At 36.9% G+C, this 144,179-nt stretch overlaps 4 protein-coding genes across 7 annotated transcripts; all 4 read left to right on the top strand.

Annotated features, from left to right (window-relative positions):
* The first annotated feature begins 18,269 nt into the window (after positions 1 to 18,269).
* Positions 18,270 to 20,263, top strand: LOC104609765 (P34 probable thiol protease-like). Its single transcript, XM_010276147.2, has 5 exons — positions 18,270 to 18,883; positions 18,974 to 19,203; positions 19,409 to 19,537; positions 19,676 to 19,926; positions 20,075 to 20,263. The coding sequence occupies exons 1-4, from the start codon at positions 18,397 to 18,399 to the stop codon at positions 19,904 to 19,906; spliced, it is 1,077 nt and encodes a 358-aa protein (XP_010274449.1). The 5' UTR covers positions 18,270 to 18,396; the 3' UTR covers positions 19,907 to 19,926; positions 20,075 to 20,263.
* Positions 20,264 to 28,866: 8,603 nt separating this feature from the next.
* On the top strand, positions 28,867 to 30,886 carry LOC104609764 (P34 probable thiol protease-like). The gene is made up of 5 exons (XM_010276146.2): positions 28,867 to 29,423; positions 29,525 to 29,757; positions 29,944 to 30,072; positions 30,199 to 30,449; positions 30,618 to 30,886. Exons 1-4 carry the CDS (start codon positions 28,943 to 28,945, stop codon positions 30,427 to 30,429), a joined length of 1,074 nt encoding a protein of 357 aa, XP_010274448.1. The 5' UTR covers positions 28,867 to 28,942; the 3' UTR covers positions 30,430 to 30,449; positions 30,618 to 30,886.
* Positions 30,887 to 44,805: 13,919 nt separating this feature from the next.
* Positions 44,806 to 46,587, top strand: LOC104609763 (P34 probable thiol protease-like). Its single transcript, XM_010276145.2, has 5 exons — positions 44,806 to 45,311; positions 45,401 to 45,636; positions 45,730 to 45,858; positions 45,963 to 46,213; positions 46,371 to 46,587. Exons 1-4 carry the CDS (start codon positions 44,834 to 44,836, stop codon positions 46,191 to 46,193), a joined length of 1,074 nt encoding a protein of 357 aa, XP_010274447.1. The 5' UTR covers positions 44,806 to 44,833; the 3' UTR covers positions 46,194 to 46,213; positions 46,371 to 46,587.
* Positions 46,588 to 70,469: 23,882 nt separating this feature from the next.
* LOC104609762 (mitochondrial inner membrane protein OXA1-like) lies at positions 70,470 to 134,047 on the top strand. Of its 4 annotated transcripts, XM_010276142.2 has the most exons (11): positions 70,470 to 70,733; positions 70,821 to 70,887; positions 98,777 to 99,228; positions 112,170 to 112,260; positions 121,868 to 121,912; positions 122,674 to 122,732; positions 127,375 to 127,450; positions 127,585 to 127,716; positions 131,958 to 132,065; positions 133,129 to 133,183; positions 133,405 to 134,047. In XM_010276142.2, exons 3-11 carry the CDS (start codon positions 98,777 to 98,779, stop codon positions 133,656 to 133,658), a joined length of 1,272 nt encoding a protein of 423 aa, XP_010274444.1. In that variant the 5' UTR covers positions 70,470 to 70,733; positions 70,821 to 70,887; the 3' UTR covers positions 133,659 to 134,047. The 4 variants fall into 4 exon arrangements, with proteins under 4 accessions (XP_010274444.1, XP_010274445.1, XP_010274446.1 ...); XM_010276143.2 differs by lacking the exon at positions 121,868 to 121,912 and having other exon boundaries at positions 70,475 to 70,733; XM_088894168.1 differs by lacking the exon at positions 70,821 to 70,887 and having other exon boundaries at positions 70,485 to 70,733.
* Positions 134,048 to 144,179: the final 10,132 nt, after the last annotated feature.

Here is a 144,179-nt window from a genome sequence, read left to right as displayed (position 1 = left end):
GCTGAGGTGACACCCTATGTACACAATCGATTAGGCTTGTGAGCCTTTTATTGTAGGTCTCCCTAGCAATCAGGGTGCCGAGCTGAGGTCTCCCTTAATTGCTGAGGTGCCAAGCCGAGTACTCCTTCAGCTGTTTAAGTGTCGAGTTGAGGTTTCCCTAACAAGCAAGGTGGTGAATTGAGGTCTCCTTTAGTTGACAAGGTGCCAAACTGAGGTTTTCCTTAGTTGTCGAGGTGCTGAACAAAGGTCTCCCTCAGTGGCCAAGGTGTTATTGAGCTCGAGCTTGGCTACCTTTGATTGCAAGTCCTCTAGTAGCCGAGATGCCGAGCCGATGTCTCCCTCAATTGGAGAGAGAGTGGCATTCTTGTAATATCTAAGAAAAAAAAGCAAGAGAGGGAGAGAGAGATAAAGTTGGAGGAGAGAGAATGACATTCTTGTAATTTATAAGGAAAAAGAGAGAAACTTGGTAGGAGAGAGTGGCATTCTTGTAATTTGTAAATAAAAAAAATAGAGAGTTGGTAGGAGAGAATGTCATTCTTGTAATTTGTAAGGAAATAGAGAAAGACAGAGTTGGTAGGAGAGAGGGTGGCATTCTTGTAATTTGAAAGGAAAGGGAGAGAGTTAGTAGGAGAGAGTGGCATTCTTGTAATTTATAAGGAAAGAGAGAGAATTGGTAGGTGTCGATATCCAATTTTTGCTTGGTCCCCTCTTTAACCCACTTCTTACACTCCAAATGCCCGATCAGACCTCACCAATCTCTTTAGAACATGCCAAAATCATAGGAAATTAAATCTCAACTCAAATACCCTCAAATCCACCCTTAAATCAATAAGATTCGACGGTCACGATTTTGCTATGTCACCATACCCACCACACCCCTGTTACCCGATCAGACTCCATCACATGAAACAAAGCCATTTATCATCCAATCACACCAAATTTCAGCCCTAAATTCTTTCATTTCATCATTCATTCATTAGAGATTCCATTTCAACACACCTGACATTACAACACTTTTCAAACCAAAAACCTACGACCCACACATCCCCGACATGATCAAACCTCCCAACAACCTCATAATTCAAATCCATGTCATTCTACAAAAGTCCAACTAACAATTCCCTTATTTACCCATTCATCAAACCAAGATTCCATTTTAAGCCCCCTCGTTGACCAAAATACTCATAATCTAGATCTTCACAATTCCCACACCTCTAAAGCCCTTAGACACTTTCATCATATTCCAGGGGCCCCAGGATACCCATCCAACAAAATTTTAGATAAAAAATACCCATTTTGCCCCTTATCTAGGAAGATTCCAAATCGACTATTACCATCACCCACTACTCTCCAAATCGCAAATCTCCATTACAACACCACCCTCAATGCACCCAATCCTGACCAAAACTTTCACCAACCACCTGATTGGCAATCTAACAAATTTCAGGCCCAAAAATACCAATCTTGCCCCTCATCCAAAAATATTCCAAATCGACTACTTCCGTTACCTGACATTCTCCAAATCATAGATCTCCATCACAACACCATTCCCAATGCACCCAAGCCCCATCATAACCTCCATCAATATCCTAGTCAATCACCCATTGAATTTCAAATCCAAAAATACCCATTTAGTTCCTCGTTTCAAAATATTCCTAAACCGATGATCCCCATTGGCCACCAGTTTCCAAATAAAAGATCTTCATCGAGACACATAATCTAGGACCTTCAAAACCTACCAAAACCTCCATCGACTTTCCAATCAACCATCCACCAAATTTCAGACCTTAAAATGACCATTTTGCCCCTCACCAAAAAAGATTCTAAATCGATGATCCTAATTGGTCGTCACTCTCCAAATCCAAGATTTTCGTCATGACACCTCCCCCAAGACACTCAAACCCTATCAAAACTCCATCAACTTTCCGATCAACAATCCATACAATTTCAGACCTTAAAATTACCTTATTACCCTTTATTCCAAAAGATTCCAAATCAACGATCCTTATTGGCCATAACGACACACTATACAAGACCTTTGAACTATATCAAAAACCTCGTCAACCTTCTGACCGACCATCTTTCAAATTTCAAATTTCAAATTTCAAAGTGACTATTTTACCCTTCGCTTAAAAAGATTCCAAACAGACCATCCTCGTCGCTCGATACACTCCATATTCAAGGTATTCGTCACTATGCATCATCCAACACCTCCAAACCCCATCAAAACCCCTCGATCGACGATCCATTACATTTCATACATTTAAATGACTTTTTTACCCTTCTTCAAAAAAAACTCCAAAGCGACCATCCTCGTTGCTCGATACTCTCTGAATAAAGATATCCACCGTTACACATCGTCTAACACCTCCAAATGTTATCAAAACCTCCCGATTATCGATCTATTAAAATTCAAGCATTAAAATTACCATTTACCCCTCGTCTATAAAGATTCCAAATCGATGGCTCTCATTGGCCGTTAAGATCTGTATTACGGTACACCCTCTGATACATCTAGACCATACCATCACCTTCTTAAACACCCAAACAAACCCTCCTTCATTTTTTAATCCCAAAATGTGTTATGGGCCTGGGCGTAGGATCTCGTCACGGGTCGGTCCACGGGAGGAACCTTTGACCTTCCTTTGCCCCTTCCCTTGCGCACAGACCCTATTGTGATTACCTAGTGGGTGATTTGTCTAAGAAACCACCCGAACTCTCCTTGGCTTTCTTTTTAACTAGGAAAAACTGAATGCTTTATTCCAATTCATAGGCTCCTTAAATAGGAGATTACGAGAGGAACTCCTTATTTAGTTCGGCCACCCTAGGATAAGGCTAGGGTAATCCAACTTTAATTAAAACTCCTATTTCTAATGAGTAACAATAACCAACTCCTACTAAGAATAGAAACTCCTACTCCTAATATAATAAGAAGGGATGGGATAAGAACAGAAACTCCTACTCCTAGTATGATAAGAAGGGATGGGATAAGAATAGAGACTCCTACTCCTAGTATGATAAGAAGGGATGGGATAAGAACAGAAACTCCTACTCCTAGTATGATAAGAAGGGATGGGATAAGGTAAGTAAGCTAGTGGCGTGTGCTAGCTGCTGTCGTGGCAGGATGCGTGGGCCCCCCTGATGAGCTGTCATGTGGGCTCTACTTCCTCATTGCTGGCGTCGGCGGCGATAGGTCTTCCATACGGATGCATCCACAACATTACTCCCCTCTTGGACTACGAGCTTGTCCTCAAGCTCGAATTCAGGATGGGTGCCGGGAAACACCGTCAAAGGAATCCCGGATAGGTGGACTGACTTTGCCCTCCTGGATCGGGTTCCAATGAAGGGGGTTCATCCTCATCTTCTTTTTGTTTCACCAGGAGGCAGAAAAGTCTCTTACACTTGTGCCCTACTGAGTAGAGTTCCTCGCAATTAAAACATTGCCCCCTAGCCCTGCGTTCTGCCATCTCAGCCCTGGACAAGTTCTTAATAGGGGGTGTAACGACGCTGCTCCCCACCCTGGATGCTGATCCAGAATTGGTGCTTGGCTATGGCTTCCGTTCTTGGCTGGCTGCTGAGTATGGAGCCACTCCGAGTGGTTCCGGGGATGCCCATGCTGATGGAGGCCCTCGGCTGATCTGTAGCTTGCGTTCGAATGCACGAGCTAGGTTCATGGCGGTGACCAGGTTGGGAGGATGTTGCATCTCCACATCTACCCTCAGGGGCTCAGCCAATCCCGCGGTGAACATATCCACCTGCTGATCTGGGCGTACCGAGGCGGCTCTGGCGAGAAGGGTCTGAAATTGGCGCTGGTATTCAGCCACGGTGCTTATTTGCTTGAGGTTGATTAACTCACCTAGTGGGTTGCTCGTTAATGGGGGCCCGAACCTAAGGAGGCAATAGGACTTGAATTGGTTCCATTTGAGTTCTGGTTCCTCCTGCTCCACTCGGTAGAACCAGAGTTGTGCTTCCTCCGTTAGATGGAATGCGACTAGACTAACCTTATCTCTTTCCTCCGTACACTGATGGCGGAAGAATTGTTCACAACGGTATAGCCATCCCAGTGGGTCTCCGTTGCCGCTGTACTAAGGGAACTCCAGCCTACTATACTTGGGAATGACTGCTGCTGCTGGGGCGACGATCTATCATTCACCGGCTGATTCCACCAAATCTGGTCGGCAGCTGTTGGTGGTAGCCGTCCCTTTGGGGCTCCTCTCCCTGTTAGAGAAATACGACTCTAGCAAGCGACGAATCTCTCGGACATCATCCTTGACTTCACGAACCTCCATGCTGGTTTCTGCTAGCCTATGTTTCAGTTCGTGGACCTTGGATGATAGCTGCTCCATATCGCTCATGACATTTGGCTCTGATACCAAGATGTTATGGGCCCGAGCGTAGGATCTTGTCACGGGTCGGTCCACAGGAGGAACCTCTGACCTTCCCTTGCGCGCAGACCCTATTGTGATTACCTAGTGGGTGATTTGTCCAAGAGACCACTTGAACTCTCCTTGGCTCTCTTTTTAACTGGGAAAAACTGAATGCTTTATTCCAATTCATAGGCTCCTTAAATAGGAGATTACAAGAGGAACTCCTTATTGAGTTCGGCCACCCTAGGATAAGGCTAGGGTAATCCAACTTTGGCTCTGATACCAAGATGTTATGGGCCCGAGCGTAGGATCTCGTCACGGGTCGGTCCACAGGAGGAACCTCTGACCTTCCCTTACCCCTTCCCTTGCGCACAGACCCTATTGTGATTACCTAGTGGGTGATTTGTCCAAGAGACCACCCGAACTCTCCTTGGCTCTCTTTTTAACTGGGAAAAACTGAATGCTTTACTCCAATTCATAGACTCCTTAAATAGGAGATTACAAGAGGAACTCCTTATTGAGTTCGGCCACCCTAGGATAAGGCTAGGGTAATCCAAGTATGATAAGAAGGGATGGGATAAGAATAGAAACTCCTACTCCGAGTATGATAAGAAGGGATGGGATAAGAATAGAGACTCCTACTCGTAGTATGATAAGAAGGGATGGGATAAGAAACAAAAACTCCTACTCCTAGTATGATAAGAAGGGATGGGATAAGGTAAGTAAGTTGGTGGCGCGTGCTAGCTGCTGTTGTGGCAGGATGCGTGGGCCCCCTTGATGAGCTGTCGTGTGGGCCCTACTTCCTCATTGCTGGCGTCGACGGAGGTAGGTCTTCCCTACGAATGCATCCACAACAAAATGACCATTTTAGCCTTTCATTAAGAAAAATCCCGATTCGACGACCCCTTGTTGCTCGACACACTCCAAATTACGATTTCTTACTCTGACACACCCTTCGAGGCCATCAAACCCCATCATTGCCCTTTTTGGTCACCTTAGAACCTTATAGAAAAATTTTGTTGCAAAATTCCCCATTTTACCCCATCATCTACGAAGATTCCAATTTGTACAATCTTGTTGTTCGAGATAAACCCTAACATCTTGATTTTTAATCCCAACTCATGAGTTTTGCACTTCATACCCCCTTGGACTCTCCCTCTCATTAAAAAAGAACCCTTTTTGTTTTTTCATTTAAGTCCCTATACATTTTTGGAAATCACCCAGAACCCCCTATCTATTTTGAATGCATTCTTAGATGTAGATGTAAATCTCCTTTGCTTCTCCACTTTAGGATCGACCTAACCCTCACTTTAGCACCCCAAAACCCTAGCCGCCCCTCTTGTTTTGCCTCCTAATTTTGAATTTTGAAATTTAAATTTTAAATCCCTGACCAGATCATTGTGGCATTAGCAAGTGCACTAGCCGTTCAAGTAGTAAAGTAGTGAATGAAGTATCGTTCCCACAAGGATTTAGGAAACAATTACCAATACTAAATTGGTCACTTCTTATCTGATCAACAACAAATTAAAACTTTTTTCAAAAACTAAAAGTCCTAAACTAAAATCTATCTAAAACATTGGCTCAATTGCCTTCAATTCAGGTTAGAAGAGTAAGAAAATAAAATCAATCTCAAGATTCAGAAATCAATCAAATTAAATCATTTGAATAGACCATGATTGAGCCTTGGTTTGGTGAAACCCCAAGGTCATGAACAGCCTCTTTCAAGTGCATGTTCAACCTATGCATGATCAATGATCCCCATATCTCTATCAAGGATCTAATCATTCATATTTCTTCAAACACTTCTAAGGTATCAATTCAAAGCTGAATTGATCACCAACTGAATTGTGCAAGTTATCTCTAACCTTGCATCAAATTCAGTTCTTGAATAGTAGATCTGAATTCTTAGAGTCTTTCTCAAGCACTCTAAGAGTTCCAAGCTTTAGATCAAATCAGCCAATCCGAATTCTCTTTCAAGCAATTCAGATCTTGCAGATCTCAGATCTGAGAATTCAGATATGAGTTTTGAAAGATTAATTGGCTGATCTGATCTACAATTAACCTCTATTCAAGAAACTTTAAGAACAAATCACATCCATTCGAATGAACAAAAAGAAATTGATTGCTTGATCTGAAATTTTACAAACTTAATTACATCAAGAAAGAATGGAAGAGGGAGAGAGAAAAATTTACATCAAAGGAAGTTGAATTCGAATCAAAGAAAAATTGAAACTAAAAATGAATTAATTACATTAGATCTCTGAATCAAAAATCCCCAAATTTGAACTCACCTTCTCTTCTTGCTAGCTTGATCTCCTTCAGCCCTTCTCCTTCTCCTTCTTGCGCCTAGCCCTTCTCCTTCTCCTCTTCTCTTCAAGATGTTCGAACCCCAAGGAGTGGGAGAGCCTTGATCTCAAGCAATTGAACACCTCTCCCCTTTCCAGAGGCCTCCTTATATAGATTTTCAAGGGGGCTCTTGCCCCTTCTTGAAGCCTCTAGAATGAACTTTCTAGAATGCTCTCTTAAGAACCTTCTAAGGGTTGCCGCCCCTAGCTCTTTTGGGCTACTATTTAGGTTACAATTAAGCTCATTCTTAACACATGTTAGCTACACTCTAGGCTGCTCTTTTGGGCTAAGAATGGGCATTCTCTTATTAGACCGAAATTTACTCATTGCTAGGCTTCTTTTCTTGGGTTTTCCCAAGGAATTAACTTATACTTCTTGGGCCGAAATGTGCTCTCTTGCTTCCATGGCTGAGCTGGGCTGAATTTTGTAATTTTTGGCATTCTTTTCTTACATTTTCCTTCTTTTTCTTGAATTGATTACTTTTGAAATCTTTCTTGTCATTAAGCTAAATTAGGGCAAAATTGAATAAAACCGGCATAAGAATTCATGTAAAGACCTCATAAATTTTAGATAAATTGTATGTTCATCAATCCCCCTCTTCTAGATATTAAACGAGGGGGAGACAAGAATGAATTCTACAGTTCATACCCCCTCAGACTTGCCCTCTCATTGCAAAAGAACCCCTTTCTGTTTTTTTCATTTAAGTCCCTACACATTTATGGAAATCACCCAAAACCCCCTATCTACCTTGAATGTATTCTTAGCCATAGATTTAAATCTCCTTTATTTCTCCACCTTAGAATCGGCCTTACCCTCACTTTAGCACCCCAAAACCCTATCTGTCGCCTCTTGTTTTGCCTCCTAATTTTGAATTTTGAAATTTAAATTTCAAATCCCCTCTTCTAGACATTAATTAAAGGGAAGACAAGAATGAGTGATTTAAGGAGCCTTATTTAGGAAGCCCCACCCTTTAGATTAGGATTAAATTATCCAAACCGTCCATCCCCCTGCGTAGGTTGTTCTATTCTTTACACGCTCCAACTTTATAAGTGTAGATATCTTTTATTGATTCCTCAAGCAACTATGTATATTCTTTTATGCACCATTGCGTATAAAGTATATATATAAGATAATAAGTGGGATCCATATATTATTTTTCTATTGTAAAAGAAAATTTCAAGTGGAATATACCTATTATTTTTGTCTTAAAAGAGAAAATGTTAAGTAGGGCCTATATACAATTTCAAGTGAAACCCACCTATTAATTTTCTCTTAAATGATGAAATTTTAAGTAAGAACCACTTAAAATTTAAGTGGGGCAAATATATTATTTTTCCCTTAAAAAAGAGAATTGTAAGTGTGATCCACCTATAATTTTAAGTGAGACCTACTTATATATTATTTTCAACATTTATTAATTATACATTAAATGGTTTTTATGAGTTTAATAGTGTCACTTCAGCATTTCTTATTATTTTATTCATTATTTAACGGATTGTGAACAGTGTAATTAACATTTTCATTTTTCAGCTAACAATGTTATTTTCAAATTAGTATAAGGTTTAAATTGACCCCTCAAATTATAAGTGTAAAAGTGTTTTTTTTTTTTTTTTTTTTTTTGCAAATTTAGAGCAAAAACTCCATAACAAATATGAAAAAGGAAAAGTATAATGACTACTATTTTCTTATGTGAAACTCTTTCTTTTATATATAAGTATATGGATAAGCAATTTGTGTTTTAGGGATATCATTGAAAAATTAAAAAAAAAATTGCTACTACAAAAAATTTGTAAGATTTATTTTTAAGAGATAAGTGTTAACTACACCCATTTTCCTTTTAAAGTTATAAAATTTTTCTTAAAATAAAAAGAAACACATAAATATTTGTAGTCCATTTATTTTTCAAATTATGAGACGCTATAAATATTTCATTATCTTTAAAGATGACATTTTTAATATGTGGGACAAAAGAGAATGAATCAATAAGGAATGTCTAAAGGTCATTTCAGCCATGAAGTAAGCCCCAAATTAATTGAGTATTCATAACATATGATATCTTGAATGTTATTAAAATCAATAATGTGATTAATAAGTATATCTTGTGAAACATGAACAAACGAAAAATTACAAATGTCATCTTTAACATTGTACACATTATAAAACTTGTGTAAGACACTGTATTTATATACCTTATGTGTGATTTGTTAATAGAATAGAATATTATGAGTAACATCTTTAATGTTGTTAGAGTCATTAATGTGATTCTTAAATAAACCTTATGAAATTTGAATTAATAAATAAATAAATAAACTATGTAACATCTTTAATATGATTGGTTATTTTTTTAATTTATTATATAATTTTTGCATTATAATTTAATTATTTATATAACAACATTTACAATACAATTGAATTTATTTTAAAAAAAAAAGTAAACTAATGATAAAGTGATGAGTCATAAATGACATCTTTAACACTATACATTTTATAAAACATGTGAGAGTGAATTTATATAAAAATATTAATCCAACCAATTCAATATCAATTTAAATCATAGTAGACATAGGTCAAAATAATTATCTACTAATTATTTATAAATAATATAAGAGTTGAGACATTTTAGAATAATAACATTTAAAAAACCTCTAAAGTGGCTATTAAGAGCATATGCATTAATCAAACATATATATTAATTAAGCATTAGGGCAAAATAAACAAAACACATAAGAATATAAATTAGAAAAAATGAGGTTCAAATACTATAAATAAGGCCCCATATCCATATAGAAAATCCATTAACACTATATTCTTTTTAGCCCATTAAAGAAAGAGAGTAATGCGAGAAGGGGAGGACAAGAGGAAGAAAAAAAGAAGGATCTCGAAAAAAAAAGGATAAGTGGTTATAGACGAGAGAGACAGATATGCATCGACAAGTGTGAGTCATGCAAAGAAAAAGACAGATAATTATGAAACGTGTCCTACCATGCAATTTAAAAAAATGTCAGTGAATCACATAATTTGGATTCTTCACATGTAAAAATATAGTATTACTACAAGAAGGTTCTAAATAGCGAAAGGGAAAACACCCATTTCCCTCATCTATTCTATCGACCTTTAGGTTTTTAGAGTTGGATCACCCTTGTCGTAAAACTAAACTTACAACATAAACCAATGAAAAATAGATTATGTTATATTTTTAAAATGATTAGTCACTTTTTTATTTATTATGCAACTTTTTCATTATAGTTGTAATTCTTTATATAATAAAATTTAAAATATAAAAACTACTTCATGAAAAAAAAGGTGAAAAAGTAAAAGATCATAAATGACATCTTTAACAATGTCAAAAGTCTTTAACATGATTGGTTAATATACCTTATCAAAAGTGAATTGATGAAAAGTAAGGCCTTGTTTGGTAAGCCTTTTTCACGGTTTGTTGGCTATTTAGATGTTCGACAGACCACATTTTGGTCTTTTCTCGTTTGGTTCAGAGGAGATCTAACCACCAAAATATAGCTGATAACTCTATATTTTGATGCCTTAAGGGCATCATTTTAGGGGTATTTTAGACCTTAGACTAACAAATATGTACCCATTTTCTAATTAAATTCAATGTTGTGACCTCTGAGGGACCATGTGCAAATTCTAGGTAAAAACTAGGAAATTTATAGAGTTTTTTACAGATTTTGGGAAGCTGGTGAGAATTCCAGCTGAGAGAAGGGGTGTTTCTGTGAAAAATTGAGCATAGGAGGGCACTTCCTATCTACTAAACCTAGAAAGGCGCCCCTCCTACTGTACTAGCATACTCCCCTCTCCTTAGAAAATCCTAGGATGCCTCCCCACTCATTATTTTCACCTCTAACAAACCCTAACCGCCCCTAACTATTAAATCTTCACCTTCTACTCCTCCTTAACATCTAATCTCAACCATCCAAGCCTTAGCAACCTCTTATACCCTTAGATCTTCACCATGCAATCTCCACCCTCCATTCTAGGTGCCCAAATCTCAGCCCTACATAATATTGGGTGCCCTCTCCTCCTCTTCTCAGCCTTAGGATCTCCTTAGGACAATCCTAACCCTCCATTCTCAAACCCTAGGGTGCCCATATTTTTGCATAAACCCAAGAGCGATCAATCTCTTCCTCTCTAATCCTAGTTATGTCCACCTTTCTCTATAAAATAGACCCAAGGGGCCCTTGAAAAGGGGTTGGTCAATTCACCCAGTTCACAAGGCTAAGGTTTCTTGAAGAGTTCGAGGGTTGTAGAAGGGAAGGACGCCCATATCTTATCAGGAGGGGTTCCTGCAAGTAGTCCAGCCAATCTGCAACTACCACCACAAGATTTGATCAACCATCCCTTTTGTTTTCTTTATTTTCTTTTCTGTTATTTCTATTCTAGCAATCTTTCAGATTTTATTTCTGTTTGTTTGTGTGTTTTGCAGATTTGAATTCGTTTGGTTCAAGTCTAAGGTGTCTCGAGGGGTTTGAGGGTTGAACGGAGGGAGAAAGCGTGTATTTCATCTTCCCAGACAACTACCGCCACTGGATCCGAATTTTGGATCATTTTTATTTATTTTTTTATTGATTTTAGTGTTCCTTAATTTCTGAATTTTAATTATTGCTTTGTTCAATTCAGAACACTTAATTTCAGCATTAATAAATTTTATGTTCTTATTTTCTACAAATCCCAGATTTATTCTCCTTTTATTTGTCTAGAAAGAAAATAATAATTTTTATTCTTGCTTCCTTATGGGTTTGACCCCTTCCTCACCACGTACTACGTTGTTTAAGGTTATGTGAGGATTGGAAAAATTTACAATTCTCTAAATTGGTGCCACAGGTTTTTGACGACGCATCCTAGGCGCGCCAAGTTTTTGGCATCGTTGCCAGGGAAGCAACGGATTGAAAATTTTTATTTCTTTGTTCTGGATCCGTTTACATTACTTTTTTTTATTTCGTTAGTTTTTTATCTTTGGAAATAAAACTCTCATAGTTCTTCTTTGTTTTCGTAGGACGTAGTAGCTGAAGGTGGGGTGTCGGAACACTACCGAACTGCGTACAGAAAAAAAAAAAAGAAAAATATTGGATAGCGATTCAGGTGTGGTCGTCCCAACTTATTTCTGATTTTTCATTTTATTTTCAAATTTATCTTGGTAGATTAGTGTTTTCGAATCTTTGGTTATTTATTTTTATTTTTATTTCTTAATAGATTCAACTGTATTTTTTTAGGATTATTTTTATCTTTTGTTTCGTCTTTAGATCTAATTAGTTATTTAATTGAGTAATTAATTGTTAATTAGGAAATTATTCAAAATTTTGAATTTGAATATGAATTTGAATTTAAATTTCAAATTTTGAATTTAAAAAAAAATTGATAATTTAAAATTTTTTGCATTTGCATTCCAACATTTAGGGTTTGATATGTTCTAGAGCATGCATCATATAGGATTATTTAATTGTTGAAATCATCTTGTTAGTTGTTAATGTGTTAGGGTTTTTCATTTTTTTTAATTGCTCTCTTTGCTGAATTAATTTGTTTTATTATTTTATTGCTAAATTGCATATTAGAGATAACTGTTCATGGATTGTAATTAGTTGCATTTATTTTGTTTATTATGTTTTTTTGTTAATCCATTTAAGGGCAATCCAATTTAAATAAGATAAGGTGGGGATTTCATCACCCTTCCTTGGCCCAAAAAGCCACCACTCTTTCACATGCGGTTCACCTTAAACCTTAATTTAAAATTTGGATAGCAAGATCCTTTAGGAGGTTCCACACATTTGGTTCAAAAGTGTGTGGAATTTTAGGGAAGCTTGTAATTACTTTCCATAACCAGCGGTTGGTGTCTAAGGAAAGAGGTTAACTGGCTAAGCCTAAGCGGGTTTTGTGGTTACTTAATTAGGTTTTTGCGAGAGCAAGGGGAGCCTCCCACATCCCCACCTCTTACCTAACTAACCAAATTAAGTGGTGTAATTCCAAGTAAACCTAAGGGGATTCACATTGGTTGAACCACTAGTTTAGGGAACCATAGTTTAGCCCCTAGGTTGTGTGTTTTACTTGTTTGTGCTTAATCAAAAAAAAAATAAAAATAAAACAAAATAAAATAAATTCAATGACCGGATAGATTGGAACCATGTGTTTCAACAACTGGATAAGATTAATGGGATGGCCCAAAGACTTAATCAAGTCCTTGCATTTCGTTAACAAATTGGCCCTTACCCAACCTTGTCATCCTACCCAACATGTTCCATCTGTGCAATCCCAGCCCATCATGTTAGCTAGTGCCCTGTGGCGGGCCCATGTCAACCAGTCATTCCAGAACAAGTACATGTAGCTAACAGATTTTTCCAACCCAATGCTAACCCATTCTTTTGCCCATATAACCCTAGGTGGGAAAATCAACCCAACTTCTCTTATTGGGCCCAAACCCAATAAACCACCTTATCAGATGTGCACTCTCAATGGTCTGAAGCCCAGAGTCACTATGAGTATAATGATTATCCCGGGACTCAATCGGCTCAGCCATGTCAAAGCTACCCATAACCTCCTCAGAGCAGTACAGTTGATGACAAATTCATGCAGCTTTAGCAACTGATTCTAACTCAGCAATAGTCCATCGCTAAATTAGAAAGCCAAATAGGACAGCTAGCCGAAGCCAATGTGAGGAGAGAAGTAGGACAACTACCGTGTCAACCGGTTACGAATCCTAGAAATCAGCCACGGAGTTTTCCTCACAGCAGGTTCAACCACCTCCTAAGAACTCTCAGTTTGAAAATGCCAAAGCTATTATGACCTTAAGGAGTGGGAGGATTTTAGAGGACCCGTATGAGAAAGAAATTTGAAAACATCAGTGAAAAAGAAAAGGAGCAAGAAGACCATAAGTTGGGGGGGGGGGAGAAAAAGGAAAAAAAAATTTAGAAGAAGAACCTATAGTGAACCAACCTATAGTTCTCTTTCCAATCATACTCATAGCTGGGCCATTGCGAAAGATGAAAGAGACTCACAACAAGGAGATCAGGGAGTTATTCAAGCAAGTCCATATCAACATCTCTCTCTTTGACGCGATACAACATTGTCCCGGCCTATGCCAAGTTCTTGAAAGAGCTGTGTACTCAAAAGAGGGAGACATGATCGGCCCCACAAAAAGTGATGCTCTCGGCAGATGTTAGTGCGATTCTCCTAAACCAGCTCCCCTAGAAAATGAAAGACCCTAGTGCTTCTCTAATAAATTGTATCATCTTTGGAATCACTTTCGATTGGGCCCTATTGGATCTTGGGGCCAGTGTAAATTTTCTCCCCTCTATTATTTATGAAAGGTTCAGGATCGGCAAGTTAAAACCTACCCCGGTAATTTTGCAACTCATTGATTGTTCAATCAAGACTCCTCGAGGTGTTATTGAGGACGTCATTATCAGAGTAGAGGATTGTTACTTCCTAGTGGATTTTATCATCCTAGACATGACCCCAACAAAGGAACTAAACCATAACCCGATAATCTTAGGACGTCCGTTTCTAGCAACCGCCAATGCGAACATCAACCGTAAATCGGGAGAAATGGACATTTCATTTGGGGACCAAACAATCCAATTAAATGTATTTAGTGCCACTAAGTATCCAAACCTAGGGGAAGATGAGTTCATGGTAGATGTAGTGGACGGCCTTGTAGATGCCCTGTCTACCCTTTGGTTAGCCCAATCTGGGCCCTATCTGTGTAAAGAAGAAAGCGAGTTTGGAAGTGTAGATGTGAAAAGTGAGTGAATGCGTCTGACTGAAGATGTTAAACTTAGCCTTGGTTGGAAGGCAACCCAATGAAGTTTTATTTTATTTGTCTTGTTAGAGTTTATCTTTTCTTTTGAATAAGTTTCAGAATTCAGTTGGCAAATTTTGAACCCCTGTTGAATCCTTACCTCTTGATTGTTTCCTTTGGCCCAAGTCCCTTTTGCATCATTCTAGTCATGCCATTGGGGACAATGGCATTTAAGTTGGGGGTGAGGAAAGAGAGAAAATTTTGAAAAATTGAGAGAAAATTTAAAAAAAAAAATTGAGAAGCTAAGCCTTTAAATATGTAGAATTAAAATTGCACTGAAAATTTTAAAATTTTTTCAATCAAAAGAGATTCCCGAACAGAAAAAGTTGAGAAAACTGATAAAAGAATATTGAATTTTGTAGAGATTGGTAGCAAGTGATAGGAGTTAAATTGGTCTTGTTTGAATGTTGTCGAAACCGATTAGAAATTGAAAATACTCTCAAGTTTGCCCCTGTAAAGATAAGAAGAGAAAGATTGAGAAATCAGACGAAAGATTCTTCAAATTAATAGAGATATTGGGCTACCCTGAACAATGCTGAATTTTACACACACAAAAATAAGACACAGAGAGAGAGAGAGAGAATAAAAGGTCAATGGACACCCTAGACTTAGTAACCGGGTCTCTTCACCTAAGTTAAGTATCGAGATTCGAGTCAAATGGGAAAGGGAATGCCAAAGACACTTACCTAACACTTATTAACTGAGTCTCTTCACGTAAGTCAAGTTTTGAGATTCACGTCAAACGGTGAAAAGTAGCAATAAAAATGTGTGTGCATATCATGTTCAAGGGTAGAAATCCACTGTCATAAATGATAAGAAGAATGCCCGCCTGATTTTAAAAATCAACCTCAGCTTATCGAGACAGTTTGCAAATGGAAGGGTTTTACCCCTTAAACCCAATACTGATCTATATAAAGTTTGAGAATTCTAGAATCAAGATACTTGTTTAATTTTGTCAAGGATGATCTTACAATGAGAATGATCTCTTTACTTAGTGTAATTTTAAGGCTGCATTGCTAAGTGACTAGTAATGGTTAAGTTGGGGGGTATGATAACTCTGTATTTTGATGCCTTAAGGGCATCATTTTAGGGGTATTTTAGACCTTAGATTGGTTATTATGTACCGTTTTTCCAATTAAATTTAATGGTGTGACATCTGAGGGTCCCTGTGCAAATTCTGGGTAAAAAATGGGAAATTTACAAGGTTTTCTACAAATTTTGGGAAGTTAGTGAGAATTCCATCTAAGAGAGGGGGTGTTTTTGTGAAAATTGAGCACAGGAAGGCGCCTCCTTCTGTACTAGTATACTTCCCTCTCCTTAGCAAACCCTAGGGCGCCTCCCACTCATTCTTCACCTCTAACAAACCCTATTTGCCCCTAACTGCTAAATCTTCACCTTCCACTACTCTCTAACATCTAATCTCAACCATCCAAGCCTTAGCAACCTCTCATACCCTTAGATCTTCACCTTGTAATCTCCACCCTCCATTCTGGGCGCCCAAAATCTCAGCCCTACATAATATTGGGCACCCTCTCCTCCTCTTCTTAGCCATAGGATCTCCTTAGAACAATCCTAACCCTCCATTCTTAAACCCTAGGGTGCCCATATTTTTGCATAAACCCAAGAGCTGCCCATCTCTTCCTCTCTAATCCCAATTACGTCCACATTTCTCTATAAAAAGGACCCAAGGGGCCCTTGAGAAGGGATTAGTCAATTAACCCAATTCACAAGGCTAAGGTTTCTTAAGAAGTTCAAGGGTTGTAGAAGGAAGGACGCCTAGATCTTGTCAAGAGGGATTCCTGCAAGCAGTCCAACCAATTTACAACTAACGCCACTGGATTTGATCAACCATCCCTTTCGTTTTCTTTATTTTATTTTATGTTATTTTTATTCTGGCAATCTTTTAGATTTAATTTCTGTTTGTTTGTGTGTTTTGCAAATCAGAATTCGTCCGGTTCAAGTCTAAGGTGTCTCGAGGGGTTCGAGGGTTGAACGGTGGGAGAAAGTGTGTATTCGTCTTCCCGGACAGCTACTGCCACTAGATCCGAATTTTGGATCATTTTTATTTATTTATTTTGTTGATTTTAGTGTTCTTTAATTTCTGAATTTTAATTATTGCCTTGTTTAATTCAGAACACTTAATTTCAGCATTAATAAATTTTATGTTCTTATTTTCTTTAAATCCCATATCTATTTTCCTTTAATTTGTCCTTGCTTCCCTGTGAGTTCGACCCCTTCCTCACCACGTACTACATTGTTTAAGGTTACGTGAGGATTGGAAAAATTTACAAATCTCTAAACTGGTGCCATGGGTGTTTGACGACGGATCTCGGGTGCACCAATAGCGTCCTAAAAATTCTTGAGAAACCCGTTTTGGGCTAATTTTTGGAAACTCCAATCCTAGCTTATCAGCTTTTAGGCCCTTTCAAAGCTTCTTCATATGTGTGTCATTGCCTACATGCAACTGAAAGTGAACAATTGCCTACACATGAATAATAATTAATAAGTACGAAAAATGTTCCCAATGCATGGTAGGATGTGCATGTGAGGCGCCAGGTGTGAAGAGCCCGATCTCCCTTTTGTTAGGTGAGACCCATTTAATGGTGGGTCTAGGTCTATTGTATATCCAATACCTGGAAAAACTAGTGACGTGGATCAAGATTATCTGTCTTGTCGCCCTACAATCAAGAGACTCCCTTTACACAAATACACCTAATTGTGAAGAACCAATATGCTGACTGCGCTTAAAAAAAGTCTACTTTGACCGGTAAATCCCTCTCCGAGAAATAAAAGCTTTCATCCTAACTATAATATTATCTATTCTAATAATTTATATTTTTTATTTTTTACGTTGAGTGTAGCCCCCTCTATTGCAAAATAAATAAAGGTCTATTAATGGTTATGGATTACACAATTGGTCAGAGTGCCAAATTTCGTCTATTCTTCTAATGTAAGAGACCTTTCTCCTGTACTGATCCTTAAGTTCAATGGATTCGCCTACCAGCTTTACTTCAAATTAAAAAAAAAAAATAAAAATAAAAAATCCATGGAATATATGCCCTTAATTGCTTCTTCAAGCAAAGCTCATGCTATTATATAATTTACAATTGTAATATACTGATTAGCCAAAAAAGAATTAAAAATAGTCTAGCTAGTCAACCCAAGTTCCCAATAGTTTTTATAGTTTTTATAGAAGCTAATCTAAAATAATATTCATTCTAATTTATCTCCTGTGGGTCGTGAAGATGCCCATTGTGTCAGAACCTTCACAGAGAAAAGAGCTAAAAAGAAACTTCAGATGAACTAATCAATTTAGATTTTAATATAACCAAAGAATTAGGTGTGTAAGTTGAGCCAAAACGTACTCTGAGTTGTTGAACTCCCAACCCTAACCCAAACATTAGTATAGAAGAAGCCTGTAAGCTGCAATAGCAGTATGAAATTAAACTGTTCCGATTCATAACATAACGTACACGTATCCTAATACCCCAAGTCTTCAACAATAGAATATTCTCATGTTACCAAAAAATATAAAAAAAATCATTTGGTTGCTCCCCAAATCTATAACCCCTATTTAATACCAAAATGACAAAAACTTTAATATTATTCTAAACTTTGCAAAGTAACGAGACTTTACCTACAAGGAAGTGAAGTCAATAAGATATTCCAAGGCGAAGCTTTCTGAAATTATGATAAATAGCTCAAGATAATTAATTATGACTGTGATAATGTCCGCTGGAAAGATTAAATGAGAGGTGGAAGGATTATCGAGTTGCTCTATATATAGCTGCAGGCTGCAGCACAGCAGAAACAACAATATAAACAACCAGATCCCTCTTTCGATTGGTTGATTGATCACATTATAGTTCCATACATATGTGTTCAATGGGTGGTCTCAAAACCCAGTTGATCTTCATTGTTTCCTTGTTGGTGGCCTTGTCCATGGTGAGCTCAAATTTAAGCCTCCCCAGTGAATACTCCATCCTGGGTTATGACCCTGATGAAGTAATCTCAGAAGAGGAGGTTGCTTTGCTCTTTGAGAGATGGATGGATAAACATGGAAAAGTATACAACAACTTAGAGGAGAAACGACGAAGATTCAAGATATTTCAAAGCAACTTGGCCAAAGTAATCGATTGGAACTCCAAGAGAAATCCATCTGATCATTCTGCGGGGCTCAACCAATTCTCGGACTTGAGTTTTGAGGAATTTCGTGAGAAACATCTTTCTAAAATGGATCTTCATCAAGAGAACTTGTTGGAGACAAATGCAAAGAGATTAAACTCAACATGCACACATCCTTTGTCGTGGGATTGGAGGTACAAGGGAGCTGTAACCCCAGTTAAAAATCAGGGAAGCTGTGGTATATTTTGAATTTTTTTTTTTCATTTAATTAACTCCACTAGCTCCAATTAGCAGTCAAAATCAATCTTCAATCCTTTATTGTTGGCAGGGAGCTGTTGGGCATTCTCTACAACAGGAGCCATAGAGGGAATAAACGCCATAGCCACTAAAAACCTTGTAAGCCTCTCAGAACAAGAACTCGTGGACTGTGATTCATATGATTCTGCCTGTGATGGTGGTTGGCCGTATAGGGCATTCCAGTGGGTCATTGATAATGGGGGTATAGCTACCGAATCCCAATATCCATACTCCGGTCAAGGAGTCTGCAACACCAATGCGGTTAGCCTTTTCTAAATCATTAATTTTTTGTTCATTTGATAAATGTTGTGGGCAAAAATTAAAGTCCTAAAAGATAGAAGAAACTTATATTTTGGACCTCTATTAATCTATAACACCAAAACGAATTTGGCTTATTGATTTGGTTTTCTTTTACTAAGTATAATTATTTAAGAGATCGATTCATCATTTGTTATTTGGTTGACAGCCCAAAACAGTTACGATCGATGGCTATCAATGGGTGGATATAGATGAGGAGTCTATCCTTTGTCAAGTCTATCAACAACCAGTCAGTGTAGCCATTTTGGTTTTACAAGATTTTCAATCATACAGGAGTGTAAGTTACATTTGCCACCTAAAAAAGCCAAACTTACTGTGAAGAGAGGACCAACCCAGATCTCTTTATATGCATAGATTATTATTTGGAAAAAAAAAAAAAAAAACTCCACTAAAAACATGCATATTAATTGACCAGGGAATATACAGAGGAGTGAGTTGCCCAACAAATGATCCAGGAAGCGTAAACCATGCAGTTTTGATAGTTGGATATGGAACAGCAGCAGATGGTACAGATTTCTGGATAGTGAAAAACTCATGGAGAACTTCTTGGGGGATGTCTGGATATATATTAATAGAAAGAAACCATATATTGCCATATGGAGTATGTAACATCAATTACTGGGCTTGTTACCCAGCCAAAGTGTGAAGGTTGGCGTTATCTCAAAGGTTGGATTTTTAATTCCCTCCATTTTTCTTCTTTAATTTATTCGTAATCGATCATTCATTGCATTTATTTAGTACTGGGAAGCTTTCTAAGGAATGCAAATTACTAAATTGAGTACTAATTTTGTTTCCATTCTGATTTTCATTGTAGGAACATATGGAGAGTAGTCCAGGAGCTAGCGTGGCTGACTGGCTGGTTATAACCCTCTCGATCGTATCTGTGTAAATTAAGTAAATAAAAAGGCAGTAATATTGGTTTGCATGCATTTCCAAAATGCAAGCTTTGTAAAGTGTTGCTGGTGTATCTAAATTGATGTATGTATTATATATAGTTGCATATTATAATATAATCTCATTACCTTGTTTTATCTTTGGAGAGAGTTGCTTATATAAAATTAGAATATATAGGATGTGCAAAGAAGAAGATGATATATGAAAATGACACTTGGGTAAGTAACTAAGAAATTTGATTTAACAATTGTGATGAGGCCAGCAGTTAATATTTGTTCATGGTAGAATTAATGCTGTAGGGAAGTCAAGTAGCAACTATCCAATGAGTGGGTGCAGTAGAAAAACAATGATGAAATGAATGATTGGGAAGAATAAGCAGGAAATTAAAGGATAAAAAATGAACATAGATTCCTGCAGGAAGTTATAAGTACCCCTAATAGATGATATAATGAAAAAGAGTTCGACTACGAAGCCGCCGGAAAGGGGCAACGCATAATTCTCATAAATTTGTATTATTAATCAACCCAAAATGCAATGGCAACACAAAACCTTTCTACCAATTCCATACTATATTATGGACGTATGCCATGTCGTCACGCAGCTCTATTCTCCCATTTCCCCTTCTCATTTCTCTTTAACGCTCTCTCCTTTCTCCCTTATCCCCTCCTAAAATGTCTCCTAAAATGTCTCCAAAAGCACTTTTATGAAGTCACTTTTACAAAAGTACTTTTACGGAAGTACTTTTATAAAAACACTTTTATGGAAGCACTTTCAAAAAAGCACTTTTATGAAAGAACTTTTACAAAAGCACTTTTACAAAAGTACTTTTATGAAAATAGTTTTATAAAAACACTTCTATGAAAGTACTTTTATAAAAGTACATTTATGAAAGCATTTTTACAAAAGTACTTTTGCAAAAGCACTTTTATGGAAGTACTTTTATAAAAGCATTTTTACAAAGACGACATTAGTGGTGCCGCTTTTCAATTTTTTTTTTGTAATTTTGGATCGGCCGGTTCGGTATTGGTTAATGACCGGTTTAATTTATAAAACTGCCTGTATATTTGGATTTTTACTTAATTTCAATCAAGGCCGACGGTTTTGTTAAAACCACCATCCTAGACACATCTAGGCCGGAGGTTTTTTAAACCACCGGTTTAGCAGGTTTTTCTTATAGTGTCTCATTAATTTTGATATTATCAATAATTTTTTAGAAATAAATAGTTATTGATATTTTCAGTAATTTGGGTCAGTTTATTAATATTTAATGATATTATCACATAATAATTAAATAATTTGAATAATTTTTAGTGGAAAATTAGTTTCAATAAATATAAATTTATTTTTTATATTTTCAGTCATTTTAATATTTACTATAATTTTTTAACAATAATTAATGATTTTGATAATTTAGTTTAGTGAAAGTTAAATTATAATACCTCTGATGTAGGTTTTAACGAAATTATAAACGTATGTAGCTTTTAACATCCAATTATACCTTTGATGTATTAGAACACGAAAAGTATATAGAATTCTAGGAATATATATAAATATAAAAATTGGATTGCAGGTCTCCCTAGCAATCAAGGTACTGAGCCGAGGTCTCCCTTAATTTCCGAGGTGCCAAGCTGAGGACTCCCTCAGCTATTGAAATGTCAAGCTGAGGTTTCCTTAACAGGCAAGGTGTTGAATTGAGGTCTCCCTTAATTGACGAGGTGCCGAGCTGAGGTCTCCCTCAGTTGTCGAGGTGTTGAGCAAAGGTCTCCCTTAGTGGCCAAGGTGTTGTTGAGCTCGAGCTCTGCTACCTTTAATTGCAAGTCCCCTAGTAGCCGAGATGCCGAGCCGATGTCTCCCTCAATTGGAGAGAGAGTGGCATTCTTATAATATCTAAGAAAAAAAGCAAGAGAGATAGAGAGATAGAGAGAGAGACAAAGTTGGAGGAGAGAAAATGACATTCTTGTAATTTATAAGGAAAAAGAGAGAGAATTGGTAGGAGAGAGTGGCATTCTTGTAATTTGTAAGGAAAAAAGAGAGAGAGTTGGTAGGAGAGAGAATGTCATTCTTGTAATTTGTAAGGAAAGAGAGAGAGAGAGTTGGTAGGAGAGAGGGTGGCATTCTTGTAATTTGAAAGGAAAGGGAGAGAGAATTAGTAGGAGAGAGTGGCATTCTTTTAATTTGTAAGGAAAGAGAGAGAGAGAGAGTTGGTAAATGTCAACATCCAATTTTTGCTCAGTCTCCTCTTTAACCCACTTCTTACACTCCAAATGCCCGATCAGACCTCATCGATCTCTTTAAAACATGCCAAAACCATAGGCCAGAGGTTTTTTAAACCACCGGTTTAGCTGGTTTTTCTTATAGTGTCTCGTTAATTTTGATAGTATCAATAATTTTTTAGAAATAAATAGTTATTGATATTTACAGTAATTTGGGTCAATTTATTAATATTTAATGATATTATCACATAATATTTAAATAATTTGAATAATTTTTTAGTGGAAAATTAGTTTCAATAAATATAAATTTATTTTTTGTATTTTCAGTAATTTTAATATTTACTATAATTTTTGAACAATAATTAATGATTTTGATAATTTAATTTAGTGAAAGTTAAATTAGGTTTTAAGGAAATTATAAAAGTTTGTAGCTTTTAACATCCAATTATACCTTTGATGTATTAGAATACGCAAAGTATATAGAATACTAGGAATATATATAAATATAAAAATTGGATTGCATGTTGAATAAGTATCAGATTTCATTGTCCATCGACAGCTCTACGTTGGAGGCATCTAGAAGTTATGGAAGTCTTGCGCATTGTCAATAAAGTGAGAGAAGGCATTAGATAATTACTCTTAATTTTAAATTCTTGAAGTGTGGCTATAGAAGTAATTCCTTTCAATATGAAACAACAAAATATGGTTAATAATTCACCCTGATGTATGTCCCCTCAAAAGTGGGATTTGTTCAAACAATGAGTTTAATCTTACAAAATTATATTTGGCATGTTTGGGGAGTGGACTAGGGTAGATTGAATCCAAACTTGATAAAGAAAACACTAATAAGGCTAAAACCTAGGGATGGAAATTTTGCAGGAATTTTCGGATACTTGACTTGTCATAACTCTAGGAAGACCTGTTTATCAAAACCTATAGGGTTTTGGTTTTATTCTTAAGGCCCAGTTTAGAAAGAGTACAGATACAAATAGAATGCAAAACCTTGTATTTTGTATTATCTTGTATGTATTTGTAATTTTGTATTGTGCTTTTTTGTATTTATACTCCTTCCAAACAGAGCCTAAGGTACCAATACCCAAACACAATTAAGCATATATGTATATTATTAAATATATATTATATATTTTATAAGAAACAATATACATTTTTAACCCCACACTTTACTCCAAGTGAAAGGACAGCCACCTTAAAATTGTATGAACCATTGTCAAAAGGAGGAGAAAGATTATAGAGAGGATGTAGCTTCCCCTTGCCCCTAACCCAGATGCACATAACACTCCCTTTCACACTCAACCCATGCCCTTACAAGGAAGAAACTAATTAAAACAAGAAATACAAGGATATACGAAAACACTATACATCAACAAACAAAGGCAAACCAAAACAAGAGGCCATCACACTAATCAATGCAAAGATAAGAAATACACATATTATCTTCCCTAATCAACTTCCTAAGAATAGTAAGGAAGGAGATCCTTTCCTCAAAAAACTATGAATCTCTCCTCTTCCACTCCCAGATTTACTAGGAATTCAATACATATATTACAATCTCTAAGAATATGCATGAACTTAGATTGTAAGTTACATTCCTCATGTTATATGTTAAATTTCATGGAAGATGCACATTACCAATCATAGCTTCACCAAGTAAGGAGCTACCACTTTTGATTTCAATCTCTTTAATTCTATGATTAAAATAAATATTTAATTAAATTATCATAGAGGCTCCCCGTCCCTGCCCCGCCCCATTGCCATTCCTGGCAAGATCTCTGCCTTTCTCTCTTGGAACTTATTATATAGAATATAGGTCCATTAACCGTTTAGAAATTTTTGTAATGAGAGAATGGGTAGAAAAACCTTTAGCTTCAAGAATATGATTTCACCTTTCCTTCCAAAGCACCCAAAGGAGAATTGAAGGTGTAATACTGATCAAATGCTTTAATTGTGACTTGTGAGTCACCATCACACACACTCCATTGCAACCCCTCCCTTAAGAAGAAATATACACAATAAAAGGGATTGAAAGAGGATTCAAACCCTTGTGTTGTGTTGCACACCATTATAAGAATCTTTAGCACTGGCGTAGCACACCATTTTTACTTAATAGGGACATTGACTTTATTTATGTGATGCAAAATTAGGTACAAAATTCAAAGTATCTGAAAACACAAAGAATATCAAAGAGGAAATTTAAATAAACATATTTGAATATGCTTTGGATGCACATGGATATACAGTGGGAAAATTAAGATATTCATAAATATAACATGGAAATTGACATATATAATAAGATATCCAAGAGGCAATTTAATGTTGTAGATACATTTTTTTTGGTAATAAAGGTTTAGATACAATGGAAACATGTATTTTAATAATTTATGACTTTATGTAAAATGTAAACTACTAGAATATCCCCTGGAAGTATTGAAAAATCGAAGAATAATTAAAATATACATGCATATCTCAGCAAACTTAATGATCAAGTGAAAGTTCTCAAAATTTAAAATATACCAAGTTTAATAAATAAGAGTGATATGTCATGGTTGTAAAATTATATTCTATTATGAAATTACCACTAACAAAAAAATAATTGCTTAAATTAATAACTGAAATTATAAAGGTAAAAGCATTCAAAGCTGGTCTGATTATGACTCAAGACTTAAGCATAACAAGAGTTTTAAATTTTGAGTTTTGCAAATAAATTGTCTGTACTTTAATACACATGCGCCTCAGCCCTCCCAAACGGGCAGTAATACATGCCAAGTGATGACATGTTTACTTGTAAACATTTTCTTATCTAAAATTATATGATAACAAAATATTTTTTACGGTGTTATGAGAAGATCATAAGATTGTATAGCTTATGTACAAAAAACATGTGAAGCACTTATAATTAGCTGCTCTAATCAAGTCATATTGCATTCCAAACTCAAACTCTATCAATTCATTACTATATAAGATGTCTTCATCCTCATCTTCTCAATATTATAAATCCTAATATTATTATGTAAGCAATCATATTATTCTTGATTGTGATAGATTCTATTTATAGAAAACAGAAAACCGAGTCTCCTAAGTTCTGTTTGGTGAAGTGGCCATGTCAAATATATATTTTTAGAGATTCAACAGGTTATCTTGAGCAACACGAACATGACTAATTTTATTGATATACGACAAACACATTAAGGGGATGTTTGGTATGATTTCTGTTTATTTAATAAATGTTTGTGTTTGATTTATCTTTAAAACAGAGGAAAAGTGGTTGATAAACGTTTGTCTACTTTTCTACTGTTAGTTGAGCCACATAAGAGGAACAATAAATAAACACCTTGATGTTGGGAGAAATGTTAAAATAAAACTTTTTCTAACGGTTGATTTACTCGTAAACCAAGACAAACGTTTATCTAATAAACAGACTTACAAAATAACATTTTGGGACAAACACCTACATAGCCATGAACTGGCACTGTTTATCGAATAACTAGAAACCGTACCAAACACCATCTAAAACTTCAGGAAACCTGACCTAATTAAGCTGAACTTGATGGTAAACCAAGTAAAAAATGAAATGCTTTAAAATTATATGATCATGCCAATTTTGGTGGATGGACTATACACCTTTAATTGCTTCTTCAAAATATTTAATGCAGATTACGTTCATGTAAAAGCACTCATGGTATAATATGATTTAAAATTGTCATGTTCTGATTACCTATAAAAAATGAAAATTAGTCAAGTCAACACAAGTACCCAATAGTTTCTAGTCATATTGTACTTATAAGATGTTATATAATCTAAACTAATATACATCATAATTTATATCCCGTGAGCCATGGAAGTAATACCCATTATATGGCAGTATGAGACAGAACCATCACAGGGAAAAGAGCCCTAAAGAAATATTTAATTGTATTTCAGATCAATTCATCAACTTATATCTGTCTAACCAAAGAACCAAGCACATCCAATCAGATACAAATATGAGAAGTGCATATTATTATATTAACTGCTTTAAATATCTATATTACTTTGTTCTAAACTCTCAAGCAATTGCTGCAAAGAATATATAATGGACATTGGGTACACCCACAAGATTGTATATGTATCATAAATTCAAATACACAGTTACAATATTTCAGATTTTTTTATTTTGCCAAGAAAAGGGAAAATATATATACCCTACTAAAACAGATTCTCGCCAAAGGTAAAAAAGTATTGATTATAATTAAGTTACCTCCTATATATTAGGGCTGTAAGTCGGGCCGGGTTAGGTCGGGTTGAGGACAACCTTAACCCAACCCTATGTTCTAAACCTCTAACCGTAATCCTAACCCAACTCGACCTTCAACCCGACCTATTCAACCCTAACCCTAACCCTAATTAATTCCTTCAACCCTAACCCAACCCGATGTCAACTTCGCGTTGGGTTGGGCTCGGGTTGGGCCTAACCCAACCTTCCCATCTCTTAAAATCTAGTAGAAAAATAAGTATTTATTTATCATGAGTTATGACCTATGATAGAATTTTTCTCAAAAATATAAATTCATGAAATCAACAATAATGAAATGTAAAATAAAATTATGAAATAAAATCCCTAATAACAATTCATAAGATCAAACAAATAATTTGAATTTATTTGATAGATCACACATAAAAATTACAAGACAAAAGGAAAAGACAAGTAGTCAAGTACCTGTGAATAACTTAAAGAAAGGCATGATAGTATGTATATACACACTGATTTGTTTAGATACATGATAGTTGTATAGCCCCCCCCTATATATATATATATATATGACAATATGTAGTAGAGTTGTAGACTAGTAGTCTAGTACTATAGGGGGTCGGGTTCGAATTGGGTTAGGTTGCTCGAGGGGTCAACCCTAACCCAACCCAAACTAAGGTCGGGTTCAAGAATTTCAACCCTAACCCTAACCCGATCATCAACCCGGCCCAACCCAACCCGACTTTTTCGGGTTGGGTTCGGGCCAACCCGGCCCAAGTTGCCCCTATTATATATATGTCAAAGTTTTTTAATCCCATGGTAGAGTGAATATCATGCGCAGAAAACTGATTGAATCGAAAACTGAAAGACTAAATTCATCTCACAAGCTCTATATAAAAGTTGTCTCATGAGGAATCTACTGGATTAGGCTTAATATCCACATTCTCAACTGTCAAGGTGAAACAGTGAGTGGTTTGAGCTTCTAAGGTGCCCTCAATTTGCCTTTATTTTAATGCTTAATTATTTAATTAAAAAGTAAGTTCGATATCTGAACTGAGATGCATACAATCTAATTTTCTATGTTCATCCAACATTAAAATAATAAAACAAGCTAGCTAACGTGCAGTTTGCAGAACTGACAGTTGCAAATATTTTAAAATTAAAACTAGATCATCTTCTTCAATGTGTAGAGAGAGAGAGAGGGGTTTTGAATGCCAATCAAGAAGCGAGGCTTTCATTCAATCTCATTGTTTGTAAAGAGTCATTCAAGTAACACAATTGATAAGAAATCAGGAGGACAAGGTGGTCCATTGAACTCTCAATTCATCATTAGTATAAATTAAAGGTTGCAATAATATGTGTCGTATGGGGCATTCTAAGCTGCATTTACAAGTGTGAAATGATAATAGACATATCCATCGATTATGTAATGCCATTGCCCAACCCACCATGTAATTACTAATACAGAGGGAATATAATTGGTTTCACTGCACTAATTAATTAGAGTAGAATATAAAGCTGTTTATCAGTTTTTTTTTTCTAATTGGCTAATAATTCTCATACCCCACATTTTCATGGTAAGATGGGCTCATTTAAAACCAAACCCTATTCCCTAAGGCTGTGCTCGGTTTGAAGGAAATAGTAGGGAAAATTAGGGAAACCTGTAAAAGTTTTCCTACTTTTCCCTTCCTTTCCGTACCTTTTCCTTCAAATCAAATATAGCATAAATTCGAGCTCAATCTGTGATTGGTGATTGGTCCTATAGATGAAACCTGTAAGCTGTAATAGTCGTAGGAAATTAAACTGTTCTGATGTATACATGTTTGCAGATCCAAACTCTCATAGCAATGTATTGTGGTCAGCAATGTATTGTGGTCAGCAGATCCAAACTCTCATAGCATAACGTATTCTAGCACTCCAAGTCTTAAAAAATAGAATATTCTTATGTTACCAAAAAATAAATAAATAAATAAATAAATAAAAAGACATTAGGTTACGTTGTTCCCCCCAAATCTATAGCCCGTATTTAATACCAAAATGACAAAAACTTTAATATTATTCTAAAGTTTGCAAAATAATGAGACTTTACCTACAAGGAAGAAGTGACGTCAATAAGACATTAATCCATGGCGAAGCTCTCTGAAATTATGAAAATAGTACAAGATTATTAATTATATATGAATGTGACAATGTCCGCTGGAAAGATTAAATGGGAGGTGGAGGGATTATCGAGTTGCTCTATATATAGCAGCAGAAACAACATAAAACAACCAGAACTCCTCTTTTTGGTTGATTGATCATATTATAGTTATTCACACGTTAGTGTTCAATGGGTGGTCTCAAAACCCAGTTGATCTTCGTTGTTTCCTTGTTGGTGGCCTTGTCCATTGTGAGCCCAAGTTTAAGCCAGCTCCCCAGTGAGTATTCCATCGTGGGTTCTGACCCTGATGAAGTAATCTCAGAGGAGGGGCTTGCTTTGCTCTTTGAGAGATGGATGGAGAAACATAGAAAGGTGTACAACAACTTAGAGGATAAACAACGGAGATTCAAGATATTTCAAAGCAACTTGGCCCATGTAATTGATTGGAACTCCAAGAGAAATCCATCTGATCATACTGCGGGGCTCAATCAATTCTCAGACTTGAGTTTTGAGGAGTTCAGTCGGAATTATCTTTCTAAGATGGATCCTCGTCAAGAGAACATGTTCGAGGCAAGTGCAAAGAGATTGAACTCAACATGCACACATCCTTTGTCCTGGGATTGGAGGTACAAGGGAGCTGTAACCACCGTTAAAAATCAGGGAAGCTGTGGTATGTTTTGATTTTCTTTTTCATTTAATTAATTCCTCTATCTCCATGCGCAATTAGTCGTTAGAATGTTCAATCTTCAACCCTTCATTATTGGCATGCAGGGAGCTGTTGGGCATTCTCTACAACAGGAGCCATAGAGGGAATAAACGCCATAGTCACTAAAAACCTTCTAAGCCTCTCAGAACAAGAACTCGTGGACTGCGATTCATACGATTCCGCTTGTAATGGAGGTATGCCATATAGGGCATTCCAGTGGGTCATTAATCATGGGGGTATAGCTACTCAATCCCAGTATCCTTATACTGGTAGAGAAGGAGTCTGCAACACCAACGCGGTTAGCATTCTTTTAAACCATTTCTTGTTCATTTGATTAATGTCGTTATGGCTAAAAGATTTAAGAAACTTAAATTTTGAATAACAATATTTTTACAACTAATTTGGTTTTTATTGATTTGGTTTAATTCATTTACTGAGTAATTATTTAAGAGATCGATTCATCCTTTTGTTATTTGGTTGACAGCCTAAAACAGCAACGATCAATAGCTATCAATGGGTGGATATAGATGAGGAGTCTATCCTTTGTCAAGTCTACCAACAACCAGTTAGTGTAGCCATTTTGGCTTTACAAGATTTTCAATCATACAAGAGTGTAAGTTATATTTGCCACCTAAAAATCCAAACTTGCTGTGAGGAGAGGGGACTAACCAAGATTTCTATATATGCATAGAGTACTACTTGAAGAAAGTTTAGTAACAAATGCATATTAATTGACCAGGGAATATACAGAGGAGTAAGTTGCCCAACAAATGATCCAGGAAACATAAATCATGCAGTTTTGCTAGTTGGGTATGGAACAGCAGCAGATGGCACAGATTTCTGGATAGTGAAAAACTCATGGGGAACTTCTTGGGGGATGTCTGGATATATATTGATAGAAAGAAACCATATATTGCCATATGGAGTATGTAACATCAACTACTGGGCTTGCTATCCCACCAAAGTGTGAAGATTGGCGTTATCTCACAGGTTGAATTTTTAATTCCCTCCATTTTTCTTCTTTAATTTATTCTTGTGTATCTTCAATAAATATATCATGAATCGACCATTTCCTTGTATTTATTTAGTGGGAATTGAAGCTTTCTGATCAGGAATGTTAATTGAATACTAATTTTTGCATTCTGACTTTCATTGTAGAAACATATGGAGACTCCAGGAGCGTGGCTGGTTATAAACTTATAATAATAAACAAATAGAGAATAATGAAAATAAAGCATGTACGTACGGTGTGAAGTTGGATATTTGGCACTCTCAATAGCCATCTCGTACATTTGTGTAAAATAAATAAAAAAGCAGTAATGTTGATTAGCATGCATTTCCAAAATGCAAGCTTTGTACGGTGTTGGAGTATCTAAATGTTTGTATTCTATAGCTGCATATTATAATATAAATGTGACTTCTCATTACCTTGTTAGGCAAGGAAGAAGATTTGATTAAACAATTGTGAGGCCAGCAAATCAGCAATTAATGTTTGTTCGTGTGGCAGAGTACTTAAGGAAGTCAAGTAGCTAGCAAATTAATTATCCAAAAGTGAGAGAATAGTAGAAAGACATAATGCTGAAATGAATGAATGGAAAGAAAAATAAATGTGAGAATAGAATCAAAGCGATTATATATTATTCAAACCTAAAACTAGACACATCAAGTGATATAATTCTGCCAACCCGATGTGTTGATGTGGACGTATTGAGGTGAAAGTGAAGGGATGAGAGATCTATCATATGGATGGCTAAACTCTGTAGGAAGGTTGGGCGAAATTTCAAAAATTTTTCTCTCTTATCTGAGAATCGCATTCCCTATTTTAGAAAACTGCATTTTCAATGATCAATCTTGAACCTAAAACTGGACCAAATCAGAAACCAAAAGGGAGGAGAGGGATATACCTGATACGAAGTAGCAGTAACTCCCAATGAAGGTATTCACGCCCAAGGAGAAGACCAAAACCCACTTCCATTGAAGATGACACAGTGTGTGATGAAACAGGATCAACAAGATGGCTCTTCAGTAAGAACTAAGATTCTTTAGCAACAATCAAACAGGGGCTGGTGAGCACGTTTTTCAATTGTTTCTTCAACCAAATAATAATATCAAGAACCTTTCTTGATCTATTCCTCAAGAGGAGATCGAACTGGGTAGGGATGGCAAGAATAGAAGAGAATTCTACAGGTTGTTGTGGGTTAAAACTGAGGAATTCACCTCGTATTTATAGTCTTCTTTAAATCAACCTCCTAAACTAATTAGGAGAGAGTTTTGAAGGGATGAGAGATTCATCATAAGGATGACCGAACCCTGGAGGAAGGTTGGGCAAAATTTCAAAAATTCTTTTCTCTCCCATCTGGGAATCGCATTCCCTATTTTAGAAAATTACATTTTCAATGATCAATCTTGAACCAAACCAACCAGATCTGAAACTAAAAGGGAGGAGAGGGATATACTTGATACGAAGGAAATAACCAAAAGGGAGGAGAGGGATATACTCCCAATGAAGGTGTTTACACCCAAGGAAATAACCAAAACCTGCTTCTACTGAACATAACACAGTATGAGATGAAACAGGCTCAATAGGACGGCTCTTCAGCAAGAACCGAATTATTCAGCAAGAATGGAGTAGAGGGCTGGTGAGCACGACTTTAGATTGCTTCTTCTACCAAGAAGAAATATCAAGAACAATTCTTGATTACTCCCACAAGTGGAGATCGAACTAGATAGGGGCGGCAAAAACAGGGAAGAACTATGTAGATTGTTGTGGTGTATTTTTCATGTCCACCCTATTCTCTTATTTATAGCCTTAAAGAGACAAGCTCCTAATCTAATTAGGAGTTTCCTGATCCAAATCTTTATTTGGATCTGTACTCTTTAAGTGATAAGGATAATCCCTTATCTTATCTGCAGTTCAAGATCAGCTTAATCCTAATCAAATTAGGAGTTTCCTTATCCAAATCTTTATTTTGATCTGGACTCTTTAAGTGGATAAGACTTATCCTCTTATCCTTATCTGCTAATCCAAACCCAAATCCGCCCCTATTTAATTAATCTAATTAACCCAGTTCGAAATTGGGCTTTAGGCCCATTAAGTTTATATGCTCACTTAACCTCTTAAGCAGCCTAGTTGGCTCTCTTTGTATGGCGTGGGACTCAAACATTGATCTACACATCAGCCACATGGGTTCAGCCTAGCCTTTGTTACAAGGCCTAGACTCTTTAACTGATAAGGATAATCCCTTATCTTATCCGTAGATAAAGATCAGCCTTCTTAATCAAATTAGGAGTTTCTTGATCCAAATCTTTATTTGGATCTGGACTCTCTAAGTGGATAGGGATAATCCCTTATCCTATCTGTTGATCTAAATCCTAGAACCACCCCTAATCAATTAATCTTATTAAGCTAATTCGAATTGGGCTTTAGGCCCATGTGCTCACTTAACTTTCCAACTGCTGCTAAGTTGGTTATCCTTATATGGCGTGGAACCCAAACATTGATCTACACATCAGTCACATGGGTTCAGCCCAGCATCTGTTACAAGACCTGGCCGAATTCATTGTAGGAAACAGTGAACCCCTGAGTCCATCACCATGGGCTCTTAATGGGCCCAACATTTACACTAAATGGTCATTGGGTCAAGCCACCTTATAAAAACCCAAGGACTGTGGGCAGATGCAAGATTAGCCCATCAGGTATTATCCTCAATGGTCTTACACTTAACATCTCAGCCCATAATGATCAAACACTGCCCGACAAGAGATGACCTCTAAATCGGTTGCAAACATTTTGAAACCATAATATATATATATATATATTCAAAACAAATTTCAACGGTTGAAATCGACTACCGACAGTTTTGGTTTCCATCAGAGAGAGTGCATCCCTGATCATTCACTTTGTCTGACAAAGGGGTTGGTCTTGTCACTATGATCACCCACTCAAATGAATTCTCGAACTGTCCCAACATACTCAGGTTTTGACCCCCTCTAAGGATCTCACTGATTGGCATATCAAAGATAGCCCAATCCGACACCTAGTGCAGTATCATAATCGAGTCTAGGTGTCAGGTGTAACATTCCAGTTTTGCCCATCTATTTCCAAGGTCTAGGGCAATACTGAAATTTTGGTCTGGTTTAGGGTTTCAAGAAAACCCACACTACATGTACCTCAGGTCTCACCCTGGCAGCTGAGACAAGCCACCCCAACCAACTTGGTGGCACATTAGTGTTAGCATTGACAGGATAAATCTTCCCAGATCTATCCAACAGCTGTGAAGATTCTAAACTAACACGAGTCTCATAAGTGTCCAGTTTAAGGGTATTACACAAAAACACACCACAATGACATGAATCAATTATGTACTTTATTCATTCACTATAAATTTTCAATAATTATTGGAGATTAAAATATTGTTATTTATCAAATATATGACTATTAATTTAGCTAAAATTTTGAGTGTTCATGAGTTGGTTCAGTCCGGCCATAGGCTATTTGGCCAATTAAATTGACCTAGTCAAGTTGGGGAGTTGGTCAGCTGAAACCGATTGACCTTTTCTGAAAACTGACCCACTGAAGTTATATCGGTTTGGGTCGGCTTTCACAAAAGGTCAGTCGGTCCAAAAGATTTAAACTTAAAAATTTAATTTAATTTTAAAAATTACAGTGCTATTATTAAAAAGAATAAATTTAAAAATTAGATTTATGATATAAAACATTTTAGACTAAGAAATATGGGAAATTCCTCACTTTTTCATATTTAAAATATAAAATATTAATATATATCCATGGTTAGGTTTTTCAATTTTGTTTGGTTTACAAATGGCCAAAGTGAAATTGATCCAACTTGGTCGAATTGGGAATTTTTTGAATCAAAGCCGACATAAAATACTAGAAAATCGACCAACTCGAGTTGAGTTGATTGGGTTGGTCATTTTCATAAGTTTGATGAATAAAACTAACTGAAATGAATTATTGTTATTTTTGTATTATAAAAAGTTCATTAAAAGTAGTATATAAAATATGGATAATTATTAATTATTTAAAAAGTTGAAAATATAAAACAATTGTATATTCTTATGTGTTTCTATTAGGGTCATTTACTAGAACACACCTTATAGTTTCATATATTTACTTAAACCTACCTTATAGTTTTCATTTTACTAAAACATCCCATATATTTTACAACTTTTTTACTTAATCGACCTTTCATAAAGGAGTGTTTTTTTTCCATTAGGCCCATGAATTTTTATTCCAAAAATACCCTTAACACTTTTTTATACAAAAAACAAAGTCGGCTAAATATAGCCAATATAGTGGTTATCTGTCTTATTAAGGGAAAAAATGATATTTTTATAATTTATTTAAATGAACATTAGGGTCAACACTATCATTTTCCATTGCAAATTGTAAGTGGTGTATTAGTAAAATGCCAACTATAGGGTAGATTTTAGTAAATCCATGAAATTATAAGGGTATTTTAGTAAATGATAATTTCTATTATTTATCTTTCGCTTAATAAATCCCGTGCATCGCATGGGTCCCCACTAGTATATATATTAAAACAATGTGGTCAAGAAATTTTGTCATTTTTTTGAATTTTTTATTTTTTTATTCCATGTCATTTTTTAAAGAACCAATGAGATGCTCTCATTCCTCATGAAAATTTATCTAAAATCTCTCTCTTACCCATATGTTTAAACTATAAAATTATAAAATTATAAAATTCTATCTAAAAAAAGTTTAAATTATAAAATTTCTCTCCAAATTATCTCTATTAAACTTTAAAATAAGGGTAAAATACAAAAACCTTCCTTAATATTTCTTACAATCATAAAAACTTTCCCTATAGTTTCATTTTAGCAAAAACCTCCCCTCTATTTTTTAAAAATTCAATAAATACCTTCCTTTCATCAATGACTAAGACAAAAAATGTTAAGAAAACCGACATATGGGACCAACCATCACGTTTCTTGTGGTCCTCCTGGTCTTGTGTGGTCGGCTCCATGACTGACAATGCACCGATTCAGTTATCGGAAGGTCTCCATGACTGAAACTGCACCAGTTTAGTTATGGTGCTCCGGCATGTGGGAACCTTGATTGCAGCGTTCATCATGGTCATGCGTTTTCTAACGGGCCCAACAGTAATAGTTGCGGCTTCCATTGCTATTGGCTTACGAGGCCATCTCCTCCACATCGCAATTTTACATGTCGAGCTCCCTCAAGGGATCGTCCCTTTCGTCTTCGCCAAAGAGTATAACGTTCATATGGCAATAAAGAGCTAAGTTCAGATTTGATATGTTGTTAATTTACCGGGTTCAGAAATTGATGTTGTTCAACGTTTAAATATTAGGGTGATGTTTGGAATGTTAATAGTGTTGTCAAGCGTCGATTTTCCCCGGATTTGGGTGTGATAAGGGCAATTTCGTAAATGTGGATGAGTAATTTCGTAAATAGTGATGTTTTCCGTCTGGGTTATTGACGGAAGGGAAATTTTTGTCTAATTATTTAAACATTTAATGGAGGTTTTTGCTCAAATGAAACTATAAGGAAGATTTTTATGATTATTAGAAACTTTAGGGGAGGTTTTTGTATTTTACCCTTTTAAATATTTAAAATAACGAAAATATGCAATAAAATAAAAAAATCTTAAAATAAAAAAGTAATAACATAATATTCAAATTAATAATAATTTAATATTTATACAAAATTAATAATGAAATTATGTAATAATACTATAAACATTAAAACATTTATTCAAAACACTAAAAATAATTACAATAGATTTAATAATATTCATATTATTAATAGTTTTATTTTTGTACAAAATTCATCACGAAATTATGTTCAAACAGTATAAATTATCAGTTTCCAGATTATTCAAATAAATGTTATTAAAGAAATAGAAATTTAACATTAAAAAAATAAAATACTACTTCAATATTTCAATAACTACATATGTTAAATGATAAAATAGTAAAAACAGCTAAATAATTATATAGAAAAATATTTAATTATTTAATATTTCAATAACTAAATATCTTAAATTCAAATGATGTGCATTTTTTAAAATTTTATATATTATTTAAATATCTAAATAACTAAATATTTGTAATAAGGAAATATGTAACATAACTATATTTTCAATAGTTAAAATAACGAAATTATTCAATAAAATAGAAAAATATTAAAATAAAGAAAAAATCATAACATAATATTGAAATTAATAATAATTTAATATTTTTACAAAATTAAAAACGAAATTGTGTAATAATAGAATAAATTATAATTTTATGTATTGTTAAATTCAATAAATAATTAAAATTATAGAATTTAAATAAGGATATTAATTCAATCACTAAATAATATTTTAAATCACCAATTTCACTTACATTAATTAATAATTCTTGAAAAATGACTTTCAAAAAAAATAATATTCATTAATAATGACTTTAAAATCTTAATCTATGTTTAATATATATTAAATATACTAAAATTATTAAGTGATTACTTTTTTAGAAATTATTTTTAGTTATTATTATAAATATATTTTCAATAATTATGTATAAATCTATATTTGTTTTGTTATTCAACAAAAAATTTTAATAATTGCTGGATATTAAACTAGTATTATTTTAACTTTTAAATTTAATTTATTATATATATTGTATTTATTGTATTTTTGTTGTACTTTATTCATTGACATTTATTAGAGATTAAACTATTATTTGAGATTACAATATTTATTGACTAGCTTAATATATTTTTTAGTATTTTTGTATTTTTGTAATTATTGTAATTATTTTATTTTTATTACTTATTTATTTTATTTTAATTATCAATATATTTTCAATAATTTTGTATTTTTGGTATAAATTTTTAATAATTTTTGGAGATTAAACTACTTTTATTTATTAGAGATTAAAATATTAATTTAAATGAAATTAAGGGTGTTGATCACGACCTGGTTTAGTTCAGTTGTAAGCCATTTGGCCAACCAAATCGACATGGCCAGGTTGGGGAGTTGGTTACTTGAAATCTATTGACCATTAGTGAAAACCAACTAAATCAGCTTGTATTGGTTTGGGTTGATTTTTGGTTTACTCAATTGGTTTTGAATAGTTAAAATAAAGAAATTATGTAATAAATTTAAAAAGTCTAAAAAGTAAAAAAAATATTTATAACAAAATATTGAAATTAATAATAATTTAATATTTTTACATAATAATGTAAATAACTAATTTCACTTATATCAAGTAATAATTCAAGAAAATAACTTTAAAAAAATATTTATTAATAATAATTTTAAACTCTTAATTTGTATTTATTATATAATTATATATACTAAAATTAATATTTATTGTATTTTAGTAATTATTTATTATTTTTTGTGATAAATGTATTTTCAATTATTATGTATAAATTTATTTTGTTTTGTTATTTAATAAAAAACCTTCAATAATTATTGGAGATTAAACTACTATTATTGAAATTTTTAAATTTAATTTATTATACTTATTGTATTTATTGTCAAGGTTTTTAAAACTGAACTGGACAATGAACTGGTTAAAGGTCCGGTTCCCAAGTCGAACGGTCCGACCATTCAAACCAAATGAATGACACATTTTGACAAAAAATAGAAAAATAAAAAATGGCCAAAACCGTTGAATGGTTCGACTACCCAGGTCAACGATTTGTTGACCGAATCAATGATTTTGGGCAAATTAACAGTTTTGGGGTAAAACAAAACCGGTTAACTAACAAATTCCTAGTTTTTTTGACCCAACCGTCTAGTCCAGTCTTGTTTTGAAAACCATGTTTTATTGTATTTTTGTTATAACTTATTGATTAATATTTATTAGAGATTAAACTATTATTTGAGATTATACTATTTATTGACTAAGTTAATATATTTTTAGTACTTATTGTAATTTTTTCATTATCAATATATTTCCAATTATTGTGTATTTTTGCTATAAATTTTCAATAATTATTGGAGATTAAATAATTGTTATTTATCAGAGATGAGACTATTAATTTAGTTGAAATTATGAGTGTTCATGAGTTGGTTCAGTTCGGTCGTAGGCTATTTGGCCAACCAAATGACCTAGTCAAGTTGGGGAGTTGGTCAACTGAAACCTACTAACCTTTTGTAAGAACCGGTCCACTTAAGTTGTAGTGGTTTTGGTCAATTTTTTGGCTTAGTTAGTCAGTTCAAAAGATTTAAACTTAAAAATTAAATTTAATTTGAAAAGTTATAGTACATTTATTAAAAAAATTAAAAATTAGATTTATGATATAAAACATTTCAGACTAAGAAATATGGAAAATTTCTCACTTTTCCATATTAAGAATTATATTTAAAATATAAAATATTAATACATATCTATGGTTAGGTTGTTCGATTTTGGTCGGTTTACAAATGACCAAAGTGAAACTGATCCAAGTTTGTCTAGTTGGGAAATCTTTTAACCAAAGCCAACTTTCAATAATCAAAAACTGACCAACTCGGGTCAAGTTGATTGGGTTGGTAATTTTCATTAGTTTGATGAATAAACCTAACTGAATTTAATTATTGTTATTTTTGTATTATAAAAAAATTATTAAAAGTAGTATAGAAAATATGAATAATTATTAATTATTTAAAAAGTTGAAAACATAAAACAATTGTATACTCTTATGTATTTCTATTAGGGTCATTTACTATATATAACACACCTTTTAGTTTTACATATTTACTTAAACCTACCTTATAGTTTTCATTTTACTAAAACATCCTATATATTTTACAACTTATTTACTTAATCAACCTTTCACTAAGGAGTGTTTCTATATATTTTACAACTTGTTTTGTACAGAAAACAAAACTAACCAAATATAATCAATAAAGTAGTTGCCCTTGTCTTATTACGGAAAAACTGGTATTTTTATTTTTCTCAACTATATATATTATGTCTATCATGCAATTACTAGTTTGAGCTGGTGTTAATTTGGTCGAAACAGGTACTTGGCCCTACTTTAACAGGATCTAGGGGTCAATTGGGTTTGTGGCTGATCAATGACAGATAAACAATTAAGGGCCCGTTTGGGAGGGATGTGCTGAAGATTTAAAAAAGCTGATTTAGCTGATTAGAAACGCTTTTGATAAGTGATATGTCATTCTAGGCTGAAGTGGACAGCCCTTTAAACAATTGAGTAATTTGGATTCTTTGGGCTTTTCATTAAACATGGCTTATAGGCTATCTACATATGACCTAGAGGACCGTCATGGGTTGTCTCACCCTCCCCGGTGAAAATTTTGGGGGTTGGCCTAGCATGGTCCATGGACTAAGCCCATGCAGGCCCATGCCGGGCTAGGCCACAGGGCGGGCCTTGGGCCTGGGCTGAACTGGGCTAGAGTAATTTTTTTGACTTTTTTTTTGAAATTTTTTATTTCTTTTCTAAGTAAAAGTGTAAAACTAAAATATTTAACTTTCTTTTGAACTTTGGGAACTATTTGAAAAATTAAGAAATGAGAAATCTAAATTATCTAACACATAAATGAAAAAGAAAATACTTAACCAAATTGAAATAAGAATGATGGAATAACAAATTGGAAGAAAAATAGGAATTTTATTTCATTTAAATTTGAATGATACAAATTTCAAATACAATGATTGGATCATTGGATTACTTGGATGAATGAAATATAAAAATGGAATAAATTAATAAAATATAAAAAATACAATATAGTTACAAATTGAAAATACAAAATTATATTGTTAAAAATTAAAAAAAAATAGCAAATAAATTTAAGAAAATTTATAATAGTTTGAAAAAATAAAAAATTCTATACAACTAGTCAACTTCATGAATCATGACTTTCATCATCTACTTCAGGTGAAATATCCGATGTAGTATCATGCCCTCCTTTGTCTTGTAGTCTATCTTCTGTATCTAAACAATCCTTGAAATAGATGCACATCTCTATACTTTCATCATTCATGCAACTTCTCTTGTTGTCCAACACCCTGGTAGGTATACTAAAATAAGACTTCGATGGAACTGTAGACATCAGAAGGGTTAGTAGATCACATGCCATAGCGGCGAGAACTGGATAATTTTTTGAATGTTCACTCCACTAGGCTAAAATATCAAAATTATTTGTTTTCTTACCTAAATTAGAAAATTTTGCTTGTAAATAAAAAATAAGTTCAATAAATGAACTTATTGTAGTAGCAGAATTCTGCCTTCTACTTATTAAATAAAAATATTTTTCTCTTCTACTACAGGGCTCAAGATCAGAAATAGAAGATGATGTAAAAGTTGTAGGAATATTTCCTACAACTTCATATTCATATAAATTGTACACTTCAAATAATAAATTATTAGTTTCTTCTTTTTTATTTCCAATTACAATATTCATATTTTCACAATATGATTCAAGCAAAATATCTAAACCATCTTTCCTAATCCTAGGGCCTAATATTGTAGCTAAACAGGAAAGGGGAGAAATGTTCTCCCAATATTTTTTAAATTTATTTTCCATTATTTCAAAAATACATTAAAATTATGGATTATTTCTATATTTTGCAAAACAATCACTTATTACCATTAATTGATAAGGTAAATTACAACTAGTCGGATAATATTTACCTAATAATTCATTAGTTGCATCATAAAAATGTTTTAAAAATTATCTTATACAGACTATCATTTCCTAGTCTTCCTCAAATATCATATCATTAGGCATTTTTGAATTATAAAAATCAGTAAAAAATTGAATTCCACCTATGTTTTATATCTAATATAAAATGTTTATATTTTAAACCATAATTTTGACATAAATATTTAAATTCTTGTTTTCTTGCCCTAAAATTTTAATATATATAATACAATTTCTAATTTTAGAAATATGAGTAGAAATAATATTCAAGGCATCTTGAATACATAAATTTAAGATTTGACATGCACATCTGATAAGAAATAATTTACCATTTAAACATAGTTTTAATTGAAATTTTAAAATATTTATTGTAGAATCATTATTACTAGCATTATCAAAACTAATAGAAAATAATTTATTTTCTACTCCATAAGCATGGAAAGTATTTAAAATACTTGCAACAATAGTTGGACCAGTATGTGGCCATTCAAGCCTAGTAAAACTTAAAAATTTTTTACTTAAAAGTCAATTTTCATCAATAAAATGGTTGGTAAAACAAATATAACTTATATTAAATTTAGATATCCAAACATCAAAAGTAATTGCAACTTTAGAATTAAGATTTGATAACAAAGAAATTAAATTTTGTTTATATGAATAAAATATTTTTAAAGCATCCGATCTAATAGTATTCCTAAGAACTTTTTTATATTGTGGGTTTACAGAATTATGCAACCATTTTTCAAGCTTTGGATCTTCAATTAATATAAATGGTTGTTCTGCATGTACAATATACTTAGTTAATTTTTGTCTCATTTTTTCTTTTGAATATTTAAATGTACCAAAACTACTCCCCCTCCCAATTTGTGTTTGTGTTGTTTCTCTCCATTCATCTTCTTCCTTTTCATGTGTGAGAAAATGTCTGCTCAAATGGCCCATATCACCCTTGCTATAATAACTAAAGTCTTTTTTACATTTTTTGCAAATTGTCCTTTTTCCCTTCCCCTCAATATCCTCTACCTTAAAAATTTTCCAAACCAGACTACTCAACTTAGAGGCCTTCCTTTTTCCCCTAGTATCAGTATCATGGGTGAAAGTTCCATTTTCATCAATATCAATAGCATCAATGCTAACACTATCATGATGCGATGAATATCATCAATAGTGAACATGTTGGGAAATCAGTTTTTGGAAGAACTGATCATTTTTTTTTTTAATTCTAAAAACTACATTGATACCAAACACCATCTAAGTGATATTGCACTCCAAACTCAAACTCTGAAGCAATTAATTAGTATATATAAAATGTCCACATATTCTCAATAGTGTAAACCTTAACATTAATGTATAAGCAATTAGATTATTCTTGATGGTGATACACTAATAGGTTCTATTTATAGAAAACAGAGTACAGAGTGGTCTAAAGTTTCCCATGTGCATTTTAGGGTTTAGACTCCTTCAAATACATTTGACTATGCTTAAAAAAAAAGACTACTCTAATCAGTAAACAATCCCCAAAAATTAATAGCTTTCACCCTTATCACAATATTATCCATTCTAATAATTCTAATAATGTATACTCTTAAATTTTTTTACGTTTACAATAATTTATAATTTAATTACACCCAACGATTCCATGAATTATATACCCTTCATTGCTTCCTTAAAATATTTAATGCAGTGTATGTTCATCAAGATTATTTATCATTTAAATCAATTAAAACTCATGGTATCATATAATTTATAATTGTGATATTCTGACTAGCCATAAAAAATTATAAATTGTCAAGTCAACACAAGTTTCTAATAGTTTCTAGTCATATTGTACTTATAAGATCATATATACTCTAAAGCAGTACGCATCATCATATATATATCCTGTGAGTCATGGAAGTGCCCATTGTATGAGAGTCTGAGAGAGAACCATCACAGAGAAAAGAGCTATAAAGAAATTTTTAATTGTGTTTCAGAGCAACTCATTAACTTATATTTACCTAACCAAAGAACCAAGCACATCCGATCAGATACCAATATGAGAAGTATACGTTATTACATATTTTATACAGCTCAATATATATTCTGTCATTCTGTGTTCTAAACTCTCAAGCAACTGCTGCATAGAATATATACCTAATAATAATTGATATTGGGTACACCAACCAAGGTTATTTATTTATCATAAACCCAAAGGTAATAGTGCGGTGATTATAAGTCATCTCCTATGGGTCAAGGTCTTCCCATGGTGGAGTGAAGCAGAAGCTCCTGCATAAAAAAATGTCTTTGTAAGGATAACCAATTTGAAGAATTTAGACAGCTTCGGACTCAGTCTTATTGAAATTTTGACAAATGCGCAACCCCAATCTGCCCAAGTTGCAGCCCTACTTGTAAGCCCAAATGTGTTTGTCATTAATTGGCTAGAAAACCGAAACATTAAATCCATCTCCCATGCACTTTACCAAAATTCACTCATGAAGACTACTGGATTAGGCTTAATATCCCCATTCTCAACTGTACGTCATGGTGAGACAGTGATTTGAGCTTCTAAGGTGCAGCAATTTGCTTATATATATTTCAATGCTTAATTATTTAAAAAGGTAACTTCGATGTCTAGACTGTGATGCGTACATCTTCTGTCTTAATTTCTATGTTCATTCCACATTAAAATAATAGAACAAGCTAAGGTTCAGTTTGCACAACTGACGGTGTAGGTTTCTTCAACAATGAAAGAAAAATAAAAGGAGAGAGAGAGATTTCTTAAATACCAATCAAAGCAAAGATTTCATTCTGATCCAGTAGATTGAATTCTCAATTCATCATTATAATAAATTTAAGGTTGCAATGTTGTGCCGTAAGGGACATTCTTAGTTGCATTTAATAGGATATAGACCAACTTGAAATTTATTTACAAGTTTGACATGATAATAGACATATCCATCCATTAGGTAATGTTATTGCCAAACCCATGTAGAATTACCATTGCAGAGGGAATTAGTGTCAGTTAGACTATGTTTAGTTTGATAGAAAATAAGAAAGGAGCAGAAAGTTTAGGAAAAGTTTTTAAGAAATTTCACAATATTTATTAAAATATTCCTTCATCTCTCTCTCAATTTGAAGAATTTCCACTACATCAAGCTTAGATTAGGTTTTGAACCCATTCAAAATTTTACAAATTTCCAACCCAGTCCAACTCAAATGACAAGATAAAAATAAAAATTAAAAACCATTCATCAGGACCATTGAATTTTTCTTGGTTAATACTTCCCATATACCCAGTCTTACATTGTAAGTTGGGCCCACTTAATACCATGCCCTAACCCCTAAGCTCAAGCTCAACCTGTGATTTATACTATGGCAGAAGCCTGAATACTGGTCATAGAACTGTATCCAATTCACAACATAACCTATCCTTCAAATCTATAGCCATTATTTAATACCAAAATGACAAAAACATCAAAAACAAGTACTCAGCCCACAGTATATTATTCTAAACTTTGGAAAACGATGAGACTTTGTCAAGTCAATAAGACATTCCATGGGGATGCTCTCTGAAATTATGATAATAGTACAAGATTATTAATTATGACAGTGACAATGCCTGCTGGAAATATTTCATGAGAAGTATCCAACTGCTCTATATATAGCAACAGCAGGGACAACAACAACATAATGAACCAGAACTCCTCTTTTTGGTTGATCGATCATATTATAGTTATACACACATAGTGTTCAATGGGTGGTCTCAAAACCAAGTTGATCTTCGTTATTTCCTTGTTGGTGGCCTTGTCCATTGTGAGCCCAAGTTTAAGCCTCCCCAGTGAGTACTCCATCGTGGGTTATGACCCGGACGAAGTAATCTCAGAAGAGGGGCTTGCTTTGCTCTTTGAGAGATGGATGGAGAAACATGGAAAGGTGTACAACAACTTAGAGGATAAACAACGGAGATTCAAGATATTTCAAAGCAACTTGGCACATGTAATTGATTGGAATTCCAAGAGAAACCCATCTGATCATATTGCGGGGCTCAACCAATTCTCAGACTTGAGTTTTGAGGAGTTCAGTCAGAATTATCTTTCTAAGATGGATCCTCATCAAGAGAACGTGTTCGAGGCAAGTGCAGAGAGATTGAATGCGACATGTCCACATCCTCTATCGTGGGACTGGAGGTACAAGGGAGCTGTAACCCCAGTTAAAAATCAAAGAGACTGTGGTATATTTTGATTCTTTTCTTTTTTCCTGTAATTTATTTTACTATCTCCAATTAGCAGTTGGATTTAATCTTTAATCCTTCATTTACAGGGAGTTGTTGGGCATTCTCTGCAACTGGAGCCATAGAGGGAATAAACGCCATAGTCACTAAAAGCCTTATAAGTCTCTCAGAACAAGAACTCGTGGACTGTGATTCATACGATTCCGCTTGTGATGGTGGTTGGCCATATAGAGCATTCCAATGGGTAATTGATAATGGGGGTATAGCTGCTGAGTCCCAATACTATCCATATACCGCGAGAAAAGGAACTTGCAACACTAATGCGGTATGTTTTCTGTCGAACCATTTCTTGTTCATCTGATTAATGTTATTTCTTGTTCTTGTTCTTTTCTGATTAATGTTGTTATTTTGTTGACAGCCCAAAACAGTAAAGATCAATGGCTATAAATGGGTGGAGAGAAATGAAGACTCTATCCTCTGTCAAGTCTATAAACAACCAGTCACTGTAGCCATTTTGGCTTTGCCGGATTTTCAATCGTACAGGAGTGTAAGTCATATACAAAATTTTGTTTAGCCGAGAGCAAGAACCCAAATTTCTATGCGTAGAGTCTGAGAAACTTCATAACTAAGAAACACGTATTGATTGACCAGGGAATATACAGAGGAGTAAGTTGCCCAACAAATGATCCAGGAAACATAAATCATGCAGTTCTGATAGTTGGGTATGGAACAGCGGCAGATGGCACAGATTTCTGGATAGTGAAAAACTCATGGGGACCTAATTGGGGGATGTCTGGCTATATACTAATACAAAGAAATCATATATTACCATATGGACTATGTAACATCAACGCTTGGCCTTGCTACCCCACCAAAGTTTGAAGATTGGCGTTGTCTCAAAGGTTGGATTTTTAATTTTCCCTCCATTTTCATCTTTTATTGGTTTAGCTTGAAAATATCACAGCTCGTTTCTTGTATTTAGTTAGTGGGCAAGCTTTCTAAGGAATGCAAGTTGAATACTAATTTTGTTTAAATTCTGATTCTCGTTGGTGTTTACAGGAGTGTAGCTAAAAATAAGTTCGTGGCCTCCCTTGTCAGCTGAAAGAGGATCTGGGTAACAATGAAAATAAAGCTAGTAGCCTGTGAAGTTGGATATTTGGCCCTTTCAATAGCGCACTTACATGTTTGTGTGTAGTAAATAAAAGGGCAGTAATCTTGGTTTGTATTTCTACAATGCACAAGAATATGCTTTATTAAGATTGCTGTTGGTGTATCTAAATGCTTGTATACTTTATAGTTGCATATCAATTATGATATTATTCAATGGAAGAGTATCTTGCCTATAGAATTATAAAATTAGAGTGGGATGTGCAAAATAGGAATGCCTACCGGGCGGGGTGGGGACAGGGAGACACTCCCCATCCATCCCCATTACCATTGGCGGGGACAAGGTTATTATCCCTTCTTCATGAGTATCATGGGACTCCCACCCTGTGATTTTTTTTATAATGTCAATCAATTTATTTTATTTAAAATTAAAAATAAAATAGCAAAATTTTACAACCCTATTAAAATCAATTGGAATATAAAATTAAAAGCAATTGGAAATAAAACCATTTTCTTATTCTTTCTCATTAAATCTTATATCTAAGGTATATTCATTCACCAAATCCTATATTTAAGATATATTTTTCTCATCATTAAATTCTATTAGTTAAATCCATTACATTAATTTTAATAGTATAAAAATAAATATTTTGAAAAATACTTTAAAAGCAAAACCATTTTCTTCCCTCCCAATGGCGGGTAAGCAATTCAATCATTTGGGGTCAAATGGGTTAATAAACAGTACATAATTAAATAATAAAAATTTAAAATAAATAAAATATATAATACAAAAAAAGAATTGAGATATCTCTAATATTATATATTCATTATACTAAACAACAATAAGTATGTAATGTAAGAAGTATTTTTATTAACCATGAAAATGGAATGCCAAATTTCAAATCAACCTAGCAATGAAATGATGTCATAGTCAAATAATAAAATTTTAAAAATAGAAAATACAAAGAATCATAGAAATAAAAGAAAAATATAGAAAATTTTGGACACATATCTAATGCTATATGTTTATAAAAATAAAATATTGGGTACATCTCTAATATTATAAATTCATTATATTGAACAAAAATAAGTATTATATATAAGAAATAATTTTATCAATGATGAAAATGCAATACAAAATTTAATGTCAGCCTAGAAATCAAAACAATTTCCTTTTTGAGTGCTGGGTTAGTGATTTAGGTCAAACGGATTAATCAATGATATGATGGTTAAATACTAAATCATTAAAAAAAGTATAAATTACCAAAAGAATATATAAAAAATTATATATTAATTATGTCGAACAAAAATTAAGTGTGATAAGTAAAAATTATTTATATAATGTAGATGAAATATATAATTATAAATGATTCAAAAGCAAAGCTATTTTCTTATCTAGACTCATGAAGTCATAGTTGAATAAAAATATTTAGAAAAATATGAAACACAAAAAAATGAAAAAATACAGAATTTTGTTGAAAACATTTAGGAACATTTCTAATGTTATATATTCATCATATTAAAAAAATAATCATTAAAATAAAATTATTTTTGTTTATCACAGAAATAGAATGCAAAATCTAATTATAATAATAATAATTTGTGATTATAGTTTAAAATTTCCACATCCAATGCACGTGCACAATTACTACAAACATTTGAGTTTATTTTTAATCATATTGTTACTTTTGTAAATTTTTAATTTCTATCTTAACTATGATATATATAAAATTCAAGTAATTAATATGAAAAAAAAATTCACATGAAAATGCACATGCTTAGTTACTAGTTGGCATAAGTAATTAATATTAAAAAAAAAAATTCACATGAAAATGCACGTGCTTAGTTACTAGTTGGCATAAATAATGGCTATATTTTACTAATAAAGCTTGAATTGATTTATCCAAACCAACTGATGGGTGTGTTGAAAATCTTAGAATCCATAAATCAAAACCTGAATCGATGTTTTGTGAAATTAAATCAAAACCTACATTAGCAACTCAACACAATTAGTATGAAGTACTGCGATTTTACTTACCAATTTGATGTTCCCGGTTTTAATGTATTTGTATTTTTGGAAAAATCTTATTTCAATCTGTTAGATTTTATTTTGAAAATTTGAAGAGTAATGAAGGGCAAAATTGACTGTAAAAGGGTAATTTTGGATTTAAAAAAAAAAATACACGTCACGTGATGTCACATGCGAATGCATTGTGATGAAATGTTAATGGACATCAGCAGTAGGGGAGGATTTAATAAAACAATTTCTAAGCAGTAAGGGTATACTAAGTCAATCTCCTAAAACTTTGGGATACTTTAAGAAATGATATGTATTGGCAACAACTCAACACACATTGATATGTGTTCTCAAAGTATCATGACCCATGATACAAAAATCTGCATAGCATTTTCAAGATTAAAGGTGTAATGTGGGTTGTGTTGAGCTAGCATAGCACTGATTTGTCATGCCACCCGCACCATAGTAGGTCATACTGACATGGCATGACAGAACAAGGAAGGGAGTCCAGGCCCGTGGTCAATGGACTCGTACCTAGCTAGGCCAGCATGTTTAATTTTTTAAGTAAAAATTGAAAAAATAATAATAATTTAAAAATTAATTTAAAAAAATAGATAAGTTGGCAACATATTAAAAAATATTAAAATTTTATCTCATATGAATTTTAATATGCAATTGTTAGTATATGGACAATAAAGTTAAATTAAAAAATACAATTGAATTAGAATGAAATATTGAAATAGTATAATAAATTTTTAAATAAAATTTTATGATAGAATTGGAAAAAAATCAGAAATAACTTGGATTACAATTTACAAATAAAATTGAAAATCAAAATTTACAATAATATTAAAAATTTTATTAATTATTGGGTCTTTATGTTGTATCTCCTCCTTGAGCATGATCTTCTGGTGATCCATCAAATGAAGTGTTGTCTCCCCCCTTGATCTTGTAGTCTATCATCTGCATTTAACCAATCCTTGAGACATATGAACATTTCTAGAGTCTCATTCATCATATGACTTCTCTTATCATTTAAAACTCCTTTATCGGCATTAAAACATGGGTTCAATGCAACTATGGGCACCGAAGTGGTTAGCAAATCATGTGTAATATAATGTGGCAAGCATAGGATGAGTATGTCCATGTGCTTTCCACATGGTTAAAATATTAAAATTTCCCAATTCCTCATTTGGGAGGAAGCTTGTAAAATCATTTTGCAAATAAAAATGAAGTTCATTAAATGAACCTTGAAGAAGAAGTAGTAACTGATTGTTACTTGCTTCTATTTTTCAATGGCCATGCCCTAGTGACAAGAGATGGTGATATTGGACTAGTCTTTCATATTGTGATTCATATAAATTATGCATTTAAATAATAAAAATAAATTTCTTCTTTTTTCGTTCCAACATTAGTTTGCATATTTTCGTAGTAATAATCAATTAAAGCATTTACACCTTCTTGTTTAATCCTAGGGTCTAATATTGTAGATAAAGAATATAGAGGAAATATTTTTCCAATATTGTGAAAAACAACAACTAAGTGCATATGTTTGATTAAGTAAAATACAAGAATTTGGGTAATAAACACTAAAAAAATAATATCTTTCTAAGAATATTTAAAAAATTCATACAAATGTTGACATTCCAATCATCAATAGTAATCATTTCATTGGACATTCTGTTGTTGTAAAACATAGCGAGGACATCCGTATACGGAATGCAACCTTCTAGCATAGAATAGGTGGAATTACACTTATGTTGAACAATACATCTAACATTTTTATGTTTTTTGTACGTTGAAGACATAAATTTTCAAAATATTGTTTTCTCAAACCAAATTAAAGACATTATATACAAAATACAATTTCTAATTTCTCAAATATGTGGTGAAATAACCTCCAAACTATCTTATACACATACTAAAAATATGGTATGTACATCTAATATGAAACATTTTCCATCAAAAATAGTTTTTAAATGAGATTTTAAAATATTTATATATTGCAACATCATTATTGCAATCATTATCAAAACTAATAGAAAAAAAAATTATTTTCAATATCATAAGTACATATAGTATTTAAAATACTTGCAGCAATTGCCAAACAAGTATGTGACCATTCAAATTTTGTAAAACTTAAAATTCCTTTTTTAATATCCATTAAAAAATGAAATGCCTAGTGACACAAATATAACTAATAATAAATTTGAATGTCCAAATATCTCAAGAGAAACTTTAGAAGAAAGAGTCAAAGGTATAAATTAAATTTTACTTGCATCCGATCTTATAGTATTTCTAGAAACCCTTTTGAGATAGGGATCTACAGATGATTGCAAATTCTTTTTTTCAGATTTTAGATTTTCAAAAAACATAAATAGTTGTTGTGCATGTATAATATATCTAGCAAGTAATCGTCTCATTTTTTTATGAATATTGATCAAAAAACTAGGTGTGTGTGCAATTTATGTTTGTTTTGGGTCATTAGATTGTTAGGTATGTGTTTATTTAAGTGTGCAGTACCACCACTAGATAGGCAACTAAAATCTTTTTTACATTTACTGCAAACAACTCTCTTACCCTTTCCTACAATATCTATCATTGTGAAGTAAGTTCATACTTCATTAGTTTTTATTTTGGTTCCACTAGCACTAACACCAACAACAACATCGATGCTATATATTTTATAGAGACTGAGAGTATGCATCAATAAAGGGAAAGGGTGTTTGGGAATAAGAACCTGCCATTTTAATAAATGTAGAATATTAAAACACCCAAAATTAGAAAAAAAAAATAATTGCCCCTTACCCAGCCTAGTAGTCCGGTCCATTATCCCAACTTAATTTTAATAGATGAAACCTCCTAACCTTCCAAATTGCTAACTTAAGACACTTGAGCAAGATTCCTTATTGAAAAAAAAAATGTTGAGAACTTGAAAATTGAGATTCATTGTAGAGATTAGAGAGTTAGAGAATAAGAGAGATTAATTGTAGTAACCATGGATCATGTAGAACATGACCCACACATTGTGCTGACCCATGGGTGGCTCAATCTATTTTACACCTATATTCAACCTTTTATTATATATTATTTGTTGATCATTTGAAAATAAGGCTCAGTTTGGAAAGAGTAAAAATGCAAATATGTACAGTGCAAATTCATACAAAATATTATAAAAATATAAAATTTTGCACTCTACATATTTGCATTTATACTCCTCCCAAACTGGGCCTAAGTGTAATATGATAGAAACAATTAAACATCCATAACTTTTGTACTTGGAGTATAGTGGATTCAAAAACTGATAAATATTTGTTGAGATAAATCAATACATTGTGATTTTTGAAACCTTGATTACAAGTAACCCATGATAAACATAATATATCACATGACTGATTTGGGCTAGTCTTAATTTGGCCAAAACAAGTCAAACTGGGAAGGAAGATGAACTCTCCTATTTTGGTGATTTGGTCATTTTGCCCTTCCATTAACGGATTCTAAGGAAGGGGGTATAGATGCAACAATGGAAGAGGGTATAGATGAACTCTCCTATTTTAGTAATTTACCCTAAAATAAACACCCATATTTATCAAATAAAGAAAAAAAGAACATCACAAAATTGACTCCTCCTAAATTTCTTGGAGTGATTTACCATAAATGAAGAGCAAACTTTTTTTTCTAATAGATATAACTTATCGATTCTAAGATTTTTTGTTAGTTTAATCAATTCTTCTTGACATTTGCATCTATATTTTATTAACGGGCAAATTTCTTAAACTACTGTTTAGTTAATTGACAAACTGTATCTTTATTTATTTAACTATTATCTTAAACCACCTCTACTATTTTTGACAACTGATTTGTTCTACCCCTATAATTAGCATCCCTTAATATTTTGTCAAAATCCATACGCATGTGATGTATAAATTCTTTTTAAAACCTAATACTACCCTTCGTCCCTCTCACTCCGGCCCTTCTTCTTCTTCTCCTCCTTCACTATACCACGGTTCCAGGATTGGTCTTGAATGATAAGATCAATAGCCAAAAACCAATGTTCTACTCTACCGGCCCCATACATGTGTAGATGTCTTCAAGACAATATCTCCTCAATCATCTAGCATCGTCTTTTCATGATAATACAGAGATAAATCCCAAAATTTCGGGCATTCGAGAGAGGCAGTTCCAACGGAGAAGGTTGGCAGCGGTGGTTCCGACTGGACAATGGAAATAGCGTACAGAAATCAGTGCTAAAGATTCGCTGTTCTCACGCCAGTTCGGCCACTCCCTCTTCCCCATGTCATAAGCTATCAAGCCGTAACCTTGGAAAGAAACAAATGGGCAAATGCCGCAATCGGCACCTGCTCTGTGCAGTAACGAAAATAGGAGACCCACTTCTTTTATTTTTCCATTTTTCTTTTTGTTCAAGCCTCCCTAGATCCAGTTTATCACTCTCCCCAGTTTTGGGGAAGCTGAAAATCATTTATTGTAGCTCTAGTGCTCTACAACTTTTAGACTATTTTTGGTTTGAAGAAAAATGTAGGGAAAGAAAGAGAAAGACAGGGAAACCAGTACAAGGTTTTAAGTTGTAGAACCACAAAAACCAGAATAACTGTTGTGTTTTGAATGGGCCCACCATCATTGTAGAACCATGAAAACCAGAGATCATTTTTTTATACAAGATTTGTGTTGGTAGCTCTGCAACTTTAATTTACTATTCTAAGTTGTGGTTTCTAAGTTGCAGAACAACGAAACCCAAACTAATTGTTGTGTTTTGAATAAATCAACTAAATAACGATCATTTTGAACTTTTTCTTCTTCTCTGCTCCCAAAAACTTCAATTTTGGGTTTGTAGGGATACTTATACAAGGTTTGAAGGGAAAAGTAGGAAAAGGAAAGAAAAGGTAGGGAAACCCATACAAGGTTTGTAAAGGTTTCCCTACCTTTCCTTTCCTTTCCCTATTTTTTTGCTTTAAACCAAACATAGCCTTAAAATTTCTTAGTTGGAAAGAAAAAAATGAAAGGAAGCCGAGATCAGTTTGTTAGAGTTTATCTTAAGAAAAAAAATCAAAATCTTACAATTAGGGGTGTAAGCAAGCCGAGCCTACTCATGAGCTACTCAGGATCAGTCCCCTAATTACCCGAACTTGGCTCACAATATCAAGTTTAAGTTGAGCTCAACTCGAGTCAAGTACTTGGTCAAGCCAAGTTCAAGCTTCGCAATAACCAGCTTGAATGTCTCGTAAGCCTAATTGAGCTCATAATAAAATATTTTTTTAATATATTTGTATTTACAATATAAATACATTAAATTTATTTATAATCGGTCTAAGTTGAGCTGAGCTTGAATAGCTCATAAGTATCAACTTAAGTCAAATTCAAGCAAATTATATAAAACTTGACTGAGCTCAAATTGAGTTTCAAGCTCTATGCTTTTAAATTGAGCTCAAGCTCGAGCACTTTGATACTCGGCTTAAGGGTGTTAATGGACTGGTCCAAAATCATTTTGCATGGATTGGACGGACCAACAAGACATATTGGATTGGACCAATCTGGTCCAAAATATTTATTAAATTGGATTGGATCTGGTCTGTCTGTAATAAATTTATATTGATTGGGTTGGATTAAGCCAATATCTGGTCCATTGATATAAGATAAGAATATAGGTGTCAATGGACCAGGTTTGGATTGAAACCAATCTAAATCAAAACGAATTTGAACAAATTAAATGGTCCAAACATTGAATTGGACCAGTCCAAAATATTCATTAGACTGAATTGGACCTGGTCCATTTATAATGGACTCACATTGGACTGGATCGGATTGGACCAAATCCAGTCCAATTGATACCCCTAACTCGACTCAACTTTGACTCAATTACACCCCTACTTACAAGTGAGGTTTTTCTCGACCCCTTCAAAGTTTCAAATGAGTTGGATTCTAAAAATTCAAATAGTACCTAATATATAAATTCTAGGAGAGGGCTCATGAAGATAATCTTTGATCTAAGCACAGCAGTTTTCTTTTTGGGTCTCGTCCAGCTTGGATGCAGAGCTTCATTGCATTCCCGTTCTCATTGGTATTCCTGCTCTAAGCCAATGATTTTTTTAACTTCATTAATTGAAATTCAAACGCCCAAGAAACAATGGAAGCCGTCAAAGTCAGGAATTTTAGGTTTCTGTTGGCGTGGTCGGTCGTCTCTCTCCATCTTTCCCATGGAACTATTCCTTTTCTTAATTTTAGGTTTCTATGTTCTTATCTAACTTTCTTTTGAAACTTTAATAGAGGCTATTACTTGGTGTGATGGGTACGTATAACAGGAATATCTAAGAATATACTTGGGTAGAAGAGAAGCTAAAATAATAAAATGACAACCAAACCGTTGCATGAAAATTAATAAAGACCTTGGGTATTATTCAAATCTAATTCTATCATTTATGACCTTAAATGCAATGCAGAAAAAGACAAAATAGGAGGCTTTTTATCTGACAAGAGTCAGCCTTGAAACACCATTTCCACTTAGTATAGATATAAGGAAAATAATGGCACTATTATATTAATTGTGGTAACATGGTTTATAGTCAATTTATCCAAGAGGTCCCTGTTTAATAAATTGGTGTAGAATCATAGGATATTTTGATGCACCTAACATTTAATACCCATGTGCCAAAAACATTTAATACAAAGCCTGCTCATCAAGACTACAATTATTGAATAAATGGAGAAGTCCAAAAGAGATATTCATGATAATAGTTTATACTTAAAAAAAAAAAGAAATCCTACATGAAATCATAGTGTGGTTCGATAAACCATGAGGCCACAAGAGCCCCCACTGGCAAGGGTGTGGTAGCACCAAAATCAAGTCCGTTTCTGTTGGCCAAGTGTAGTTCCCTAGGAGGGTGCAATTGGTGGCCTGAAAACTGAGTTTATAATAATCTTCATCTTTGGGATCTTCTCCATGCTCAGCCCTAGTGTAGGCATCCCTAATGAGTACTCCATCATGAGATACGATCCAAACGAAATAGTCTCTCAGGAAGGACTTGCGTTGCTCTTCGAAAGATAGATGGCAAAGCATGAAAAGGTTTATGAAAGCTCAGAAGAGAAAGAGAAGAGATTTAAGATATTTCAAAGCAACCTAGCCTATGTAATTGAATGGAACTCCAAGAGAAAACCATCTGATCAAACAGTGAGACTCAACCAATTTTGAGATATGAGCTTCAACGAGTTCAATGAAATTTATCTTTCCAACAAGTAGTACAAAGAGAGTGAAGCTGACAAGAACACATCCCTCATCGTTTGACTGGAGGAAGAATGGTGTTGTAACCCCTGTTAAGGATCAACGAGCATGTGGTGAGTAATTGTTAATCTAATTTTCCATTATATATAATAACATTGTACTGAATTCCACTACTCCGTTGGGATTGATTTTGCAATGTTTCATTGTAGGGAGCTGTTGAGCATTCTCTTCAATGGAAGGAATAAATGCCAAAGTCACAACACAACTTGTAAGCCTCTCAGAACAAGAACTCGTGGATTGTGATAAAACCAACAATGGTTGTAATGGAGGTTTAATTCAAGAATATATAGGGCATTTCAATAGGTAATAAATAATGGGGGTATAGCCACTGAATCCCAATACCCTTACACTGGGAAGGATGGAACTTGCAAAACCAACGTTATAAGCTCTCTTGAACTATTTCTTTTTCTTTTTTTTTTGTTTTCTAATTGATGTTATTTGTACTAAATATAAACGTATTGGAATTGTATTGGCTTGAATCCCATGTCACATACAACCATATAAAAGCTTTTTTGGTAGTTCCCAAGATAAAAATCTGCTGAGTCTGCCATCTGCGGGCTCAGATCTGCTGGCCCCCGATTGGGAATATCTTTCATACATGGTGGTGGTAGTCTGTGGGAAGCACATTGAGTAGGATTTGTCGGAATTATTGGATTTGTTGATTCCGTGAATCTCCGGACTCCATAATTTGGGTGTTTAAATTTTTCGGTGCCTTGAAATTTAACAGAACATGGAAAAGAAAAGGTAAGAACACTACAAATTAATTGTGTTTTAGAAGCATTTGAAGTAACGCAAGGAGCTAATTATTTTACTCTCCATAGAATTCAAGGTGGAAACACATGCAACTCATTTCCGTTGTAATTGACAATCGACAGCATCACACTAGCCATTAGGGCTTGTATATTTGAAAAGGTAAGTACATGACTAAAAAGGAGATTTTTGAGTATTACCTAAAAAAAGGAGCTTTTTAAGGAGAGGAAAAACTTCTGTTTCAGCAATCAATTTAGTACAAATTAAAAGACATGGCAACTTCGGCCATGTTTGGTTTAATTCTAATTCTTTTTTATTCTTACCCAAGATGAAATTCTAAGATGGAAAGGAACGAGTAAAAATGGGAAGAAATAGATAATATTGTTATGAACTAAATGTTTTTTCCTAAAATATGATTTTTTTTTTTTTTTTGCAACAAGAATGAGAATAAATTTTAACCTGTTTGGTTAAAAATTTCATTCTCATTCATTTTTTCATTAATCAAAATAATAACATATATAGGTATACATACAACACTAAATGGCAAATATATATCACAAAATCATGTGAACCCCACGTCAACAGAGGTAAAGGTAATAGTTTTCCTATTACCCTTTTTGCACTGCTCTACCATCAATTCAATAATTATCTTCTCTTTTCTTGACCATTTGGCATTATCTTTTGTATCTCTAGATGTACTATATGACATATCTATAACAAAACAAATAAAAATAATTGCATTAATATCTAAAACCATGTATTAGAAGGCAAGTTCCATGAAGCAAAAATAACAATGAGCATAGCCTTATCGAATTAAGATGCATTTGATAACAATATCTGCCATTAAAAAGAAACAATTTTAGATAGAAAAATGGAATCAGGAACCAATTTCAAAATCAAGACAAAGTGCACCTAAGCTATAAATTCTACAATAGAGTATAATTAGAAAATTTTTGGGTTTCTAATCAACAAGTTAAATAACATTTTAAAATCAAGATACAATTAGCATCAAGTTAATCTTGAAGTTAAACAAGATGGTGCCTTCGGAATGGTGTCACCTATATCATGATGCCAAGGCTTTGGTTTCATCTCATGTGGATATCTCTTTTTCTTTTATCAGTATGAAGTTTGAATGTTTCATCCCATAATTTAGCAGCTTCGTGTTTTAGTCAAAATGGGACTGGTCTAGGGACCCTCTTTGTATTTCTTCTTTGTTAATTAATTCTGTTTTGTAAAAGGGAAAAAAAAACAAAGCATATACACAAACCCTACCTCTAGAATAAATATTGGTCCCATCATGGACTGGGTCAACCTAAATATTTAATAAATTAAAAGTTTGAATTTAATATTTTGGATTCTAGGTACATTGGACTTATTATGTGAAATTTCTTATATTGCAGTCATGTGAAAAATGAGTTAAGGGCTAATAACTATGGTGGATATGGCACTGAACAATGTGGAATGTAATAATAAGGATTCATGTAGCTGACTCCATATGATTGGGACAAGGTTAAGTTATTGTAATTGTAGATTAAAGAGTTCATTTTATTCAAAGTCCACCATCCTGGGTTAGTTTAGTTTCTATATTAATAAATTACAAAAATTTTTGACAAGCTCCATTACTTTTTTATTAATCAGTCTTTTTTTTTTACTAGATACTTGATTTTTCTTATTGTTGACTTATTTGGTCTCTTTATTGTATAACCATCTGAAACACTATTCAAGACTTCAAATTTGCTAATGATGTTTGTCCTATTTATTTGACTGGATAATTAGATTCACATTTAATAAATAAACTCAACATTTGTATTTCTCTCCTCCTCTCCCAAAACTTCTAAAGGAGTGACACTTTGTTTTTATGATGGAAAACAATGAAATTAAAACTCACAGAATATTAGAGGATTTTGGGTAATTTTATAGGTCTTTGTGATATCAACACCACATAAGAGCAATTTGGCAGAGAAGCAAACCTCATAATGGACATAAGTTAATTTGCAGATTATGCTAGTTGGAAATGGATACATGTTTTTTCTTCAGATGTAGATGGGAGCGATTTTAGGAGGCTTGGCTATGTAGGAGTAATTTTCCAAGTCTTTGTGATACTAACACCACATGAGGAATTTGGAAAAGAAGTAACCACATACTGGCTGTAGGTTAATTTGCAAATTGCAAATTATGCTATCTAGAAGCATAGACATGTGTACATAAGATGTAGATGTGGAATGATTTTAAAGGGCTTGGGTCATGTAAAGGTAATTTTCCACATCTTTATGATATCAATACTACATGGGGAATTAGGCAGAAGCAACCTCCTACTGGTTGCAGATTCAAAAAAAAAAAATACTATTCATTGCCTTCTTCTACAAGACACTGTTCATCGTCTGCCACCGACTCTCATTGCATTCTGGCTTTAATAACAATTGAATGGATGCATGATTCTTCGGATAATGGGAGTTGGTGTAGAACGCCCAAAGCTTATGGAGATATCAGAATCATCAGATTACCCAACTTATTATATGTGCTTATGCAGAGAGGGAGAAAAAGAGAGAAATCGAAAGAGTGATCAAAGTCAAAACATAGAAGATGCTCTTGCAAGCTGTGGAACATTGGCAGCTCACAACCGAATTTGGTTGTCATCGACTCATTTGGACTCATCCTTCTTGCTTTGCACCTTAGAGGTTTCTCTAAGTAGCTCCTTGCCAGGCTATGTACAAAGTTAAATGAGAAGTCTCGCCATTGTCAAATGAGAAGTCAAATGAGAAGGCTTGCAAATTAATTTCATTAGCAACTGTACCTAGTTAGTCCCAGTGTCCCACCTTTGGGCCGTTGGAGTGAAGGGAAAGAAGATACCGATTGCAGAGTTTAAACTAACAACTGTACAAACATGGTTGCCGTGGGATAGGGGTGTAAATGGATCATGATCCGATCCGATCTTATTTGGTCAAATTCAGATCATTCCTGGTCGGATCTTCAGATCGGATCCTATGATTTGATCAGAAATCGAATAAGATTCGGATCACCCCCTAAATGATAGTTTTAATGTATTTGATTCATAAAGAAAATTAGATGACATCCAAAGGGCATTTACATCCTTTCACATGCCACTTAACGGCAGTTGACAATTTTGGACTAATTTGGCACATTTTGGAAATTCTAATACTAAATTGGCATGTTTTGAAGTCACTCTCCATCTAGTGTGTTTGGACTCAAAGGGATTTTCTCTTCTGAGTCCAATAACATTTCGACATGTAGGTGCTGAGTTGGAGTAAACTTACAATCGAATGAAAACCCTTTTTCTATGAAAAAAGCATATATATATATATATATATATATATATATATATATATATATGTATATATATATATATATATATATATTTATTTAAAAGAAGAAAAAACAAACAACCAAACGAGAAAACGAGGGTAATTGAAGCAACCTCAGCATTGATACTTCAGAGCAATAATGCAGCACACCATCCTGGACTCCGAAGTGATCATAATGAGAGTAATCAAAGCTGGCTTCCTCCTCCTTCCAAGTGGCTTAAGGCCAACTGCAATTTATGCTACAGTAATATGCTAGAGCTCTTTGCCATGACTTGTGTCTTTGCTAACCATAACTGGAAGTTAATACAGTGAGTGACCAAAACTTGGGTATCCAGAAATTGTGGGTGAAATCTGAAGCCAAACTTGCCACTGAAACCATTTTCCTCATGGAGCAGAAACTATTCATTCCTCTCATGAAGTGCTTGACGGAAGCCAGTCATTTCAAAGACTCTCGACTTTCCTTCGTTCCAAGAAACAATGCAGCTCATGAGGTGGAACTAAAGTGGGCATTTTCCTTTTTAATGAGTCTAACAGCTTCCCCCTTGGTTAATATCTCTGATTATGTAATGGACAATTCCCTTTTAATGATTAATGTATTTTCAGTTTGAATTTTAACAAGTAAAAAAAAAAAAGAGAGAGAGAAAACAAAGCATGAAAATAAAAGTTAAACTACTCTCAAACTTTGTGTAATTTTGTCAGCACCTGCACAGGAATAGAACCGATATACTCGTCTTCTTGAGAAACCTGGCCAAGAAGAGCCAACACATGAGCTTCATTATTGCAGAATCTGACGTTGCTTGTAAAGAACATTGAGTGTTCTCCATCATTAGCACTTCAATGTTTAATTCCCTCAGAAAACCAGTCACTAGATTATTTGTCTATCCTAAGAAATGATTGATGATGATTTCTATAAAGTGGGTTGAGACGGAAGCCGAAAAGGTTTTCAAATCCAAGGCTGAAAGCTTTACCTTTATTTTTATTTTTTTAACAAACCAAAAAGTTTATTCCAATTCAGCACCTGGTGACTTGTCAAAATGTAATTGGATTCGAAGAGAATCTTTTTGAGTCCAAACACACTGGATTCAAAGAGTTTTGAAATTCGGGGGATTAAAGTGAAACTAAGCCCAAAGTATAATGTACTAATTAATGGTCAGCCAACTACGATCGATCGAGGGTGACTCGAAGATCTTTATTAGCTGTTTAAAAGGACAGATATCTCTCCCTTAAAATCTTAGGAACATCATCTCGAGATGCTTGCAGTTGAAGGAGACGATGGAGGGGGAGGTGTATTCTACAGGCAGTGTTCAGAGAGGTGAATCGAGTGGCGGATTGACATACTGTTATTTCTTTTAATTCTTGTAATCTTCCTAGGGATCTTTATTTTATTTGTTTAAGTGACTTGTGGGGTCGTGCTTTCCCCCATCTTGTGTAGCACATATATTTCATATAAAAAAAATGTACTAATTTGCAATTTTTCCTTATTATTATCAAGAATCAAGTTCAAACATTTTTTAATTATGATTTCTAATCATTAATATATATATATATATTAATAATAACTTTATCATTGATACAATTTGTGATTATGTAATTACATCACATTTATAATTCTCAACATTAGAAAAGGGCATAACTTAAATATATTTTTATTTTTTTTTTAAATAACATGTTTCAGTCTTTTAGTAAAGCAAGAATAAAACTTGAAACTAGAGCTAACTAGAAGTCTAGAACCAATGTTAACGGGATAGATTCTGAATTCTGATTTAAAAAATGAAAAACATAAAACATGCTCCACTCCGGTTTTGATTTTGAATGAATTTCACGGACCCCTGTACTATGGGATCTGTGACAAAGACCCCTTATACTTTTTTTTCAACAAAGATCCCTTTGTATTTTGACCGTTAGACAAAGACCCCTAGTTGTTAAGTTAGATAATGAAATGTATTAAATTAGTAAAATATCCATCAATACTTTTTTTATTTTCTTTTCATTGCCCATTTCTCTTAAAAAACCCTTTTCTCTTAAAAATATAACCTTTTTCTTTCAAATTATCAATTCAATCCAATAATTCTTAAACTACTCACTGGTATTGGCCATCGGTGAAGATAACAACCGTGAAGAAACCACCCCATCGTTTGCTTCAGTCCCACTATTCATGAAGAAAACAACCTGCAAATTCCCCCCACATTCCAAAATTACTCAACACTAAAAGATACACACGATATGCCATAATCGAACAAAATACCTTTAGATATGATAATTTTGATGCAAGATCCTTGGCAAAGTCTATTGTGTTGTTTAGATACAAGACAGTAGAGTGCTACAAGCGCTTCGTCTGGTTCACAATCGCTTTAACCACATCGGGTGGCCGTGCACATGGTATATGGTAGCGATCCCCCCGAATCCTTCAAGGTATCAACGACCATCCTCATCTAACAAGTATTGCATCTTCCCATCTATTGTGGAATTACACTCCGAAGGATCCGATTGTTGTTAATGGGAGAAAAATAGTTAATAGTGAATGGAAGTGTGAATGGGATCGATCGAGAGAGAGAAAAAACAGAGCATCGGCTTTCCACTCTGATGGAGGGCCAGCTCACGATCCACCGAATCAGCTGAACCAGCCGGCGACAGCTAGGGAGGAACACGCATCAGATAAGGACGTCTAGAGATGCATGCAGCGGATAATGGCAGATAAGATCACGTATCCAACCTGCATTGGATGATAGTGGTTATCAGACGGTGGACGTCAAGTCCAAGTCCTAGTTGTTTTAGTTGTTCTATTTTCCTAATTATTCTACAAGACTATCAACATGTATTATAAATATTTCAGTTTCTAAGCTCAATAGACACATAAGAATTTTCTTTGCCATATTTTCTCTCTCTCAACTAAGGCTACGCCTAGTTTTCGTAAGGCTTCAAGATCGAAGCCGATCTGATCGTCCAGGTGCTTGCATAGTCAGCCCGGTCGAACATGTCACACTGCGTCAGGTGGTATCAGAGCGGGAGTTCGCCCAATCAGATGGCCAACCAAGACGGTAGCAGTTGCAACCCACCCCGTGACGGAAATCAGGGGTTACAAGCTGTTTGGAGAGAAATCGAAGAGCAGCGCACAACCACGCATAACGTTGAGCAGTAGTTGGCAGAAATCGCTGGACAACTGCGGACTTTGTTGCAGGAGGATGTTCCAAGGAACCGGGAGAACCCGTACCCAATCGAAGGAGACGACCACGGTAGACCCCTCGTCAATCCTGTACTCTGGCATCCTGTTCTTGATGATGATAGTGACAACAAGTTAGAACCCGGCGTTGCCCCAGTTATTCCCGGCGACGGCAGAAACGGTAGGAATTGGCGCAACCCCGGCAACTTTAATCCCCGTCGGAATCTTGATGAGTTTAAACTCAAGGTAGACGTTCCTACTTTTAGTGGGGATCTGGATATAGAGGGCCTTCTAGATTGGATCTTAGAGGTCGACCGTTTCTTCGAGTACATGGAGATCCCAGAAGAAAGAAGGGTGAAATTAGTAGCTTTTCGACTGAAGGGAGGAGCATCTGTCTGGTGGGAACGAATGAGGGAAACCCGGATTAGAGAAGGAAGAGGTCCAGTTCGAACATGGAGGCGCATGAAACAACTAATAAGAGGTAGATTTTTACCCCCTGATTATGAGCAATATATGTTTGAATCATATCAACAGTGTGCACAGGGTACAAGAAGCGTGAATGAATACACATCTGAATTCCTGAAATTGGCTGAACGGAATCAGCTATCTAAAAGTGATAACCAGCAGGCAGCCCGGCTATCAGAGACAAGATTGGCGTCCAGATGGTTCTCAGTGTGCAGGAAGCAAGGAACTTAGCTTTGAAAGCTAAGTTAATGTTCCAAGAGAGGACCCGAGGTGAAAACTATCGACGGAACAGTGGGAACAACAACAGAGCGGCAGTAGTCGACAAGAGCAAACCAGCCCCGAGAGTACAACCCTCCCACCTGCCGAATATAGCTAACGCCAGTAAGGCCGCCACGGGAGGAAACACTCGAGGTAACCCTTCCAACCCTCCTAAACCCAGTAATCCCTATGCAAAACCTGCTCCTTTTAAGTGCTTCAAGTGCAATGAAGTTGAGCATAGGTCTAGTGACTATCCTAGAAGGAAGGCAGTTAACATGATAGAGAGGGAGCATGAAGAAGATGTTGATGATGAAGTATATTGTGGACCTGATGGAGAGGACGAAGAAGATCCCTATGAGCATGAAGAATACACATGTGTTGTGAGGAAACTGATGTTGTTCCAAAGAAGCAAAGATACCACTCAACGACACCAATTGTTTTGCACTAGATGCACTGTACAGGGTAAATTATTTTATTTAATTATTGATAGTGACAGTCAGGAAAATATTATTTGCAGGGATGTGGTACAGAAATTACAACTACTTCCTGAGAAGCACCCGAACCCATATACAATTGGGTGGATCAAGGAAATCGACGGCGTACGAGTGGAGGAACGCTGCAAGGTCTCATTCTCCATTGGTAAGTACACTGATGAGGTATACTGTGATATTGTGGATATGGATGCTTGCCATATTTTGCTGGGTAGGCCTTAGCAGTTTGATGCAGATGCAAAACACGTGGGTATGAAGAATACCTACCAGCTCGAAAAAGAGGGTGTACGCTACACCTTATTACCCATGGCATAAAAGAATCCACCAAAGGCGTCAAAGGCAGAGGAGAGAAATTTCCTTACCATTACACATCACCATGCTGAATTTGTAAAGGAATGCAAGGATACCCGCGAGGTCCATTTGTTGGTGGTGAAGGGAGAAAGCATGAATGAGTCACTGGAGGAAAACAAAATTCCAGTGGAAGTGCAGGGGCTACTCGATGAGTTCCATGACGTAGTTCCTGATGAGTTACCTAATGAGCTTCCTCCCATGCGAGATATCCAGCATCATATTGATTTTGTTCCTGGTGCTAGTCTACCTAATCTCCCACACTACAGGATGAGTCCTAAAGAAAATGAGATTTTACGGGAAAAGGTAGAAGAATTACTAAGAAATGGGCATATTCAAGTTAGCATGAGCCCTTGTGCAATACCAGCATTATTAACACCTAAGAAAGATGGGAGTTGGAGAATGTGTGTCGACAGTAGGGCCATTAACAAAATCACTATTGGCTACAAGTTTCCCATTCCCAAGCTGGACGTCATGCTTGATCAACTTGATGGAGCTGTAGTCTTTTCCAAAATCGATCTCAGGAGTGGTTACCATCAGATCAGGATCCGTCCCGAAGATGAGTGGAAAACAACTTTCAAGACTAGAAATGGATTGTTTGAATGGTTAATCATGCCCTTTGGACTAACTAATGCACCCAACACCTTCATGAGGCTAATGAATCAGGTACTGCGCCCTTTTATTGGTAAGTTTATTGTGGTATATTTTGATGACATCTTGATTTACAGAAAATCTATCACTGAGCACCTAGGACATATCAGAGAGGTCTTGAATGCATTAAGGGAAAACAAATTATATGCTAATTTAAAGAAGTGCACTTTCATGAGCGATAATTTGTTGTTCCTAGGGTTCATTATAAGTAAGGATGGAATTAAAGCGGATGAGGGAAAAGTGAAAGCCATTAGGGAGTGGCCGACCCCATCAAACGTCACGGACGTAAGACGTTTCCATGGGTTAGTAACTTTCTACAGGCGATTTATCAAATACTTTATTAGTATTGTAGCTCCCATCACTGAGTGTTTGAAAAAGGGAAAGTTTCAAGGGGGAGAAGAACAAGAATAGAGTTTTGCTCTCATAAAAGAAAAATTATGCACCGCTCCTGTCCTTGCATTACCAAGTTTTGACAAGCTATTTGAAGTTGAGTGTGATGCCAGTGGAGTTGGCATAGGGGCTGTATTGTCCCAAGAGAAGAGATCAGTTGCTTTCTTTAGTGAAAAGTTATGCGAAGCCAAGAAGAAGTGGTCCACTTATGATAAAGAATTCTATGGTGTTGTTAGAACACTAAAAACCTGGGAACATTACTTAATTGCTAAAGAATTTGTTCTCTACACCGATCACCAAGCTCTTAAGTATCTCAATAAGCAAAAGCAGTTGAGGAGTGACCTGCATGCAAGATGGTCTGCTTTTATTGATAAATTCCCATACAAGATTGTGTATAAGGTTGGACAACAAAACACAGTAGTCGATGCTCTAAGTGGGTGTGTAGCCCTCATCAAGACTCTCAACATTGAAATAGTGGGCTTTGAATGCTTGAAAGATCTATACGCCCAGGATGAGGACTTCAAACAGGTGTGGGAAAAGTGCATAAATCGATAGCCAGCAGGTGATTTCTACATTCATGATGGATTCCTTATGAAAGGAGAACAATTGTGCATCCCTTGCACCTCCCTCCGCGAGAAGATCATCAGGGATCTGCATGGGGGTGGATTAGCAGGACACCTCGGGAGAGAAAAAACGATTGAAGCAGTCAAGGGACGTTACTACTGGCCTAGATTGAGGAGAGATGTGACCACTATCATAAGTATGTGCTATATATGCCAGACGGCTAAGGGACAGACCCAGAATACAAGCCTTTACATGCCTCTACCTGTTCCTACTGCGATTTGGGAAGACCTGTCCATGGATTTCTTGCTAGGTTTGCCAAAGACTCCAAGAAATATGGACTCCGTCTTCGTAGTGGTTGACCGATTCTCTGAGATGGCTCACTTCCTTCCATGCAAGAAGACCGCGGATGCAACAGCAACAACTAAGCTATTTTTCAGAGAGATTGTCCGTTTACATGGGGTACCTAAGACCATCACATCAGACCGAGATACGAGGTTCTTAAGTCACTTCTGGATGACCCTGTGGAGATTATTCGACTCATCACTGAATTTCAGCAGTACAGCCCATCCACAGACAGATGGACAGACAGAGGTGGTAAATTGGACCTTAGGTAACTTGATCCGCAGTATCTACAGGGAGAGACCGAAGCAGTGGGATTTTGCCATAGCACAAGTAGAGCTCGCTTACAACAATGCAGTTCATAACTCTACAGGTAGATCCCCATTTTCCATTGTTTATATGAAGGTACCTAACCATGCGTTGGACTTAGTGAAGCTACCTAGAGTACTCGGTCTCAACACTTCTGCCGAGCAGTTGGCAGAACAGATCCAGTTCGTATAGGAAGAAGTCCAACAGAAACTGGAGCGAGCCAATGCAAAGTACAAGGTTGCAACTGATAAGCATCGTCAACACCAAGTGTTTGACATCGGTGATGAAGTCATGGTGTTCTTAAGGAAAGAACGCATACCTGTGGGAAAGTATAACAAGCTACAACCTCGGAAGTGCGGTTCATACAAGATCATTAAGAAAATCAACGACAATGCTTATGTCGTGGACTTACTAGATCACATGGGTATCTCCAAAACATTTAATGTTGCTGATCTTCATCGTTATTTACCAGAAGCGACACTTGCATATCCCGATCATGACTCGGGGTCGAGTTCTTCCCATGTGGGGGAGAATGATGGAGGGCCAGCTTACGACCCACCGAACCAGCCGACGACAGCTAGGGAGGAACACACATCAGATAAGGACGTCTAAAGATGCATGCAGCGGATAATGGCAGATAAGATCACGTATCCAACCTACGTTGGATGAAAGTGGCTATCGGATGGTGGACGTCAAGTCCAAGTCCTAGTTGTTTTAGTTGTTCTATTTTCTTAATTATTCTACAAGACTACCAACATGTATTATAAATACTTCAGTTTCTAAGCTCAATAGACACACAAGAATTTTCTTCGCCATATTTTCTCTCTCTACTAAGGCTATGCCTAGTTTTCGTAAGGCTTCAAGATCGAAGTCGATCCGATTGTCTGGGTGCTTGCATAGTCAGCCTGGTCGAACGCGTCACGCTGCGTCACACTCTTATTATATTCAGAAATCCAAATAAGAGCCTTAAGACTATATTCAACCCAAACTCTAAGTAACGAAGGTGTTCAACCCAAACTTTGAAGAGCATAAATTTGATGAACTTTGGGAACCTCTAAGTAATGAAGGTGTTTGACCCAAACTTTTCAAAGCCTAAATTGAACAACTGAATAAATAGTTCAGAAGGATCTGAAGATGAAATGTAAATCTAGCCAAGTCGTCCCCGATGGGTCAAGGTTAAGCTACCAAGACCAACACTTGGTTATGACATTGAATGAATGTAGCAAATCGTTGCCATGACTTTGTTTAGATGTGGCATAGTAAATTTTTGCATTTTAGAACAATCTTACTAGCTGTGTGGGGGCAGTTAAAACAAGATTGATAAGTCTTTGGATCCATACTATCGTTAAAGTCTGGACTCTGTAAATTCTGAAATTTACAAAGAAGAACGACATGTTCTATTGCCATGTGAGCTCCCCTCCATCTATTCTGGAACGTGTTAATTGTCCCTTCAACCTCCGATCAATCTCCAATCTCCTCTGACTCTGAGTGTGTGAAGGGATTCAAGCCCAAAGCGAGTTCGTGTGTCAAAAGGATGATGAATTCTTAAAATTGATGGGGTGAAGCTGTCTGATAGTTCTTGAGCATTTGTAGACCAAAGCATGAATCTCGAGGAATGCAAAGCCAAATGCCTTAAAAATTATTCTTTTATAGCTTATGAGAATACTGAAGGGGAAGTGGTTGTGTGTTTTGGACCAGCTACTTGATCGATCTTCCGGAATACATCATGGACAATGGCCAAGATCTATACATAAGGGTGCCATCTCTAGATGCTTTGTGGAGAAAAAAAGTGAGTAAAATTGTCCAGAAAAAAAGTGTTGGGGTCTTTGACATAAACCCCATAGTGCGGGGGGTTTGTGTAATTTACCCATTGATGTTTTTGGTGTTTGGTTATGTGGATATTGTTTCAATAAACGCTGCTACATGAGTAGAAAGAAAAGTTTAGAATTCAGAATTCAGAACAACATTGTTTGCTTTTTCAGAATTTAAAGGAAAAAAAAGTTCACAAACACCAATATACCTCTTAATGTAATTATTACACTTTTAAATATTATACTTCAGAACAATTCAGTTCAAAGATTTAACCTTGGAATTGCCTTCCTTTAGATTTGAGGATCGAGTCTTATTTCCATACCATATTTTGCTGTTTGTCTCTAACTTAGGAGTACCAGTGCTAGCAGTAGTCTTTCCTATCTGTTGCGCCTGCATCAAGATGGTGAATTGGATTGCGTGATTTGCGTCTATCATAAAATCATGAACAATTTGAATAAAAGTCATATAGTCAAGAAGTCAAATCTCCGAACTCCTGTTCCATTGATGCGTCCATGCTGTCCTTTCCTCCACAAATTGACTGTTGGATTTTAATCTCATAAGAGATTAAATCCAATGGGTTTGATTGGTCAATTACATGAGAAATTGCACCTGCACACTTAATTGAAAAATCAGTTTTTCTCTTACAAAACCCAGTTTTGAACTTGTCCCACATTGGAAAATTATAAGTTTTGTTTTTAGTATTTCAATAGGAGCTGATTTACACTCTTTAGAATTAGTAGAGGAGAGTATGGGGATTCGATACCGCGCGCGCATTTGTGCGGCGCAATGAGGCGCACTTCGCTCACACTTTGCGCGCACCCGCGTGGCTCGCGATGGGCGGCTTTGGTGCGTTGCTGACCGTTGATGAGATCAACGGTCACGATTTGATCGGGTGTGATCAAGAGGGACAATTCAAAGTTAATAGTCACTAATTGTTAACTACTTTTTAAACATTGTGACTGTTCAAGGTGCCTTCTCTAAACCAGCACCTACCTTTTCTTCATACCTCTTCACAAATTATTTAAGGAACATGAATCAGACTCCAAAACACACAACTTCGAAATTCACTCACTCTCTCTCTCTCAGTCCGGTCTGCTACAGTCTCACAGAAGGTTTCTTTGGAGACTCTTCAACTTTGCTGGTTGTAGATTCTCGTCCAAGGCTCTGTTGTATCCTGGGAACGAATTTGCCTGTAACCCAACGACAAACTCAGTAAAACTGAGTGGGGGCAAATAACGTTCTAAAGACAGTGTCTTCAGACACGCCTCAGAGCTTCTCCTCCAAAGTTACAGTGACCCCATTTTCTCCAACATTGACCACAACTGAGAAATTCGCCGATGGAGACGGACACCAAACAATTGATCATGAGTGGTTTATACAGATGGATCGGTCAATTAATTCATGAGACTCTAGTGTATGTATGGTGCAGCTTTGGATAAGGACACGGCTGTCATCTTTGTCAAAGGCTTGAATCGGATTCAGCTCAATTCAGTTGCCACTTTTGTTTGGACTGTTAGATTGACTCATGGCACTCAAATATCAAGAGCATACATCACACTGTAACATTCATACGAATGTTTCTTTAAATGCCACACCAAACACCCAAACTATAAGAAAGTTATTATACTGAGGTGGAAAAAGTAGCTTTATGGGTGGGTTGTTACTTGAAACACCGTTTCGGTACGATACCGTTTCGACATCATAAGTTTACACAGAAAATCTATGATATAGAAAAGATATGATATGGAAAGAGTTCTGACCCATCAAAACTCACCTATGAATATTGATAAATAATATCTTATTTGCTTTAGAATTATACAAGGAACGGACCGGACGATCGGACCGTAACCTAATAGACATTCCGGCTTTTAGTTAGGGACACGGCACGAACCAAAAACCAAGATCGAAGAAGAAGAAGAATAAGACTACTAGAGAAGTGAACCGAGAAAGTAGAGTTGGAGGACCCTCAGCTCTCTGGCCGTTCCTCTCTGGCCGTTCCTCTCTGGCGTCCAAATCCTGAATTCTGGAAATGTTGACTCCTCTTTGGAGAAACATCCAATTCTAACTGAAATTGCATGTAATTGTGACCTGTGGTTGGTTGTTTCCGGCAAAATACTCGCCGATGTTTCTTCAAACCATATGAGGTTAGGGAGAGTTTTTTTTCCTCCGTTGTTCTCTTGAAATTTAATTTTTATTTCATATTTATAGTTTCATGTTTCATTCTATATCAGGATTTCATAGATTATAGTGACTAAATTATTTCTCAAGGAACTCGCTACTTCTATCGCAACCATCTCGGTAAGCGGCAGTTTTTGCTTTGGTTTCTATCTTTCTCTTTCTACAGAAACACACGCTCTCTCTCTCTCTCTCACACACACACACACACACACACAACTCCATCTGACTTTATGTTTTAAGAGATTATAACAGATTTCGTTTGATTGACTAAAGAAATAAGCATTCAATCGCTGTTTTCATTTTCATTTTTGTGTAAGTTATTTCTTTTTTGGAGTTTGAGTATTCCTTTTTTTTTATTCTCTGGTTTATTAGATACTGTATAGGGTTTTGATTTTTGACAAATCAAAATAAAAAAATCATTACCTAATGTTGGTCCCAGCTATCTGGGATCTTGGGAGGAGTGGACTGGATACGAACGTAACCTTTGACTAATTTTATACAAAGTGGCTGCTGTACTACATGTTTTCATTTGATGGACTTCAATGTGTGTGCTCCATCTTTTACTTATTTTTCATCAACTTCAGTGTATATAATATTCTTGACATATTGATATTCTCTTGAATTATTGAAGTGGGCTTGCTGATTTTGGAACTTGTATAGTGGGGGATTGAGATTTTGGGGTGGTCCGGGTGGAGAAATTATCTTGTCATCAGATTTGCAGTCAGAAGAGGGCTCACCAAATAACCCAAGGAAAGAAAAACCCAGCACATCTACATGTTAATGAAGGAATTGATCTGACCGTAGGAGAAGATATTGACTATGTCTTTATTGTGGAAAGTTTGTAAATAAGTTGGTACTATCCATTGGATGAAGCTACATTTCACAGAGAAAGTAGAATCCAGGATGTGTCCATGTTAATGAACGAAATGACAGTGAAATAGGGAAGAAGATATTGACATGTTTTTATTGTGGAAGGATTGTAAAAGAAGGGGATCTCCATCAGATGGAGCAACAACTTGGAGGAAGAATAAGAATTTGATGCATGTAAAAAGGTGCCTTTAACAGAATGCTCAAGAAGTTTTTGAAAGAGAATCTTTATGGGTCTTCATTGGCACAATTTGAGGTTGGTCTGGTTGAAGATCTTTTTTTTTTTGATAAAAATGAATAGATTTTATTGACAAGAGATTAAAGCATTTAGAAGCTCCCCTTTGGGGGCACGACATGCAGCCACACCCTTGAGCCCAAAAACTGAAAATTGAACTAAAAATTAGGTATTACAACTCAGCCACAAATAGAAACTCCTAACATCCCCAGGTTGAAGATCTTACTCCAAGTCAAGCAAACATTGGCATTTAAACTAAAGGAGGTATCAGAGGCAAAGTTCCCATAGGTTCCTTTTTTTTTTTCTTATGGTTGTATTGCCTTTAATGCTGTTTATTTACAATTCATGGTATATACAAGAGCGAGCTGATGGAATTGCTATATATGGAGGAAGATGTAGGATTTGAAATTACAATGAACTTAGGACCCACATTTTGTATTATAATCATCATCAAGCAGAAGAGTTTTTTATATCAATTAAAAGGTATTGTGAGGAACTTTGCTACACTATCATGCCTGATGGTTGGATGGAGAAAAGTGTTGGTTTATTGTTGTAAAGGAATTAATTCTTTTGAATCTTGTGCCTCTTGTCTTGTTAAGACATTTTTTTATGTGAAAAGAAGATGGAAAAAACAGTCCAAACCACAACAAAAACACCGACCGAACTAAACACAAACCACATCACGAAAACACAAACTAGAACCTGAGCCACTAAAGGTCTGAGCTAGGATACCGCCCATGCCTGGGTGGTAACAAATGGCACTACACAAAAAGAGCACACCTTTAAACCAAAATATCACTTTCCCTGCCGCCACGACCTTTGCCTTAAGTGTTGCTTCCTCCTCAACTTCAAGGCTTCACTACAACATCATCATATAGATCCACCAGTTTTTTGCTTTTTGACAACTAGGAAGACAATCTAGACTATCAAAGGACCATTTCAAAACATCACACCTTGTGGACTCTAGCTTGTAACCAATCTCTCATGTTGTCTAAACCCCTTGGTAGAGTCACTCCATGAAACTTTCTCATATTCAATTGCAACTCCACTCGTTGATCAATGGGATCACGAGACTAGTCACCCATCCCAACTCCATCAAATACAGAAATCTAAGAATCTTGGGCTGCAGGAGAAGCAACCAGTCTCACTCAATCCGAGAAAACTGAACTCACAACTTGAGCATCGCAAGTACTTGGGCTTGGCTTTTGAACCTCACGGACATTACTTGTTGATTTATCCTTCTTTGGCTGACTCCCCTCAGCAAAATGAGAGAAGTTATCCTTAAGTCTCTCGAGTGAAAGCAACACATCCTTGAGGAAGGAATATTTACAACAAGAGAGTTTAAAACCCATTTGCTTAGGTGCTATTTTTGAGCGGTAGAGAAACTATAGAATATTAGATTCTTTTGTCGGGTATCACTTTTTCTTGGGGCTAAACTTAGCTTCAACCAGTGTTTTGAAAGTTTAAGGTGCAAAAAAGGTGTAGGGGCCAATTTGTGCCCGAGGCACAAGGCGCAAGGCGAGGCATGTACCACTTTTGTTGGGTACCACTTTTTCTTGGGGCTAAACCTAGCTTCAACTAGTGTTTTAAAAGTGCGAGGCGCAAAAAAGGTGTAGGGCCAATTTGTGCCCAAGGCACAAGGTGCAAGGCGAGGTGCGTAACTTTTTGAAGCAAGGCGCAAAAATACAAAAAAATGCTAAAACAACATAAAAAATGTCAAGAAATTCAAAAAAATGCCAAAAACTTCAAAAAAATGTCAAAAAATATTAAACATAATATTAATAAAAAATATAAACTTAAAATTTAAAATAAATGTTTTAAAAAACCTATTATTTAAAATTAAAATACATAAACATAACATGTAAAGCATATTCAAAGGAGAATTTAAAAATAAAACCAAACATATAAAACATTTTCAAGCATGTAAAGCCCATAATCTCTTTTTTTCCCTCAATTGCATTACTTCAAGTAGCTAATGTGATGTAAAACATATTACATTCTTGATTCTATGAGCCGCCTTTGTGCCACGCCCCTCAAGGCAAGCCCAAACAAGTCCATGTTGGGGTCTTAAATTCTTAATTCTCATATAAAAAAATAATGATTTTATAATTTTAGTTGCTTTCTAAGCAAGGTGCCAACTAGCTGGTTGGTAAGGTCTCCTGTTGGTTGTAGTGGAGACTTGGGATCAAATCCCATCTGCACCTGGGTTGGGGGATGGTCTACCCTGCGTTGTGTTAAAAAAGAATAAAAAAAATAATTGCTTTCTAAGAAGATATTTTATTAGGATGAATGAATGAACAATATTAACAAATAGGGGGTTCTCGGAGCTTCAGTGAGCAAGTGAAGCGAGTGAATTGGAGCGGAGTCCCTGACCTAGTTGCTAGGTTCAAAAAATGCAAAAAAGCGTCAAATTTTCAAAAGCCACAACCTGGGCTGAGGTGCAAGGTGCACCGGGTGTGCGCCTTTTGAAAGGGCTGCGCCTAGGACCTAGGCGAGGCACATACCCTAAAATGTGCCTCACCTGTGCGCCTAGGCACGCCTTTTAAATCATTGGCTTCAACCTCTCCCAAATCGATGAAAGGGGCACCAAATTATTGGTGTGGGCCATGGGCCCAATTAAAACACACTAGCTAGCAACGTTGCCCAAAATGTTGCTAAAATCCAAAACCAAGGATTAACCCTCATCTCGACCTGAAACCCCAAAACTTGGTCCTACCCTCATCTCAGGTTGGTTAGCGGGCTGTTCAAAAAATGAATTTGAATTTGATGAGGATGGAGGCGCAACAACAATCACCTACCTCGGTCATCGACACCGGTGACAAGGAAAAAGTGTCATCCATCGGTTTCAAGCAACTTGGGCAAATGCCTTAGTCCTGTCGAAGCTTAATCAAACTCCCCCTTGAGATTTCCCTTGCCAATAGTACCCCCACGACATCTTTTACATCGACGACAAACATGAACTCCGCACCAGGGTACTTGATGAATAAAAGTCTGATTCTTTGGTTGAGGGCTCTTAAAGTTTGAAGTATACAGATGTTATCTCTCCCTACTTCTCAGTTACAGTTCACCACTAACCCCTTCAGGGTTCCCCCACCATTGCCAGATGCTGCTGTGCAAAGAGAAAGGTTGCTGATAAAAGAGTTTGAACATCTAGGACTCATTGGCAACCATTCAGCCACCCCTTTCCACCACTACTCTCGCCTTGAACACAAAACCCCCCACATCTAAATCTACAAACTTGGGGAAGTCCTGTAATGATCTCCCCTGCGCCAGAAGATGCAAATGATCCAAAGTCTTCCACCGGATGTTGTCAAAGTCATCTTTGATGAAACCCCCTATTGCGTCCTCAATCTCTTTAAGAGTAACAAAACACCACACATTTATGGGTACACCAAAGACCTGAACCCACCACCTCCTTTACTTGTTCTTGGTCCTTGCCACACCTAACCTCGGATCCCATCTTTGTAGATTTAATCACTTCCCGTTAAAAATATGACAACCTTGTTTCAAGACTAAGAGGGCATCAAGCTTAGACAGAAGGATGAAGAGAAACCCGTTTCCCTTCAAGGCTTTGGTAACCGGTTTCTCAAGGCACCTCCATGCTAGCATCACCCATTTCTCAATCGCTGCTAGCTCTGGCTTCTCCCCTATGAAACATCCCGCCAAACATCTGTAAAGGAAACTTTCTCTCTCAAAAACACCCGATTCTGAAACTACCACTCTGATGCTTGCTCGAAACACTCGAACTTGAGCTTCACCAACTTTATGAACCCCCAAGTGCATCAATCAAACTTCAGGAACCCCCAAGAGACCAAAGTTATGAATGAAATAGGTCTAAAAATTGTTAAAACAGTTAAATTGGGGGTGGAAAAAGAAGGAAAAAATTGAATGAAGTGGAAAAACTAATTAATGATTTTGAAGGGGACAAAAAATTCAGTGCTAGAGAGGGGAGAAGAAAGGGAGGTCTTTAGGGAAAGGGGGCTTCGAGGTTTTTAAAGTTAGTGTCAATGAAGATCATTAGCTGGAATGTTAGGGGTCTAGGAAGTGCTACGAAAAGAAGAATGATCATGGAACTGTTGAAGAAAGAAAAGGCAAACATAATTATGATTCAAGAATCTAAGGTTCAGGAGGGCGATAGGAAGTGGATTAGGAGTTTTTGGGGAGAAAAAAGATGTCAGTGGAGCTTTGCACCAGCCTGGGGTGCATCAGGAAGAGCTGGTGGGAAGTTTTTTTTGTCTCAGTAAAGCTGAAAAGCAATTAGGATGGACTTGATTGGGTCCTTAACAATGTGTATGGACCAAATTCTTATAGAGAAGGGAATGTGATGTGGGAAGAATGGTGGCCCTTGGTGCTTAGGAGGTGACTTTAATGTGATCAGATTTGTGGGTGAATCAAGTGGAGGAAGATAGAGGGTCACTTCAAGTATGAGGGAATTTGACAATTTTATTGGGGCCTTTGAGTTAAGAGATATCCCACTAGGGCAGTCTTGTTTTACTTGGTACGATCTCCAGGCTAATCCTATTTGTTCCAGACTGGATAGATTTCTTTTGTCTCATGACTGTGAAGAACATTGGGTTGGTCTCAAGGGGAAGTCTCTACCCAGAATCACATCAGACCATTGGCCAATCTGTTTGTTTTAGAGGCCTAGGGGGGGTATTCCTTTTAGGTTTGAGAACATGTGGCTCACCCACTTGGACTTTAAGAAAAAGGTTAAGGAGTGGTGAGTTTCCCAAAGTCCAGAACCTATTTGGAAAGGACAAAAGTTTTTGAGGAAATTACAAAGAATGAAAGGGGAGATTAAAGAGTGGAGTTTGGGAGATTGAAAGAGTATAGGGTAGCTTGTTTGCTCAAGTTGAGGAGCTAGATAGGGAAGAAGTGCAAGGTGTTTTAGAAGGGTATGAAAGAGAAAGAAGATGGTCTCTAAAGAAGGAATTAGAGGATTTTTTGTTGAGAGAGGAGATCAGTTGGAAGCAAAAGTCAAGAGAGAAATGGATTAAGGAGGGTGGTGGCAACACAAAGTTTTTCCGTGCTTTAGCAAATGGTAGGAAAAGGAAGAGCTATATTTCCTCTTTAATAGTGGTAGGGGCTGAGATCACAAATCAAGAAGAATAGCCTTTGCAGATCATTTCAGATCATTTTTTGTAGGCCAGTTTCTAAGAGGTGGACTTTGGATGGATTGGATTGGGAGTGTTTGGATGAGAATCAAGTACAATCACTGGAAAGGAACTTTGAGGAAGTTGAAGTTAAAGAAGCCATATTCACTATGGGTAGATCTAAGGCTCCTGGGCTTGATGGTTTCACATTGGCTTTCTATCAAGATTGCTGGGAGATAATAAAATTTGATTTGATGAAAGTGTTTAGGGAGTTCCATAGGAGGGGAGCAATTAGCCCTGGGATGAATTCAACCTTCTTAGCTTTGATCCTAAAGAAGCAAGCTGCCACCCAACTAGGAGATTTTAAACCGATAAGCTTAGTGACTAGTATCTAAGGCTTAAAAAGGTTCTTTCTTCTATCATTTCCCATTAACAAGGAGCCTTTATCCAAGGTAGACAAATCATTGATCAAATTCTAGTTGCAAGTGAATGTGTTGAGGCTCAAAAAAGACTAAAGAGGAAGGGGGTAGTAATTAAATTGGATTTGGAGAAGGCCTATGATCTTGTTGACTGGGACTTCTTGATTGATATCATGAGAAGGTTTGGATTTGTGGATTTGTGGTGCAAGTGGATCAGAGGTTGCTTGCAAACAAGTCAATTTTCAGTCCTAGTGAATGGTACTGCAGTTTATTTGATTGAAGGGATCAAGGGATTGAGACAAGGAGATCCCCTCTCTCCCTTCCTCTTTACTTTGGTGGCTGAGGTTTTAAGTAGTTTAATCTCTAGGGCTAATTTGATGCTTTTGATTAAAGGTTGGACAATAGGGAGGAACAGAGTTTTGGTTTCACACTTGTAATTTGCAGATGATATTTTGGTTTTTTGTGATGGAGAGAGCCGTGATGGTGTAGAAAATCTAAAGGTAGTTGTGAGCCTTTTTTGAAAGGATTTCCAACTTGAAAATCAATTGGTCAAAGAGTCTAGTTGTTGGTATCAATTTGGAAGAGGATGCTTTGAGAGTTTTGGCTGATGTGTTGGGTTGTGAAACAGGGGAGTGGCCTTTGTGTTATTTGGGACTGCCCCTAGGTGGAAATCCTAGATCAGTTAGATCTTGGAATCTAGTAGTGGAAAGGTTTGGAAAAAAGGTTGGCAAGTTGGAAAAGGAATTATATTTCTTTGGGAGGGAGAATATCATTGATAAAATCCACTTTGGCTAATTTTCCAGTCTATTACATGTCGGTCTTTAGAATGCCACAAGTAGTGAGTAAAAGAATTGAGAAAATCTTGAGGGATTTCTTGTGGGAGCCTGGGGAGGGGAAAAAAGATCATTTGGTTAGGTGGGAAAAGGTGAGACAGTTGAAAGAGGAAGGGGGTTTAGAAATAGGAAATGTGAAGATGAAAAATGTGGCTTTGTTAAGTAAATGGCTTTGGAGGTTCCCTAAAGAAAATGAGAAAATATGGATTAAGTTATTTCAAGTATCTATGGGTCGTCAAGCAATGGCTGGGATGCGGGCTGCTTGCATAGAGCTACTTTGATTGCTCCTTGGAAGGCCATCCATGAAATACTTCATTTGTTTCTACCCCACATCAGGTATGATTGGTTTTGGGTCAGAAAATCAGATTTTGGGAGGACATTTGGATTGGGGATTCCCCCTTGTTCGAGGTGTTCCCTTCCCTTTTTGCTCTCTCCAGCTTCAAAGGAAAACCCATTAGTGAAATTATTATCTCTTCCTCCTCACTTTCAAATCGGAATTGGAATCTGGGTTTTGTTAGAAATTTGAGAGAATCTGAATTGTCTTGTGTCTCTGCTTTGGTTGATTTGCTGAACTCTATGGTCTTGGGGGATAGTGGTTCAGACTCTAGAGTTTGGGCACTCAATCAGTTAGGGTCTTTCTCTTGCAAATCCTTCTTTAACTCTCTAATTGATTTTGACTCCTCCCTTTCTTTCCCTGTCGAGGAGATTTGGACTCGCCCCATCCCTCCTTAAGTCAGTGCTTTCTGTTGGGAAGTGTTCCATGGTTCCATCAATACCTGTGATCTGCTTCAAAGAAAAAGACCAACTTGGTGCTTGTCCCCAAATTGGTGCTCTTTATGTAAGCTGCACGGTGAGACTGCTTTTCATCTTTTAATTTTCTGTCCTTTCGCTAACTTCATTTGGGAGTGGTTTTCCTCTTTGGTTGCAGCTTGACTCCTACCAATTTGGAATCCTTCTTAAGCTCTCATTTATTCAGGTGTTCTAAAAGGAGAGGCGGAATCATGGGAAGATGCACTAGGGAAGCAATCGTTTGGACAATTTGGGAAGAAAGTAATATGGGGATATTTGATGACAAAGAGAGGAGTAAAGAAAATGCGATTGAAGTGATAACTCTAAGGGTGGCACATTGGGTGAAAACACTAAAATTGTTTGCTGATTTTAAGATAGAAGACGTTTTCAGATCATGGGGAACAATTACAAACACTACATCTACAAAATCTATTGTAATTGAATCCTGGTCCCCTCCGGGACACCCGAGACAAGGCGTATAGCACAATTGAGGTTTGTTCAGTTTTCTATCATTGAATGCTCACAGCACCCTAGATGGAGAAAAGGTTGGGAATGGAGAAAAGGTTCGTGGAGGCAGGAAGATGGAGAAGAAATCTGAAGGTTGAAGCTAAGGTTCTCCTGTTTGAGGAAGAGAAAGGTAGAGGAAACCTGAGTCTGAAGATAAGGGAAGCAAGGAGGGCTATGGTTCTGTTGTATGGAACAAAAGTAGTGGAATGGTTGCAGAAGTTTGTGGAAGGGGCTAGTTTGAAAGGTAAGCAAAATAACAGTCAAGAGCTTGCAGTTGATGAAGGTAAGAAATATACTGTTGAGAGCAGAAAGAATGTGAAAGGGTGCTACATAGCTCTGGCTGTGTTCTTTGGTGGAGGAAAGAAACAGCTGGTTTGTTTCCCAGCAGGAAAACAAAACCAGGGGTGGAGGAATGTGAGTAAGGTGCTTCAGGAATTTTTGCTCCGTGGAGTAACAAGAACAAAGGAGAGTTCAGGAAAAGAAGATGGGGTGGTTGAGAGAGATACCTTAACTGGAAGCATGGAGCAGGGATCTGTAATCTTAGCAAAAGTCAATGGTCAATGCAGGGTTTTGGATTACTCGAAGAAGGAAGAGCGGGAGAACAAATTTATAGTAGAGGCAGGGACGAAGAATGTTGAATGGAGGAGAGTTGCAGATTATTTAATATTGAACCTGAAACTGAAGCATGAGTTTATTGTGACTCCTTTTGATAAATGTAAAGCTGTAGTTGATTTTGGGGAGAACAGAGTAGACCTCTCGGCTGTCAACTTCCGACTGATCTGGGGACTGTCACAGCATTCAAATGGAATCCCCTCTCTAATGCCAAGAACTTCTCGATTGAAGATGTGGTTCTGATAAGGATAATAGGGTTGCCGTTCCATCTGTGGAGGCAAGAAGTTGCAGAGGCCATTGCAGTGATGTGTGAAGGGAGATTGGGTGGTGCTTACTGGGGGGACCTCCACTCTGCGGCTATTCTTCTCAGTGGAGTGAGGCCTGAAGATATACCAAGAAAGGTGGAGATTAGAGTGGAGGGAGTTTTCGTGTCAGTCTGGTTGGCTTCCTCCATTGAAGCAAGCTTGTGGAAGGAAGCAAGAATGGAGGGAGGAGAACAGGTGGAGGAAGCAGCTGTATGTGGAGGAAGCGGATTGGAAGTCTCAAAAAAATCTGGGTCTTACACTAAAATGGGCCAACAGCTTCTGGGGAGTCATAAAAACAAGGGTTTTTTGGAAAGTCAGAGGCTTAAAACACAAGTAACCCCTCTGACATGCAGCAGGTCTTTTTCACAGGTGGTTGGGAACAATGGCACGAAAAGTTTTAAGGTTGGGGAGGGGAGTAAAGAAGAGGCAAGTTTTAAGAAGCCAGCTTTTGGGCTAACAAAGAAACTGGGTGAACTGGGGGTGGGTCGAAATGGTGGGCCTAATATTCAGGTGGGGTCGGACAAGAATGCTGAGCCTGTGGACCCTCTTATTTCTCTTGGGCCAAGGGAGAAACTTATTCAGTTGGGCCCAGTTTTGAGCCCATTTCTAAGAAGCCAAGGTCACATGATCACTTAAGTCCACACGTGACCACAGGGAGGTCACATGGTCACTTAAGTCCACACGTGACCACAGGGAGGTTATATGGTTACTTAAGTCCACATGTGACAGGGAGGTCACATGATCGCTTAATGCAGCACGTGAACAGTGGGAGGGAACCTCTGATAGACGATGTTAACCATCTATCATCTTCATCCTCGAGTTCTTCTGCTCGTTCTCGAAAGGGAGGGCAGAGTCAACACTCAAGCTGCTCCCTGCAGTGGATCCCAGCGAAGAACCTGAATCGGCTAACGCCTGAGAGGCGGAATCCAAGAAGCATCAAGCGGTCTGTGTTAGAAAGGCTAGAATCTGGTGTTTGGCCTGGAGAAGAAAGCAGTAGTGATGAGGACTTTGAGTCAGATGAAGCCTCGAGTCTAGGTAGTCTCGATCCGTGCACAAGACAAAGCATGATAGAAACAGGAAGCTTGAATATAGAGGTTCTGTTCTTAGAAGAAGAGGTGACTGTTGCAGACTATTCCAAGGAAGAGAAGTACAGGAGGCACTGCAAATGCTGGACAACTCTGTCTATCTCAAGCTGAGGAAGTCAACGTAACCTCTCAGGGCTCTCGGGATTTAAATGGAAAAACTCAACCCTCTCTATTGAACTTGGATAAGGATGAACCAGAAAGGGGAGTATTGGAGTCGGGTCTTCAAGGGAGTAGGTTAGATGTTGCTGTTAACTTTACCATGAACACTTTACAAAAGTTCCCTTGTAAGGAAATGACACCAGATTTGGTCGTCTTTGGCAAACAGTCCAGTCCTAGCTTCTCGAATGCTCTCCCTAACCAGTCAGGTATGATTGTCAGTTTATTTGTGGATACTAACCAGTGTGATATGCCTGAAACAAATGTACCAGCATCCCATCCAGAATGTACGACAAAAGTATGCTTAGAGGTGGAAGAAGGGAGAGTTGGGGAAGGCAATCTTGAAGAAAAGAGTAAAGAATTAGATGAAGCTTGGAGACTGATTTGGAGACTGATTTGCACAGAGTTTGAGTTACTTAACAAAATGAAGAATATATGGATGGGTTCAATGAAGTGGTCATGGGTAGGGGAAAGTGTAAAGAGACTGGGCCAAATGGGCCCTAACAACCTCTCTTGTAATATCTTTTATTTTATGTTGATGGGCCACACTTAATGGGCCTGTTATTTATTCTTGTTTATTTTTCTTTATGTAACTGCCAAGCTGGCCGCCCACTTAAGGGCATTCTTGTCATCATCAATTTTTAGATCTTAATAAAATAGGGTTAGGGGAGAAGGGAGGATCATTTGACTCCTTCCTCTCTTACCTCTTCTATTCGCCATCTTCTTCTCCTTTACAATTATTCAAATCTGTTTTATTCTGCTAATCACTAAGTTTAATCTTGATATTAGAGGACTGATTTACATCTTGGTATCAGAGCGGGTTTAGTTCCTCTTTCTTCTTTTTCTTCGTTCCTGTACACTCTAAAATCAAGAGAGTGTATGGAGAGATAGGTTCTCTATAGTATAGAGAATCACTTGCCTAGTTGGTAGAAGGGTTTGGAGAGTTTAGTTCTGGCTAGATTTTGCCAAGAAGTGATGCTGTTCTGCTGTTGCCCAAAACCCTAGCCGACTAGAGATTTTCGAGGTTACCAGGAAAGGTGAAGCTTGGGTGTGGCGCTCTGTGCTTGGAAGGTGTCTTGTGACTGCTAAAGGAAGGCGGTTCAGGTTTGGAAGAGTTTGGGCTAGTCTGGTAGGTGTGGCAACATCTTCTCTCTTCCTTTCATCTGCTGGACGGAGCAAAACCCTAGTTTTTCAAGCACCCGAGTTATGGTTTGACTTCAAGTAAGTTTACATAGTCAAAATTTATGTTCTTTGATTTCCGTTTGATTAATGGAGACATACAGAAGTGAGTTCAAGCAGGTGCCGGTTTCTGGACCTACCTCAGTAGATTTCGTTTTAACTGGTGTTACCACAATTAAGCTAGATGGGACGAACTATCTTGTTTGGACACAGTCTATAAAAATCTATGTTTGTAGTAGAGGAAAACTCGGGTATCTTACAGGCAGTAAGGTGAAACCCAAAGAGACAGACCTTGAATTTGAAAAATGGATGCAAGAGAACTATACTGTTATAGGATGGTTAGTCAACTCTATGCAACCCCATATAAGCCAGCACTATCTTTGGATGTCTTCAGCCAAGGAGATATGGGACAGTGTAACTGAGACCTATTCATAGAAACTGAATGTAGCCAGAGCGTATAAACTGAAAAGTGATGTGAAAAATCTGAGATAGGGGGAGAAGAGTGTAGCAATCTACTACTCTATACTAAAATCCCTATGGTAGGAAATTGATGTTATGGAGACAGTGGTATGGGAGAGTAAAAAGGATGTTGAAATGTATAGAAAGCTAGTGGAGAGAAATAGGGTGTTTGAGTTTCTCACTAGACTCAACCCTGAGTTTGATATTATCAGATAGAATATTTTGGCCAGGGATGAGGTTACTCTTTCACAGGCATATGCTATGATAAGTAGTGAGGAGAGTAGGCGGCAGGTTCAGTTGCAGAGTCCACCTACTGAACATTTTGCACATGCGGGAATGAAACCAAAGGGCCCTACTGAGAAAAGAGAGCAGGTGTGTGAATATTGCAAGAAACCATGGCATACAAAGGACACCTGCTGGAAGCTTCATCCTGGACTTCTCCCTGATAGGTTTAAGAACAATAATAACCCTAAGAAGGGTAGTTAGGTGGGAAAACCCAAGACTGCTAATGCTGCTACAGTACCTGAAGGGGGAAGTAAGGAGAGTGAAGAGAAATCAACCATTGAGCAGTTGGCTGCAATGAAGCTGGATTTTGAGAAGTATGGGAGGCTCCTAAATCACCTGGAAGCTACAGTTTCTTCAGCTCACCCTTCCAAGAGTACATCATCTTCATCGGCTTTTGCTCACTCAGGTACTCGTGCTTCTGCAAATCATGCTTCAATTTCATGTAATCATAAAATCCCTTGGATTATCGATTCCGGTGCATCAGACCATATGACTAGTCTATCTAACCTTTTTTGCTCATTTCACCTTCTCTCTGGGAAAGAGAAAATATCCCTTGCCGATGGGTCTCTTGCCCCCATCTCTGGTAAAGGTGATATAAAGACCTCTGACACCTTGTGCTTATCTTCTGTTCTTCATGTCCCTAAGCTTAACACAAACCTCTTATCTGTTAGTAGCTTAACAAAGTCCATGAATTGCAGCATAACCTTCTTTCCCACTCATTGTGTTTTTCAGAACCTGCAGTCTCAGAGGATGATTGGGAGTGGCCATGAGGCAAACGGAATATACTTGCTGGACACACCAGATCAAGCTTTGGGACCACCTCATGGAGTTGCCTTAGAGTTAGTCGTGTCAGAGTCTGTTAACAAAATTTATTATGTCATTTTTGGTTTGGTCACTTGTCTTTTTCTGCTTTGAGTCATCTGTTCCCAGATATGTTTAAAGGAGTGTCTTTATCGAGTCTTCATTGTGAATCATGTGAGCTGGCAAAGCATTGTAGACATTCCTATTCAATTAGCAATAAAAGATCATTTTCTCCTTTCCATATTGTTCACTCTGATGTGTGGGGGCCATATCACATGCCAACCATGGGGGGTTACAGGTACTTTATCCTTTTTATTGGTGATTATTCGCGTTACACTTGGATTTATCTCATGAAATCCAGGGATGAAGTACTAGCTATTGTGAAAAATTTTCATGAACTCATCCTCACCCAGTTTAATACTCGTATCAAAATATTCCGCTCTGACAATGTTAAGGAGTATTTTGAGAGAACCCTCTCCACCTATCTTGAAACTTTTGGGGTTATTCATCAAAGTTCTTGTTCCTACACTCCACAACAAAATGAGGTGGAGGAGAGAAAGAACAGGCATGTGGTTGTTCTTACTGTTGCCTTTCTGATCAACCGTATGCCCTCTCGGGTCCTTGGCTTTAAAACTCCTTTTAGTCTTCTCTTCTCGGATGAGGATCTCTTTTCTCTTCATCTCCGTGTGTTTGGATGTACTTGCTATGTGCATATTCATAGTCACCAAAGGCACAAGTTTGAACCCAAGGCTCATAAGTGTGCTTCTAGGATATGCTTCCACACAGAAGGGTTATTGCTGTTTTGATCCAGCTCGTGGCACCTGCTTTGTATCTCGGGATGTCACCTTTGCCGAGTTGACTCCCTTCTTTAGTATTCCTCTTGAGGGGGAGAAATCTGATGAGCCCTTTGCTATGTCTCCAGCTGTTCCTCTTTCCATCCCTTGTGAGTCCGATCATGGGGTGTCCATGATCAGGGTTTTACTTTCTCTAGCAGCTACTTTTGATTGGCCCCTACACCAATTTGATGTTAAAAATGCCTTCTTGAATGGAGACCTGCATGAAGAGGTCTATATGTCTTTACCTCCAGGAGTGTATGGGAAAGAAATGAAAGGCAAGGTGTGTAAACTACACAAATCTATTTATGGTCTCAAACAATCTCCTCGGGCTTGGTTTGAGAGATTTCGGGTTGCTCTTGTCTCCTTTGGCTACATTCAAACACAATCTAATCATACACTGTTCTTGAAGAGAAATGACTCTCTGGTGACCTTCTTGATTGTTTATGTTGATGACATTGTGGTCACGGGTAATGACATAAAAGAGGCCAGTAAACTAAAAGGATTTCTCAACTCTGAATTTGAAATCAAAGACTTGGGAGATCTTCGGTATTTCTTGGGCATTGAAGTTGCTCGATCTAAGGATGGTATCTTCATATCTCAGCGCAAATATGTCCTTGATCTTCTTGCTGAAACTGTTTAACTTGGAGCTAAACCTATCTCCACTCCCATTGATCCTAATCATAAGCTTTCTGCCACAGATGGTGAACCTTTGTCTGATAAGGGAGTGTTTCAGAGACTGCTTGGGAAGTTATTATACCTTTGCATGACTCGACCAGATATTTCCTATGCAGTAAGTGTTATTAGTCAGTTTATGCATTCTCCTAGAGATACTCATCTAGCTGCTGCAAAAAGGGTTTTGTGCTACTTGAAAGGTACTCCAGGGAAAGGTATTCTATTTGCTAAGCATGGTCACATGAAGCTGGAAGCCTTTACTGATGCAGATTGGGCAGGATGTATTGATAACAAAAGGTCCACCTCTGGTTATTGTGCTTTGGTTGCTGGGAATATTGCGTCTTGGAGGAGTAAGAAAAAATCAGTAGTTGCTAGATCCTCAACTGAAGCATAATATAGGGCAATAGCTCATGGTGTGTCAGAATTACTATGGCTACGATCTCTTCTAGAGGAATTGGGGGTGGACTATGAGAAACCAATGATGCTCTATTGTGACAACCAAGCTGCTATTAACATTGCACATAATCCTGTTCAACATGACAGAACTAAGCACATTGAGGTTGATAGGCATTTCATAAGGGAAAGAGTCTCTTCAAGAGAAATTTGTTTACCATTCATTACATCAGAAGAGCAACTGGCTGGTATCTTGACCAAGGGAGTTCCAAGGGGGAAATTGACACACTATGTAAGCAAGCTGGGCATGATTGACATCTATGTTTAGCTTGAGGGGGAGTGTAAAGAGACTGGGCCGAATGGGCCCTAACAGCCTCTCTTGTAATATCTTTTATTTTATGTTGATGGGCCACACTTAATGGTTCTGTTATTTATTCTTGTTTATTTTTCTTTATGTAACTGCCAAGCTGGCCGCCCACTTAAGAGCATTTTTGTCATCATCAATTTTTAGATCTTAATAAAATAGGGTTAGAGGAGAAAGGAGGGTCATTCGACTCCTTCCTCTCTTACCTCTTCTATTCGCCATCTTCTTCTCCTTTACATTTATTCAGATCTGTTTTGTTCTGCTAATCACTAGGTTTAATCTTGATAATAGAGGACTGATTTACATCTGAAAGGAAGGGGATGGCCCTGTTAGAGGAGAACTTCAGACCTCATTAGTGGAGGTTTTTGGTGAGGGGGATCAGGCTGATGCAAGGGCTGAAAGGAGTGAACAGGTGGAAACATTCAATAAGAGGAGGGAGGAAAAAAAGAAAAAAGAAAAGAAAAAAAGGTCAGAGGTGGAAAGATTAATTTGTGACACAGAAGGGAACTTAGAGTTTAGTGGTAGAGGAGATAGGAGAAAGGGATTGAAGTATGGAGTTGTGGTTTAAGGTTGAGGGTGTTCTATTGGTTTGTGCCTATGCGGATAGTTAGGGGTTGAGGGAAAGGCCTGGCATTGTTATGTTGCAAGAAACAAAGTTGTCAGAGCTGGATAGAAGATGGGTGAGGAGTGTGTGGAGGTCTAGAGGAGTATGATGGATTTTAGCCCCATCGTGGGGAGCCTCAGTGGGGATTGTCACACTTTGGAAAGATGGTGTAGTAGAGGTAGTGGAGGAGTTAATAGGGAGATTCTCAGTTTCCATCAAATTTAAGAATGTAGAGGATGACTTCACTTGGGTGTTAACTAATGTCTACGGTCCCAATAATTATAGAGAAAGGAATGTGTTAGCGTAGGGGTATTTATGTTTTTATACCTTGATTGATGTTGCTGATCTGTAATGTTGTGTTGAAACATGTGCTCTTAACTTAAGTAAGGGCACATAGGTCTTTTCAGTTATGTTTTAATAATAGTATAAATACTTACTGGCCGACTGGGAGAAGTCAAGTTGACTCTTTCAGTTCGAACCAGAAATCTCTCTTCTCTCTTTCTCTCTTTCTCTCTTTCATTATCACTCTTTCTTCTTCTACATAACTGAACTCAGTCAGGCCGAACTCTAAGGCAGACCTGAATTATATCATGGTATTAGAGCTAGGTTAAATCTGCCTAGATTTCTGCTTGCCTAGGGTTCATTCTCTGCACACCCTATCTAGGGTTTTCTTTTTTTTTTTTTCTGTGTTCGATTGGAGATAAGGGAAAGGGCTGAAAAGGAGTGATCGCCCTCTTACCTTGGGGGTCTCTATGCCTCTAGTCAGGTCGTATGTGGTCGGTTGCTGTGATTTCTGAGATCGCCCTCTCCTAGTAGAGGAAGAATAGAGGGCCGAACTGTGTGTGGCTGTTGTGTGTGAAGCGGCTGTTGTGTGTGGACTGCTCTCCTGCTCGCATGGGTGTTACTTCAGCGATAAGGTAAGAGACTTCAGTGCATGATATCTGTTATGGATTAAATAGGTGTGTTTTAGACCATTTGCTAGGGTTTCAGCCAGTAAGTATTAGGGTTTATGCTGGTTTCTTTGTGCATTTTGAAGGAAGAGATTTGATCATATAGTGGTGAGATTTCAGGTAGTTGTAGGAGTAGGGTTTGTGGTGTAAAGAGCACACATTCCAGCAACAATTAGTGCTGCAATCAGTGTGACAGGTGTGACCTAGTGGTGTGGAGTGTGCAGATCTCAGTGATAATAGAAGTCAGCAAGTGTGCAGAATTGGTGATAACATAATGGGAGACAATAATGATTATAAACCTAGTGTGATGGTGCCTACAGACTACCTGAATGTTCAGATGACCTCCATTAAGTTAAATGGAGAGAATTATGTGCCTTGGGCTAAATCCGTTGAAGTCTTTTTGAAGGCAATGAAGAAGGTAAAACACATCAGAGAGGAGAAACCCTCCTCTGACTCTCACGAGTATGAAGACTGGGAGCAAGAGGATGCTCAGATCATCACATGGTTGTGGAACAGTATGGAACCCAGGATTAGTGTGAACTTCATTTTCCTTGATACTGCCAAAGATGTGTGGGACCATGCGAAGAAATTGTATTCGGGGCAGGACAATACAACCAGAGTTTATCAGCTTTATCAAGAGTACTTTAATCTGCAACAGGGCTATCAGAGTCTTGAGGAGTACTATGCCAACGTGAGGAACATACGTAATGAGTTGAATGTCTATCATCCTCTCACTTCTGATGTCAAGATTCAGTAACAACAGAGAGAGCAGCTTGATGTGACTAGATTTTTGGTGGGACTAAAGTCTGAATATGAACCAGTACAGGCTCAGATATTAGGGGGATCAGCTCTTCCGTCCCTAGAAGAGGTATTTGCTCGACTTCGGAGGATTTCTATTGGATCTATTGAGAACTCTAATATCTCAGATAGATCTGCCTTTGCTGCATCGAGAGGCCGTGGTGGTAGAGGTGGAGCTCGAGGAGCTCAGTCTGGCCGTGGTGTTGGTAGTGGTTCTGCATATGGCCGAAGTGGCAATGGTGGGTCTACTTATAATCGTGGTGGTGGTCGTACTGGGAGCAGAGATTCAGGGGGAGCCCGTGGTAGAGGACGTAGCTCAGGCCCGAGGAAGTGCACTCATTGTGGTATGGATGGACATACCATCAATTATTGTTATGATTTACATGGTCCTCCCTCAACCTGGGCCAATCATGCCGCGACCGGTGACTCAAGTTCCAGCTTTAGACAGGAGAATCATTCATCTGACCAGTTGCCTCCTACATCCACAGATGGTCCCATGAAGGAGATGGTGAGTGTTCCCCGTGATGAATATGAGAGGTTTATCCAATCACAGCAGAACACGGCGACTTTTGCTTACTCAGGTATGGCTTGTCTGGCATCTACACCCAATCCCTGGATCATTGACTCTGGAGCCTCCGATCACATGACTGGAACTCCAGGTGTGTTTTTCTCCTTATCTCATTGCTCAACATCACAATCTGTTATCCTTGCTAATGGTTCCACATCCTTAATTTGTGGTGTTGGTAATGTTGACCTAGATCCTGTATCCCTCTCATCAGTTCTGTATGTTCCTAAATTGCCTTTTAACCTTATGTCCGTTAGTAAGCTGACCAAATCACTTAACTGCTCCATTACTTTTTATCCTTTTATGTGTGTCTTTCAGGATCTCAAGACGGGGATGAAGATTGGTGGAGGGCATGAAGCAGGTGGACTGTATTATCTTGACGGTGGTGGTGGTAGAACTTCAATAGCTCTCCAGTCATCTCTTTCTCCTCTCTAGTGGCACTGCCGATTTGGTCATCTGTCGCTCAAAGTCTTGAAGTCCTTAGTTCCATCCTTGAGTCAGCTTTCTGTTTTGGATTGTGAGTCGTGTCAGTTTGGGAAACACCATCGTGTTCCCTTTAGTTCTAGGGTTGATAACCGTGTGTCGAGTCCTTTTTCTTTAGTTCATTCAGATGTTTGGGGTTCTTATAAAGTAATGTCATATAATGGATACAGATATTTTGTCATTTTTGTGGATGATTTTTCAAGGATGACGTGGCTCTATTTAATGAAAGAAAGAAGTGAATTGTTTACCATTTTTCAAAAATTTTATGCTGAAATTCATTACCAATTTGGTACCCACATAAAAGTTTTTCGTTCTGATAATGGCCGCGAATATTTATCCTCATCATTTCAGGAATACCTGGACCAAAACGGCATTATACATCAGACCTCGTGTACTTACACCCCACAACAAAACGGGGTGGCTGAGAGAAAGAATCGCCATCTCCTTGAAACAGCAAGATCCCTAATGCATCACATGCATGTTCCCAAACTTTTTGGAGTGATGCAGTGCTTACCTCTTGTTTTCTGATTAATCAGATGCCCACGTTCATCCTTGATGGTCAGTCTCCGTTTCAGGTCTTGTTTCCCACTTTGTCTCCGTTTCCTCTTACGCCGAGAGTTTTTGGGTGTGTCTGTTTTGTTCATAATTTAGGTCCCGGGAACGACAAGTTTGATGCCCGTTCTCTCAAGTGCATCTTCCTTGGCTATTCTCGGACCCAGAAAGGGTATAGGTGTTACCATCCTGGTTCTCGACGGCCATTTGTTTGTGCTGATGTCAGTTTCTTTGAGTCTACTCCGTTCTCGACGGCCATTTGTTTGTGCTTCATCCTCTTCATCACCTCCTCTTCCACTTCCCGTTGTCGATCCTCCCTTTGTTCCAGTCGTGACCAAATCCTTGCCTCCAGTGCCACCACCTGTTGAACGCCCACCTATCCGTCATGTGTATACACATCGCCCATGTGCACCAGCTACTACTCCTCCGGCTACATCTCCGTCGACGGATCCGGCACCAGATCCCCACTTAGCATCTGAGATTGATCTACCCATTGCTTTACGGAAAGGTAAACGTACTTGCACCCTTCATCCCATTTCTAATTATGTTTCTCTTACTCACCTTTCCGCTTCCCATCGCCAGTTTGTTACCTTGTTATCATCAGTTATTGTTCCTAAAGATGTCCAGGAAGCCCTTGCCTCTCCAGGGTGGTGCCGTGCCATGGAAGAAGAACTCTCAACCCTTCATCATAATCATACTTGGGACCTCACTGCTCTTCCTCCTGGGAAGCAAGTTGTTGGTTGTAAGTGGGTTTATACGGTTAAGTGTCTGCCTGATGGTAGTGTTGAGCGCCTGAAAGCGCGATTAGTTGCAAAAGGGTACTCCCAAACATATGTCATTGACTACACAGAGACCTTCTCACCGGTTGCTAAGATAGGGTCAGTTCGTGTTGTGATCTCTCTTGCAGCCATGTATGAGTGGCCACTATATCAGCTTGATATCAAGAATGCCTTTTTGCATGGTGACTTACTCGAGGAGGTCTACATGGAGCAACCTCCAGGGTTTGTTGCTCAGGGGGAGGATGGTAAGGTGTGCAGACTAAGGAAGGCTATATATGGGCTTAAACAGTCTCCTCGAGCATGGTTTGGTAGGTTCAGTGAGGTGGTAAAGAAGTTTGGCATGAAACAGTGCAAAGTTGACCATTCTGTATTTAGTCATAACTCTCCGGGAGGAAAAATACTGTTGGTGGTGTATGTAGATGATATTGTTATTACTGGGAATGATAGCATTGGTATTGATAGGCTGAAGACTTATCTACAGGATCACTTTCAGACAAAGGATTTGGGTAAACTGAAATACTTCTTGGGGATAGAGGTAGCGAGATCCAAGTATGGGATTAACCTGTGCCAGAGGAAGTATGTGCTTGATTTGCTGGAAGAAACAGGCTTGTTGGGTGCCAAACCAGCTGAAACACCCATGGACACAAATACCAAGCTAAGCAGTGATATGGGTGAAGTGTTTGAAGACCCTGGCAGATACCGACGACTTGTGGGCAAACTGAACTACCTAACCATTACCAGACCAGACATCTCATTTGCAGTTAGTGTGGTAAGCCAGTTCATGCAAAAACCTCTGATTCCTCATTGGAATGCGGTTCTGAGAATTGTGAAGTATCTAAAAGGGGCCCCGGGTCGCGGTCTGATATACAAGAGTGGGGGAAAACTTGAAATAGAAGGGTATTCTGATGCTGATTGGGCCAGCTCTATGTCTGATAGGCGGTCTACTACAGGCTATTGCACGTTTCTGGGAGGTAACCTGGTGACATGGAAAAGTAAGAAGCAGACGGTTGTGGCAAGATGCAGTGCAGAAGCAGAATATAGGGCTATGGCACATACCACTTGTGAATTAGTGTGGCTAAGGAACTTTCTACAGGAAGTAGGGTACAACATTAACATTCCAATGAAGTTCTATTGTGATAATCAGGCTGCAGTTCATATCTCCTCTAATCCAGTGTTTCATGAAAGAACTAAGCACATTGAGGTTGACTGTCACTTTGTGAGGGAGAAGGTGCTGAATGGAGAGCTAGACACTACACATGTTAATACAGGAAATTAGTGGGCTGAGTTATTTACAAAAGGCTTGAGTCGGGGAAGAGTGGACTACATATGTAACAAGCTGGGAGTATATGATATATACTCCCAACTTGAGGGGGAGTGTTAGCGTAGGGGTATTTCTGTCTTTATACCTTGATTGATGTTGCTGATCTGTAATGTTGTGTTGAAACATGTGCTCTTAACTTAAGTAAGGGCACATGGGTCTTTTCAGTTATGTTTTAATAATAGTATAAATACTTACTGGCCGACTGGGAGAAGTCAAGTTGACTCTTTCAGTTCGAATCAGAATTCTCTCTTCTCTCTTTCTCTCTTTCTCTCTTTCTTTATCACTCTTTCTTCTTCTACATAACTGAACTTAGTCAGGCCGAACTCTAAGGCAGACCTGAATTATATCAGAATGACATGTGGGAGGAACTGTATGCAATTCAAGGTTTATGGGAAGGTCCATGGTGTTTGGGAGGGGATTTTAATGTGATAAGATTTTCTGAAGAAACTATTAACTCCCAACAAACCATCACAACTAGCATGAGAAAGTTTAATAGCTTTATTGCTGATTGTGAGTTAAAGGAGATCGCACTAGTGCAAGCTCGATTTACTTGGTCTAACTTACAGGAAGTGCCCTTTTGGTCGAAGTTGGATAGATTTATCTTTAATGTTGACTGGGAGAACTATTGGGGAAACTTGGTGTCTAGAGCTTTGCTTAGGGTGACCTCGGATCATTGTCCTATAAGAATAGGTGTGGAAGATTTTATCAGTGGACCTAGACCATTTAGGTTTGAAAACATGTGGCTAACCCACCCGGATTTTGTGAATAAAGTAAAATTTTGGTGGAATGAGGAATTGAGGGGGACAAAATGGAAAGGGGTAAGATTTCACAAGAAACTACCGAGGATAAGAGCCAAAATAAAAGTTTGGAATAAGGAACATTTTGGAAGACTTGAGGAGCAAAATGTGAATCTAATCTCTAGGATAGAAGAGTTGGATGAAAGACAGGCTCAATCTAGAATGGAGGAGGGGGAAAGAGTTCTGAGGGGATAGTTGAAGGACCTAGAAGAGGTCCTACTGAGGGAAGAAATAAGCTGGAGGTAGAAATCGAGGCATAGATGGATTAAGGAAGGTGATGGGAATACCAAGTTTTTTCATGATGTAGCAAATGGGAGGAGAAAAAATTTTGTGTCTAAGTTAGAGGTAGGGGGGAGGAATTCACTAACCTGGATGATATTGCTAGGAAGTTTGTGGAACATTTCAAATCGATTTACAGAAGACCCTTGGAAGAGAGGAGGGAAATCGAAGGGATTGATTGGTCAAGGTTGGAGGAAGGTTAGGTTAGGTGGTTGGAAAGAAACTTTGAGGAAGATGAGATTAGGAAGGCGATGTTTTTGGTGGACAGGTCCAAAGCTCCAGGACCAGATGGTTTTACAATGGCTTTTTACCAGGATTGTTGGGAGGTGATAAAAGATGATCTTTGTGAGGTTTTTAATGAGTTCGCAGAGAAGCATATAGTCAGTCGAGGCATTAATTCCACATTCTTGGCCCTAGTTCCAAAGAAAGCTAATGCTCTCCATCCTAAAGATTTTAGGCCAATTAGTTTGGTGACTAGTATTTATAAAATCCTGGCCAAGGTCTTGTCTTTAAGGATTAAAGAAATCCTCCCCTCCATTATTAGTCAGGCTCAAGGGGCTTTCATCCAAGGGCGTCAGATAATTGATCAGATTTTGATTGCCAATTAATGTGTGGAAGAGATGAAGAGGTCCAAACAGAGAGGCTTTGTTTCTAAGCTTGATGTGGAGAAAGCTTATGATTTGGTGGACTGGCAGTTCCTACTAGAGGTTTTGAGGAAGTGTGGGTTTGGGGAAAGATGGTGTAGTTGGATGACTGGTTGTGTTAGCTCTTGTCACTATTCCATCCTAGTAAACGGGGTGGTGAGGGATTTTTTTCCAGCTAGTAGGGGAATCAGACAAGGGGACCCACTTTCACCCTTCCTCTTTACCTTGGTAGCTGATGTGTTTAGTCAAAGTATCACTAGGGCTGATAGGGAAAATGTGATAAGGGGTTGGACAGTAGGCACAAACCGAATTCCAGTCACTCACCTTCAATTTGCAGATGACTTGATGATCTTCTGTGAGGGAGGTTTCGGTGAGGTGGAAAATTTGAAAGAATTGATTACAGTTTTTGAAGGAGTCTCTAATTTGAAGGCTTTCTTGAGTGCTCTATTTCCTCCTGGCCTTTGTCTTACTTTGGGCTTCCGTTGGGAGCAAACCCTAAGGAGAGTAGGTTCTGGACCCTAGTCTTGGAGAAGTTAGAAAAGAGACTAGCTGTTTAGAAGAAAAATTATCTCTCTTTGGGTGGGAGGATCACTTTGATAAAAGCTACCCTCATGAATCTACCTACCTATTATCTCTCTGTCTTTAGGATATTGTCTAGGGAAGCAAAGAAGTTGGAAAAATTGATGAGAGATTTTTTGTGGGAACCAGGAGAAGGTAAAAAAGACCATTTAATTAAGTGGGGGGTTGTGGGTAGAAGCAAAGAGGAGGGAGGATTAGGGCTCGGGAATGTGCTTAAAAAGAACTCAACTCTGTTAGGGAAGTGGTTGTGGAGATGGCCTTTGGAGCGGGATAGACTTTGACACAAAGTAGTGAAGAGTATTCATGGATGTTCAGGGAGTGGTTGGGATGCTGGTGCATCAAGGAGGACTAACCTAGCCACACCTTGGAAAGCAATTCACAAAGTTCTTCCTTCATTGTACTCTGTTTCCTTGTATAAAAATGAGGTGATCTCAAAATTCCTTCCGTCGAATTTATCCTTACCAACTTTGTCTTGGGATTTTGGTTTCCGTAGAGGATTAAGGGATGAGGAAATTGAGTGTTTGTCTACTCTTCTATGTCTCCTTGATAAGGTTTGGTTGGATCCCTCGAAACCTGATAAAAGGATTTGGGCCATTCACCCCAAAGGGTCTTTTTCTTGTGGTTCCTTTTTCAAGTTCCTCTGCCAATCTCCCTCTCATCAGAGTTTCCCTTTCAAAGAAGTTTGGTGTAGGCCGGTCCCCCCCAAGGTTATGGCTTTGTGTTGGGAAGTGTGGAATGGTAAAGTAAACACGATGGACAACCTACAAAAGAGAAGACCCGTCCTTTGTATTTCACCAAACTGGTGCATTCTTTGCAGATCTCCTGGTGAGGATTGTAATCATCTATTTTTATCTTGTAGTGTCACTGCAGAGCTTTGGGCTTGGCTTCTATCTTTGTTTGGGTCTAGCTGGGATATGCCAACAGAAGTAAGCACAATCTTTAACTCTTCTTTCTTCTCTTGGCCCCATAAAAGAGGAAGGAAAATGTGGAGATGCTTACGAGCAGCATTGTTATGGACAGTATGGGAAGAAAGGAATGCCAGAATCTTCCAAGAAAAAGGAAGAAGCAGTCAAAACTTAAAGGACTGCATTTTGTCCAGGTCTTTACATTGGTTAAAGACTCTAGAATTATTTAACCATTTTACTTTTACTGATTGTTGGAAGGATTGGAAGTTGGTAGCAAGCTGTTCCTCCTACAGGGGAAGGGCAGTGACTAGCTGGGTCCCCCCTCCTCTTGGTTCTTTGAAGCTGAATTTTGATGGGAGTAGCCAGGGTAACCCGGGTCCCTCTGGGATGGGAGGTGTACTGAGGAATGAGGCTGGAGAGGTTGTCTTAATCTACTCTGGCCCTTTAGGAGTTGGGAACTCTATCCGGGCAGAACTGCTAGCTGCAATACAAGGAATACTTCTTGCAAAAGAAGTGGGCATGGAGCAGCTTCTGATTGAAGTAGACTCTAAGACAGTGGTGGACTGGTTAAATAATCCGGAGGATGTCACTTGGGGCTACAAAAATGAGTTAAAGAAATTCAAATGGCTGACAAGAAATATGTCTATAACAGTACAATGGGTTGGGAGATCAGCTAATGCTTTTGCTGATGTCTTGGAAAAACAAGGGATAAATAGGGAAACATTGTTCTGGGCACAATTGTAACTATTGTTTTAATTTCAACATTCATGTTTTCTCTGTTGTAGTTTGTGTGTTTTCTGTTTGGAGAGGCTGCTCCTCACGCCTCTAAGGGGATCTTCTTGTATCTATTCATTATTTTAATGGAATTGATGTTATTTATCAAAAATAAAATAAAATCATGGTCCCCTCCAGATGCTCGGTGGAAGAAACTAAATTTCGATGGCAGCTGTTTGGGAAATCTGGGGCCAACAGGCATTGGTGGCCTGATTAGGGATGAGAATGAAAATTTGGTAGCCATGTTCTCAGGTCCTATTCAGCATGGTGATGTGGTGACTTCTGAAATGAAGGTTGTAGTGTTTGGAGTTGAGAAAGCTAAAGAAATGGGGATTGAAAGGCTGATTGTTGAAGGGGACTCAAAAACTGTGGTGAACTGGTTGAAGACAAGGGAAGGAATAAGTTGGCAACTAAGGAATGAGCTCAGGCGCTTCAAACAGGCTTCTAAAGACGTGGTGATTCAAATAAGATGGATTAGAAGATCAGCTAATAGTATGGCTGATGGACTAGATAAACAAGGAGTTCAAAGACAATCTATGTTTTGGGCTATGCTTTAATTAGCGGAGGTTTCTGTTGGGTTACCCTTTGGGATGTGTTGTAATTAAAGGGATTGCCACTAGGGTTTGTTTGTGGCAAGATGTACTTAGTGGGACACTGTGGACTGCTTGTCTTCCCACAACTTCTTCTTGTACATGACTTTTTAAATTAATGAATCTTTTCTCCGTTGCTGATCAAAAGAAATTATTTAAATTGTTTGACGAAGTTGTGAATGGAATATGTCTAGTTATTCAAATGGTAACAAAAAATGCAGTTCGTTATGTGGTTGCAGGAAGAATGTTGATACCTAAGTTTGCTTTGATATGTGGATCACCTTATGCAGCTTACTTTTTAAACTTGACTTTGACATGAATGAAAGAATTGGACTTTGTCTACAACCACACCATTATCGAGGAAGAGATCTAAATGGAGGTCGTTTGGTTCATGGGAATAGATGTCTGGAATCAGAAGCAGAATGGACCATTCAGATTCCAACCGTTTGGTTGGGCGGAATCGGAATCCCATTCCCCTTTCTGGTGGAATGGCATTCCCCCATTTGAGGGAATGACCACTCCCTCCCCCTCCCTTGGGAATGTGAATCCATTCCAGCTGATTTCGATCCCCATATGAACCGAACAGGTGGGGGGAATGGACTATTCCGATTCCGATTATTTGGCCTGGGCCCACTTGTTCCACAACTAATTTTGTTGCTTTGCAAAGCATTCTTTTGCGCCATGGTGATTTGGTAACAGTTTTAATTCAAATGAACTTAAGGAATCATGATGATGGTTCTTAATTCTTTGAATGATTCTAAGAAGATTGTTAAAATCACAGGGCTACTTGTTTGAGTGTTAAGTATTGCTAATTCTGATAGTAAGCCAGCAATGTTTTGACTGTATCATGCAATGCAGAAGGCAATGGAAGAACTAAAGAACTTTTGGAAGGATGCATAGTTTTATGTTCCATATGTTAAACATCGTTGATCAAAGATGGGACAAAGTAGAAAACAAATTGGCCAGGAACTTCTTGCAGCCAGTCAAAACTAATGGTGTGGATATCATGTTGGATCTTAGTAATATGGATCTCAAATCTAAACCTCTTGAAGGGTGCAAGGATGGCGATATGGGATTGTTAACAATGAGGGTTAAATTGTAACTTTTGGATCTTGGTAGGGCGATAGTCTTATGTATATATATGATATTAGGCCCCGAGTTGGCACCGACATGAACAAGAAAGTTCTCAAACCTGACCAAACCTTACCCTAGTTGTGCTAGTGCTTACCTCAGGTAGGGCCTGGATGTGGGACATTTCCACGTTGCAAAGGTAGTAAAGGGGCTCTCTCTCCCTGCCAATCTTGGTTTGTTCATCTTGTTGCTTCGTTTTGGAGATGATTATAAGATTTAGGACTTTGAATTTTTTCCTTTTGCCTTTATGTTTGAGTTTCATGAGCTTTTAATCTGTTTGAGTTAAAGTAGATGATTTCTAGTTTTGTAGTTTCTGTCTTGTTCTAATTTTTCTTTATGTAACTTGGCAAAAACATGTTTTCCAATAGATGGCTTTCAGGCGAAGCATCTCCTTCAGAGTGACTCTTCTCAGACAACGGTTTCACCCATCATTTAGTTATATTCTTCATGATGATGATCGTAAATGCCAACCTCCTGCTGCAGATCCACTTACTCGACCTGCAGCTAGTTACTTCCTGGAAGAGGGAACCTATAATAGCAACATTAACTTGAAGTTTCAAGACAAAAGATTTTCATCACTCTATCTCCTTCCTGGGATTGGACCCTCTTTGTGTAGGCATATGTCGAGCACTGTTGGAGGAGGGTCAGATAAATTTGAGTACATAAATGATGTTGCAGATGTTCTTACGGAGAAGGGTGTGGAAGTGGCTCAGGTTCCTTCTGTGAGTGAAGTGGCTATTGCAGCTGCTGATTCTTTCTATCCAGTTGCTGCCTTGCAATACTTAATTGACGGGGTTCATTCTTTTACCGGTTTACACTGGTGAGAACTTGATTCTGTTTGTTTCTTTTTTTATGTTCGCATTATTTTACCTTATTTATATATGTGCCATTAAGCTCTATTTTTCCGTGTAAGTAAATCTTGTTTAACTCTTTAGTCTTAATATTGATGTTGTTGCTGGTTACCCACTGTATATCCTTGGTGTTCTCTCGTTGGATTTACTAGTTGTGCACTTGTGCTTCCTGGTGTTAAAGTCTACTTATTATTGCACATTTCCTGCTTATAGATCTCTGCATCTTCTTTAAGGTCTTTGTGGAATACTGGAAGTTGTTTTGCAGCAATAGCAGTAAATAGGAAATTTTTAATCATTAGTCCTAATGTGCATGCAATTTAGATTCCTAAGTTCGAGAGGCTCTTCATGAGTTTTTAACAAAAAAAAAATAGTTGTGTTCTTCCTGGATTGGTAAGAATATCTCTAGTTGAATATATTGGCAAGAGGATGCTGAGAAAAGAAGCTACAGAAGGAAAGGAAAATCAAAGATAAGTAGTATCATTCTCAAGGCTGGAACATGCATCTTAACTCAATTTGCAACTCATTGATGACATGAAATTGCTGATAGTCTTCATCACAATGTTCAACCTCCAGGAGCTCAAGTAAAACTCATATTGTGCATGTTACCAAGGTTTTTTCATGCTTAAACGAAGGCTTAGTAGGTGCAGGCCCTACTAATAAGTACAAGAAATTGTATAAAACAAAGGGAGTGAAACAAAGAGTGAATGAAGGGGTCTTTGCTGGAGAGGATAATGAACTTCAGGTTTCCAATAGGAAGAAGAAACAATTGATGGTTTTGCCTGGAGGGGAGGTGGAGATGAGGAGTTCAGGAGAAGGAAAGGGAGGGTGGAGGTGAAGTTGAGGAAGAAGGTGACAAGGTGTCTTCAGAGGAACAGGGAAAGAAGCAAGGCAGCTTGGAGCTTGGAAATTTGGTTGACAGGGATGTAAAGGTTGGCAAGTATTCAGATCTGTCATTCTCGGGCAGAGAGGCTTTTTCTAGGAGAGCTTTTGAAGATTTCAACAGGAGAAAGAAGAAAGAGAGAATGAAGAAATCTGTTCTAGGGGAAGGAGGAGGAATTTGGAATGTGGAGGGAGGACAGGAGGAAATGTTTGATGGGGAAGATTAAAGTTGGTGGTTTAGGCAGAGGGTGGGGAGGGGTTGATGTATGATTTTGGAGGAAGATTTTTTTATTCTCTTTTGATAGTTCAGAGTTGAGAGATGAAGAGTTCTCTGATCTTGAGGGGAAGCTGAATTTGTTGACAGTTGCATGTTCATTTTTTCCCTCTTTCTGGGTAGCTGATAGGTTGTTTGGAGGTGTTTTCTTAGCAACTTAATGTTATGAGAAGTAACAAAGACTTGGGGGTGTGATCAGTTCAAGGATTGATTGCCGGGTGTAAGTTCTGCCAGAATTTGAAGGCTTGCGTAAAGAAAATTCTGAAGCTGAATTTTGGGATACTTTGAATGTTTTAATTCTAATATTGATTTCTGATGTAGTTCTTTTTTGGGTCTCTTGTAAAGCGGTGGGGTGACTCCTTGTCACAAAATCATTGTATCTTATTGTTTTCTGAATAAAATTTTTTACTTTATTGATCTTCAAAAAAAAAAAAAAACTTAAATGTTGTTGTAATCAGTTTCTTTTTTCTTTTACTATCAAAAAAAAAAAACAATTTCTGGTAGTAGACATATGTATGTCCATAAATGTCTGTATATATACTTGTTTGCAATAGGAAAAATCATTACAACTGCATCTAAATTTGCCTACTTGCTGAATTTTAAAATACAACAACTAAAGGTTGAATTAGGGTGAGATCTAAATGTAAATAACCTAAAGGAGGTATATTTTTTGATAGAAAGTAAAGCATAATATCATTAATAAAGAACCAAAAACATGTACAATAGGCTGCTGTACACAGGGATTCACAATCACTGCCCCTGCAATCCTATACCCCCATACCCTGCTTTACAAAAAGATTATCATGTACAAAAAAGGAACTATAGTTTGTATCCTTTTTGTGATAAATGAAGTTATTTTATTAGAATATGGAGAAAAGCAGATACAAGTATCCCATGGAGAAGCACAAGCTGCGACCTCTCCAAACAATCAAAACCAAAAATAGACTACAAAGCAAAGGTGCCCAATACAATTGTGCCCTGTTTGTCCCTTGCTTTGCTAAACTATTAGCCATGGCATTTGCTGATCTCCCCACCCATTGTATCTAACACACAGACTTCTTGTCAGCCACTTAAATTTCTTAAGTTCATTCTTAAAACACCATAACACAGACTCTGAATTCTGTAGCCACCCCACAACCAACTTGGAATCTCCTTCTATTAGTGGTTGTTCCACTCCTATCTGTACTGCAAACTGCACCCCTTGAAGGGCAGCTTGTAATTCTGCCCTGGTGGAGTCTCCCACACCTAAGGTGCCCAAGTATAAGAGAACCACATTTCTACTTTCATTCCTTAGAACCCTTCCCATCCCAGAGGGACATGAATTACCTTGACTGATGCTATCAAAATTTAGTTTCATAAAGCCTTCAGGAGGGGGTGCCCAACTCATACACACTCTATTCTTCGGAGATGAGTAGCTTGCCACTACTGCCCAATTCCTCCAGAGATCGTCAAAAGAAAACTGATGAAACTAATCTAGGGATTTCAGCCACAAAATAGCCCCTTACAAAATATACTCCTTTAGTTCTTGTTGGCTTCTCTCCTTCTCTTGGAATATCTTGGCATTCCTTTCTTCCCCACTGTCATATGAAAGCTGCTCTTGCACACCTCCACATTATTCTTCCTCTTCATTGGTGCCAAGCAGAGGTTGATGGATCAAGAAGCATGCTTACTTTTGCTGACCTATTCCACCTGCACCCAAAGATCAAGAATAGCCAATCCCACAACTCTGTAGCAATAGAACAAGAAATTAGTACATGCAAGGTTTAAAATTTCTATACGGTACGCCCGATACGGGGCGTATTGTATAGTATCCTTGAAAAAAAATACGAGATACGCATGGAAATCGGGTGTCTCGTCTTTTTTCATGCGTATCGGACCCGTATCGGGGGTGTATCAGTAGCGCATCGACGAAAAAGATACGACCAAAAACTGAAAAAAATAAAGGGGGAAAGTAAGCTTCTTTTCCTTGAAATAAGCCTTCTTTCACCCCCAAATGATTCTAAAACTCCAAACCTCAATTCTAGAGTGCTAGATTTGCAAAAATTTGCAAGAAACAAGTGTGAATCGTTAATTTTTTTTGAAGATTTTTCAAAATTTGAAAAAATATGGCAAAAATAGGTAAATTTTTTCAATTGTTTATAATATCTTGTGATTTCTTTTTTTTTTCTTGAATGTATAAATTTATGTTGATATACATTTCTTACATTCAAAATCACAATTTTATTTTGTGTTATCAGTAGATTTATGGAAATTTCTGAAGATATTTGGGGAAATATAAATTAACAAAAAATTTGAAAATGTAATTTTTTCTCTACCTATAAAGACTAAATATGTTTTAGATCTATAGATTTATCTATAATATCCATAGAGCAATTGAAATTTCTTCTTTAATATTTTTTTTTATTTTTATATTTTTATAATAAAAAAATAAATAATAATTAATTATATTTTATCATTTGATCACAACAATTGAATATATTATAATTCTATGGATGATCTATCATATCCACAGACCAATTGAAATTTCTTCTTTAATAATTAATTTTTTTATTTTTATATTTTTAGAATTAAAAAAAAAATAATTAATTATATTTTATCATTTGATCACAATGATTGAATATATTATAATTCTATGGATGATCTATCATATCCACAAAGCAATTGAAATTTCTTCTTTAATAACTATTTTTTGAATATATTATATAATGCTTATTTATTTTTTATAATTTTGAAAATAAATAATAAATAATTTTTAATTATATTTTCACTTAGAAGTTGTGTCAATGCATGTTTTATGGTTGGATAGGAGAGTTGGTTTTTTCCCATCTCATAAAACATCAAAACTTAAGAATTATAATTTATAAATTATAGTTAGGCATAGGATTTTTAATGAAACCATAATTATAATTAACTATAATATATTTCTTCATAAAACCTTTAAAATATATTAGTTTAATGTATATACACCTCATTGAGGTCTTATATTTAGTGTTGTGGATGATTTTTATGATTTATTAAAGTATTTATAGTGTTTCCAAGCGTATCTATGCATATCTTAGTTTTTCTCCGATATGCATGCGTATCCAAGGTGTATCCCGATACATCTCTTAAAATTGCCTTTCCGATACACTTGGCGTTTCCGATACTTTGAACCTTGAGTACATGGTAGCAGTCCACACCATGAGACCTGCAAAGAGTACACCAATTAGGTGAGATACAAAGATAAGGTCTTCTCTTTTGTAGATTATCTAAGGTGTTTACTTTCCCATAGAACACTTCCCAACAGAATGCCAAAACCTTAGGGGGAATACACCTGCACCAACAACCTCCTTAAAAAGGAAAGCCTGTTGAGATGAAGAACATCAAAGGGATTTAAAGAAGGAAGCACAGGAGAAAAGAGCAGAGGGCTGAGATGTCAAAGCAAGCCAGGAAAACATTTCCCCAAGACTTTTGATAATTTGTGTCTGCAGTGCTCCTTTTATTCTTAAAGATCCTTGCATTTCTCTCCTGCCAAATGCACCAAAAAGTCACTGCAGGAGTGATGTTCCATGCCAGTTTTCCCCTCTTGGTTAAACCTCCAACTTTGATTCTTGGTTACAAGTTTGCACCTTAAACAGATTCCATAATTTTGACCAAATCTCATAAGAAAATCTGTAATGTAACAACAAGTGATTAACTGATTCAGTTTGCTCATCACATTACACAGTTGGTGGAATCCAGTGGCATATCCTTGACAATAGATAATAACTATGAAGAAAATTTGGAGTTAGATAATATTTATAAAAATAATGGAGTTAGGTAATGAAGCTAGAATTGAAATTAGACATTTAGCTCAAGAACTTGGGACATAAAACTAAAGTGAAAATAGAGCTTATGGATCAACTTCTACCTAATTGATCTTGTGAAGTCCTAAATAGCATTACAACTCGCAACTTCTAGTAGAACATTCTACCTTGTTTCCCTTGAATTTCTTAAATGATGAATATCAATGACAAAATGGTTTTAGATCCTTCACAATTCAATTACTGATCAATAAAAATTATAGAAAATAAAAAAAAAATCTGCACAGTCCTATTGATATGATCATATCCTGATAAAATATGTAAGAGCTGTGCTGCACCCTCCTAATTAATCAGAATGCAGGAAGAGGTGAATTCACACTTCCACCTTCGTGGAATACACTAATTGACATTAGGTGTAATAATTCTTCTCTCAATTGACTTATGAACCATTAGATGCACTCACAAAAAGAAAAGATACACTGTTACATAGTTTAGCTCTAAAATAAATGGAAAATCCTCTCATGCTGCTGCTGCAGTTTGTTACATTTAATTGTATGGGTCTCCCATCTAATGAATGGTTTGGATGAACCACAAGATCCCTCCTGTGGCAGAAAATTGTTGGTTTGTGTAGGAAAGTTCCCTATTTGATCAAAACGGTGAAAATGTTTCCTTATTATTTATATTATATCAAAAGGCCATATTACCCATTACTCGTCCCTGACTTTCTAGGCTCTTGGGAGGGATGGACTGGATACAAACTTAAAATATGGCTGCTCTCAGACTTGAACCCACGTTTTTACACTTGTCAGCTCAAGATATTCCAGGCCATTGCACCATGCAGTGGTCCTCTATTGTTATTTCTTTATTTATTTTTTGCTGCAAGTCCTTCATTGTTATTTGTTATCATTAAATATCAATCTTTAAAGTTTTATTCTTAGACGGGTGTTTTTGAACCTTTTTCTCTTCCTTGTACTCTTTTTGTATTTGGGCGCCCAAGTAGGGGCTTCCTTGTAATATACTATTTTCAAAGTAAAAAGATCTTTTGAGGGTGTGAACAGTAACAAGAACACTTCTTTTCTCCTCTTGCTTTCTCTCTTCTAAACCTTAGTTTTAACTTTTGTTTGTCAACCGAAGCGTAAGCACACCTTTTTAAGTTATTATCTTGTTCCTAAGAAACTAAAGGTTATAGACAAAATAATACATTGTGAAGTTGTCCTGTAAGCTTTAAGAGACAAAACTACATGATAGAATGAGTTCAAGCAAAATTTAAACTCATAGAAAATACAAATGATTCTAATAGATCAACCAAAACAATGTTTTATTTAAGTTTACAAACCCTGATGGCCCAGAGAAAACCTGGGTTAGACCAGACCATTTTAGACCAAGCAAGCTTTAATTCTTAAGGCAATTCAGATTAACTTGAAGCAACAGAAGTTTCTAGACTAATAACAAAAGACAAAGTTGGTGGAAGAACTTTCCAGTACTCGGGCATGCCCAAAACTCTATAAATAGGAGCCCAACACCTGGGTAGGGGACCTTTTGGGACTTTTATCCCCTTGGCCTGGGAGATTCACTTTCTTCTTCCCTTCTTCTCCCAGTCTCTCTGGTTTCATTCAAATCATGGTCCCTCCTAGCCCCAGCTTCGTTCCCTTTGCAATCATTGCCATAGTGCTCTCTGCTATTCCTTTCTGGAATTTCATTACTGGCAAACCATAACAATCTGATCCCTTGCTAAAGGGTATGTAGGCATCTCTTTTGGGAGTCCGGCCAGTTCTCTCCCTTCTACCCCTGTTCCTCCTGGTTTAGATCACCATTTCCTTGGACTTTCAGAGTCAGACTGTGCATGCCCTATCTGTCGACTTACAGTTACTAACTTACATTATAATATCATCTGTTGTAATCCACATAGCGCTGCTAGTGCCTGTGGGGGAATATGTTGATTCCAGTAAAACTTTGTGTTGGTACCCATGGAAATGGAAATATGTTGTGATTCTTGTGAAAATATTAGGAAATGTATGGACATTTTAAACCGTATTTTAGAGGCAGCCCCTAGGTCCATTGCTCTCAGCAGACCCCGTAAACCAGGATTGCATGTTGATCTTTAACTTGGTGGGTAATCTCTCTCTCTCCATGCCAAGATCTGTCTGTTAATGAACTAGTGAATACAAAGTGAGTTTGCAGACCTAGGTATCCAAGAGAAAACGCTATTGAAATCAAGTATCAAAGTCATTGCTTTTCTGATCTGATGTCTAAGATTACATGGCTCATCCATATTGCGTTTCGTCCAATATGTTATTGTCTTTGAATCCCTTCAACAATCAATATGTAGCTAGCTTCAAATTCTGTGGTACAGCTTGTAGTTTTGCTTGTATAGAGTTTCCAGTACCTATTGGCCCTAGAAAGCCACTTAATACCCCCATTGTGATTTCTGCAAACACCACCTATACCTGATTATCCAGGCCTCCAGGGTTCCCAAGAATTTGATGTATAAAATGCAAAGTTGTGATTATACCCTCTTTAAAAGATGTGGAAATGGTAGAAAGGTACCAACCAGCTGGTTGGTAAGGTCTCCTGCTGGTCGTATGAGGAGAGCCTGCTCACCACAGGAGTCTTCTTCGAGGAAGACTCTGCCTCCTGAAATCAGAAAATAGAGAGAGAGAGAGAGAGACTCTGAAATGGCTCGATGCCTTTCTCATTGTTTCATGGGCTATTTATAGATGTCGGTTACCCCTCTTTAGCCATAATGGGCCATCTTGCGAGGTCCCCGGTTACACTAATTTAATGGGTCATTCACATTTCTGTTATTATCAACAGTTCCATCAACTCCTCCCCCCTTTATAACAACCTTGTCCTCAAGGTTAACGCTGGGGTAGCGTTGCTGCAGCTGACAGTAGTCTTCCCATGTGGCATCTTCCGGTGGGAGGTGTTTCCATACCACCAAGGCTTGCTGAACTATCTTATTGCCATCTCGTACCTACCTGAAGTCAGCAATATGATCCATCTCTGGATGTAGAACCCCCTCCTCAGAAAATTCTGGTAGGCAAGCTGAAACCGAAGGGACTGGCCCTAAGTGTTTCTTCAATAGGGATACATGAAACGTGGGGTGTATCTTGGAAGAGCGAGGGAGGTCTAACTTATAAGCCACCTTCCCCACCCTGGTTACAATATGAAATGGACCATAAAATCTGGGAGCCAACTTTTGAGAGGACCTTTTGGCCAAGCTACTCTGCCTGTAGGGTCTCAGCTTCAAATAAACCCAGTCTTTTACCTCGAACTGAACATCTCGATGTTTCTTATCATAGTAGGCCTTCATTTGTTGTTGTGCCTTTAGCAAGTTGGCCTTTAAGTCCTTAAGGACTGCATCTCTGTCTGCTAGATGTGCATCTACTTCAGTCACAGCTGTGGATCCCTTTTCATAGGGTAGTAGAGAGGGTGGTTCCCTTCCATACAGGGCATGAAAAGGTGACATGCCAATTGAAACTTGAAAAGAGGTGTTATACCAGTTATTCCGCCCACGGCAGCCACTTGGTCCACTTCCCGGGGTAATCACTAGTAAAGCACTGAAGGTAGGTCTCAAGGGAACGATTCACCACCTCTGTCTGTCCATCGGACTGTGGATGATAGCTGGTGGAATGATGGAGTTTCGTTCCTTGCACCTGGAAGTATTCACCCCAGAAACGACTCATGAAAACCGAGTCCTGATCAGAGATAATTTCCTTGGGTGTGCCATGTAAATGGGAGACCTCCTGGGCAAGAGTTTTGGCCACTTGTGCTGCAGTGTATGGATGGTAAAGTGGTGCAAAATGCGTGTACTTAGACAGCCGATCCACAAAAACAACAATGACTGTCTTTCCGCGGGAAGGAGGTAGACCAGTAATGAAATCCATAGTTACCTCATCCAAAACTTGTTCCAGGAGCGGTATAGGCTGTAACAGCCCGGCCGGGGACTGATTGTCGATTGTCATATTTATGCCGCTGACATATTGCACACATGGAAACATACTCCCGAATCTGTCTCTTCATCCCCACCCAATAAAAATGAGATGATACCCTACGATATGTTCGTAGGATGCCAGAATGTCCACCCACTAGTGAAGCGTGAAAAACCTCTAAGAGGGCTGGAATGTGGGTTGAGTAATTTGCAACCCACATTCCACCCACTCGCCATTTAAGAAAGCATTCTTCACATCCAATTGATGTAGCTCCCATGAGAAATTTGCAACTAATGATAATAGAACTCGGATTGTGTTGAGTTTTTCTATCGGAGCAAAGGTTTCTTTGTAGTCAATCCCTTCTTTTTGGGTAAACCCTTTTGCTACCAGTCTAGCCTTGTACCTTTCAATGGACCCGTCCTCCCTATGCTTCACAGTGAACACCCACTTGCATCCAACAGTGCCTTTCCCTTCTGGTAGATCCACTAATTCCCAAGTCCCTGCTTTCACTAAGGCCTTCATTTCTTCATCCATAGCCTCTTTCCATTTTGGGTCAGATATTGCCTCAGAATACCTAGTAAGGACATGCACAGAAGAGAGAGCAGACACAAAAGAACATAACGAGGAGACAAATGTGAGTAAGACACAAAATCAGCAATGGGGTGTCTGATAGTACAAGAACGGGTAGACTTACGAAGGGCAATAGGAAGATCCAAGTCAGAGGAATTGATAGGATTACCTTGAGTTTCTGAGACAGGTTGATCTGAGTCCAATTGGTTGTTGTCATGAGTTAGGGGGCCCTTCTTCCTTCTGTTGTAGGTGATTCTGATATCTCTTTTCTGCCTAGAGTCTTCAGTAACATTTGCAACATCACTAGTAGTAGCTGGTACCATGGGAGCCTCACTAGATTCACCTGGAATACCACAACTAGGTGGATCAGGAGGAGAAGATGGAAGGTCCGAGGTAGAGAGGAGGGAACAGAAGAATCCTCTTCCATCCCACTAGTCTCCCCCTGAAGAGGATTCTGGGAAGAATGAAAATAGGATTGAGACTCAAAGAATACCACATCCTTTGTGACATTTTTTCTTGGTGACTGGATCATAACACTTGTACCCCTTCTGAGTAGGGGAGTACCCCAAAAAGATTCCCTTCGTAGCCCTAGGATCCAATTTGGTCTTCTTCGGATCCTTGACATGTACAAAGCATACACAACCAAAGACTCTCAGTGGAAGAGAAAAGTCAGGAAGGTGAGGGCAAAGAACAGAGAAAGGAGTTTTCATCCCCAATACCTTGGATGGCATTCGATTTATCAGATATGATGCAGTAAGGATTGCTTGAGACCAATAGTTTTTTGGAACTTTGTGCTGAAATAGTAAGGCTCGAGCAGTCTCCAATAGGTGTCTATTCTTGCGCTCAGCAACCCCATTATGTTGGGGGGTACTAGCACAAGATGACTGATGAATCATTCCAGCATCCTCCATAAATAGATTCAAGGACCTTTCAAAATATTCAGCAGCATTATCAGACCTGAATTGTTTGATTTTCTTGCCAAATTGTGTCTCAATTATTTTGCAAAATGTCATGGTTACCCGTGGCACTTCATTACGTGCTTTTAATAAGTAGATCCATGTGCATCGAGAATAATGATCAATAAAATTGATAAAGTATCGAAAGCCATCAACAGAAATAATGGGAGAGGGGCCCCAAACATCATAGTGGGCTAAGTCAACAGAAGCTTGAATTTCATTACTAGAAGTTGAATAAACAGTTCTACATTGCTTTGATAGTTGACAGACTTCACAAACTAACTCTTGACTTGAAACACCTTTGAATAATTCTGGAAACAACACTTCCAATGATGAAAACGGTAAATGACCTAATCTAGCATGCCATAGATGTAACCTAGCTATTGACTCCACATTGGACTGACTACTAGTAGTAGATGTTTGTAAGGCCGAATTGATGTCTGCATCAAGGTAGTAGAGACCTCCACACTCATGACCGCTCCCAAATCGTTCTCTTCGTCAATCTGTCTTGAAAGACACAATGAGTAGGAAAAAAGGTTATGCTACAATTCAAATTTTTGGTAAGCTTTGAAACAGATAAGAGATTTGAAGAAAGATTGGGAACATGGAAGACAGATTTGAGTGAGAGGTCCTTGCTTAGGTCAACCACTCCTTTCCTAGAGATGGTAGAGAGAGAACCATCAGCAACCCTCATCTTATCTTGGCCAGACATTAAATGATAGGAAGAAAATAGAGAAGACATGTGTGTCATGTGGTCAGTTGCACCAGAATCAATAATCCAAGAGGCAGGCTCAATAGTACTAGTTGCACTAAAGGCAGAGACAATACCTAATCTGGCAAGGGAGGTGGAAGTAAGAGAATTGGTCCTTAGACGGGCTAGGGCCCGGCTAAGAACCTCTATCTATGGAAGAGGAAGTAACTGTGGATGAGTGTTTTGAACCATCATCACTGTGACTCGCAGCCAGATTCCCACTTACAGGTTGACCCTTCTGATGCTTCTTATCTTTCCTCAATGCAGCTGGCTTCAGATGCGGATAGAGAACCCAACAGGTCTCTTTCACATGCCTTTCTCCTCCATAGTGGGTGCACTTCAGATGTCTCTTGTCCGAGTACCTGTTCCCCCTTTGATTTGTAGAGATTAGGGCCGAATGTTCCACAGATTGTTCTGCTAGTTTAGTTTGAGTATCAACCTGCATCTCTTTTCTTCTCACCTCTTCATTCCTCACAAGGTAGTAGACATGATGTAAGTCTGGCATTTCATCCCTTCCCAGAATTTGGGACCTTATGCTCTCATATATTGGATCTAGGCCAGCCAAAAATTTAAATGCTCTACCCTCTTCAACCTGTTTGTCATGCTTTTCCTTGTCTCTGGCATTCTCCCAATCAATAATAAGGTGATGATCAAGCTCTTCCCATAGTCCTAGTGTAGGAAAATATGTTGCAATACTCATATATCTCCTTGCCTAAGGCAGCAATGTCTTGATTCAGTCTGTAAATTCTGGCATTATTTTTTTTTTTGCCCATAGGTTTTAGACACTTTTTCCCATATCTTGGCAGCCGTGGAGAAATGATGAACAGTCCTAGCTACTCTTGGAGTCATTGAAGCAAGTAGCCAGGACATAACTGTAGCATTCTTGCGCCAAATTGCATATTCAACACTCCCCACTTCGGGTTCCTTCTTCTGCCTGTCTAAGTAACCAGTGAGTTCCCGGGATGTGATGAAGAGCATGGCTGAAACAGACCATTCTCTGAAGTTGTACTCATCCAACAACACATTTGTGATCTGTAGGCTGTGCAGATTTGGATTCTCTAGATTAGGAGACCTCCCACAAGCCCTAACATCTCTAGAAGACACTTCCCCGGATATGGAAGACATCTTCTCCTACTTGTAAATGTCAAGACTGTAAACACAATATATAGAGAACTGTTTCAAACTTACAAAACTTGCTGCACTGTAAACTCAGTCCTGAGAACCCGTCACAGAGCTGAAACACCGAGTACTACACTGCGGCACTGTGCCCTAATTACTGCTGTCGTAGACTATAATCTGTTGTGCAACCTTCTGCTGTGTTCTAATCACTGCTGCCGCAGCCTGCAACTTGCTGTGTTGGCTTCTACTGTGTGCTAATCACTGCTATCGCAGGCTCTCTAACCTCACCCACGAACAGTTCTAGGACTGCTAAGATCAGTCCTCCCTCCTAGATATGTTCTACACAGATCCCTCTTAGCCGAATGGCTACAGTCTGCTGTATTGTGTCTATTCTCAGCCAGCCCTATTCTATTATATATAAGAGCATTACATAATGTTACATAAATAGACTAGAATGCCCCTGATTAGTGATGGGACACCTAGTCAAATAAAACACTAAATAAGATTAGGCCCAATAACTAAGGCCCAATAACTAATGACTTAAGACCCAACAGAGATAAACAAACAAATTAAGACAGCCGAACCAACAATTATAATAGCTTCTTACTCTGATTTCTTTTTCTCTAAGGCATAGTATCTGTCCTCAGGTGGGCATCCATAGCTTTAACAACCATCTTGATTCGAGGGGCTACAGTTCCACTTTTGATAAATCAGCTCAAAGCTACTTCAAAGCTTACTGTACGGTGCATTTCTTTTTGTTTCTTCCTTTTGACTTCTATTAGTTGTTTTCTCTCCTTTCTACTCATGTTGATTACATGATGTAAATGTATTTAAAATAACCTATGGCTTCTTTTAACAGTTAGTTTGCTCCTCAACTGTACAATTTTTAATTTACTGAACGATTTCAATGTACTTATCTTTAAAAAAAATAGAAAAAAAACAAAGGAAAAAAAAAGAAAACAATATACAATTTCAATGTTTGTACAATAATTTCTATGATGCCAGAAGGGTATGATACCAGAAGAACTTTTACCAATGAGACCCCCAACCCACATTAATTTTGATGAATACTAGTTGATTTATTACCACATCTATGATACTGGTAAATGGTTATCAGTTTTCTTAGGTATCTAACCTTTTTCTGTATCATAGTTGGATTCTGTTGTATGTATCTACATGTCCACAATGACTGGAAGTATCTTTCCAGTTGTGCGATCTTTTTTGAACATATAACTTTTCCTCTGTGGTTTTCTACTTTCAGTCAAGTATAAGCAGATATTGGTATACAGAAAAACCTGGACTATTATAGAATTAATTTTTCTCTGTTTTCTCTAAAACATTGTTATTTGATTTTCAATGTGGTAAAACTTTGATGTTTTTATTTTTTTCATATGGTTGTCTAAGATCTTGGTTACTGAATTTGGTCTACATACCAAGTAAATCTTATCCTAGATGTCTATACTTCTTTTTTTCTCCTTTTAATCCCAGATATCTACAATTTCTACATTAGCAGTAGAAATGGGTTTGAAGATAGAAGTAGTACCTGGGTTGGAAATTTGTTAAACATTGAATAATGAAGAGGCTTGAACATGAACCTGAGTAGAAACCTGCCTTAGATCCTATTTGAAGAGGTTTACTGAAATGTGGTATGATATTATTTTCCCTGTTAAAGGTATCTAGAAACGTGCATTGCTTAGTGCAAACCAAGTATCTAGGAAACGTATAGGTATTTTATCCTTTTCTAGTAGTCATTCCCCAAGTAATTAGAGTTAAATATATCTTTTGGATTTTGAAGAGGAGAAAGTAATTGGTGGAAGAATTCCTCTCTGACCTTCTTTATGAAGTTCATTTTTGGCTCTGGGTTGTTTTTTGTTTACCTCCATGGTTTCATATCAATAAAAAATGTATAGACTTCATTTAAAACATAGAAAATCAACATGTTCATATCAATAAAAAATGTATAAACTTCATTTAAAACATAGAAAATCAACATGTTCATGAAGAAAAAAATCGAAGAAAGAAGAAATTTCAAAATAGATGGGCTGAGCCTCTAGTTTTGTCCTAGGAAAAGAAGAAAAGAAAAGAAAGGATGAAATATTGGACAAAATTTTGAGTTCATCCATGCTTATTACTTCAGGTTTTGAAGTCTTCAAGTTTTCTAGACAGTATACATCTTGATTGAACCCTAACAAGTAAACAAACAAGAAAAATAATAAAAAGTAGCTAGTATTTTAACTCAAATTGAATAATTTAGTTTAATAATGTTTGTTTATTATTATAATTTCAGAAAGTTTAAGAATATAAGGTTATGTTTGGGTAAGCTTTTGCTTTTGTGTTTTTCAGAGTACAAAAGTACAAAGTAAAAGTCTGAAGTACGTTTCATGCTTTTACTTTGTACTTTCATAGTTTGGTAATTATTGTTGTGAAAACATGCTCTTGAGACTAAAAGCATTAATAAGTGTTTGGTTACGCAACTTATGCCGTATTGCTTTACCACATGTGACATGATAAATTCCATGTGTCAACTTGTTGCTTGTTGAAATCATTGTTTTAAAACGTGGAGGTGTGATGCAAGGTGTTCCACCACCTAGAGGCGTGAGAACGTAAGAAGCACAAGCCTCCCGAACAAAAGGAGGTTGGGCAAAGCCCCTGGCCCACTTTCTTTCCCCTTATCTTCTCTTCCTTTCCCTTCCCTTCCCTTCCCTTTCCTTTTCTTTTCTTTCTTTTTCTTTCCCTTTCCCTTCCTTTTCTTTTTTCTTTTTTTTGGTCTTTTTATATGAGGTTGTGTGTGAGGCATATGAGGCATATGCCTCTAGCACGCCTCATGAAAAAAGTTCATGGGTGTACGCCTCTTACAACTGAGGCATATGTCTCAGAGGTGTCAATGGCTCTGCATATGCCTCAAGGCATTTTGGGGCCACCTCACCTGGAGGCGCGCCTCTAGGCGTATGCCTCCCACACCTTTTAAAACATTGGTTGAAATTTATAATATAAAAATGTCAAATGACCCATAGTTGTGCCATGTGGCACAAATTAATGCGACATGGCATATATTTTGACACGTGGATATCAAACTTGGCATGTATTTTATCTATCAAAAAAAAACTTGGCATGTATTTTTCCATGTGTCACTAATTTGACACATGACATATATTTTACCATATTTACAAATTTTCCACATGTCATATTTATGGACATCATGGCATATATCTTGACATACGTCACCAATTTTTCTCTGTGGCATATATTTTGCCACAAAGCATGTATCATGCCACATGTCATATATTTATGAACATCATGGAATATATCTTGCCATATGTTGAAAATCTTGGCACATTGCATATATTTTTCCATATTCACAGTTTTCCACAAGGCATATATTATGCCATGTGGCGTATATTTATCGGCATCTTGACCCATAGTTGTGCCATGTGTCACATATTTTGCCATGTGACATATATGCATTTGCACCTTATGCATTTTTTGTAGAAAGCACATTTAATCTCCATGAGTGCTTTATCTTCTAGGTGTCGCTCTATATGTTTAAGTTACCTTGTATTACCTCATTTCCATAGGCAGTATGGCCTAGAGGTAGTCTCTATTTTATAAGATAGTCAGTTGTTAACATGCTTTTTGCTGGGTTATTTGGCTTTTCATTTGATTGATAACAGCATATTTTTGCTTTATTAGATGGTCACAAGAAATTGTCGTGACTTATGGCATGTTTGGTATTGATTTAGAAGCCACAAGAAAGTTTTATGATAATGTGACTCATTGCTCCACATGTTAGGTAACCCTTGTATTTCTTGATATTCTTAGAAAGGTAGTGCATCCTAGAGGTAGTCTCCATTTTATCATATGATAGTGGGTATTTTCATGTATCATTTGGGGTAGCAACAATAAGCATGCACTCATTGGGTAATTTTGTCTTTCATTAGATTGATAGAATGTCTATATTTTATTGGAAGGTTGCAAAAAAGTATTGTGACCATACAGAGTAATCGAAACCAAATCATCAATGCATGCATTTACAAGGTGATTTGATTTTAAATTTGATTATTAGCATGTTTGTGATTTATTGGAGGGTCACAAGAAAGTGTTGTGACTATGCAAACTCATCGAAGTCAAATCACCCAGTTATGCACTCACTAAGTGATTTGGTTTTTAGTGTTTTATTGGAAGGTCACACAAGAAAGTATTATAACCATGTGAATGCATTACAACACATCTTAGGCCACCTTGGTATTTCTTGATTAAGTTCCATGGGTGTTTGATTAATTAATTACATAGTTGTACACATCTTTTTGACTTTGAAAAATAGCATTGCAAAATTTGAAAATTCCCACCCAAACTCTTGTTTTGTCTATTGTTTTTTTTTTTCTTTTGTACCTTGTCCCACATTGGAAAATTATAAGACTTCATTTAAACTTTTTAGTAGGAGCTTGCTTACACTATTAGAAGTATGAAGAGGAGAGTATAGAAACTTGCTATTGTGCAATGTGCGTGTGCACAATGAGGCTCTTTTAAGGCACACTTTGCTCGCATCTTGCGTGCACCCACGTGGTTTCACATAAGGGAACCATATATTTGGTTAGTCCCATAAATGGAAGTGTGAATCCAAGTTGCAAAGCTAAACTCGTGTGAATATCCAACTGAATAGCCAGATTCACATATGAGTTTGTGAAGCTGGGTTTGCATAATCACATGCGATTATGACTGTGATTCTGGTTGCAAGAGATAGATTTGCAAATGTGATTCTGGCTATGATTTCAATTATGAAGTTGGCATCACATCCAATTCTGGTTGCAATTCCTGTGACAGAATTTTCACGAATTTGCGTAAAGACATGAAATGACACCTTTGGGAGGTCAAATCATGATTGTTAATGTTTTAAGTTTAATCCAGTGGTCATTACTTGATCAGGTGTGTGATCAAGAGACACCATTTGAGTATTTAACAGTTATTAATTGTTAACTAACTATGAACAATCACTAAGTTCAAATTCGTGACTGTACAAAGACCCTATTCAAATAGACCTGAAACTTTTCAGGGTGACACCCTAGAATCTATAAAATGGATGCAAGTCAAGTTGTTTTGCACGTAGTACACAACACATAACATTCCTGTCTCTCTTAATCCAAATTATTGTTGTCTCACAGAATGTTCCTTGGAGATTCTTCAACTTTTCTAGTTGTAGTTTGTGACTCGAGGCTCTGTTGTAGCCTGAGAATGAATCTGCCTATAACCTAATAGCAAACTCAGTCACCAGAGTGGAGGCAAATAATGTTTTAGCTAGAAAGCCATTTCTAGGTTGTGGAAACCACTGATGTCGTCCCCACCTCTTTCTATTGTACTGTATACAACTACTAGTTATTTAAGTGTCAGTCCACAATTAGTTGTTAGTCTTTTATTAGGACTTTAGTCTTTTATTATGACTTTCATTGTTGTCTTTTATTAGGATTTTAATTTTGCCATGTAAGCAGTCTTATCCTTACTTCAGAATTAATATAAATAGAAAGAGGGGGGCGGCAGATTAAGCATCCTCTTCTTTTCTGAAATCCTTCATTCGAAATCTTCTTCTCTTCTTTTCTCTTGCTCCTTTCATTCTCTCCTCTCATCCTCTTAATTTCTTGTTGATTATACAGTATAGCTTGGGCTGCCAGTAGTCTCATACGACTACATGGTATCAGAGCCAACCTAGGAAATCTTATGATAGTTTGACATGGCCGGCTGCATAAGAATTTCCTAGGGTTGGAAAATTTCGAGCAAAAGGGATCATCGGCTGAGTCTTGGAGATTGTTGGTGAAGCATCAGAGGATGATCAACAATCAGGAAGAGTCAGAAGGAAGAACCCTCAAGATTAGGGTTCAGACTTATCTTTGAAGGTTGCGGCCAGAGTTTTGCTGAAGTAAGTCAATCTTTTCTATTAAAAGGATTACCTTTTCTGGTTATTTCGAAGGTTCGACTGAAAGTGTTTTCCTCCTGAACTATTCTTGATACATTAAAAGAATAGTTTTTTGGTTACTTTAAGAGGTGCAGCTGAATTAGTTGTGTTCTTGGTTCTTGACCTTTGACTGGTTCTAGGTTCAAGATTCTAGTTTCTTGATTGTCGCCAATTCTGGGGCTACAGTTAGTTTCAGCCTTGCACTCTCAGCTCTGCACTCCAAGTTGTACTTGGAAGGTTATCTTTTTGAGGTGGATTGCCAACCTAGAAGGATAAAGTAGGTTCGGCTGATAGCAAATTCTGGGTGCAATTACCCAGTCTCAGTGATACAAAAGGCATTTGTTGGGATTTGAGAGTTTATCACAGATGATGGAGGCAGGTTGATTTTGGTTATCAGCAGTCCAGGCCAGCCCCAATTCCTTCTGAAGATCCAGATCTAGGTACTACATCTCTTCCAGCTCCCATTACAGATGAGCCTTCTGCTGTTGAGCCTTCTCCATCTTCTGAGCCCTCACTTCCATTGAATGACCTTGACCTTCCCATTGCAGTCTGTAAAGGCAAACGCCATTGCACCTCATCCACAGCCCACTATATCTTACAATTCTTGTCCAATGATCACCTGTCTCCCTCTTATAAGTCATTTCTTGCATCAATTGCTGATATTCCCATTCGTAGAACAGTACAGGAAGCCTTGACCATTCCTGAATGGAAAGATGCAATGAAGGTAGAAATGGATGCCATTCTGAGAAACAATACCTGGGAGCTAGTTGATCAACCCAAAGGGAAGAAACCAGTTGGATGTAGATGGTTGTTTACTGTGAAACATAATGCTGATGGTTCCATTGAAAGGTATAAGGTCCGATTAGTTGCAAAGGGATTTACTCAGACTTATGGTATAGATTACTTGGAGACTTTTGCACCAATAGCAAAAATGACCACCATCAGAGTGTTGTTATCTCTTGCAGCCAGTTACTCTTGGCCCTTGTTCCAAATGGATGTTAAAAATGCCTTCCTCAATGGGAACTTGCAAGAAGAAGTGTACATGCAGCTACCTCTTGGCTTTTATAGTACAGAGACAGGTAAGAGGGTCTGTCAGTTGAATAAAGCTTTGTATGGACTAAAACAGTCCCCTAGAGCTTGGTTTGATAGATTCAGACAAGCCCTTGAAAAGTTTGGCTATGTGCTGGCTCAATCAGATCACACTTTGTTTATTAAGAAAGTGGATACTTCGTTGACTCTACTTGTTGTATATGTGGATGACATTGTAGTAACAGGGAGTGATAACAACGAAATTGAGTCTCTTAAGAAACTTCTCCATCAAGAATTTGAGGTAAAGGACCTGAGAGAGCTACGATATTTCTTGGGTATTGAGGTAGTCGGTCCAAGATTAGTGCAGAAGGTGGAGAGCCTCTTGAAGATAAAGCTATGTTCCAAAGATTAGTTGGTAAATTACTTAATCTTTGTCTTACACGACTAGACATCAGCTATGCAGTCAGTGTTGTTAGTCAGTATATGCATTCTCCCAGAACTACCCACCTACTTGCTGTTGAGAGGATATTGGCATATTTAAAGAGGTGTCCAGGCAGAGGTGTACTATTTAAGGATAATAATCACATGAAGATAGAAGTTTACACAGATGCAGATTGGGCCGGTTGTGTTGATGATAGAAGGTCTACCTCTGGATATTGTGCCTTTGTAGGAGGTAACCTTGTTTCTTGGAGGAGTAAGAAACAAAATGTTGTTTCTCGTTCCAGTGCTGAAGCTGAATATCGGTCCATGGCAAATGGTGTGGCTGAAATACTATGGTTGAAATCACTGTTTGATGAATCGGGTATTACCTATGAGAAACCTCTAATGTTGTACTGTGATAATCGGGCTGATATTAATATAGCTCATAACCCAGTACAACATGACAGGACTAAGCACATTGAAGTCGATCGACATTTTATTAGGGAAAGGGTTGCATCTCAAGAAATTTGTCTTCCATATATCAGCTCCAACATGAACCTTGCTGATCTTCTCACCAAGGCAATTTCAAAGAAGAACTTAGAAGCAGATCTATGCAAGTTGGTAATGATAAACATTTATTCCCAACTTGAGGGGGAGTGTAGAAACCATTGACGTGGTCCTCACTTCTTTCTATTGTACTCGTATACAACTACTAGTTATTTAAGTGTCAGTCCACAATTAGTTGTTAGTCTTTTATTAGGACTTTTAGTCTTTTAGTCTTTTATTAGGACTTTAATTGTTGTCTTTTATTAGGATTTTAATTTTGCCATGTAAACAGTCTTATCCTTACTTCAGAATTAATATAAATAGAAAGAGGGGGGTGGCAGATTAAGCATCATCTTCTTTTCTGAAATCCTTCCTTCGAAATCTTCTTCTCTTCTTTTCTCTTCCTCCTCTCATTCTCTCCTCTCATCCTCTTAATTTCCTATTGATTATACACTACAGCTTGGGCTGTCAGTAGTCTCATACGACTACTTTTTGAACTTAGTGAAAATTGCACATCTAATATCACTAGGTGAAGGCAATGTTAGAAATGTAAATTCTGGTGGAAATGTTGGTCATCCAAATATAGAAATCATGTTGGCAATGTTAGAAATATCTTATGGAAATATTATAATTATAGACATGTTAGTAACATTGTGAAATATGTTGGTTCCAATAAAATTTCATGTCATTACCCATGGAAATGGAAATATGTCGTGGAAATATTAGGACATTTATAGATATTTTAAACCATGGTAGGGACATGGTGTATGGGTCTGATATGGATTGTGGAGTGAAATGATGGTTAATCCAAAGGGTTCCTCATGTGATGGATTGGTTACATTGGCTATGTAGTTGCTCCTAGGGCTGTTCACGGGTCGGGTTGGGTCGGTTTATTGAGATTTTTCCAACCAAACCGACCTGGTCGGGTTACCTGAAATTGAAACCGAAACCGACTTTGTGTTAAACAAAACCGACCTGGTCGGTTTGAGTCGGGTTGGGTCGGTTTGGGTCGGTTTCATCTCTAAGTTCAACCATTATAATAAATTGAAATTTCAAATTTTTTATTCTTGAGAGTCAAATTGTATTAGAGATTGTGCTTGAGTTGAGGGGCTAAGGGGGGCGGACCATGTTAGAGTAGAAGTTATCAAGAAAATAGAAAGTCAAACTGTATTAAAGAAAGAAGACTGAAATTTGTATATTTCAAGAAACCTTCTAATCTAAGTAAAAAATGACACCTAATTCTAATTGTAATTGGTTGCCTATTTGGTGTAAAAGACCATAAAAACTAGGATCCTTTGATTCTTTTCTTTAAACTTTTCCAAAAAAAATCCTTGTCTAGTTGTCTTACAATACTTGCCATTAATGTCATTCCTAACTAGAAGACTAGAAATTAAGTTAGGTTGTAACTAGGATAGAGACAACTTAGTTAAGTAGGAACTAAGTAGGTTGTAACTACTAACTAGGAACTAACTACTAAGTCGGTTTATGATTTTTTACAACCCGAAACCAACCGGTGCTGAAGAAAACCCGGTCAACTCGGGTTGGGTCGGTCCGGGTTGGGTCTTCTTATGAACAACCCTAGTTGCTCCATGTTGAAGATATAAGTGGTGTCTTCTAATCAACCTAATTGACTTGTTTAGGCTATCTTCCTTTATATTAATACATTTTTAAATTATTATGTTAACTAAGGAATTTTATGTGCTTAATATTAATGACTAGACCTGTTCATGGGCCGGACCGGGCTTTGCATATGTAAAAATAGAATACACTCATGCTCGAGCCCGAGCCCGGCCCAACTATCAAGCCTAGGTCTTGAGCCCGAGACCGACCCTCATATAAAGTCCGGAGCCCAGCCAGGAATTTGAAAATAGGATTTTTTTCTTTTTTATTCAATAAAAAAGTGTTTTATTTATATTAAAAACCTTCAAAACTCAAAAATAATAAACATCTCACTATTACTTGGAAAAAAAGAGAAGAACAAAGAAAAAATATTGTATATATATTTTTTATTAAATAAAATATATTTTTATTATTTAATATATAGTATCAAGTCGGGCTCGGGCTTGGGCTTGGGCCCAGCCCGAAGAGAAGTCGGGCCCGATGCTTTAGGCCCGAGCCCAAGCCTGCGGGCCTAAAATTATGACCAAGCCCAACCTATAACGGGCTGGGCCAGGCCAGGCCGTTGCGCTACTCGGCCCATGAACAGGTCTATTAATGACCTACATTAGTATATCACCTTGGTGTTACCTAGGCAAACTTTAGCAAAGTTTCTTTTTCCTTTCTTGTCTCTCATGTTGGCTAATGTTTGTTTACTTCTTTTAACAAATCTTTTATTTGTGATTATCTTCAAAACTAGAATTGCATTTTTGGCATCCCATTGTTGGTAACTTTAGTGACATTATGCAGTTGATGAGGCCACATTTGGAGGAGATTAAACAACAAATAGATATGGTATGGACACTTAATATTTTATTGTTTTCTTTGCATGATGGAAAAACTTTCTTTTTCTACTTTTACTAGGTAGGTAAGAATTTTTCGTCAGGTTTGTGAGAAGTAGCAAACTTCACCTTTTCTAAAATTTTATTTTTCCCTTCTTGTCCCTCTCTTTTGTTTTTGTTTGGACTGGACAAGTTAAAAGGTTTGATCTGGAATGGGGCAGGGATTTTTGCCTTCTTTTTTGTTTGAGAAGCAAAGTTTTGAACATATGTTACTAAATGTACTTTTTAAGCTTCCTTTTGTTTTTTTGCCTACCAAAAGCAGAAAAACTATTAAAGGTTTCTTCTAAAATTTTATCCAAATGCACCCCAAGTTACACAGTTTATTAATTTGAGCATTGACCCCTCTTATGGTTATAAGGAGATGTACCATTTAATGGGTCCTATCTAGCAAATTCTAGTTGGTCATTTGTCTTGACTATCTAACCTTTTTACATTATTTTAGTTGATGAATAAAAATATATGAAAGAAGTTTTAGTAATTAGGCATGTAGAAAAGTGAGCATGGTAATCTAATTATATATAGTTATATAACACAGGAAGCTTCCAGCTGGGGCCCGTGAAATGGTGGATCATAACACCTTACATAATGTTCATGTGTACATTCATTGTTAAACTATCCAAGGTTGATCCAGTGGCTAGTTTGGACTTCATGTGTAAATACAGTAGAATACTAATAAACTTTGAGAACACAGCTTGATATGTTTATCTACTTCAGGCAATGGATCCTAAGGCTGTGACTGAGGGTCAGAAACGAATGAAGGCACTGTTCAAGGAGTAAGTAACTTATCAATGTTCCTTATTGAAAGAATCTGGGTAACATAGTTTTGTCAATTTTTCATATCTGTCTCTGGATATTCTGATTCGGCTTTTCATAGTTATTAACTCTGAATGTCGAGTGATTAATTTTAGTTTTAACTTTTAATGAATTATTCAGTATACATATGCAGATACAAATGCACGTGTATACAAGGACATATAAAATTTTGTTAGGTTTGGTCTTTGTTTGGCAATCCTATAAAATTTTGGGAATTGGTTTGGGTGGGTAACCTCTCTTTGAAAGATAAATTCCCTTATGTTTTATGCCCTATCAAGATATAAAAATAAACATGTGTTTTCTTTCATGGTTTCTTCAAATTCAAGAATTGTTTTTGATTGGAATTTGAGATTGAGAAGGAGTGTGGGGGATTTAGAACTGAATGCTATTATTGACTTGCTTCATATCCTCGATGGGTTCTATTTGGATTCCTCGAAACCTAATAGTCGTATTTGGACCCTTTCTTCATCTAGTGTCTATTCCTGTGATTCTTTTTTTAAGACTCTTGCTCAACCTTTTGATTTATTGGGGCTACCTATTCTTGTGAAGGAGGTTTGGGGCAATCCCATCCCTCCAAGAGTTGGAGGTTTTTGTTGGGAAGTCTTTCTGGAAAGAATCAATACCTGTGATTTACTCCAAAGGAAAAGAACTAATTGGTGTTTATCCCCTCACTAGTGTGTTATGTGTAAGGCCAATGGAGAAATTTGCTTTTGCTTATTAATCTCTTGCCCCTTTGTAACTTTTATTTGAGAATGGTTTTTCTCTTTGTTTGGGTGTAGGCGGTCTCCTCCGACTAATGTGCAAAGCTTGTTTGCTTCTACTTCTTGATGTGGCCAAAGAAAAGGGGATGAGTGTTATGGAGATGTGTGAGGACTGCAGTGAAGTGGACCATTTGAGAAGGAATGCAAGACTGTTTTCAGGGATGGAAAGAACTAGAGAGGCTGTCATTGAAACAATCATGGTGAGAGTGATACATTGGGTTAAGTCTATGGAGTTGTTTGTTGCTTTCTCATCAGGTGATATTATGAAAAATATGTGGCCAGTTTTGTTTGTCATAAGTGAAGGGATGAGAGATCCATCATATGGATGGCCGAACCCTACAGGTAGGTTGTGCGAAATTTCAAAAATTTCTTCTCCCCTCATCTGGGAATCACATTCCCTGTTTTAGAAAATCTGCATTTTCAAGGATCAATCTTGAACCATAAACCGAACCAGATCTGAAACCAGAAGCAAGAGAGGGATATACCTGATACGGAGAAACAATATCTCCCAATGAAGGTGTTCACGCCCAAAGAAAGACTCCAAAGACTACTCCCACTAAAGATGACAGTGAATGTTGGAGAAGAATCAGCAGTGTTCGTCCAACGAACCGAACCCTTCACAAGAATTCGTTGGAGGTTGTGAGCACAACTTCAGATCAGACTTTCTCCAAAGGCTGATATCAAGATTCAATCTTGATCGTTTTTGCTTGAAAGAGGAGATCGAACTGGCAGTTATGGCGGCGACAGGAAGGAGGCGGCAAGGAGAAAATAGTGCAGTCTCACTGGATGCTATGTTCTCTCTTCTGTAACTCTTGCTCTGAGATTGAGGATGTGGTCTAGAGGCTGCCACCCCCTCCTTTTATAATTTTAAAGGGATCAGCTCCTAATCCCATTAGGAGTTGCTAATCCAAATCATATTTGGATCTAAATTCCCTTTAAGTGATAAGAGTAGACCCTTATCTTATCTGCAGATCAGATCAGCTCTCTCCTAATCTTATTAGGAGGTTTCCAGATCTAAATCTCATTTAGATCTAGACTCTCTGAGTGGATAGGGTTAAGACCCTATTCTATTTGCTAATCTAATCTCAGATCTGCCCCTTAATTTAACTGATCAAATCAGCCCAGTTCGAAATAGGCTTTAGGCCCATGAAGTCTTAGTGCTCAGTATGCTTCCAAACTACTGCCCAGTTGGGATTCTTTGTATGGCGTGGGACCCAAACATTGATCTACACATCAGCCACATGGGTTCAGCACAGCCTTTGTTACAAGGCCTGGCCAAATACACTGTTATGGACAGTGCACCCCCTGAGCCCATCACATGGGCTCCTAATGGGCCCAACACTTACACTAAGTGGTCCCTGAGCCAAGCCACCTTATAAAAACCCAGGGACTATGGGCAGATGTAAGATTAGCCCATCAGGTATTACCCTCAATGGTCTTACACTTAACCTCTCAGCCCATAATGATCAAACACTGCCTGACAAGAGAGGACCTCTCCCTCGGCTGCAAGGAACAGTGTTGCACTCTTTGCTCACATGGATCCCGGGAATTAAAACATTTTGCAAACATTTTGAAACCATAACATATATGTATATTTGTATATAAATATATTTTGCAAAACAAATTTCAACGGTTGAAATCAACTGTCGGCAGTTTGGTTTCCATCAGAGAGAGTGCATCCCCGATCATTACCTTTGTCTGACAAAGGGGCTAATCCTGTCACTATGATCACCCACTCAGATGAATTCTCAGACTGTCCCAACATACCCAGGTTTTGTCCCCCTCTAAGGATCTCACTGATTGGCATATCAAAGACAGCCCAATCCGACACCTAGTGCAGTATCATAATCGAGTCTAGGGGTCTGGTGTAATTTTCTAGTTTTGCCCATCAATCTCCAAGGTCCAGGGCAATACTGGAAATCTGGTCCGATTCAGGGTTTCAAGTAAACCTACATTGCATGTGCCTCGGGTCTCACCTTGGCGGCTGAGACAGGCCACCCCAACATTTGGCAGCACACCAGTGTCAGCCTTGGCAGGATAAATCTCCCCAGACTTATCCAACGGCTGTGAACATTCTAAACTAACACGAGTCTCATAAGTGTCCAGTTTAAGGGTATTACACAGAAACACACAACAAGAACATGAATCAAATATGTACTTTATTCATTTACAATAAATGTCATAATGTACATCAATCTGATTGGAGCTAAGGGCATACAACTGTCTAACAATAAGTCCAATACAAGCCCTATTTGGTCTCCACCAATGACTAACTACATTAAGCTAAAATTTGATGGAGTAGTGCAAGTAACCTAGGTCCCTCTAGTATTGGAGGGTTGTTTAGAGATAGTGAACGTAGAATTGTTGGCCTATTTTCAGGCCCAGTTGGAGTAGGTAATTCATTAAGGGCTGAGGTTATGGTTGTCATGGAGGGACTGCAAAATGTAGAGGACATGAGTGTAAGAAAATTGATTATAGAAGGTGACTCAAAGCTGATAGTGGAGTGGTTGCAAAAGGAAGAAAAAATATTTTGGGTTTTTAATAATGGAAAGGAGAGATTCAAGTGGCTGATACAAAATATGGATGTGAAATTCAGTTGGGTTAAAAGAATTGCAAATGGGTTTGCTGATGTATTAGCAAAACAAGGGGTGGGAAGGAATCAACTGTTTGGCCTCAATTGTAATAGCAAAATTCTTCTGTGGAGAGTTAAGAAAGTTTATCTCTCCTAATCTTGTAATTATCTTTTTTAATTCTAATGTAATTCGGTTATTGATAAAAAAACTGAGGATACTCTATAGCTGATGGGCTAGCTAAACAGGGGATAGAAAGGGATGTAATGTTCTGGGCTAAGTTGTAACTAATTTGCTTCTTTTTTCCTTTCTTTCTTTGAGGACTTAAGTTGTCTTTGGAAGATAAGAGTGTTTGTCTTCCTTGACATAACTATTCCTATCATATTTTAATAAAATTACTGAAGTTGTTGATGACCAAAAAATAAATAAAAAAACTGAGGATGATGTCGCCATAGAATGTACAAAATGAAAAGACGACAAGAGTAATTTATGAAACTAAGAAAAAAAATTGGATACTCAATAAATGTCTTTAAATGTTTAAGGCGGCTTTGTACATATTTCTACGTAATAGTTAATACTTCACCAAGTCGACTAATGCAAGATTGGATATTGACGTGATCCAGTTTTCGGCCTGACTGACTTTCTGAAAAGTCCAACTCCCAAGTCCAGTCTAGGTCTCACAATATTGGTATTAATATATTCACCATGATCATTTAAGCCTTGTCCCAACTATATGGGATTCACTACATGAATCTTGTTTCACCTTTCCATTCTGTTAAGTGCCACATTCATTGTTCAATTATGAGTGCTTAAATAATTCCTTACCATTTTAATCCATCGTTTCAGTCTCCTCTAGCTCTTCTAGCCACTTCAACTTGTAATAGATCACTTCTTCTTACGAGTTCTGCTGATGGTCTTTTATGCATGTGAGCAAGCCATCTTAGTATACTTTCTGATTTTATGACCTATTGGAGCTACTCTTAGGTTCCTCTGAATGACTTCATTTCTGACCATGTCTTTTCTATTTTTCCACTCATCCTCTTTGTGTTTGCATTTCTGCCACATTTATAAATGCATGCTCTCTGAATTTGGCAGCTGATGATAATAGATGCATACTCCTTAATATACCATATTGGCATATCTGTTATATAAGATATCCTGCCTTCCTCTTTTGTATGTCATAAAGTATGTATCTCTTTTTCCTCACTGTGTGCTGTGTGCTTTATTTTCCTGCCCATGTTTATTCTTTTTGTTTACTTTGGTTGCTGCAGGTATGGAGTCTCTCCATTTACTCCATTCAAGGGACTTTTTATCCAAGGTCCCATTTTCATCAGCTTTTTCACGGCTGTAAGATCTTTAAGTCTCAGTTCCATATTATGAAGCACAATTGTTCATTTCAACTCCAATTATGTTTTTTGTTTTTGTAGTTATTTCAAATATTCTCAGGAAAGTCAAAGTCATTTTATTTTTTATTTTTGTAGATTTCAAACATGGCAGAGAAGGTTCCATCTTTCAAAGGTGGTGGAGCTTTTTGGTTTACCGATCTCACTACTCCAGATAGTTTATACATCTTTCCAATTCTAACATCTTTGATCTTTCTGATAACTGTGGAGGTGGGCACTCTTTTGTCATACCAACTATTCCAACTATTGCTGAATCTTTGCCTAGAAGGATCCTGGCATGGTTTTGATAAACCTTGTGAAGTCTATCTTTTTTATTTCTCCTTGAACTTAATTCTGAAATCAGATTGAAGTATTCTACAGAATGTATCATTTATTCCTTCCATTTCTGTGGTCTGACTAATTTGCTACTTAATGCGGTAATACATCGTTTTTATTTTTTTTACTTTATTCTTTTTGATCAGCAAGAAATTTTTATTAATAACAGAGAAATTCAGTTACAATAGATAAAGATTTCCGAGACACATTAATCTAAACTGCAATATCCAGCAATCAGTTACAATTCTGCCCAATACAATGAAGATCTATTTGCCCCTTGTTTTGCTAGGGTATCTGCCATTCCATTTGCATCCCGTTTGACCCAACCAAACTGAGAGTTGATCCTCCTGGCGAGTATGTCAATTTCTCTGAAGATAAATTTGAGCTTCCAAGGTACTGATGTGATGTTTTTAGCCCAAGAAATGACCAATAGTGAGTCTCCTTCTATTCTAAGTCTGTTGTTCCAATCTGCTCAGCCATCTTTAGACCTTGAAGTAGGGCTAGAGATTCAGCCTGAATTGAGTCACCAAAACCTATTGGTCCTGAGTAGAGTGCCACCACCACACCCAAATGATTTCTAAACACACCCCCTATGCCTGCCCTTCCTGGGTTGCCAAGAGAACTCCCATCAAAGTTTAGTTTTAGTTTGTTCAGTGCCGGTGGCTTCAATTCCATACTTACAAATACTTTGGGTGCATTTGTTTGTGCTACTTCAGCCCAATTTCTTAGAATCTCATTCGTGAAGTAGTTTTCGAATATCTCCATGGTCTTCACCCAATGTGCAGTTTTGATTTTTATGGCTTCAATAGCTTCCTCCTTTGTTTTACTTTTTCCAAAGAAAATTCTTAGGTTTCTTTCCTCCCATATAGTCCATACTGTAGCTGCTCTTGCTGCCTTCCTTAAGCACTTTCCTCTTTTCTTCTGTTGACTCAGGAGAGAGGGGCTGAAAAGACTTACCACAACCTGTGGGGGAACCCATCTGCATCCAAAGAGAGAACAAACAACATTCCAAATACCAGAAGCAAAAGAGCAGGATAAAAGTAAGTGGGTTAGGGTTTCACCACAACCTATACAAAGGACACACACATGAGGAGAGAGGCAATTGTTTGGCCTCCTTTTCTGTAGCACATCACAAGTGTTTACCTTCCCTAGGAACACTTCTCTGCAGAAACCTTGTATTTATGGAGGGATCGGTTTAGACCAGATTTCTCTCACTGGGAAGTTCACCCATAAGATCAATGTGAGTAAGCAAGCCAAAGAAAGATGCACAGGAAAATAAACCATCAGAAGTTGGGGACCAAACTCTACAATCAGCTATAGATTGGTATAAGTAAACCCTCTTAAGTGTTTAGATCAAAAGCACTAGAGACTCACATTCATTTTCCCTCAACCCTCTTCTGAATCCAAAATCCCAAGAGATACCCAGATCTGAAAGCAAAGTAAACCTAGCAACAGGTTTGTTTTTATGGTTTGATAGGGAGTAGAGGTCTGGGAATTTGACCATAAGAGGCACATCCCCAACCCAAAGGTCTTCCCAGAATAAGACTTTATTGCCACAACCAACATCAAACCTGATAAATCGAAGAAAGGTTGGATATACCTCAAAGATTTCCTTCCAAGGAGAATTTGGAGCTGCATTGGGGGCTAGTTTTGCATCCCAGCCGTTATTTGCTTCACCATGAATGCTTTTAATGACCCTATGCCACAACCTATCTTCTTCACAAGGGAATCTCCACAGCCATTTCCCTAGAAGGGCCTTGTTTTTCTTTAATAAGTTCCCTATACCTAATCCACTCCTTAGGGTAACAAACTTGCTCCCACTTCACTAAATGGTCTTTCTTTTCATCGCCTGGTTCCCACAAAAAATCCCTCATAATCTTCTCTAACTTCCTAGCTATTTTCACTGGGATCTTAGTTTCCAAGGACTATTTATGTCCTTGCTTCTAGGTGAGTATAATATAAAAAAGAAAAGAACAATTCGTTCTAAATGTCTAAATATTTTTAAGATCTTTCTCAGTGATTTAAAAGGCATGCCTAGGTGCACAAGCGAGGTGCATTTTAGGGTAGGCGCCTTGCCCAGGTTCTAGGTGCAGGCCATTGAAAAGGCGCATGCTTGGTGTGCCTAGGCGTGCGCCTGGTGCGCCTTGCGCCTTAGCCCAGGCATACGCCTTTCAAAAATTTGTCACTTTTTCATATTTTGAGGCTGGCGGATGGGTCGGGGACTTTGCCCCAAACCCCCATGCCATGCCCCTCGAGGTAAGTCCATGTTAGGGTCTTAAATTCTTAGTTCTCACACAAAAAATAATGATTTTATAACTTTAATTGCTTTTTAAGAAGATATTTTATTAGGATGAATGAATCAACAACATTAGCAAATTGAGGGGGGGGGGGTTCTTGGAGCTTTGGTGAGTGAGAAAAGCGAGTGAAAGGCGTGAAATTTTCAAAAGGCGCATGCTTGGGTCAAGGTGCAAGGCACATCAAGTGCATGCCTAGGACCTAGGCAAGGCACATACCCTAAAATGTGCCTCACCTGTGCACCTAGGCGCGCCTTTTAAATCACTAGCCTTATCGCAACTATATGGGGTTGGCTACATAAATCCTATTTCACAATTTGTTTAGTGCCTTATCCATTGTTAAATTATGAGTGCTTATATCATTACTTACTACTTCAGCCCATGTCCCTTTTGGTCTGCCCCTAGCCCTTCTAGCCCATTCAATTTGCAATAAATCACTTTTTCTTATGGGTTCTGTAGATGGTCTTCTATGCACATGAGTCATCTTAGTTTGCCCTCACTCATTTTTATCACCTATTGGAGCTACTCCTAGGTTCCTTCAAATGACTTCATTTCTGACCCTATCCTTTCTAGTACATGAATTTCTGCCACAGATTTTCGAACATATATTTTCTTGACCATCCAAAACTCTGCTCCATGCAGCATTTGCTGACCTTATCACTGTTTTATAGAATCTATAAGACAGGGTGCCTATGTATAAAATAAATAGTTAAACATACATAGAACATATACTGCATGTGTCCAAGAAATTTATTAATAAAGAAGAAATAAGAATAGTACAACAATTCAAACACTCCAAAGAAATATTTTTTGATTGGTTACTGTTCACTTTATTAATTGGTCATAAAGAATATGAAATATGAATAATGAAAGGTATATCAAGCATCCAAAGCTCTAACATAGCCACTGCTATGTTTGCCACTGCTATTTAGTATTAGAACTCATGGGATCAAGAGGTTTTTTTTTTTGGTGGTAACTCTTAGGCTCAAGAGTTCCTAGTGGTAACCCCCCAATTGGGAGTCTCCTTCCACCAATGTATCCCTATACTTTAATAATCTACTCTCCAAGAAACTTAGAACATTAGAGCTGATAAAAAAAAAAAAAAAAGAAACTTAGTTTTGTTTTGTGGTGGTAACTCTTAGGTTCAAGAGTTCCTAGTGGTAACCCCCCAATTGGGAGTCTCCTTCCACCAATATACTTTAATAATCTACTCTCCAAGAAACTTAGAACATTAGAGCTGATAAAAAAAAAGAAACTTAGAACATTAGAGAGAGGAAAAGTGGAAAAGATTAGAAAGGACTGAGTTTGAGGAGTGAGTTGGATGCAAGTAGGACTGAAGGTAAGAAATAGTCTAAGGACTAACAATAAAAAAATAAAGTAATCTAAGGACTTAAAATTTGATTGAAAACGTGGCTATTCATTCAGCAAAATGTCTGGGCAGGATTTTTGTATATGACTCCAAATAGTTGGGGTTATGGTTGAGTTTAATTGTATCTTGTTCTCACGTCACAGATCATTGGTGTTAATCTGCTTCACTTGGTTTTTATTGTGCTATTATAATTTTGTTTGACTGATTTTTTCTTGCTATGATTTTCTACCAGTATTCAGTAAAGAAAAATAGTAAGCATACATTTTTTTCCTTGTATACCTTACAAATCCATGTTACACCTCAATCACATATCTAGAATATTGTGTTGGACGCACCACTGGTGAAAATTGTTGAATCCATTTAAAATAACACAATGTCATGTTTTGTACGATGCATTTGTAAGACATACAAGAAAATAATATTGTATGCTTAGCATTACTCTTCAGTTAACTGGTTTCTATCACTTTTTATAGTGCAATATGCAAGAGGGTATGGAAGGAAATTCTGTTGCTGGCACCATGAAGAATGTGTCCAGGGTCCTTGCTGTTCTTACTATTCCTTTCACAATGAGCTTCCCTAAGGTATGCTACCATGATGTGGAAAAGGGCATTATATTTTGCATCAGCTATTTATGCTTCAGTTCCATTGGTTGGACTCTATTTTGTTGATACTTTCAAGTTAATTAGAGAGTTTTCACATTTTATGATTTTTTATGTTTTCAGTGGAGTCATTTGGGCACATACTACTTTTGACGTAGGGGCACACCATAATTACCAGAAGGCCACATTACCTTCAAAAGACGAAAACACTGCTATGTATTAATTTTTATTTTTGTAAACCAAGGATCAAAATTTTGCGACATATCAGCTGGTACATATCATATTGGTGGGTCACCGATATATGAAATTCTTAGAGTTTGGGGTTTGACCTATTTCAGGGGGTAGATGAGACTAATACTGACACCCCTCTGAACAAGTTTGGAAAAGAAACCAAAAAAAAAAAGTAAATGCCCTGTTGTAAAGTCCGATACACCCCATCTGGTGTATCGAACTGTGTGATATTTGGAACCTTGTAAACATGGTTTCCTTTTCTCTTTTCAGCAGTGTTAAAACCGACCGAGAAATAGAAGCACTTTTCTTTTTGGGTGGCAAGATAGCAATTCAATCATCCAAGTTAAACAGGAAACTTATGATGTCATCAATTAAATAAAAAATAAATAAAAACTGAAAATATAGAAAATTACAGAAAAATTGGGCATGTCTCGAATATTGCATATTCATCATATTAAGCAAAAATAAATATATATAATGATTGTTATTAATGATGGAAATGGCCAAAAATACAAGAAAATAATAAATGTGTAACCTGTGTTTCCATTGATGATTGACTGGATGATATGGTTCAGTGGATTATTGATTGAGTTGATGGATTTTGCATGTGACTGGCTCGGAAGTGAAACGGACCTGGAAATCTGGCCAGGTGCTGGGTTGATCACGAGTTAGAAACATTTCTTTTCAGTAAGGATATGCCTGGATTATCAAAAGTGGGGTGTGCCCAAATCAGTTCTCTTTCTCCACTTCATTTGCAAAATATATTAGTTATGTGAATATCCAATTTTTTTTCCTCTAAATTTTCTGATTGCAGGCAATATTTTGTTACTGGGTCACCTCCAACTTGTTTTCGCTCATGTATGGCCTAGGTGAGTCCATTTACCTTAGAACTTCTGGACCAGAAGTTCGGTATTTTATGTGCTGGCAACCCTTCCCCTTTTGGCTGTATGAAAATGCTAGAAGCTCAGCTTTTGGTTAGACACTTTTTTGCCTCCATGTGACACACATCCTCGCATGCACATAAAAGAACACTTAATGCTGTAAAATATCTGCGTCGGGTTGACAATCAGTCTTTGTTTTTGTTCTTCAGTACTTAAAAGACCCTCGGTTAAGGAGTTCTTGGGTCTTCCAAAACTACCTGCAGCACCTCCTTCTGCAACACAATCTTCCTTCTCACTATCGTCACTGTTTAAACAGTTTACACCAACCACATCAGAAGCTTCACTTCCTGTTGAGTCATCAAAGTTTGCTGATAGGAGGACATCTTCATCTTCAGTTATCAGCCAGAGGCTTAAGAGTGTAGAGAAAGAAGTGAAGAGAAGAAAGAAAAACAAGAAGAGATAAGGAAATAAGTTGACGGAATTGGTTGCTTCTGTTTAGTTGAATAACACTAGCTGAATCGATTCGGGATGCAGATAAGTCTCATGTTTGGAGAATGCATGAACTCAGGGAACTGGGGATATATTTGTATTTTTTATTACGTTGGGTTTATGAGAGTTGTAATTTCGAGATAGGGGATTAATTTTCTTTTTGGGTTTTTTTGATGTTTTGACTAAGAAACCCATGTTTTGAAGTTTGACTAACTTGGGGTTCTTAGCCAAATAACAAGCGTGCTTCTAGTGAGTGGGTAAAAAAGAAATTCAGTATGCGACAACCGTATTCTAGTATAGAGCAAGGTTCAGGCCGAATTATTGGTACTTTTTTTTTTAAGTTTTATTTATTTTTTTCTAAAATTGGTTGAGAGGGATCGGTTTAAGGCTTGGTTATCCTCTGAACCATGGTCTGACCTGATACGACCCCTGGAGGGGTGTATCGGGAAGCCATTGGCACGATACGTATTGGCTGAGATGATACATGTTGATACTTTAAACCTTGGTATAGAGGTAAGTTTTGGTGTTAATCACGAGTACAATAAGAATATCTGACTGAACTGTGAGTTTGTGATCATGGAAATTTAGGAAGTTACTCTAAAAATTCATTCATTTTGTAAGTACCTAAGTTTTTAAATTTAGTTCAGTGCATAGGTTTTTTAAATTGTTTGTCCAATTCCAAATTGAAATCCAAGCATTGAGATATTCCAAATTTCATCTCTTTGTAATTGGATCAAGGGGGTTGGTCAGGACCTCGAATCTCTGATTTTGAGGCATTTGGGGAATGCTCCTCATTCTCTCACTTTCTCATCCTATTGGGGCAAATCCATGCCAATATAATAGGGGTGTGTCAATGGACCATGTTTGCGTTGGATCTGTCTGAATCAAAATCAATTTCAACAGGTTGGTCCATTTGTAATGTATTTATATTAGACTGGCTTGGACTGAATCAATATTCGGTCCAAGTATCAATGCATCAGGTTTGCATTGGACCCAATCTAAACTAAAACCAATTTGAACAGTTTAGACAGTCCAAACATTGAATCAAGGTTCAAAGTATTGGAATCGCAAGGTGTATCAAAAAGGTAATTTTAAGAGATGTATTAAGATACGCTTTGGAAACGTATAGATGCGGATAAAAAATCAAGATATGTATGTATACGCTAGAAAATTCAAAAAATCTTTAAAAAATATGAACAATAATAAAAATGAGTTTTATGTGATTATAACTAATTTATTTAAACATAAAAAATCATTCTTTAATGATTTATATGAAGTATTGGAATATAATTAGTAACCATTGAAAAATAATACAGCTAAAATGTATGTGTATACATACTAATATTTATTAGTTAATATCTTTTGAAGTCATTTATTAGTTAATATTTATTATATATAGATTTAGATGATATTTATTATGTATACAAGTTAATGTATTCCTTAATTTTTAATAAATAAATTGAACTTGTATCCATCTTATTATTATATAAATATTAATAATCAAATTTGTATCATTTGTTGGGAAACATCCACCAAGGCAAGAAAGATTACTTTAAATATAAAAAAACATGTTTTAATAAGTAATTGAGGTTGTCATAATGGTTAAGCAATTAGTGGTGCAATCAAATGACTTAGGTTCAAAACTTTTTACCTTTGATTTGTGATTTTTAACAAGTTATTTGACTTAAATAACATTCAATGACATATTAAATGTTGTAATTAAAGGTAACTTAAATGAGCATTTAATTAAATTATATAAGCATTTAGTAACGTCTGACTTTAAGGATTAATTAAAATTGATATTAATGAGAGAAAATATATAAATTAAATTTAAATTTAAAAAGGAGAGAAATTAAATTCAACAGATACATAATGCATATCGTCCCATTTCGGGTATGTATCAACACGTTTCGGATTGTATCGGCCGATATATACCTGAAACGAACGGCCTTGTATCGGTTCGATACGGACAAAAAAATACGAAACCATTTAATTAGGCATGTTCTGTGTATCGAAACTTTTCCGAAACGATACGTATCGGCCCATATCAGTCGATACGTTACGAAATTTAAAACCTTGCATTGAATTGAACCAATCCAGAATGGTTCAAACTTTTTTTTTTTATTATTCTATAGTGCAAAGTATTTATTGGATTGGATTGGATTGGATATTGGACTTGTCCGTCTGTAATAGACTCATGCTGCATCAGATTGGATTGGACCAATGTCTGGTTCATTTGACAGCCTTGATCCATCTGTAATGGACATGCTGGACTGGATTGGATTGAACCAATATCCGGTCCATTTGACAGACTTGTATGCCATGTAAGAATTTACTTCACACCTCATCCTCATTCTCTCAAAAATCGCTCCAATGCCAATTTCAGGAAACTATCCGTTTGAGAATCACGCCTAAGCATCAAATAAAATGAGCATTACTATTTTTCGAGGAAAGGTGATTTACCAAATGCATTTTCTCAAGTGTATGGAATAATTGGGTCCATTTCGATTTGACTGATTTGATTAGTAGTTAATATCTATCTATTTGTAAAATTGATTAAATGTGGTATTTTTACAAAGTCACATTCAAGTCATGTGAACTGTGAAAGTAAAACAGTAAATTTAAAATAATGAATATCAAAAGTCATTTCCAGAATTCCAGTTCATTTTATTGACATATGGTGATTATGATAATTTTTTAGTTCAGTTATGTAATAAAATTCTATTTGACTCTTAAGGCTCAGTTTGAAAAGAGTACAAATATGAATAATACATAAAAATAATATAAAATACAAGATTTACATGTTTATGTTTGTATTTCTTTCAAACTGAATTAAGGCTCTATTTGAAAGGAGTACAAATACAAATATATACTGTGTAAATACATACAAAATAATATAAAGTACAAGGTTTTTATGCTCTACATATTTGTATTTGTACTCCTTCCAAACTGTGCCTAAGGCTGAGTTTGGAAAGAGTATAAATGCAAATATGTAGAGTGCAAAACCTTATATTTTGTATTATTTTGTATGTATTTATGATGTACATATTTGCATTTGTACTCCTTCCAAATTTGCATTGGTTTAAGTGCATGGCAGTAAATAGACTGGATCAAGGTTCAAAGTATCGACACGTATCAGTCCGTATTGGCCGATACATATTGTTCCGGGACCTCACCGATATGCCCCTATAGTGCGTGTATCGGGGGTCTGACCGGTTCAAGGGATGGAGGAGACCTAAACCGCCCCCCTGAACCGGTTTCAAAAAAAAAAAATAGTATCAATTCGCCTGATACACCCATAACCTTGGACTAGATGTAAATTCTAGCTTATAGACTAGATGTAAATTCTAGCTTGCGTTTTCTTCAGATTAGGAATTGTAGTGAGGCAGAACTCAGTTTCATGGGGAAAATTGTCATTCCCACTTCAGATTTGACTTTGTTTTAGTTATTTGTGAGAAGTAAAATGATGTGCTTTCCACACCCCCCCCCCTACCAACCAGCTGGTTGGAACCTTGCTACATGTTAGGGGATTCAGTTTCACTCAGAGCAAAACTTATTAGAGCAGCCTTTACTATCTTGTATTGAGAATATCTCACTATTTATATGCTTTATTTTATGGGGAGATATTCTCAATGCAAGGTTGCAAAATGTTGTTGGAACGGTGTAGGCACGGGTTTGCCCTGATGGAAGCCAATCTTGGGCTAAGGTGCCTTATGTTTAACCAAGCAAATTTTCAAGGTCCACTAAGAAAAATACATATTTGGCACTAAGATAGTGCAGATTATCCATTAAGCAGCAATGGAACCAACGTGTGTTAGGATCTCCTACCCACACATCACACAGCCCCACATTGAAAACATCTCACGTGTTTGCACGTCATGACCATTTAAGGGGAGATGTTCCCAATGTACAGCTGTATTGTTCCCGGAGGAGCCCATCCCCCCAACCCATAACCCCCCCCCCCAAGGTGCAGGCAGGATTCAATCCCAAGTTGTTACGACTTTGTCATGGGGCTAGATCTGCAGTGGAAGGAACCTGTGTGGCACCTAGGCCATGCGCGGCCTGGACAAACCTGATGTGTGCTTAAGGGTTAGGTGCGACCCGATGAATGTCTCCACCAAGGTCAATGGCACTAGATCATGACCTCACGGCTCATGCCCGGGGCTATGTGCTAGCTCTTGCTGGTCCATGGGATGCACCTCTTGTGTTCCAAAGGAGGATTGCCATGATAAGAGGTACATGTCATGTCGATGATGTGGGGCACTTGTGTGCCAATGATGATAGGCAGTCGTTGGGCCAGAGCACACCCATGCGCTAGGGGCAACGGGATAGCTCAATTAGCTTAGACATGGGGTTGGCATGGTGAAGGGTCATGCTTCGACCAAACCCACATGCCAAGCCTCCTTTCAAGGTACGTGGCACAGTGCCGGTCCATGCACTGTCCCCATGAGCATGTGTGCCCATGAAGAACCTTGATAGCCATGTTAATCATAACCAGGGCTGCCCCGCAAGGAAAGTTGGTTTAGGAGTTCCAAGGTTAAGCACCCAAGAAGGTTGACCACCCCTCCTCAAAAAGTACGTTAAGCTTTTGGAAGTCCACCAATAAGAAACATTACTTCTCTCAAAAATCATACTAGCAAAATTTATGATAATGTCACTTACCGTAAACCCACCAAGCATAAGTATGACTAAGCCTAAATCAGACCATAACAAGCTGGTTGGAGCCTTGCTACATGTTAGAGGCTAGGTGCCTTACGTTTAACCAAGCAAAATTTTAGGGTCCACTAAGAAAAATACATATTTGGCGTTGAGCTGGTGCAGATTATCCGATATGCAGCAACGGAACCAACGTGTTAGGATCTCCTACCCACACATCACAAAGACCCCTTAAATGTACATTGGGTACATTTAAGGGGAGATGTACCCAATGTACAACTGTAGTGTGGTAGGTGTGGATAGTAATCTTGTGGATAGAATATCTGGATTGGAAAACCAAGCGCCATCATTACTAGCTTACTAATTGGGTTATGTTGCTGGATTACAAATTCCGATGCCTCAAAAGCTTTGGTTGCAATGGAGAAAGCTGTGAACTAAAATCATTTTTGAGTTGAAAAACTGCTAGAAAATACTAATTAGGTTATAACTTGTTACACAATTCCATATAATAAACTTTTGGCAAATCACACGAGAGGCTTAGGGGCCTGGGTGACCAATCTCCTGTTTTGTTTAAGAGGCACGATTTTTCATGCGCCAATCTATCTTAGGATCCGTTTGGTTCACAGCCGGAATTGAAATTGGAATCGAAATCAAAATTTTTTGAAATCGGAATCATAATGGTTTATTCCTGGAATCTGTTTGGTTTAGTCAGGAACCGGATTCAGATTCTGATTCCTACTGCTTGGTTCAAGTAAAAACTGGAGTCGGAATCAGCCAAAATTTCCAATTCTGCTCTTGTTAAAGGAACCTCAAAAACATCCTCAAAAACTGGTTTTCCACAGCTTGGAGACGCTGCTGAAGCTAATGCATTCATGTCTTCTGTGGTCAGAATTGATCAGGGAGGTATGTCCGAGGAGCTTTCCTGTAAGTAACAATTTATGCACTCATATTCTAGTTGTCCAATGCTGGACTAACTTGCCTTGGCCTACTAGTATGGATTTCATTATGTAAAGGTGTTATCTATTTTCCTCCCATATTTAAAAGCTTTCATCCTTATTTTCTGTTTGTAATTTTTTATGAATTGATCAAAGACAAGAATGACAATCTTCAAAAGGAGGTAAAATGGTAAAGAGCCACCTAACATATATCTTGTTTCCATAAATATGTTGTGACTTGTGAAGAACAAAAAGTATGTTGTTGAATTTTGAAGAATGTTACCCCAGACAACTCTGCTAATTGTGTGTCCTCAATCTTGAAGGTGAATAAGCTTGGCACTGGGTCTACAATTGAATGACCAAGCTGAGAGGCAAGAGTGTAACCTTGTGACAATAATAAAATCCACAAATTGATCTTATCAATTTGCAGCACTAAAACGGTAAAACCAAGTTCTGAAATTATCAAAAGTCATGTACAAAAATTACAAAGAGTACTTTCAGCCTTATCAGTAACAAAGATACATTTTTGCAAGCAAAAAAAAAAAAAAATACAAACATACATGATATTTGCATTGCAAGTTTTTATAACTGATATTTAACAAAAGGCCGCTCCAAACTACTAGTTCTATAACTCCTTGAATGAAAAGAAAAAACATTGATAGTTGTGATGTTTTTATTGTTCACAAGTTTTATTGGATGATCTTTTCTTCTTTTCCAATTCATAGAATGGTAACTCAGCTTAATAAAGCGTTATCCCAACCATACAGAGTTGTCTTCCCAAATCCCGTTTTGCCATTCCATTTTCTAAATGGTCATATCAACTATTAGATTATGAACCTTAAATCGGTCCATGTTTTTTATTCTCCTGCCCATTCTTCTAATCCTTTCATCTTCGGCACTTACTATTCAGCCACATCACACATCCACCACATCCCCAATCAAAACACAGAAGATACAATATAAAAAAAATGCCAATGCTAGCAGTAATGCTTTATGCATTACCTTTGATTTATGCACTCTTCAACATGGACAGCTTGACCTAGAAAGATAGATAGATAAACATGTACTCCATTTCCCAGAAGCCTAGAACAAAGAAATAAATCCATATTTTAGGCAAAATCTTGAATAGGGGCGAGAAAAGAGAAAAGAAAAGGAATCACTTCCACCATTAAAGCACCTACCTATTACTAAAAAACACAGTAACAGACAGAAAAGCAAAGCACTGCTGTAGTTTCTGAAGACCGCTAAACAAAACCAAAACCCCGAAAAGCATCTCCACCAGCCAATCAATGTTTATGGAAATTTGAGTAGTTGGGTTCACTGTTAAAAGTTTTCTAGGGGAAAACACTTTTGTCAAAGTGACAACCACGCTTTTGAAATTCCAGGCACTAGGAGAAAAGATGCAACTTACATGAGCATCGAAGCCAAAGTGATAGATTCCTTTCTAAGTATCCAAGTCATATGCAGTGAAGTGCTTGCAACAAGCTGAAGATTAAAGACAATTGCCAAGCTTTCCTCCTTCAAATGAATCCCCCTAAACCCCTATCACCAAAGAAACTGCATACTTGCCAGAAACCAATGGGTCTTCACCTGGCGTCTCTTGCCCTCTCCCCCATCTGGGGTCCCTGAATATATTGATGTTCGGAGCCCAAAATGTCATTCCTTTGGCTTGCCCGGCATTGTATACAGCTCGAGCTTTGGTACCAATAGCCTTCAAAGAAAAGTAAATTGAAGAATCAAACAATGCACGGGAGATACAAATTCAAATGATTTTGCCCTTTTCTCATGAGCAGAGTTGTTAGAGTGAATACTTGCTTACATGTCCAATGCGATACCAGAACGTTCATCAAACGATGCGGCAGTGAGGATCACCTGAGGAAAGCTCGTAGCACGTTGAATGGTTCCATTGAATCGGATGCCAGGTCCGGCATTGGCGACGCCGTGCAACAATTCCGACCACCATTGATAGCTGGGAATACCAAGTCTACGAATGGCTGGCGCATTGTTAACGAGTTGAGAGATCTTCTCGCCTAAAGTAAGACGAGAGACGAGGTCTTTAACTCTTTGGCGGATGGGTAAAGATGTTTTGTAGAAGGGGAGGGAGCTGGTTGAAGGGTTTGTAGAAGGGGAGAGATAAAAGGAGAGAGATCCATCATGACCTGGCCAGAGTAATACAGGTCGGATCTTCAGAGTCCAACTGCCGAACTGTAGAAGGTTTAAAGGAGGGAGTGTCGAGAGAGAGGAGAAAGAGGGAATCGGAATGACCCATTCTAATTCCGATTCTCGACTCTTATTCCTGCAAACCAAACAGTCCCTTATTTCGACAAGCACACTTTAATTAGTACCCCCCTCCTCCCCCATTAATCACCATGCATACATTAAGTAAGCACCTATTCATCTTCCCTCTTCTAGTCTCTCCTCTTTCACCATTATCTATTTATCCATTTTTTGCATTTTTTCATATTTTCTTTTGTTTTAAAAATATAAAACAATAATTATTGCTTATCTTGACTAGACTAATAAAACTGCATATTATTAGAAAGAGACCTTTGGATTTTTCAAGGCCTCTTATTTTAATACATGTAATCATTACATTTAAAAAAGACATTTAAGAGAGGGAGACCTTTGGTTTTTCCAAGGCCTTAATGCATGTTATTATTACATTTAAAAGAGAAAGAGAGATAAATAGATAGATAGATAGATAGATAGATAGATAGATAGATAGATAGATAGATAGATAGATAGATAGATAGATAGATAGATATATAGAGAGAGAGAGAGAGAGAGAGAAAGAGAGAGAGAATAGTAATAATATTAAACAATCCACTAAACATTATTAATTTAAAAATCCACTAAACTTTCACTAAAAATAAACATTAATAAAACTTATTGAATATTAAAAATGTGTTTCAATTCCACTTAAAATCAAACTTAATAAACACTAATAAAAATAAGAAATTTAAATATATAAATATTAATTGATAGTTTTAATAATATATTAGATAACTTATGAGTTGAGACCTTTAATGTGCATAATGAACTCTTTAAAATGATAAAAATTAATGAAAATTTAAAATGTAGAACCCATTTTATTAATAATATTTTATTACAAAAAATTATTGAATAATAGTGAAAAAATACTAACAATTAATTAAAAATAAGAAATTTAAATATAAAAATAGTAATAGATAGTTTTAATAATATTATTAGATAACTATGTATTACTGCATTTTTAATTAATTAATAATTTTTATGAGTTGAGACCTTTATTGTGCATAATGAGCTCATTAAAATGATAATAATTAATGAAAATTTAAAATCCATAACATGTTTTATTAACAGTATTTTATTGCAAAATTACTAAATAATAATGAAAAAAAATACCAACAATTAATTAAAAATCCAGAAAATTCTGAAAAACCTAAACAATATTAAAATACTAAAAATTATTGAAAATTAACAATATTTTATATTAATAAGGGTATTTACTGAAAATAATTAAAAAGTACAATTAATAGTATTTTATTATTAAAAATACGAAAATTTAATAAAAATACCCAAGCCAGAAATTATTGAAAAATATTGAAAATTAGCTGTATTTTTTATTAACTATGGTATTTATTTATTTAATCAATTTATTTTTACTAAAAGCAAATGCAAATTAATTTTGTAGTGACTAATATGCAAAAATAAATTATGAAAATACTGAAAATTATTGAAAAATGCTCATATGCAAAAATTACTAAATAATAATGAAAAAACACCACAAATTAATTAAAAATCCAAAAATTCTGAAAAACCTAAACCTTAATTGAAATATTAAAAATAATTAAAAAAATAAATTAATTGTATTTTATTGCAAAAAAATAATGAATAACTAATAATAGTAGAAAATTAATTATTAATCATAATATAATTAATAATTATTATTTTTAAACTACAATTAACAATAATTATAATTTAAGCTATAAATAGTAGATAATTATATTTAATTACCAAAAGATATATTTAATTACTAGAAAATTACATTTATATAGTTTTAGCCAAGAAATTAGCAATATTTCTAAAAATATGATAATTTCCAAAAATTACTATATTTTAAATAAATATAGTAATTTAATAATTACAAGATTTTAATAATTTATAATAAAAAGCAACAAATCGTGTGTAACTTAATCTAACCCGATTAGATTTATTAATTTGCAGGCTCAAGCAACTATTTTCTTTTGAGTTAGATCTAGCTGAGATATGCACCATGCCCACACATTATCAGGGATAATTAGATTCGAAGTCTAATTGGGTGCCAAACTTTTGAAGTCCAATGATGGTTTTAGCGAATAGGGCCCAAGCTAAACAACCCCCTAATAAGCTCAGCATGGAAGTTATATGCATATATGGTAAATATTATTATATAATATTTAAATAACAAATTTTATATTAACATATATAGAAATGTTATATATTTTTTATACTAGACTATAATTAAGTAAAATTTTTTATTTGTAAAAAATCATAATTTTATAATTAACACAGGCCTCTTTATCAACAGAAAATGTGCAAGCCCGAGCTTGAGCCCGACCCGACCATCGGGCCTAGATCTTGACCCCGAGCCCAACCCTTATAAAAAGCCCAAAGCTCAAGCCCAAGTCCGAAGCCCGATCTGTACACAAAATGTCTTATTTTCAGTATACTTTTATAAACAAATATTATATTAATTTAGTAATAATTTAATAAACTAATTTATATTTCCTAATAGTAAATTGATGTTTATTATATTTATTATATATAACATAAGTACTTTTTTATATATGTAATAGTATCGGGTCGAGCTTGGTCCTGGGCCAGGCTTATTTGAGAAAGCTCGAGCTCGAGCCCACAGGCCTAAAATTTTGTCCAAGCCTGAA

This window comes from Nelumbo nucifera, chromosome 1, assembly GCF_055504915.1.
Source record: "Nelumbo nucifera cultivar China Antique chromosome 1, China Antique-T2T, whole genome shotgun sequence".
NCBI classification, from domain to species: domain Eukaryota; kingdom Viridiplantae; phylum Streptophyta; class Magnoliopsida; order Proteales; family Nelumbonaceae; genus Nelumbo; species Nelumbo nucifera.
Note: the sequence above shows the minus strand (reverse complement) of the source record. Positions and strands in the feature narration are given on the sequence as shown.

Bases quoted from the DNA above. Each gene is read 5' to 3' on its own strand.
- LOC104609764 (XM_010276146.2), top strand. From the start codon at position 28,943: ATGGGTGGTCTCAAAACCCAGTTGATCTTCGTTGTTTCCTTGTTGGTG. The intron at 29,758-29,943 runs GTTAGCATTCTT...TTTGGTTGACAG, and splicing joins GAGTCTGCAACACCAACGCG to CCTAAAACAGCAACGATCAA. The intron at 30,073-30,198 runs GTAAGTTATATT...TTAATTGACCAG, and splicing joins ATTTTCAATCATACAAGAGT to GGAATATACAGAGGAGTAAG.
- LOC104609762 (XM_010276142.2), top strand. From the start codon at position 98,777: ATGGCTTTCAGGCGAAGCATCTCCTTCAGAGTGACTCTTCTCAGACAA. The intron at 112,261-121,867 runs GTACGGTGCATT...GACATTATGCAG, and splicing joins AAGCTACTTCAAAGCTTACT to TTGATGAGGCCACATTTGGA. The intron at 121,913-122,673 runs GTATGGACACTT...TATCTACTTCAG, and splicing joins TTAAACAACAAATAGATATG to GCAATGGATCCTAAGGCTGT.
- LOC104609765 (XM_010276147.2), top strand. From the start codon at position 18,397: ATGTGTTCAATGGGTGGTCTCAAAACCCAGTTGATCTTCATTGTTTCC. The intron at 18,884-18,973 runs GTATATTTTGAA...TATTGTTGGCAG, and splicing joins TAAAAATCAGGGAAGCTGTG to GGAGCTGTTGGGCATTCTCT. The intron at 19,538-19,675 runs GTAAGTTACATT...TTAATTGACCAG, and splicing joins ATTTTCAATCATACAGGAGT to GGAATATACAGAGGAGTGAG.
- LOC104609763 (XM_010276145.2), top strand. From the start codon at position 44,834: ATGGGTGGTCTCAAAACCAAGTTGATCTTCGTTATTTCCTTGTTGGTG. The intron at 45,312-45,400 runs GTATATTTTGAT...CTTCATTTACAG, and splicing joins TAAAAATCAAAGAGACTGTG to GGAGTTGTTGGGCATTCTCT. The intron at 45,637-45,729 runs GTATGTTTTCTG...TTTTGTTGACAG, and splicing joins GAACTTGCAACACTAATGCG to CCCAAAACAGTAAAGATCAA.